The sequence below is a fragment of the Pan paniscus genome, chromosome X (assembly GCF_029289425.2).
Source record: "Pan paniscus chromosome X, NHGRI_mPanPan1-v2.0_pri, whole genome shotgun sequence".
Taxonomy (NCBI): Eukaryota; Metazoa; Chordata; class Mammalia; order Primates; family Hominidae; genus Pan; species Pan paniscus.
Genome location: NC_073272.2, coordinates 114,841,329 through 114,985,507, shown reverse-complemented (window position 1 = coordinate 114,985,507; position 144,179 = coordinate 114,841,329). Strand labels below are relative to the sequence as shown.

The window sequence follows — 144,179 nt, the reverse complement described above, 5'->3', positions numbered from 1 at the left end:
GCAAATAAATGTTTGATGAAAGATGAAGAGACTGAGTTGTCTGCCAGAGTTTTTACCAGTATGTAGGACTTGACTATACTTTGTAATTCACATATCTATCTTCCCCACTAGACCATGAAGTCTTTATCCATTTTTCTTTTGTTTTTAGGCAAGGTATCGCTCTGTCACCCAGGCTGGAGTGCACTGGCTCAATCACAGCTCACTGCAGCCTTGACCTCCTGGGCTCAAGCGATCCTCCCACCTTAGCCTCCTGAGTAACTGGGACTACAGGCGTGCACCACACACTGACTAATTTTTTTTTTTTTTTTGGTAGAGACAAGATCTCACCATATTGACCAGGCTGGTCTCCAGCTCCTGGGCTCAAGTGATCCTTACACCACTGCCTCCCAAAGTGCTGGGATTATGGGTATGAGCCACTGTGCCCTGTTAGACCATGAAATCTTTAAGGAAAGGCCCTCTTTCTATGTATCTCCAGGACCGACACAATGCCTGGCTCAAAAAATGTCTACAGAATTGATAATAGACAAAAATCTGTCTTTCCGGCTCTTTCACCCATTCTCTTCTGTTATTTGAGTAACCCTCCTCCCCACACTTCACAAGATCCTTACAATACCTGCCTTTCCATGTGTGCTGTTAGTCTCTCCTTTCTTTTGCTAACTTCCAAAGGATAGGTTTAAATAAAATAGACTCATCTTTGCTAAAGTGTTCTTAGCTAACTCCTTGCTAGTTCTTTCATTCATTGCCTTAATCCAGCTACAATGTACATTGTATATAGTGGCTACCCAGTTGTCAGCTGGCATATCTAGTCCTGGGCAGAGATTTGATCAGTTAGATATAGTGCATCAACCTATGAAATCTCTCAATTTTGAACCTATCCTTTTAATATGGAGAATGAAATTCACCAAATCTAATTTCCCCCTTTCAGTTTGGGAATGCTCAAGTCATGACCTCCCATGGACCTGGGAGAAAACCTTGGCTCTGCCTTCCTCCCAGATTCCCTGAAGCGACCCCCAGTTTGTTTTTGTTTGCCTAGCAACCAAGAAGGGGCCATTTGCCATACTGATTTTAATATGAAGACATTTGGGTTCTAGTTGGGTATTCAGCTGGAACATAGTGTACTAGAATTATCTATGTCCCGTGATCTCTCTATCAAGCATTACCAATACAAAATTAATATGGAGGCCTGACTAAGATTCTTTAGTATTTTCTCATACAAAGTTGGTCTCTGGTAGGGTGGATGAAGTAATCCAGCATGTGTCATATTCCTTTTCAGTCTTTTCATTATCAAAATTAACCCCTATCCAATCATCTAACCTTTAAGGAAGAAATTATATTACTCATAAGATTGCAATTTTAAATTCATGCAGGAAAGCCTTTCCTATATATTTTTTAAAAACACTCAAATATTAATGGTGTTAGTTGTGTTGATCAGTTGGTATACCAGTTTGTACAAGGAGAAATGTTTTGGGCTAAGAGTTCTAAATTAGAATATAGTTAGACTAAGGATTGTTAGTAAAATTTTCCTTTTACTTTACCCTGATACTTGGTTTAACTCCCTTCAGACATCTGTTCCTAGAGACTGTTGTCTTTTCTCCATATCCCCCTCTTCCAATTAGAGAGACAGATAAGCAGTTGTCTTGAGAATATAAGGTCACTGGCATTCCATAAATGGATTCCAGTGCCTGCTACAGAAATAAGTGGTGAGTGTTCTCTGTCACTTGCAAACTATAAATTAATTAAGTTGACAACTTTTCCTTCTTTATGTTATGTTTTCAGAGGGACTTTTGAAGTACCTTTTATTGCATTTTCTGATTATTAGAGTAACATATGGTCATTGTAGAGAATTGATAGCACAGATAATCACTAAAAGAAGAATAAAAACCTAACACCCATAGATAACAGCTGTTAGCATTTTGATTTATTTATTTACAGCTTTTTTATATGCATGTAAAAATGTTTTAAAAGAAAATTGGGATCATATTATATATAAATGCCATATCTTTCTTTTCAAAGCATCCTTGTATCTGAAACATTTTAAGCACCATTAAGTGCTTGAAAAAACCATTTTAAATTGCTATATAACATTGTCATGTGGATATACCATGGATTGTTTCTTTAATCATTCTTTTATCATCTTTAGATTGATTCCTATTTTTCCATCTTAAAAATAATTATGGGCCGGGCACGGTGGCTCATGCCTGTAATCCCAGCAGTTTGGGAGGCTGAAGTGGGTGGATCACCTGAGGTCAGGAGTTCAAGACCAGCCTGGCCAACATGATGGAACATGGTGAAACCCTGTCTCTACTAAAAATACAAAAAACTAGTTGGGCATGATGGTAGGCGCCTGTAATCCCAGCTACTCGGGAGGCTGAGGCAGCAGAATTGCTAGAACCTGGGAGGCAGAGGTTGCAGTGAGCCAAGATCGTGCCATTGCACTCCAGCCTGGGCGACAGAGTGAGACTCAAGTCTCAAATAATAATAATAATAATAATAATAATAATAATTCTGTTCTTAGTCCTTTTTCTAAATTTCCGATTAGACTAGAGTCTTAGGAATTTACTGAGACTAAGTGTGTGATTTTTTTTTTTTCAAAAAACATTCATAGTAAGAATTTTTAAATTGTTTTAAAGAAAGTTTGAGGCTTGGCTTACTGGCTCATACCTGTTATCTTAGCACTAGGGGGCTGAGGCAGGGAGGATCCACTTGAGCCCAGGAGTTTGAGACCAGGCTGGGCAAAAAAGTGAGTCCTCCAACTCTACAAAAAAATAAAAAATAAAAATAAATAAATAAAAAATAAATTAGCTGGACATGGTGGCCTGTTGTAGTCCCAGCCACTCAGGAGGCTGAGATGGGAGAATCCCTTGAGCCTCGGAGGTTGAGGCTGCAGTGAGCTGTGATTGTGCCACTGCACTCCAGCCTGGGCGACAGAGTGAGACCCTGTTTCAAAACAAAACAAAACAAAACAAAACAAAAAAAAACTTTACACCAATTTGTCCATCTATTATACTAGCAGTGTTTGTGAGTACCTATCCATTTCACTGAAATTTCTCTCAATCCCTTAAACGTTCTTAATTTGACTGACAAAAATGGTATATATCACTGGTGTTTTAAAACGCTGAATGTTAAAAAATATGTATACCATAAAGTTCTTAAACTTTCCCATATGTATTTATCTCTGTTCTTGTTCTTTATCCATGTTCCCTTTTGACTTTTGTGAGCCTTTTTATATTTCAAATCTATCAACACTTCTTAATGTTTGTTGCAAATATTTTCCCAGTTTGTGGCTTGTGTTTTAGGTTTTCTTGTTTAGTAATGGTTTTTGAGCTTCAACTTTTTCCATTTTTGTGTAGTCTAAATCTATTGATTTTCCACATGTGATTTGTTCCATTGCTTATGTGCTTAAAAATTCCATTGTTTTTCAGTAGAGTTTTTGGTTGGTTTTACTTAGCCAGACTTATAATTTTGAAGGCAATGGATTTGTTCCACACAACTGTAAATATAGCTGTAATTGTACTTTGTTCATTTTAAATATTTTATAGGCAGATTTGGATGTGCTAGTTATAAAAGTAGGAGCAGCTGTAATTCCTTTTAAACAGGGCCGTGTGTGGAAAGAGCAACTCTTAAGAAGTCTTTTGAAAAAATACTTGAAATGTTGACATTTTATTGCAGTGAACAGCATTCCACATTATTCATTTCACATTGTGTAAGAGCCCTATAACTCAAGGCAACACAACACTCAAATTGAATAATACCCCAGCATTTTCACTTTCAGAATTATTTGACTGGAGCTTTGTTTCAAACTAGCTAAAATAGCATTTCTCAAAGGGTGGTCTTTGGACTCCCTGCATCAGAATCACATGGATACTTGTTAAAATGGAGATTCTTGAGTCCCTCCTCCAGACATACTAAATCAGATCCCTCAGGGTTGAGGTCCCTGAATCCACATTTTAACAAGTATCCCAGGTGATTTGGGTGCCCTCTAAAATTTGAGAATTTCTAGGTGAAAGAGAAACACCCATGGAGGCAAAGGACAAAACACAAACATGTGAGGACTTGAGTTCAAAGATAGATCTGGGCAAGGTGCGTTGGCTCACACCTGTAATCCCAGCACTTTGGGAGGCCAAGGCAGGAAGATTGCTTGAGCCTGGGAAGTCGAGGCTTTGAGCTCTGATCTCACCACTGCACTCCAGCCTGGGCGACAGAGTGAGACCCTGTCTCAGAAAAGAAACAACAAAAAACAAAACAAAACAAAAAACAGTGTATCAGTTAATAGGAAAAGGAATAGTCAGAATACAACAGGGCTTAAGTCTAAGAGTACTGGTCTATTAATCGGAAAAAGGAGCTCTGCTAACCTCGTGTCTGAGAACGACTCACAATCCTTCAAGTTCCTTATCCTTCAAACGAGGATAAGGAACTCATTTGTAATTGTGGTGGCTTTCACCTGTAATTGTGATGTCTCTTACCGGTAATGGCAGCACTTTGGGAGGCCGAGGTGGGTGGATCACTTGAGCCTGGGAGTTGGAGACCAGTCTGGGCAACATAGGGAGAACCCATCTCTACCAGAAATTTTAAAAATTAGCCAGGCATGGTGGTGTGCCTGGGACCTGTGGTCCCAGCTACTCAGGAGGCTGAGGTGGGAGGATCACTTGAGCTCTGGAGGTGGAGTGATGGCCACTGCACTCCAACCTGGGCAAGAGAATGAGACCCTGTTTCGAAAAAAGAAAAGAAAAAAGAAAATACATGTACCAGAAGTTTCTTTTTGTAAGGTCTAATTCTGTGCCAAGGAATCATATAGTGTTTTTCTTAATTTGGGAAAAGAATCCTCTGTAATAAGCCATTTCTGTGGACCTCAATGCTCTGTATTGCAAATTAAGACTTTCTAGAGTTCAGATTTTATTTTTAGACTGTGATCATTAACTTTTTCTTTCACATATCTGATTAGGCTTAATGAGTTAGCTACGTTCATGACGTGTAAGGTCCCAACAACAATTTAAAAAAAGATATACAGGCACCCAAGTATACATGATTGTAAGGTCCAGGTAAAAGAACAAATTTAACAGTGCTTCATCAGTTTTATTATTGTTAATAATAGAATTGGAGGAAGTGCTAGTAGTGGTCAGCATCTGGAAGGAGTGGCACCAGGAACCAGTGAGTCAGTGTTGACAAGTGTAGAGCTTAAGGTCAAGTAATACAGCCCCTGAAATGAGTTGAAGTAGCGGGATGGAGAAGGGAGGGAGAAAGCAGGAAATCAGTTGAAGAGCTGTTAAAGTCAGAAGGAGCACAAGTTATTGACAGGATCTACATCAAAAGTGGAACAAAATGTCTCAGTCTGAGTGATGTGATGTGATGTGATGTGATGTGATGTGAACTGAGTGATATGAATAGCCACCAAGTTGCTTTGCCTTTCCCCTCCCCCATTTAGAGTCTGGATTGGGTTGGTGCATGAAGTGAGGGCACACCTGTAAGAGGTGACTACATAAAACTAGTTCCTAGAATTAGGGAATTGAGGGATATGGGGGTTGAGAGGTGGTGGAGGGAGTCAAGGCATGTATTTTTCTGTTGTCACACCTTCAGGAAAGGGGAAATATGCTTTCTGAGCAATGTAATTTCCCTTCTGACCTCCATTCTCTTTAGGATTTCAGTTGCCTTTATTTATTACAAAATTACTATATTCCAGTGTCATCAAATCTCAGAGAGTAACAAAGAAACTATATAGCAGTAAATATAGAGATGCATAGTTATTTGAACCCTTCTGAGGCAAGCTCCATTCATTAAGTGGAATAGATGTGGGATTCAAGTCTGTCAGGAACCCCTTAAATTATTTCTGAGTTGGAATTCTTTCTCAATTTCCCACTATGTGTGTGATCTTGAATATGATGTATATGAGCCACATTTTTGAAATCTGGAAAATAGAGATAAACATTTTTATTTAAATAGTTATTTGAAGATTAAATAAGATTAAATAAGATATAATAAATAAGTTATTATTTATTATTAACTTCAAATAAATAGTTATTTGAAGATTAAATAAGATATAATAGAAAAAGAACCTGGTACAATGACTGGTACATAGTAAGGACCAGTATCGTTTTTAAATTGATTGATCAAATTTCAGTAGGTCTTTTCCGATTTTCCAGTATAGTGCCTAAACTCATTACTTTAGCCTTATTCTGTGGGGTCTTCAATTCTTCCTCACTAGTTTTAGCATTTTTTGCTTGGTCTCACCATCTATCTCTTCATTCTCTTTGTCTTTCGTGTTTTCTCCTTCCCTCCCACCTGTATTTTTAAGGAAGAGCATTGCCTTTGATCTGGAATGTACTCTGGATTCAAAATTATGTCCTTAGCCTCTTGAATACTGAATATATTCTCCTGGTCTTCTACTCAGCGGAATCTCTAAACTAGCCTCCAACTTTTCTCACTTGGCCCCTTCCTCATTTTTCTTACTATGCACTGTTCTTCCCATGGTTGTATCCAAGGTTTTTTTCACATCACTTTTCCCCATTCCAGAGTAACATTTCTAGCCCTCCAGTGTTTGTCATCCTCTCTGGCCACATTCAAGTCATCCTCCAGATATGCAAAAATACACTGACCTAAAATCCAACTAATGATGGATAAAAGACCTGCTTTAAGACTCTGGAATACACTGCACTTAGAGTTAACACTCACTTCTTACCACTATTATTTAATTTTATTTAATATAATTAAACCTCTCTATCTACCCATAGGGGACCAAGAAGTTTAGATTTTGTCTATGGGGAAAATGCTAAAACCTTTCTCCTCCTTCTCTCTGAGTCCAAGTAGTCCTGGATAACAGAAATCTAAAGTCTTTTATTTCAAGTTAATAAAAGGAAAGAAGTTCTTTTTGGAGACATTTGCTTGGAAGCCCCACACATCTGGGTATGCCTCTGATCATTGTACACACACACACACACACACACACACACAAATATATATATATAAACAGTTCACACATTCATTCATTCAACAAATCTATCTATCTATATATATATCTACCTATCTATCTATCTATCCATTTTTGAGACACGGTCATGCTCTGTCGTTCAGGCTGGAGTGCAGTGGCATCAATCATGGCTCACTGCAGCCTCGAACTCCTGAGCTTAAACCATCCTCTCACCTCAGCCACCCAAGTAGCTGGGACTACAGGTGCAGGCTACCACGCCCAGCTACTTTTTATTTATTTATTTATTTATTTATTTATTTTGGAGACAGAGTCTCACTGTGTTGCCCAGGCTGGTCTCAAATTCCCGACTTGGCCTCCCCAAATGCTGGTATTACAGGCATCAGCCACTGCGCCTGGCCAAATTCAACAAATATTTATCGAAAACCTATGACACTTCCCCTACAAAAAAAGACAAAACAAAACAAAAAACAAAACAAAAACAAAAGCTATGATGTGATGTGACTGGGCATGGTGTCTCACCCCTGTAATCCTAGCACTTTGGAAGGTCGAAGCGGCAGGATGGCTTCAACCCAGGAGTTCGAGACCAGACTGAGCAAGAGAGGGAGACTGTCTGTATTAACAACAAACAAACAAACAAAAAACTAAACTAAAAGAAACTGTGGTGTATAATATAAAATTCTGGATGAGCAGATTAAGATGAGCAAACTACATGGTTGAATAGGGGAGATGAACCATGCACACAACTATAATACACAGCAAGAAGGAATAAATGACACGTGGTGGTACAAATGAAATAGAATATATCTTTACAGAAGAGAGAGATTTCTCCAGGCTGAAACCTTATGTAATTTATTTCCTTCAGTGACTGACCAAATAATATGTCGGTTTCATGAAGCAAGCCTCAGCTACCAGATGTTAAAATATTTCAACTCTACAGCAGCAGCTAGACAACATCCAAAAAAAATTTAAACTCAATATAAGGAAGAAATGAAATTCAATTGTTTCAAAAATGAGCATAGTGTAATTGGATGAGGGCCGCCTGTTGGCATCAAAAGGTCCTGACAATTGCAGTGATCCATTTGTAAAGCCTTCTTTCTTTTCCTCAGGTTGTGGAAATAAAACAGTCCTCAAGAGTAAAGTGGAGAATTTCCAATTTTGTCCTTTAATAAATGGGTTGTTGGCATTGAATAGAATGAAAATAATGATACGTCTTTTTCCACCAAAGCATAATGACCCTTGTGGCCTTTCTCTCCACTCTGTACCCTGTACTTTAGATGGTAAGCAGCAATTTGAGTGGCAACATTGAAAAAGATGTTAACCCTCTGTTGCTCAGCAAGTACTAAGCAGATACAGAGCCTACATTGTGCTCACTGCGCCAGGACTAATAGCAAAGTGGTGTTCCTGAATTTTTCCCCTTCCTCCAAGCTCACTGAAACATAAAGTCTGGCATTAATAAATAAATACAACATTCTGATTGAGAAGGTAGTGCATCCACGGATAACTGGAAAACTTACAATCCTAGAACTTTGTCTTACATTGATGTTGACATCGTATAGGAACTTAGAATCTAATTTCTGTAAATAAATTTTGCAAAACGTTTACGAAAATCATGGAACAGTTAGGTTTCAAAAATTTTTTTTACAGTCAGGGAAGAAAGAGTTTCCCCCGCCCCCACCCCTACACACAGCAGTGTAAAAACGCTTTGTTTTTTAAAGGATGTTAAATTATAAAACCCAGCTCTGAATTTTAAATGCCACAGATGTGAGGGTATAACACCTTATTAGGTTGCCAGATTTAGCAAATAAAATTACAGTATGCCCAGTTAAATCTGAATTTGAGATAAACAACAAATAATTTTTTTTTAGTATAAGTATGCCTCTTGCCATATCTAGCAACCTTAACCTTAGAAAACAATGCTTGATTATGTAATATTCCAGCTGACTGGTTAATTTTTAGGAGGCAGGTTTGCTTTTTATTCCCTGGGTTTTCATCTTTTCCCATTCCTGCATGTCTCCTCAGCATATGAGATTTTTTTGAATGAATGGAAAGATCTTCTGTGAAGAAGACCATTCAGTTCATAAATGAATTATTTTAAAGCTCTGAACCCCTCTGCAAAAAAAAAAAAAGTGAACAAAAAGCCCCTTTTTGGTCCTCTTTTTGTGCTGTTACAATTGCTCTTCACTTGTTGATCTGGGTTTAATCATTCAGATAAGTGCTTCAACTTTAAGTGCCTCAGTTTTCTGCTGTTCTGAATATGAAGGCTCAGTATAAATGGGTGGGGGAGGGAGGGAGTCTATGGCACTGAGTCACATCAATTTGAAAAATAAGTATGTAGACCTCATGTGGACTTTTCCTATAATTAAAGACTCTCACTTCCCAAAATATATAAATCAGATGCTTTACCTGTTCTGATCATTTCAATGAACATTCAATTCATGCGTCCATCAGAGGGTTCACAAATGCACGAAAAGTTCATAATTCAGGCTGGGCATCATGGCTCATGCCTGTAATCCCAGCACTTTGGGAGACTGAGGTGGGAGGATCGCTTGAGACCAGGAATTCAAGACTGGCCTGGGCAACAGAGTGAGACCTCGTTTCAACAACAAAAAAAAATACATCTTCTTCACACTTTTTTTTTCCAGACATGGTCTTGCTCTGTTGCCCAGGCTGGAGTGCAGTGGCATGATCATAGCTTACTGCAGCCTCAAATTCCTGGGCTCAAGTGATCCTCCCACCTCAGCCTCCAGCATAGCTGAGACCACAGACACATGCCACCACACCCAGGTATGCAACCAAAACTTGTAGGAAATATTACTGATTTTTAGTATTTGCTTTATTGTGTCATAAGAAAACCTTTTTACAAAACTTGAGACATCTTCCTATTAAGGTTATAATTCCATTATGGCAGACATATGTGATGTTGAAATCACTTTTAAAATCATTATATTTTAAAAATTATTGCTTTTGAAACATTTCTTGTACTTTCTTCAACTTTTTTATTAAAAATATGATTTTTACACCCTCTTCTTTTGAAGTCATTTGCAGAAGGACATGCAACAATAAGTCCCTGAACTGTCTCTAGAAATGCATAAGAACTCTATTTAGGCCGGGTGCGGTGGCTCACACCTATAATCCCAGGACTTTGTGAGGCTAAAGCAGGAGGATTGCTTGAGGCCAGGAGTTCAAGACCAGCCTAGGCAATATATTAAGACTTTGTTTCTACAAAAATGAAATAAAATAAAAGGCATGATGATGCATGCCTGTGGTGTCAGCTACTTGGGAGGCAAGGTGGGAGGCTAAGGTGGGAGGATCACTTGAGCCCAGGAGGTCAAGGTTGTGGTGAGCAGTGATTGCACCATTGCCCTTCACCTTGGGCAACAGAGGAAGACCCTGTCTCATAAAAAGAACTCTATTTAGGCACTTTCATATATAACATCTGCCCTCTCAGGAATCTTTTTAATGGAAAAACATTGATGTCCTTCTGTTTATGATGATTATTTCATCTTTTGTTTAACCTTCAAAAACCTACAAAAGTTTTAAAAGATGTCATGTCTAGTATCTCAGGATACTAGAAATTGAAAGAAACTTTCTCAATTTGGCCAAAGTTGTCCATGAAATCTTTGTAGCCTATATCACATTAATGGTTTAAAAAAGTGAATGCTTTTCGATAGAAAAGAGGACATGAAATGTTACCAACTCATAGAAATGATAAATACTCAAGGTGATGGATACCTCACATACCCTGACTTGATCATTACACATTTTATGCATGTAAGAAGCACTCACAATTTCCCCATAAATATGTCAAATATTATGTATCAATAAAGGGGAAAAAAGTGAAAGGGTTGCTCTTAAGATCAGGAACAGGATGAGGTTTGCTCTCACCAATTCTATTCGACATCATACTAGAAGTTCTACTCAGTGTAATAAGGCAAGAAATAAAAGGCATCCAGACTGGAAGGAAAGCAGTTAAGGCTCTCCTTATTCACACATAACATGATCTTCTACAGAGAAGAATCTACAAAAAAATCTACCAGATATAATAAGTCTGTCGTCCAGTCTGGAGTGCAGTGGTGCTATCTTGGCTTACTGCAACCTCTGCCTCCTGGGTTCAAGCGATTCTCTTGTCTCAGCCTCCTGAGTAACTGGGACTACAGGCGTACCCCACCACACCCAGCTAATTTTTGTATTTTTAGTAGAGACGGAGTTTCACCATGTTGTCCAGGCTGGTCTTGAACTCCTGGCTTCAAGTGATCCACCCACCTCGGTCTCTGAAAGTGCTGGGATTCCAGGCATGAGCCACCACGCCCAGCCACTTCTGTTATCATTTTAAAAGCAAGAAAGTTCCATTAAACAGAAATCTTTATATACTTTTTTTTTTCAGCCTTGCTGAGAATGAACTCCCGTATGGTTGGTATGCATGGAGATGTACTGCCTGATTAATTTATCTTATACTTTTGGGCGCAACCAATTAAAACTTGTGGCAGTCTCTTATTTTTTCTTTCTTTCTTTTTCTTTTTCTTTTTTTTTTTTTTTTTGATAAAGACAGGGTGTTGCCATGTTGCCCAGGCTGAACTCGAACTCCTGGGCTCAAGTGATTCTCCTACATCAGCCTCCCAAAGTGCTGGGATTACAGGCATGAACCATCACGCCCGGCCTGAGTCAGTCTCTTGAAGTCAGAAGTACACTAGACCATAAAACTGGAGACCTAGTTGTGCTCCAGCTATGCCAACATTTAGTTTCACGATATGCAGCGAGCCACTTCACCTCTCTCGGCTTGAGTTTCCTCATTTAGTAAAGTAGGTGGTTAACAGAGGATCACTCCTGTTCTGCTTCTAAGACTTATTATTTAAGATATATAGAGAGTTTAACATCAATTTTATTATCACTTGAGACACCACTTCAGTGCTGCAACTTGAGCATTGAAGAACAGAGCAAAACACTTCATAAATGCAGGTAAGAGTGGATATTTTGGTCTGACTCAGATAATTGCCTTAGTTACAAATTGGCATTGTAGATCTATCTACAATGTATGTTAATAATATCAAAAAATAATAAAATAAAATCCCCAGAATTTTCTGCTTTCCCAAATAAACTCATTAAGTGTAAAGAAAGAACTAGTTTTTAAGATCTTCTGATTTAGACATTCAAAGTATTGAAAGGGTAGATTCCAGATTGATAACCATAAGGGTCTTTAAAGTGGCATTTTTAGGTAGGGCGTGGTGGCTCATGCCTGTAATCCCAGCATGTTGGGAGGCCAAGGCGGGTGGATCTCCTAAACTCGGGAGTTTGAGACCAGCCTGGGCAGCATGGAGAAACCCCGTTTCTGCCAAAAATACAAAAACAACAACAGCAACAACAAAAAAAAGCCAGGCATGGTTGCATGCCTGTGGTCCCAGCTACTCAAGAGGCTGAGGTGGAAGGATCGCTTGAGCTGGGGAGGCAGAGGTTACAGTGAGTTGAGATTGCACCACTGCACTCCAGCCTGGGTGACAGAGTGAGATTCCATCTCAATAAATAAATAAATAAAGTAGCATTTTAAAAAAGTATCTGCAGTTTTATTCTTATGCTAAACATCTAGGCCCTGCTTTGAAGGCACATACACCACACATTTATACTCAATCAAGCAGATAGCCAAGTTGTCAGTGTGCATGTCTTACCAATAATGTTATATTTATTTCTCTGTAATTGTTTCTTTAGTGCATTGAGGTGTTATAGTATAAAATCATTAATCTTGAACTTTGAGTACCTTTATATTTTTTGAAAATAACAAAAAGTGATGTAGTATGCCCTGTTCCATATAGAATATGAACCTTAGAATAGGTGCTGTGCTACACAATTATCATTCCCTTTTCCCCATTCTCTCTATCAGTGTGATCTATTCACCTACTCATATCCAGAAATAAAATTTGTTTTGTTTTCTTTTCTTTTCTTTTCTTTTTTCTGAGACAGAGTCTCCCTCTCTCACCCAGACTGGGGTGCAGTGGCATGATCTCGGCTCACTACAACCTCCACCTCCCGGGTTCAAGTGATTCTTGTACCTCAGCCTCCTGAGTAGCTGAGACCACAGGCACCCACCACCACGCCTGGATAATTTTTGTATTTTCAGTAGAGATGGGGTTTTACCGTGTTGGCCAGGCTGGTCTTGAACTCCTGACCTCAGGTGATCCGCCTGCCTCAGCCTCCCAAAGTGCTGGGATTACAGATGTGAGCCACCATGCCCAGCCTAAAATTTGTTGATATTTAGTTTGTTACAGAAGAAGGAGGATTGAAATAAAAATAAAATATATTTATTATGTAATGACTGGTAACTGATTTTGTATTCATGTACAGATAGAATAACTCTACATTCTGAGAATTCAAAACCTTTTGGACAATTAAAATATTAAGAAACATGAACTATCTTGCTTCAATTGCTTGTTTTTAGCGAGTTTAAATATTTCACTAAACTTCATAGCTTTGAATGCATCAAGGTCTCTTCAGAGTTTTTCAGTGGGTAACAAACTTATGTGTGTTTGTGTGTGTGTGTGTGTGTGTTTCAAATTTGCCACTGCGGAAACTGTAAAAAAGAATATATATATATATTCCCTGTTGCTCAAGCGATCGTCCCACCTCAGCCTCTTGAGTAGCTGGGACCACAGGCACGCGACCATGGCAGGCTATTTTTTTTTTTTTTTTGTATTTTTGGTAGAAATGGGGCTTCTCCATGTTGCTCATTTTGTATTTTTGGTAGAAACGGGGTTTCTCCATGTTGCCCAGGTTGGTCTCAAACTCCTGAGCTTAGGAGATCCACCCGCCTTGTCCTCCCAACATGCTGGGATTACAGGCATGAGCCACCACGCCCTGCCTAAAAATGCCACTTTAAAGACCCTTATGGTTATCAATCTGGAATCTACCCTGTCAACACTTTGAATGTCTAAATCAGAAGATCTTAAAAACCAGTTCTTTACACTTAATGAATTTATTTGAGAAAGCAGAAAATTCTGGGGATTTTATTTTATTATTTTTTGATATTATTAACATACATAATGTTATACAAAGAATATACATATATTTTTTACAGTTTCTACAGTGGCAAATTTGAAGTATGGTAAATGTTGCTTCTGCATTCCAATTTGATAATGAGTCTTAACCTTGTCCATTTCATTCCATTAAAAGAGGAAAAAAAGTAGTTACTGGCAAAGCAAATGGCTCATAAAGTAATCTGAGTGATGGAAAAAGAACAGTTCTCAGCATGGAATGAAAATATCTTTCACCAAGGATGAAGCAGAATTATAGAAGTACTCCATCTGTAGCTACTTTTTACATTTAATAGTCTTAAATAAAATTCCCCTTGAGTATCTCTGACCACTGAGGTCTGAGAGCCTGAAACATGATGAAATTTACAATCTGGGCAGTGATAAAGAAAGTCCTACATTTTCTTCAGGCTTTGAGGGGAATGGGCATTCTATTATGCCTATTCCATTGGTCACCTTGGGTCTTATAAATTTCTTTATAAATTTGCCATACAAACTTTTATTTATTTTTATTTTATTTAATTAAAATGTTTTTCTTTTTTCATAGTGATGGGGTTGCCACCGTGTTGCCTAGGCTGGTCTTGAACTCCTAGGCTCAATGAATCCTCCCATCTCAACGTCCCAAAGTGCTGGGATTATAGACGTGAGTCACTGTGTCTGGCTGCAAACTTTTGGATATTTTTCTTAAAATAAAAACTTTTCTAACATATACTTGTTTTGTGATGTCAAGATGGTCCAGGGGATCTTAACAAATAATAAAGAAGCCTTTCATGATACAAGGATCAAGACTTAGGTTCTAATATCAGTTTTATTGCACAATTATTGTGTAGTATTGGAAAAGTCCAGTCATCTTTCTAATAATTTATTATAAGGCTTAAGTGCAAATATGCTTAAAAGGTTCTTTTTAATCATAAAGCATTATGCAAATGTGACGTATTTTCTCCAAACAGCCACCTAAATGAAAGTGGTGGGTTTTCAATTATCTGAGGCATAAACCATGAATCTATGTACTTTGACTACACATAAGTAATGAAGATTAGCCTTGTGGTTGCTTATTAGATTGAAATGCTTTTGCATACATATTCATATAGAATACTTACAAATCAAATGTCAACTTTGTTATTTATATAGTGTTGACAATGATGATAATAGGTAACACTAATTAAGCACTCCGTATACATCATGCCTGGTGCTAAGCAGTTTCCATATGTTACCTAACTCAACAGTTGAAACGACCCTGTATTATAGAGAGGAAACAGATAAAGCCAAGATTATAGATTGAAGCAATCCAACTCCTCTCTTAGCCATTATATTTTTATGCCTTCCAATACTCTTAAAAATCTGCTGTCTGTCAACTTTTTATTTCTGGCAGAGCATTCTTCAGAATAAATGCAAGACAAATACTCCAGAGAGGCTTCTGGAAGCTACAGACTCCAGATAGTCTCATGATACATTGAGTAATCTGGTTAAATGGAGAGTAAACATTAGGATTATGAAAACACAGAAGCACAGAACTTAATGGAGAGAACCTGCTTGATTTCCATAACAGAAAATCATGCTATACTAGAGTTTGGGATAAATAGAAAGTAGATACAAAAGTGGGAGCCTCAGACAAAAGAACTTTAAATTTAAAAAAAAAAACCACCTTTGAAAGTTTTTAAACCAAGAAGTTTTGATTACAGTCCACATAGCATTGCAGGACATGTAATGTAAGAGCTTAGAGATGAGTGGGAGGAGCTGATGGGGAATTTTGCAGGCAATATGACCACTCTGTAATTGTAATTGACAACTTGTCAATTACCCAAGGTCTTCCATACCCCTTGTGCCATCTGGTAATCACAGTATTCTGGTGAGGAAAATAGAACAGATTCTATTATGCCATTTTAGAGATATTTTAACTGTTAATGGCAGAATCTTCTTAAAATTAGCCTTGAGATTGGTCTAAATTATCATTTTCACAAATTATCTTTGAAGAGAAAGTACATGAGTACATTGGTCCCAACCCACATTTATAACCCCAGCATCCATCATGACTTTATTCACATTACATTCTAGCTAGACAGAATTACTCCCCAGGCAGTTATACATCTTTACCCATTGCTTTTTTTTTTTTTTTTTGAGACAGGGTCTCTTTCTGTTGCCCAGGCTGGAGTGCAATGGCACGACCATAGCTCACCGTAACATCAAATTTCTTTGTCTCAAGCGATCCTCCTGCCTCAGCCTACTAAATATGTCGGACTACAGGCAAGTGCCACCATGCCCAGCTAGTTTTAGAGGGGGTTTTATTATGTTGTCCAGGCTTGTCTTGAACTCCTGGGCTCAAGAAATCCCCCTATATCAGCCTCCCAAAGTGCTGGGATTACAGGTGTGAGCCATTGTGCCTGGCCTCTACTCTTTTTTTTTCCTACCATACAAGCCCATCCCAACAACTTATCTCTATTCATATTGGCTTTTCACATCACATCTATATTTCCACCTCTAAAATCTCCTTACTTCTTGATTTCTTCAAGCATATGTTAAAATGACAAGTTCTGAGTTGTCATCCCTGGAAAGGGTGCCAAGATAATCAGGAAAATGTTGAACATCATTAAGAAAAATTGGAGGAAAAACCAGTAAGCAGTCATTCTATTTTTTTTTTTTTTTGTAAATCCTTGAGGTGTCTGCATCCAGGCTCTTTTTTGTAGTTCTGGTCTATGTACAAGACAGGAATAATAGAGTTGGAGAAGACCCTGAGACAAGCAACTGAAACGGTGAAGGGGACGGAAAGCAAGGCGGGATATAAGCTATATATAAAATGACAACTCTTCATATTAAAACTGGCTAAAGGTAAGCGTCATCAGAGAGCTGTGTGGCTGCCAGATTTTGTTACTGGTATCTTGCCAGAGCATATGTCCTAAACAGTTTTATCTCCAGTGGCCTCAGCCTTGGGCTGTAGTTTGGCTATTCTATTTTCTCTAACTCAATTTCTTGAATTTCTGACAATTTCTTCAGTCCCACACATCCCCATTTACCAGGAGCTTCTCATTACAGAATGGTGAATGTCAGGATGCCCTTACCTACAGGTAAGGGGCAGGTGAACAGTCTTATTTATGTTCATACGGGTTCTAGTTTGGTTCTCCCCCCAGGCCAATTGTCATACTCTTTAGGCTACCTGGGCCTCAACTAAATTGTGTACATCAGAATCACCTGGGGAACTATAGATCTATGAATCATTTATCACTTAATTTCTCTATTGTGGAAAATCAGGATGTCATGTATGTATTTCTTTAATACAGAACATAACTAAACAAACAACAAAAATGAATTATTAAATAGAAAACTGCTTTTGGTCTAATGTTTTATACACACACACACGCACACACACATATGTGTGTGTGCGTGTGTGTGTGTATATGTATGTATATGTGTATATATATATATATATATATATATATATATATATATATTTGGAGATTAGGTCTCACTCTGTCGCCCAGGCTGCAGTGCAGTGGCACAATCATGACTCATTGCAGCTTCAACTTCCCGGGTTCAGGTGATTTTCCCACCACAGCCTCCGGGGTAGCTGGGATGACAGGCATGCACCACCATGACCGAGTAATTTTTTATATTCTTTTGTAGACATGGGGTTTCGTCATGTTGCCCAGGCTGATGGAGAACTCCTGGCCTCAAGCAATCCACCTGCTTTGGCCTCCCAAAGTGCTGGGATTACAGACGTGAGCCACCATGCCCTGCTGGTTTAACATTATATTCAAGTTTCTCCAACTGAAGGGCATGTACTGTTGAGCATGCTCAGAAGCCAAGGTTCAAGCCATTCTTCAACTATAGATGCTTCAACTCATCTCTCTTTCTTCGGAATATTCTCTCCCTTATCAATTTCACCAATTATACCAAGTAACCCCCTGCTTATTCCCCTAGAACAGACAGAGCTGAAACTAGTCTGTGCCTTATGTGATTTAGAAAAAGACTCTTGGAATGCAGCCCCAGACCATGATGTACAGAGCATGAGTTGGGTATTGCCCCATTTTTTTCTCTAATTCAGGTGCCCTTGTGCAGTGAATAACATGGCAGCTGTGAGACTAGTGATGCTAAACAGGTTTAATTTTTGGTGCAAATTCTAATGAATTAATAATAGCTGTTTTAAAAAAACACACAGTGCTAAGAAAGACTCTGAGGCTGTTTTCAGGCTCAGTAGATAAATTGTACTGTAAGCTGGGATGATTTGCCTTGGTTGGGAGAATGGCACTAGGTGTGACAAGAATTTGCTATCTAAGGACTAGAGGCATCTCACCCGTCCTGAAGAGGTAGGAAGCCTGGGGTAGGCAGATGTTGAGGTAGAATGTGGGCCCAGACAAGTTTTATAATTTATAGAACACAACTTTCAAATGCCCTTGTAATACAAGGCAACAATCCTACTTTTCCAGGTCTCTAACAAAAAGCATCTAGCTGAGCTAGAGTGTTTTCATGAGGCATCTGCTACACAAAACAATGTCTTGCTTAATAAATAACACCCGTTTCTACTTGGTGTCATTTTACTGTTTAATCAAAACTTATTTTCACCACTCTTAACCACAATCTAAAGAAGGATGCTTCAATCTCTTCCTGATTTAGCCTTAAACTTGGTCATGTGTACCATTCGACTAGGATTGCCAGAGTCAGCCACCCTCCCAACAAAGGATGCTCAGTTAAATATTGCACAGAACACACTTATACTAAAAATTGTTTGTTGTTTATCTGAAATTCAAATTTAATGGGGCATAATGTATTTTACTTGGCAATCCTACCTATGATGGACATATATATTTCCCCCCAGCTTTATTAAGGTATAATTGACAAATAAAAGTGTAAATATTTATGATATAAATGGAAATATAAACAGATGCTCCTCGACTTTTGATGGGGTTACATCCTGATAAACCTGTCATAAGTTAAAAATATTGTGAGTTGAAAATTCATGTAATACACCTAACTTACTGAATATCCTAGCTTGGCCTAGCCAACCTTAAATGTGCCCAGAACACTTACATCAGCATATTTGGGCTGATGTAACACAAACCCTATTTTATCATAAACTGTTTAATATCTCATGTAATTTATTGAATACTGTATTGAAAATGAAAGATAAAATGGTTGTATGGGTACTCAAAGTACAGTTTCTATTGTCTGTGTATCTCTTTTGCACCATTGTACAGTTGAAAAATCCTGTGTCAAACAATCATAAGTCAGGGACCATCTGTATTGTTGAAATAGCATTTCAAGCTGGATTCCTTTTTAGAAAAAAATGATCTAAAAGGGATATGCTATAAAAATCTACAAATGAAGTGTAAGAGGTGATGTACACATGAGCAATTTCACTATATTCAAGAATACTAAAAATTGGTTGTGATTCCCTTGACGTTTAAGGAAGTGGTTTTGAATTTTAAAATAGCAATGCTTTATGCAGTAATAAATATATACAATTTATTACCACTAGGAAGAGATCCAGCCAGAAAAATTTTGAAAGACACATTTAGAAAGTTTTAGATATATTCATGTACAATCATGCAAATCAAATAAAAATGATATAGCACCTACTGTATTTTAGGCACTTATGATCCAGAGATGAAGACATGGTCCCGCTGCTCAGGGAGTCTACTAGCAACACACATATAATTCAAAATAACAATATAGTCTTGGGAGAAAAATAGAAGTAAATAATAAAGTACAGTCATAGTAGGAAAAAATGCATGGTTGATTATCTCTACTGGGGGAAAACGGGAGCAACGGAAAACTAATAGATCACTCTTGAACTAGAATTTTGTTGTTTCTTTTAATTCGTATGTATGTATGTATGTATGTACAGGGTCTCACTCTGTTGCCTAGGCTGGAGTTCAGTGACACAATCATGGCTCACTGCAGACTCAAACTCCTGGGCTTAAGTGATCCTCCTGCCTCAGCCTCCTAAGTAACTGGGATGACAGGCACCACTATGCCCAGCTAATTTTTTATATATTTTTAGTAGATATGGGGGTCTCACTTTGTTGCTCATTCTTGTCAACTCCTGGCTTTAAGTAATCCTCCAACAGGCCAGGCATGGTGGCTCACACCTGTAATCCCAGCACTTTGGGAAGCCTTGGCGGTTGAGTCACCTGAGGTCAGGAGTTCGAGACTAGCCTGGCCACCATGGTGAAATCCGTCTCTACTAAAAATACAAAAATTAGCCGGTGTGGTGGTGCACGCCTGTAATCCCAGCTACTCGGGAGGCTGAGGCTCAAGAATTGCTTGAACCCAGGAGGCAGAGGTTGCAGTGAGCCAAGATTCCATCACTGGACTCCAGCCTGGGTGATAGAGTGAGACTCAGTCTCAAAAAAAAAAAAAAAAAAAAAGTTATTCTCCCACCTAGGCCTCCTAAATTGCTGAGGTTACAAGCATGAGCCACTGTACTGGCCTGTTGTTTCTTTTTAAATCCATTTTATTTGTAGTATAGTTTACAAACAATAAGATTTACCCATTTACCCATTTAAAGTGCAATTTGATGAGTTTTACCTTTTTTAGGGTTATTGAGGTATGATTTGCATAAAGTAAACTTTAGTCTTTTAAAATGTACGGGTCAAAGAATTTTAACAAACTTATTCAGTCGTATAACCATCATCATAATAAAGATACAGAGTATTTCTACTATCAAAAAAATTCCTTCATGCCCTTTTGTGTTAGTTTTCTGTTACTGGAATAATAAGTTACCACAAACTTAGTGGTTGAAAGCAGCACCCATTTTACTGTAGCACACTCCCGTATGTCAGAATTTAGGACAGTATGGTGGGGCTCTCTGCTAAGGATCTCACAAAACTGAAATCAAAGTGTTGCATAGGCTGAGTTCCTTTCTGGAGGCTCTGAGTAAAATCTGCTTAGAAGCTCATTCAGGCTGTTGGCCAGATTCTGTTCCCTGCAGCTCTAGGACTGAGGTCCCCATTTTCTGGACACTTGGCCTTCTCCACCTTCAAGTCAGCAGTGAGTTGAATCATTCTTGTACTTCAGACCTCTCTGACTTCTGCTTTTAAAAGGTCATGTGATTCCACTGGGCCCACCTGGATAATCCAGGATGATATTGCTATTTTAAGGTCAACTGATTAGTAACTTTAATTACATGTCCAAAGTCTATTTTGCCATGTAACATAATGTATTCGTGGGCATAACAACAGTAGTAAAGGTCATAGGGTCAAAAATTCTGCATTTCACACATTTTGTATCAATGCCTCTATTCCAGCCTTTGGTAACATCCGATCTGATTTCTGTCCCTGTAGTTTCGTTTTTTCCGGAATGTCATATAAATAGAATCATATAGTCTTTAGCTTTTTTTTTTTTTTTTTTTTTGAGATAAGGTCTCACTCTGTCACCCAGGCTGGAGTGCAGTGCATGATCACAGCTTGGCTCACCAGTCTCGACCTCCTCGGCTTCGGTGATCCTCCCACCTCTGCCTCCTGAGTAGCTGGAACTATAGGCATGCACCACCACACCCAGCTAATTTTTATATTTTTTGTAGAAATGGGGTTTTGCTATGCTGTCCAGGCTGGCCTTGAACTCCTGGGCTCAAGCGATGGGCCTACCTCTGCCTCCCAAAGTGCTGGGATTACAGGCGTGAGCCACTGTGCCTGGCCATTATGTAGCTTTTTGAGTCTGACTTTTTTTTTTTTTTCACTCAGCCTAAGGCTCTTGAGATCTATGTACAAAGTCACATGGATAAATAGTTCCTTTTTGTCACTAGGTAGTATTTCCTTGTATGAATGTACCACAGTTTCTGCAACCATCCACCTGCTGGTGAGAAGGTCCGGGCACAAATGCAGTCTGAGAATATAAGCAGTAGTCACAAATGCCTGATAAACTGATTTAAGGGGCTAGAGAGAGAACAGAAGCTAGGAAAAACCTCTGAGAGATCTAAAATAACAAGTAGGTTCACACAATTAGGGAATGACATTCTAGGAGATGGTCTCATGTACACCATTTTACTAATGAGAAAAATGAGGTTCCAAGAGCTTAACTAACTGGCCAAAATCACACAGGTGATCAATGTCTGAGGTGGAATGTAAATCTAAGTCCATCTGACAGTAAATATATCAGTGATTCCTAATTTTTTTTTTTTTTTTTGAGACGGAGTCTTGTTCTGTTGCCCAGGCTGGAGTGCAGGGGCACCATCTCGGCTCACTGCAAACTCCACCTCCCAGGTTCAAGCGATTCTCCTGCCTCAGCCTCCCAAGTAGCTGGGATTACAGGCGCCCACCACCATGCCAGGCTAGTTTTTGTATTTTTTTTTTTTTTAGTAGAGATGGGGTTTCGCCATTTTGGCCAGGTTGGTCTCAAACTCCTGACCTCAGGTCATCCGCTCACCTTGGCCTCCCAAAGTGCTGGGATTACAAGTGTGAGCCATCGCGCCCGGCCCTAATTATATTTGATATGATAAAAGCTATGGGTCTTCTCCCCAGAAAAATAAACACGCAAATGCATACCAATCCTAGCTGAAGAATCATTTACATTTACATTTAACCCTAATCATTTACCTTTAACCCTAATCCCCTAGCGCCAAATATAACTATTCCTTGTGATAAAAGCACAGAATATTACCCCAGGTAGAGACAATTGAAGTGGGAAAACCTGGTTTCAAATTTTAACTGTGTCATTTACTGTCTGTATGATGTTGATCTCATTACTTTAACCAACTGAGCACCAGTTTCTTTACCAGCAAAACAAGTATAATAATGGCAGCTTTGCAAGATTGTTGTGAAGCACACAGTGGGTGCTCAGCAAATGCCTGACAAACTGAACTGTCCAGTGAACTTCAATTTCTTGTCCCTTTTCCTGTCTTCTGACCATCCTAGCAAAACAGAGAACCCCATCATGAAATTAAGTCATTTTTACTCTAAAAATCATTCACAACTGTCTGGGCCAATCAGGATGTTTGATAAGGCATAAACACCAAGAAGCCTCCTGGGAAATAAATTGTTTAAACTTAAGAGTGTCGTATAACTTGACTCAAAGGCAGCTGAGCCTGTGTAAGGAGCTTGGCTACATTATTAACCCACGAGAGTGCATGCCACAGGTATCATCTGGCCCAGCCCCCCTTGAACCCAAGCCTGAATCTTACAGCAAAGAATCACTAATAAAACAAGTGAAGATGAAAAGAACTTCATTCTAGCTGGGCGCGATGGCTCACGCCTGTAATCCCAGCACTTTGGGGGGCTGAGGTGAGCTGATCACGAGGTCAGGAGTTCAAGACCAGCCTGGCCAACATGGTGAAACCCCCGTCTCTACTAAAAATACAAAAATTAGCTGGGAGTGGTGGCACGCACCCGTAATCCTAGCTACTTAGGAGGCTGAGGCAGGAGAATGGCTTGAACCTGGGAGGCGGAGGTTGCCGTGAGCGAAGATCACCCCACTGCACTCCAGCCTGGGCAACAGAGTGAGAGTGAGGCTCCGTCTTAAAAAAAAAAAAAAAGAACTTCATTCTAACATTTCAGCAACGTCAGTGCCAACACCTTTGGCAGCACCTTAGGAGATTGATTGTACCACTGCTATTGTCACTGGTGGAGGGTGTCCAGGTTCTTGGGATCTTGAACAAAGAATTGGACAAAATGCACAAAGCAAGTAAGGAAGGAATCATGGGATTTATTGAAAATGAAAGTACACTCCACAGTGTGGGAGTGGACCCCAGCATAGGGGCTCAAGGGCACTGTTACAGAGTTTTTTTGAGTTTAAATACCCTCTACTTGTTGTACACCCTATGTAAATGAAGAGGATGAAGTAAAGTTATCACTTACTATGGAGAGGACATTTTCTGTCATAGCTGAAGTGTGAATCAACCTTATGTTCCCTGCCTCCAGATCCTGCTTTCCTTCCTCACTATCTCCAGTATTGAAAGATAACACCAACAGAAAACCAAATACCACATGTTCTCACTTATAAGTGGGAGCTAAATGATGAGAACACATGAACACACAGAGGGGAACAACACACGCTGCAGACTTTTGAAGGGTAGAGGGTGAGAGGAGGGAGAGGATCAGGAAAAATAACTAATGGGTACTAGGCTTAATACCTAGGTGATGAAATAATCTGTACAACAAACCCCCATGACACAAGTTTACCTATGTAACAAACCTGCACATGTACCCCTGAACTTAAAAGTTAAAAAGAAAGAAAGAAAAACAGCACCTTCCTTATTGGGCACTGACAACCTATGCGTGGACACTACAGGCCACCAGTTGTACCTCTGGCAGGCACCTGTAGAGGTCTTGGTTTTGATGGCTGTTGACCATGACAATATGCACCCCTAGGGAAGTTCTAGAATAAAAAGAAGAGAAATGGGAGACATGAGTGCCAGATCCCAGAGAACTTGTGAAACACCTTTTTGATTTTCCAGAAGTTTTTTTTTTTTTTTCCTGGGAGAGGGGGAACCTAGGAGATTAGGGGAATGTGTGGGTAGGGAATGGAGAGTGAAACTCCTAGAGAGTGCAAGGGGATGGACCCAGAAAAACACTGACTTGTGATTTTCTCTTTTCTGCAAGGTTAGCATGGTCATGGAATCCCAGGTGTAAGGCAGTGATATTTACTCTCCCTGAAGATCCTGTACTTTGTAGCCCTCTGACATTTGGATGTGGATTTTTCCTTCAGCAGTATCTTTCCTTGCATGGTCTTCCTCCCCAGAGGCTCTTCTTCATGTTTTTTGCTTATGCAAAGGTCCATTTTTTGTCCAATTTTCTTTTAAGTTGTAATGTCTTGGACTTAGGCACAGACTGGTCTATATTTGGGAAGTCATTCTCAAACTTGCTCAAGTGTCAGAGTACTTGGACATCATGGTGCTCTTTGGGGGACTTTAAGAAATGGTATTTTAAAATTTGATTCAATCACTTAATTATGAGAAGAATGAAATAAGCAGCATCATAGCACCTGTTATGTAGGGGCACTTATGAACCAAGCACTCTGTTAATCGGTTTACATTGGTTACCTTATTCAGCTCTCATGATAACCCTGTGAAATATGTACTATATGGAGATAGAGGCTCGGAGAAATTCAGAAACCCCTAAGGGGGTCACACAACCAGGAAGTAGCAGATACTGTATTTGCTCCCTGGACTTTAAAGTTTAAGATTTTGCTGGGTTTGGTAATCCCAGCTGTAATCCCAGCATTTTGGGGTGCTGAGGCAGGAGGAGCGCTTAAGCTCAGGAGTTTGAGGCTGCAGTGAACTATGATTGATGATTGCATCACTGCACTCAGTCTTGGTGACAAAGCGAGACCCTGTTTTTTTTTTTTTTAAGCTCATGATTTTAACTACTACATCTGCTGCTTACCCTTATGAACAATTTTAATAATATAAATAAGACTATATTACAAGTTGGCAGTATTAAGTAAAACCTCTAGAATATGAATTTGAGCACACACAAAATAAGCTGATACATGCGTACGTTCAGCTGAGTATTCTATTAATATTTCTTTGCCACCATAACAACACAGACTCTGTGTCCCCTCAGGCTTGTTTACAATAATTAGCTGTACTTCCTTCTCTCCCTGAGGTTCATTAAAAGCATCAGTTGATACCAAATGGTGTACTGTTTGCAAATAGCAGCTAATACAAGCAGGGAAAGAGAATTATTTTCTTAAGGGTGCACTTTTGATTACTTCAAGAAACTGTTCTTTGAAGTGTAAATTTATTTCAATCATTCGTTTTTCATTCCCTTCACAAAACTTAAGATATTCACAGTTTTAAAGAGCAGAGTGTTGGAGATGTTAACTATAAGAATGTCTGAGACTTGTTTTTTTAAAACACTTTCTTGGGCAAAAATGCCAGGAATAATCAAGGAACAAAATATTCCTCATTTTTATCATTTTCTCATCACCGTTCCTCAAAGGATCAAGACTGTCTCCTTTTAGATGTCAGTACTCCTTTTCAGAATTGACCTTTACTCCCCACCATGGAGGATGCATGGACAGCCACACTGTGAAAAATCTCAGGTTCCAAGCCATACCCAGGATAACAAATGATATTGCCTAGATAAGTCCAGAGCCAAGTCTTACAGGGCTATTCACAAGCTGATCTTCTAAGTTTCAACTCCTTCACCCTCAAGCCAGCCAGGACAACAGTTAGGCCCCTGGTAACTATGAAAAAATACTGGGATCCAGGCATAAGCCTAGGATTTCAGATCACTAGTCATAGAAATTGCCCTGGCTACAAGTTGGAGTGCTCTTCTCCAAATCCCCTGAATAAAATTTTAGCCTGGGTATTGACCTAGCTCAGGTTCCATGAGGTGCTCTTGAGTCCAGTTTCTCCATCCTACTTTTTCTCCAGTCTGTTCTTGTCACTTTGTTACAGGTTAGGCATGAGTGGGGCAGGAGACAGCTCTCCCTGACCCACTAGAAAGTTCAGGTGATGATTTGGCAATTGTTGCATTGCCTCTCTAAAGGTGATAAATTGGCAGCCAGTGCCAGGGAGAGGCCATTTTCTGATGGTCCACACCTGTCAACATTAAAGTGTTAATTAAAGGCAGGCCCCAGGGAGAAGCAACTTCCTGGGCATGCACATTAAGAAACAAAATTGGCAAAGTACTGTGTCCGGAGTTGGTTCCTTTTGGTGGGTTCTTGGTCTTCCTGACTTCAAGAATGAAGCCACGGACCTTTGTGTTGAGTGTTACAGCTCTTAAAGGTGGTGTGGACCCAAAGAGTGAGCAGCAGCAAGATTTATGGTGAAGAGCGAAAGAACAAAGCTTCCACAGCGTGGAAGGGGACCCAAGTGGATTGCCACTGCTGGCTGGAGTGGCCAGCTTTTATTCCTTTATTTGTCCCCACCCATGTCCTGCTGATTGGTCCATTTTACAGAGTGCTCATTGGTCCATTTTACAGAGTGCTGATTGGTGTGTTTACAATCCTTGAGCTAGACACAGAGTGCTGATTGGTGTGTTTTTACAGAGTGCTGATTGGTGCATTTACAATCCTTTAGCTAGACACAGAGCGCTGACTGCTGCCTTTTTACAGAGTGCTGATTGGTGCATTTACAATCCTTGAGCTAGACACAGAGTGCTGATTGGTGCATTTTTGCAGTGCTGATTGGTGCATTTACAATCCTTTAGCTAGACACAGAGCACTGATTGGTGTGTTTACAATCCTCTAGCTAGACAGAAAAGTTCTCCAAGTCCCCACCCGACCCAGGAAGTCCAGCTGGCTTCACCTCTCAGTACGATCTTCCAGGTACCTACCACCAGAAAAAGGGAAGAAAGCCTCAGATGGGTATGTGTACAACTTCCTAAACACACTGCACTTGCTCAGTTCCCAAGGGTAAGGAGGGCACTGCACATGTGCAAAGCCCACAATAAGGGAAGAATCATGGAAAACAGGTGAGCCTATAAAGTCCCAGGATCAAGGTTACAGATGCTTTTTTCTCTCTTTGACCTTCAGGTGCCCACTTGGATCTCACCCAAGGGTTCTTTCCTTTCTTTCCTGTTCTAAGTGAGAGGTGAAGCCAGCTGGACTTCCTGGGTCAGGTGGGGACTTGGAGAACTTTTCTATCTAGCTAGAGGATTGTAAACACACCAATCAGTTCTCTGTGTCTAGCTCAAGGATTGTAAATGCACCAATCAGCACTCTGTAAAAATGCACCAATCAGCGCTCTGTGTCTAGCTCAAGGATTGTAAATGCACCAATCAGCACTCTGTAAAAAGGCACCAATCAGGGCTCTGTGTCTAGTTCAAGGACTGTAAATGCACCAATCAGCACTCTGTAAATACACACCAATCAGCGTTCTGTGTCTAGCTAAAGGATTGTAAATGCACCAATCAGCACTCTGTAAAATGGACCAATCAGCACTCTGTAAAAGGACCAATCAGCAGGACATGGGCGGGGACAAATAAAGGAATAAAAGCTGGCCACTCCAGCCAGCAGTGGCAATCCGCTTGGGTCTCCTTCCACACTGTTGAAGCTTTGTTCTTTTGCTCTTCACAATAAATCTTGCTGCTGCTCACTCTTTGGGTCCACATCACCTTTAAGAGCTGTAACACTCACCACGAAGGTCCGTGGCTTCATTCTTGAAGTCAGGAAGACCAAGAACCCACCAAAAGGAACCAACTCCGGACATCTTGGTGACCACAAAGGGACTATCGCCAAGCGGTGAGTCACTTTTGCTTGCTATTCTGTCCTTGCTATTTGGACCCCTTTTGCTTGCTATTCTGTCCTATTTTTCCTTAGAATTCAAGGGCTAAATACCGGGCACCTGTCGGCCAGTTAAAAGTGACTAGCGTGGCTGCTGGACTAAAGACACGGGTGTCAGGCTTTCTGGGAAAGGGCTCTCTAACAACCCCCAACTCTTCAGAGTTAGGAGCATTGGTTTGCCTGGAACCAGCTTCCAGTTTTCCTGTACTTCTGGGCTGAGCCAAGGGTCGACAGAGAGGAAAGCCATTCAGCTCTAGGGTCCCAACAAAAAGTTGGTTGACCCTGTAGTCATGAGCGGAACTCTCAAAGTCATGTTGCCCAAGCGAGACTCACCCATCTATCCTGACCCTTGCCTCCTGGGTCCTAATGCCTGTCAGACAAACTTCCTCTTGCCTCTCTTCTCCAAGGCTAGTCCCACTTCTAAAAACCACTGCCTGTCTCTGGTGATTTTCTAGTTTCTCCTATAAGAATGATTTCTAATATAAACTTCAGGACTCTGTTCCCTTTTTTAGGCACTAAAGCTCACTAATCAGAAAGACATAATTTTTGCCCAAGGCCCCATCGGCAGGGGTGGGGGGGACTATGTGGAATTTTAGAATCCCCTCTCAGACTAGCAGGCCTAACAAAAGCTATTCCTGAAGCTAGGATATGGGGAGCCTCAGAAATGATATCCTTCCTATTCATATGATGAGAGGTGAGGACAAAAGGCGTCACTTTCCAACCCTGAAGATCCCTTCCCTCCCTCAGGGTGTGGCCCTCCTCTTCAGTTTTGGGGCCTAACTTCTTTATAGGACAAGGGTAAGGTCCCAATACTAACAGGAAAAAATGCTTAGGACTCTAACAGGTTTTTGAGAATGCATTGGTAAGGGCCACTAAATCCGATTTTTCTCGGTCCTCTTTGTGGTCTAAGAGGAAAGGCAAGGGTGCAGGTTTTCAAGAATGCATCATTAAGGGCCACTAAATCTGACCTTCCTCGGTTCTGTTTGTGGTCTAAGAGGAAAACTAGGGTTTCTGCTGCTGCATCAGTGAGCGCAACCATTCCAATCAGCAGGGCCCAGGGACGATTGATTGTGGGTTCTTGGGCAAGAGGGGTTTCTGCTGCTGTGTCGGTGAGTGCAACTATTCTGATCAGCAGGGTCCAGGGACCATTGTGGGTCCTTGGGCAGTGGGTGGCAGGGAGGGGGTGGGGAACAAAGAAACCAAAACCATGGGTGGTTTTTTCTTTCAGATGGGAAACACTCAGGTATCAACAGGCTCACCCTTGAAATGCATCCTAAGCCATTGGAACCAATTTGACCCACAAACCATGAAAAAGAAGCAGCTCATTTTTATCTGCACTACGGCCTGGCCCCAATATTCTCTCTCTGATGGGGAAACATGGCCACCTGAGGGAAGTATAAATTACAATACTATCCTGCAGCTTGACCTTTTCTGTAAGAGGGAAGGCAAATGGAGTGAAATACCTTATGTCCAAGCTTTCTTTTCATTGAAGGAGAATCCACAACTATGCAAAGCTTGCAATTTACATCCCACAAGAGGACCTCTCTGCTTACCCCCATATCTTAGCCTCCCTATAGCTCCCCTTCCTATTAATGATAAGTCTCCTCTAATCTCCCCTGCCCAGAGGGAAACAAGCAAAAAAAATCTCCAAGGGACCACAAAAACCCCCGGGCTATTGGCTAAGTCCCCTTCAAGCTGTAGGGGGAGGGGAATTTGGCCCAACCCACGTACATGACCCCTTCTCCCTCTCTGATTTAAAGCAGATAAAGGTAGACCTGGGGAAGTTTTCAGATGATCCTGATAGGTATATAGATATCCTACAGGGTGTAGGGCAAACCTTCAATCTCTCTTGGAGAGATGTCATGCTATTGTTAGATCAAACCCTGGCTTTTAATGAAAAGAATGTGGCTTTAGCTGCAGCCCAAGAGTTTGGAGATACCTGGCATCTTAGTCAAGTAAATGATAGAATGACAGCTGAAGAAAGGGACAAATTCCTTACCAGTCAGCAAGCCATCCCCAGTATGGAGCCCCACTGGGACCTCGACTCAGATCATGGGGACTGGAGTCGCAAACATCTGTTGACCTGTGTTCTACAAGGACTAAGGAGAACTAAGAAAAAGCCCATGAATTATTCAGTGATGCCCACCATAACTCAGGGAAAGGAAGAAAATCCTTCCACCTTCCTTGAGCGGCCATGGGAGGCCTTAAGAAAATATACTCCCCAAATCACTTGAGGGTCAATTGATCCTAAAGATAAGTTTATTACCCAATCAGCCACAGATATCAGGAGAAAGCTCCAAAAGCAAACCCTGGGCTCTGAACAAAATCTGGAGGCATTATTAAACCTGGCAACCTCGGTGTTCTATAATAGGGACCAAGAGGAACAGGCCCAGAAGGAAAAGCAAGATCAGAGAAAGGCTGCAGCCTTAGTCATGGCCCTCGGACAAACAAACCTTGGTGGTTCAGAGAGGACAGAAAATGGAGCAGGCCAATCACCCGGTAGGGCTTGTTATCAGTGTGGTTTGCAAGGACACTTTAAAAAAAGACTGTCCAATGAGAAACAAGCTGCCCCCTCGCCCATGTCCACTATGCCAAGGCAATCACTGGAAGGCACACTGCCCCAGAGAACAAAGGTTCTCTGGGCCAGGAGCCCCCAACCAGATGATCCTACAACAGGACTGAGGGTGCCCGGGGCATGTGCCAGCTCATGTCATCACCCTTACTGAGCCCCAGGTACATTTAACCATTGAGGGCCAGGAAATTGACTTCCTCCTGGACACTGGCATGGCCTTCTCAGTGTGAATCTCCTGCCCCAGACAGCTGTCCTCAAGGTCCATTACCATCCGAGGAGTCCTGGGACAGCCTGTAACCAGGTATTTCTCCCACCTCCTTAGTTGTAATTGGGAGACTTTTGGGAGACTTTGCTCTTTTCACATGCCTTTCTTGTTATGCCTGAAAGTCCCACACCCTTATTAGGGAGGCACATATTAGCCAAAGCTGGAACCATTATCTACATGAGTATGGGGAACAAGTTACCCATTTGTTGTCCCCTGCTTGAGGAGGGAATCAACCCTGAAGTCTAGGCATTGGAAAGACAATTCAGACGGGCAAAAAATGCCTGCTCAGTCCAAATCAGGCTAAAAGACCCCACCACTTTTCCTTATCAAAGGCAATATCCCTTAAGGCCTGAAGCTCATAAAGGATTACAGGATATTGTTAGACATTTAAAATCTCAAGGCTTAGTAAGGAAATGCAGCAGTCCTTCCAACACCCCAATTCTAGGAGTCTCCCTAAGTCCCAACATTAACATTGCCCCAGGAAATCAGACCCTATCAGTTGTCCTCAAAGCTCAAGTCCGTAAGCACAGAGCCATACAGCTAATACCCCTACTTGTAGGGTTAGGAATGGCTACAGCTACAGGAACCGGAATAGACAGTTTATCTACTTCATTATCTTATTACTACACACTCTCAAAGGATTTCTCAGACAGTTTGCAAGAAATAACGAAATCTATCCTTACTCTACAATCCCAAACAGACTTTCTTTTCCAGAAATTTCCTTTAAATAAAAATTACAAAAAGATCATTCAGAAGAAAGAGTAGCTAGACATTTTTGTTTAGTAATTTTCTTTTTTTAAAAAACAAGTTTTTGTTAAAAAAAAATAGAAACAAAGTCTTCCTGTGCTGCCCAGGCTGGTCTCAAACTCCTGGACTCAAGTGATCCTTTAGTGTTGGCCTCCCAAAGTGCTAGGATTATAGGCATGAGCCACCACACCCAGCCCTACTTTTATTTTTTTTAGGTTTTTAACACTGTAATCAGATGCCCAGACTTCGTGCCAAATATAAAGACTGAGCTTATATGAATGGCATCGTAATAAGAGAAAACCGCTCTTCAATATACATTTTTGGCCCTGACCTTTCACCTCTTTTGCAACACCTATGTTTTTAACTATCTATAGACATCTTCATTTGAGTTTCTGAAATATTAGTTACCTCAAACCCTTTAAAAATAAACTCAGCCAGGCATGGTGGCTCAAGTCTGTAAACTCAGCACTTTGAGAGGCTGAGGCAGGAGGATAGTTTGAGGCCAGGAGTTCGAGATCAGTCTAGGCAACATAGGGAAATCCTGTCTCTACAAAACATGCAAAAATTAGCCGGGCATGATGGCATGCACCTGTAGTTCCACTACTCGGGAGGCAAAAGTGGGAGGATCCTTTGAGCCCAGGAGTTTGAGGTTGCAGTGGGCTATGATCACACCACTGTACTCCAGCCTGGGCAACAGAGTGAGATCCTGTATCAAAAAAAGAATAATAAAGAGAATTAAAACATTGAAATTGGTGAGAAATAATCAGTATTTTATAGAATGTTGACTCCTGTGGTAGAAACAATGGTGAATAATAAAGAGCAAATTATGGCAGAGGTAAAAAGTTGTGTGTATTTACAATCCTCAATAATCAGGGAAAGGAGATGCAAATCTGTTGAGGAAATGGAAAACTTTCCATTGTGGGACTGGGGGCTCAGCATGAGTGTTATATGCCTATTAGTGTAATATTAATTTAGGAAGCTAGTTTAGAAGTTTGCAAAAAAACTAAAAAACTAAGCCTGATGAAAATGCTTTGAATGAGACTTCTGGTTTCCAGTTCAGCATGTAAGAAGCATGGAAGTTGCCATTCCATTCTAGTAACAAGCAAAAATCAGAAAAAACTGAAACTGAAAAACCAACAACTATTCTTTGATACAAAAGAGAAGTGAGGTCACAGGGGAAACCACTGCCCCTGAACTTGGAGAGACAGGCAAATACAGAGAATCACAATTTATCAGAACAAAAACCTCTGTAGGAACCAGTGCAGTGGTAGGAAAACCTGAAGTATAGTTGAGGAACTGCTGAAAGCTCAGTGGGTACACCTCCGAGAGTTACAAACTCCAGGGAGCCCCGGTCATGGGGATAGGAGCTTGATCTGTTTTTCACAGTGAATATCAGAAAGAAATCTTGAAATTCCAGCAAGGGGAGGGGAAAGGAAATCATTTTGAAATAAGCCAGAGCATCCTGTTCTTTCTTTCTTTCTCATTTTTTTTGAGACAAGGTCTCACTCTGTTGCCCAGGCTGAGGTGCTGTGTCACTATCCTGGCTCACTGCAACCTGCACCTCCTGGATTCAAGCGATTCTCATGCCTCAGCCTCCAGAGTAGCTGGGATTACATGTATGTGCCACCACACCTGGCTAACTTTTGTATTTTTAGTAGAGATGAGGTTTCACCATGTTGGCCAGGCTGGTCTCAAATTCCTGGACTCCAGTGATCCTCCCACTTTGGTCTCCCAAAGTACTGGAATTACAGGCACGAGCCACCACACCCGGCCATGTTCTTTATTTTTATTTTAAAAATTTTTATTACATTTTTTTTTTTTTTTTTGAGAGGGGGCCTTGCTCTGTCACCTAGGCTGGAGTACACTGGCATGATCATGGCTCACTGCAGCCTCCACCTCCCGGGCTCAAGCAATCCTCCCACCTCATCCTCTTAAGCAGCTGGGATTACAGACAAACACCACCATGCCCAGCTAATTTATTTTATTTTATTTTTTGTAAATAAAGGGTCTCACTATGTGGCTTAGGCTGGTTTCAAACTCCTGAGCTCAAGTAATCCTCCTGTGTTAGCCCCCCAAAGTGCTGGGATTATAGGTCTGAAAAAGTCTGCCCCCAGGAGAAACTATTTAACCAGAGCCTAACCTACTGGAGTTTCATGAGAGCTTAAGTGACCTGGGAGAAGGGAAATACCCAATGCCAGCCCACTGTAGCCATCGTGTTTTACCATATTTGGAGGCGCGGAGGACTGAGAAGCATTTGTAAAGTACACAGTGCAGGGACACAGGCTCACTAAAAGGCTGAGATATGACTATAGGGCTATAGAATGCTTGCCCTGCCTCACACCTTACCACTACATTACTAGAGGTCTATTTACAGCAGTTCCTTTCTCTCACCGCATCATGTCCACGACCAAGAAAGAATTACAAGGCATATGAAAAACCAAAAAATACAATTTGAAAAGACAGGGCAAGCACTAGAACCAGATTCAGATATGGCAAGAATGTTGGGATTATCAGACCGAGAATTAAAAAAAAACTATGATTAATGTGCTAAAGCCTTTAATGAAAAAAGTAGACAACATCAAAGAACAGATGGATAATGTAAGTAGAGAGATGGAAATTCTAAGAAAGAATCAAAAGAAATGCAGAGAGATGGAAATTCTAAGAAAGAATAAAAAATGCTAGGAGTTAAAAACATTGGAATCGAAATGAAGAATGCCTTTCATGGGCTTATTAGTAGACTGGATGTGGCTGAGGAAAGAATCTCTGAGCTTGAGGATATGACAACAGAAACTTTTCAAACTGAAAATCAAAGGCAAAAAAAGACTCAAAGTAGTGGAACAGAATATCCACGAACTGTGAGACAAATACAAAAGATGTAATCATGGGAATACTAGAAGGAGAAGAAAGAAATGAACAGAAGAAATATTAGAAGCAATGATGACTGAAAATTTCCCCAAATTAATGTCAGACATCAGACTGTAGATCCAAGAAATTCAGAGAACAGCAAGCATAGTAAATACCAAAAAAAGACACCTGGGCATATCATAGTTCAAACTTCAAAGAATCAAAGATAAAGAAAAAATCTTGAATGAAGCCAGAGGGGAAAAACTACATTACCTATAGAAAAGCAAAAATAAGAATTACATCCAGCTTCCCCTCAGAAACCATGCAAGCAAGAAGAGAGTGGAGTGGAGTGAATTGTTTAAAGTGTTAAGAGAAAAACTCGCCAACCTAGAATTCAGTACACTGCAAAATTATCCTTCAATAACTTTCTAACAGAAGGAAAAAAATATCCTTCAAAAGTGAAGGATAACTAAAGACATTCTTCAGACAAAATGTGAGGGTCATTGTTGCCAATAGACCTGTCATGCAAGAAATATTGAAAGAAGTGTCTCAGAAAGAAGGAAAGTGATATAGGTTAGCAACTCAGATCTACAGAAAAAAGGAAGAGCACTGGAGAATGAATAAGTGAAGGTAATACAAATACTTTTATTTTTCTTATTCTTAGTTGGTCTAATAGTTCAAAATAATAATAGCAACAATATATTTGATTATGTGTGCTTATGTGTGTGTGTATATATATATGCTTACATATTCTTATATATAAGTGAAATGAATGACAGCAAAGACACAAGAGACAAGATGAAATAATTAAAATTGTTTGTTATTATAAGGCATTTGCACTACCTGTGAAGTGGTATAGTGATATTTGAAAATGGAATTAGATTAGTTGTAAATGTATATTGCAAACTCTAAGGCAACCAATACAAAAAGTTAAAAAAATAAAGAAGTATGACCGACATGCTAAAAGGAAGAGAAAAATGGAATCACATAAAATATCAATTAAAACCACAAAAGAGAAAAAGAATGAAAAGCCAAAAACAGGAACAAATAACAAGAGCAACAAATAGAGAACAGTAATGAATATGTTAGATTTTTTTTCTCATTGTTTTGTTTTGTTTTGTTCTGTTTTGTTTGTTTGGAGACAGTCTTACTTCATCACTCAGATTGGGGAGCAGTGGAGTGATCTCGGCTCACTGCAACCTCCATCTCCCGGGTTTAAGCGATTCTCCTGCCTCAGTCTCCCAAGTAGCTATGATTACAGGCATGCACCACCATGCCTGGCTAATTTTTGTAATTTTATTAAAGATGGGGTTTCACCATGTTGACCAGGCTGATCTCAAACTCCTGACTTCAAGTGATCCACCCGCCTTGGCCTCCTAAAGTGTTGGGACTGTAGGCGTGAGCCACCGCATCCCACCAAATATGGTAGATATTAACCCAATTATATCAATAATCACTTTGAATGTCAGTGGTCTAAATGTGCCAATTAAAAGACAGATTTTCAGAGTGGATCAAAAAAACAAAAGCTGGCTGGGCACGGTGGCTCATGCCTGTAATCCCAGCACTTTAGGAGGCCGAGGTGGGTGGACCACCTGAGGTGAGGAGTTTGATATAAGTGGCCAACATGATGAAACCCCATCTCTACTAAAAATATAAAAATTAATCGGGCATGGTGGTGGGCACCTGTAATCCCAGCTACTCAGGAGGCTGAGGCAGGAGAATCTCTTGAACCCGGGAAGCAGAGGTTGCAGTGAGCTGAGGTCATGCCATTGCACCCCAGCCTGGGAGACAAGAGCAAAACTCTGTCAAAAAAAAAAAAAAGCCCCCCCATAAAACCAAGACCCAGTAGCATGTTGTCTACAAGAAGCCCACTTTAAATATAAACACATAAGATTAAAAGTAAATGGATGGAGAAAGATATAATGTGCTAACACTAATAAAAAGAAAGTGGCAGTAGTTATATTAATTTCAGATGAAGCTATTTTGGAGCAGGGAAAGTTATCAGGGATACAGAGGGGCATTACATAATGATGAAGGGGTTAGGTGCAGCAGGCAGAAGATCAGTAAGGACATAGTTGAACTCAACAGCACCATCATTAAACTGGATATAATTGAAATTTCCAGATAACTTCATCCAATTGCAGAACACACATTCTTCTCAACCTCACATGCAACACTCACCAAGATAGACTGTATTCTGGACCCTAAAACACACCTTAACAAATACCAAAGAATAGAACTCATACAATGCCCGCTCCCAGACCACAATGGAATATGCTTGAAAGCAATAACCGGAAAATCCCCAAATACTTGGAGATTAAAAATATACTTCTAAATAACACATGGGTCAAAGAAAAAAATCTCAGCCAGGCGTCGTGGCACACCTCTGTAATCCCAGCACTTTGGGAGGCCAAGGGGGACAGATCATGTGAGGCCGGAGTTCGAGACCAGCCTAGCCAACATGGTGAAGCAACATCTCTACAAAACATAGGAACTCTGTTAGCTCTTCACAACCTGATCACAGCCTTGAAGCCACGGAACATAGAGAACAAGCCATTGTTGGTGATGCATTCATTCATCTATTCATTTATTCAAACACATGGAGCAAAAGCAGCGGGAAGTTCGTACTGGGCAGAAGGCAACAGAGTTGCTAGAGTTCTCTAAGACAGCAGGTACTATCAGATATCATAGGGACTGGCATTGGGAGGACGTATCTATGTCTACAGATTTTCAATGTATCCAGAACTGGTCTGTTTGGGGGAAAGATGTCTGATAGAACATATCAACAAGGAGGAGAAGGGTGTGCTTGATTTTAGAACTGGGAAGGACAGGCTCACACTGACTTGATCCATGGTAGATGGTTCTTGAGCATAAACCGCACAGCAATGTTGTTCCCTCTGGTGTCAAGAGACCAGCCTTTTAAAGCTCTTATCAGGTTTCTGGCTAGGGAGTGCTTCCAGACCGGGGTGTATCCTCCTTGATGTGCAGCTCCTATTAGACCAGGGCAATTCTCTGGGGAAGAGGGGCAGCTGTGAGCCCTTAGCTGTAAATGTTTCCAGAGACTGCAACTTGAAGCCTCCCTCTTTTGGCTTCTGAAAATTTCAATTTATAGCTGTTGTGAATTCATCATATTCAATTAAAGGCATATTTGTACTCAGGCAAAGGAAGAAGAGAAGCCCTGTCGAAAGTTTGAGTTAGGAAAGGGGAAGCAGGGAGAGCTAAAGGAAAGTGAAAGCACAAGTGGCCACAGAGTTTAAAAGTAGAGACACAAAAAGTTATTGGGAAGGAAGGTCTTGTGTCTGGCATAGGAAGAGGTCCTGTTTCTGGCCTGAAAAGGGAACAAATTAGTGACACAATAGCTACAGTTTGCTTCACCCTTGGCACTTCTTGGGAACAGGAACCCCTGAAGATGGAGGTAGGTTAAAACAGCCCTTAGTGAATTCTCTATCCTAAACAGTGGACTTCACATATTTTTACTTGCATAACCTCTAAAGGAATTTTGGAAAAACTCTATGCTCCATAGATATCTTTTTTCTTCTTTTTAAAAAATAGAGATGGGGTCTTGCTATGTTGCCCAGGCTGGTCTGGAACTCTTGGCCTCAAGCAATCCTCCCACCTTGACCCCCCAAAATTCTGGAATTACAGGAATAAGCTACCATACCATACCTGGACTCTATAACATATCTTAAAGTTGACATCTAACAACTATGGAGGGATTTATGAAAGCTTAAATATTTCAAGTGATGTAATTTCTGGCATATTGCAAATATTGATGTTTGAAAATAAAACTGTTGCATCATTTTAAAAAATATAAGTGGGACCAATTACCATAGCAGTTTGATATCCACCATTATCCATGTAAAAGATACATGAAGATACTCCTTTTCTTTTCTTTTTCTTTTTCTTTTTTTTTTTTTTTTTTTTTTTTTTGAGACAGAGTCTCACTCTGTCATCCAGGCTGGAGTGCAGTGGTGCCATCACGGCTTATGGCAGCGTCAACCTCCCAGGCTCAAGTGATCCTCTCACCTCAGTCTCCTGAGTAGCTGGGACCATAGGCACACACCACTGTGCCTGGCTAAATTTTATTTTTATTTTTTGTAGAGATGGGATCTCACTATATTGCCCAACCTGGTCTCAAACTCCTGTACTCAAACAATCCTCCTTCCTTGGCTTCCCAAAGTGGTTGAGATTATAGGCATGAGCCACTGCACCTGAGAAAGATACTCCTTTTGCACAGCCAGATTTTTTTTTTTTTTTTTTTTTTTTTGAGACAGAGTTTCACTCTGTCACCCAGGCTGGAGTGCAGTGGCATGATCTTGGCTCACTGCAACCACCGCTTTCCAGGTTCAAGCAATTCTCCTGCCTCAGCCTCCTGAGTAGCTGGGATTACAGGTGTGTACCACCCCACCCAGCTAATTTTTGCATTTTTAGTAGAGACAGGGTTTTCCATGCTGGCCAGGCTGGTTTTGAACTCCTGACCTCAGATGATCTGCCCGCCTTGGCCTCCCAAAGTGCTGGGATTACAGGCGTGAGCCACTGCGCCCAGCACAGCCAGAAATTTTATATCATACTTTTATCTCTTGAACTTATATTTTGATTCTATTCACACCACAGAATTGTATCCTAATGTAATATATTTTTGTTTAGAATATCTTTTGTTATCACATCCCAATTCCTACCATAAAACATGTAAATTTACATTGTAAAAAAATTTTATTCCTGTGACTGTAAGGCTTAGAGTCTTTGGGACTTTTTTGTTTTTTATAATCATTAGCACATGACTGGTTAGAGTAACATAAATATATTATAAAACCTTATAGTTAATAAACATAAAATAGAATATTATTGGGAATGTATCTCTTAATGTGATGGAAGGGGATTTTTTAAAGTAGTTCATATATCTGTGGATCAATGTTACTTATTGTTAGAATGAGAACAAGTTCAATATTTTTAGTATACTTAAGATGTTGAGAAATCTTGTTCTTGTAAATGAGATAAGAATGAAAGTTTAGTTAAAATAATATCATTCAATTAAGCACTTTCCTAAATATATGCCAAAGATTACATTATATCTATCATAATTTTTATGATAGATCATAATATAATCTATCTGTGTAATGATCTAGCAAATGACAACTTGGTTAGATTCTCCTCTGATTTTGTTGAAAGCAAGGCATTGGAAACGACTTGCCTTTATAAAAGTATTTGTTATCCCATCATTAAAGTGATGCACTCAGTACTTGTGCTTACACATTTCTCAATATCAGCATCAATATTTCCAATGATCCCTTTCGGTGCTCAAGAAGTTTTCGTTTTGGGGCCAGGCACCAAGGTAAGCCTTGAGATGAGTTAGAGATGTGCCTTTATTTTGTAAAGTGGGAGAAAGGAAGTGGGAAAGTAGAACCATCAGGTATGTTCTCACACAAAGCAAATTTAGGAAAGAGTACACATGGAAGTTAAAAATCTGGAAAATTGTTAAAAACAAAAAGACACTGAAACAATACCTACCTATGTAACTCTTTAAGTCTGAGAGTGCCTTGGGAGTATGTGCACCCAGGTTGAAGAACATGAACCCAAAGAACAGAATAATGTAAAAAGCAGGAAACTGGAGTATGGAGGAAGGCATTATCCCTCCTGACCCCCACCAAGATACATTAACGTGGTTTTAAGAGTCATTGTTGAGACAGCGTGACATGGGGACCTCGGAACTCATGTATTCAACCTAGAACTCAATATGCATACATTGCATATGTCCTTGGGATAAGATACTCATTTACTTATGTTAATACTAAAGTGTAAAAGACTGATGAAGGGGTATGGGGGATTGCTAAAATGCAATTGGCCCTATGGACAAAGGAATTGGTTTCTCAGTTTCCCCTTAATTGCAGAGGTTGAATAAAGCTCTTTGCAGTGCTTTAGCTAGTACATGGCACACAGCTTAGATTGAGGGAGCAATGGATCAAGAAAACTTGTAAGAGGCAGCTAATTTAATTTCTCCTTAAGTAGTCTAATAATCCACTTTTAGCCTAGCTTAGTGATTTGGGCTTAAGCAAATAAGGTTCTACCCCAGCAGGTTATCAACTAAGCTCCACAGAAACTCACAGGGCAGGATGCTCCAGAGTTCTGCCAGTGAAACATTTTGCCAAAAGTGGTCCACCACTTCTGTCTATTTTAAATATCGAGGTTTGGAGAAAGATTTAGTTGGGAAAAGTGCTCTGTTGCTAAACATACACACACATACATACACTCACAACACACACCACTCGTGCCATTCACTGGACACACAATTACTTTCACTCATCTGTGCTCTCACATATGTTGTTTCTTCTGCCTAGGATAACCAAAACTCATCTCCCCAACTCTTTCAGACAAAAAAAAAGTTTGCTTTCTCTTCTAGACAGTATTTTGTATTTACCATTATTATAGCACTTCCCACGTTGTATCATAACTGTATTATTACATGTACTGGCAATTCAACCTTCTAATTGTCTCTAATATGCCAGCCCCTCTCCAGTCCCTCTACCAATGCCTTAGTTTACCCTTATCTTGCATCTGGATCATTTTGACGGAAGTCTTGACCCTTTCCTATCTATTTTCCATACTGCCACCAAGGTAAGCCATCTAAGGCTGTATTCTGATTGTATCATGCCCCTACTTAAAACTTTTTTGTGGATCCCCATTGCCCTAAATGATAAAGTGCGTGCTTCTTAGCCTAGTTGACTTGCCCTTGCACTCCTCCACAGGCTTCTTTTACTGTGCCCCTCACTCTATCCTTGAATCATACATTCTAGCCATGAGGGAGTACTGATCGTTTACTCAGTAAGCCATGTTACTTCAAGGTTTTGTGCCTTTGTAAACACTGCACTTCTTAATTGAGATATCTATTTTCTAGTGTTCAGTGAAGTTAATTCCTGCATATCTTTTAGATTTCCACTTAGATATCTCTTCCTCTGGGAAGGTTTCTGACCCTAAAGTGCCTTTTTTTGATCCACAGTTCTCTTTCATGCTTTTTTTTTTTTTTTTTTTTTGAGACGTAGTCTTGCTCTGTCACCCAGGCTGGGGTACAGTGGCACGATCTCGGCTCACTGCAATCCCTGCCTCCCGGGTTCAAGCAATTTTTATGCCTCAGCCTCTGGAGTAGGAGGGACTACAGGCGTGCGCAACCATACCGGGCTAATTTTTGTATTTTTAGTGGAGACAGGTTTTCGCCATGTTTGCCAGGTTGGTCTCAAATTCCTGGCCTCAAGTGATCTGCCAGCCTCGGCTTCCCAAAGTGCTGGGATGACAGGCCTGAGCCACTGTGGCTGGCCTCTGTCAGCCTTATTTACCATATTTTATGGTAATTGCTTTTGAGTCTGTCTCTATTTTAAGACTCTTAAGTTTTTTTTTGTTTTTTTTTGTTTTTTTTTTGAGACAAGGTCTCACTCTGTCACCCAGCTGGAGTTCCGTGGCATGATCATGGCTCTCACTGCAACCTCCACCTCCCAGGCTCAAGTGATCCTCACACCTCAACCTCCCAAGTAGCTGGGACCACAGGTATGTGCCACCATGCCAGGCTAATTTTTTAACTTTTTGTAGAGATGGAATCCCAGTATATTGCTCATGCTGGTCTTGAACTCCTGGGCTCAAGCAATCCTCCTGCCTTGGCCTCCCAAAGTGCTAGCATCACAGGCATGAGCCACTGTGCTCAGCAGATTTCTAAGTCTTAAGGACAAGGACTGTATCTTAATAATCTTGGTATCTCTATTTCCATGTATAAAGCCTTGCACGAAGTAATTGTTCAATAAATAGTTTTTTTTTTTTTTAAATAGCGAGGGATGAATCTTTGGGTGGAGAATGTATGTTTGGCCTAGGGTAGGCTTAAGACATCTGCTTTACTTTGGTGTCCTGGTTCATTCCCAACTAAAGCTTCAGAGTTTTACAGAATGACATGGAGAGCCAGGTTGTTTTGGCCATGCCCAGAAAGTGTTGGCTTCAGTATAATCTACCAAATTTAGGAGTTATTTGTAACAAAACTAGATTAAATAGAATTTCAGAGTCTAACAGCTACTGCAACATATACTGTAGCACAGTCAATAGCAGTAACACGAATATATTAGGAAAATGAGATTGCTGAAAGACTAAAGGAAAAAGGAATCTGAGTGCTATAGAGACCAAACAGTAGTCACAGCTGTTGACTCTAGGGGACAACAGAACAAGAGGAGGATAAGAAGAGCAATAAAGGGCCATTGAAAGCACACCTGTTATAGTAGGAGACAGGCCTTGGACAGTATCCGGTTACATGCCTAGGACAATTTGCCTCTTATTTATTTTAAACTCTGAGTAATCTAGGGATAAAATCGGTCTGAGATGGGGCATTGTTTTAACATTTCCCATTGGCAATATCCTTTTTGTGTTACTGGGAAAAGACATATAGTCAAACATAAAGCAAAGGCAATTTATCTTTTTAAATACATGTATAAAATGTAAATAATATAGGAAAAAGAAAATTACTGAGCAATAACCATCCAATTCAAATGTAATCTTACTGTTAACCTTTTCTGATGCCCTGTCTTGCCAATAAATATAATTTTGTTTGAGAAATCTTATCCAGATGTTATTATTAAAATAATTATTTCATCTTTAACCTCAACAGATGGCTTAGATACACAGGAATCTAGTTCTATTTATAAGTATCATATTTTAACGATTCCTGAAACTAAGTGAGTAGCTTAATAAAACAGATAATGTGTGCAGATAGCTAAAAATATTTGGATAAAAATGGAAACATAAAGTCAAAAATCTGGATTTACGTCTACATGATGACAGAATAAAATTTTCATTTTTAGCATAATATGCAGACACTGCAAAACATCTCTTTTAAGTTATACATTTCCCCATATAGAAGAGAGTACTGCTGCATGAACAAGAACAACAGACAAACTTTGATTATATTAATTGATTCTAAGGTAGGCATGCCGAACAGGAAGAAGAACCTCCTATAGGACATGTATGTGTTTTCTGTTTGATGAACCAAAGAATTTCCTAAATGCTACCATCCATAGTTCATGTAGTATCAGTTCTAGAGATATTTATTTATTTATTTGAATGTTAAGCCTTTGGTGGAGGAACAGGGTCTTGAAGGCTATTCCAAGTAGAGCAGCATGTGCAGAGGAACCAAGATGGTAAGGAACTGGGCATGTTGGAGGATGTAAAGGACGGCCAGAATAGTACAAGAAGAGTGAGTAAGGGCAGGAGTTTGGGCTTTACACTAGGAGCAACAGGAAATCACTGAATGGTTTTCATGTTCAGGAGTGACACAATCTGGTTTACGTGGCTAAATGGTCCTGATGTTTACAGTGTGCAAATTGGAATGGAAGGCTGGGCAAGGTGCAAGCTAGAGGCAGAGGTGATATCTGTTGGCTTGCCCTAGAATCCTGGCAACAGAGAAGGAGAGAGGTGGACAGATATGTCAGTGGTAGAATCAATAGGGCTTAGTGAGTAATTAATCAGAAGAGAGAGTGTAATGTTGGAGATGACTCTTGATTTTCTGACTTGATTAACTGGGTGTATAGCAGTGCTTTTCACTGAAATGCAAAGCACTAAAGGGGAAACAGGAATTTGGGGGAAGTAATGTAAATCTTGGATACACTGTTTGCCCTGTTGAATTTTTGGTGCCTATGAAATACCTATGGTAGGCAGGTTTTGGGCTCAGTATAAAAATCTAGGATGGTTTCACTGGCGCATAGCTGAAACCTTGGAAATGAATGAAATCATCTAGGGAGAAAAAAACCATATCCTGAGGAACTCCAGCATTTAAAGTTTGATCAATGATGGAGGAAGCAACAACGGAGCCAGAAAACTGCAAATGGTTATATCAAAGAAATCAAGGGAGCATTGTTTCAAGGAGGTGGATGTAATCTTGTAAGGTGAAGACTGAAAGACAGTCACATACATAAGATTCTCTTCAGTCATGTTCCTGTCATGGCATCTCCTTCTACCTGAATTAAATGGTATAATTCACTGGCAAGGTGACTCTTCTACATAGGCAAGATTGGAGTATATGGAGAAAAATGATTCTCCTCTTGAATCTAATAAAGTTTATGGAATAATGCCCTGGGTATTTTTCCACAGTCATTTGACAAACTATTTTCTTTTCTTAGGAGAACCAGGCTTCCTATTTATGATTTATTAGCACCAACAATTGCCAAACTCACTGGAACTCAACAAAAAGAATTCGATTTTTTCTAAGAGAGAAAGAAATACAATTTCAGGGGAAAATGTCCACAGGGACTTAAGATATTATGTCTATGTTTGTCGAGCAGGCATAGAAGAAAGATCAAAGGGTAAAACACACTGAAAAATGGTTCTTGAGCTAAAACTCCCAAAAGTTTGTGGATTTCTGGGAATCTGAAGCCTTTTGAATGAAGAGTATAATCTGTACACAAAGTTTGAGTTCAATTAGGATCAGATATCAAAGATGATCTTGCTTACTTCAAATGATTTAACTGGATACTGGCTGAAAAGAGCTTAAGCTAGAAAGGAACTAGAAATGTTGTGACTAATATTCAGACAGATGAAAATAACAGGAAGAAGAACTCTGTGGCAATCCAGATGGAAAAAAAATGAAAAAGAGGTCAAATGGATGCAAATGGCTGATTTCTTTCACTGAGTTTCATCCTAGTGATGAGTTCAAATAGTAAAGATCTCATTTCAGACAAACAAATATTCATTAATGAAGAAATATTACACACTGTGGAATTTCTAAGCCCATGCTATTAATAAGACCTTTTTAAGAGAGGGAGGGAAAGGAGAGAGGGAGAGACGGGGGAAGGGAGGGAAAGGAGAGAGAGAGAGAGAGAGAGAGAGAGATAGATAGCTATAGAGCAAGAGATTGTGATAGAGAAAAATCGATTCTGAGAAATTGACTTTGTGTCTGCCTGATAGTCATTGGACGAAATCACAAAGAAAGCACTGGCAAGAGATCAGACCTCCCGGAATCCATTAAATACAAAAAAAGGAGAAAAATAACTAAATGTTGGTTGCAGACCAGCATGCTATATCCAAAGATTTGAGTAGAACTGTTTAAGGGTGAGCAGATCCAATAATAAAATTTCATAATCGGCCCTCATAAAAATAACATGAACAGAAGTTTGCTGGGTTAGAGAGCAACTGCTGCTACTACATATATTGCATTCCATAAGTCAGTCTTAACCAGAAACAAAGATGTTGGGCATTTAGCTCTCATCTTTGTTCTTGCCTCTTGGCATATGCAAGTTTCCACAATGCCTCCATTAGTTACTAGTCACAATTACACAGTTTTTTGAAAGTGTGCTTACAAAAAAAGACTAATCTTCTGATCAACTTAACTGCAGAGTTAGAATAGAAATTAGGGCTCGTCTAGGCTTGGGAGTTGTCACTGCATCAGTCATGTCCCTGCTCCTATACCTCCTTTGGTGGATCAATTCAATGAACAAGAGCTATGTGGTAGAATGACTTGACATAAAAGTGTAGCCTGCTATACTGAGAAGTATTAAGGAGAAATTAGAGAGTAGATAGGCAAGATGCCAAGCACAGGGCAGTCAGCTAACACAGGATAGAACAGGTTGGAATGAGGCTTAAACAGACTAGAACAATGGTTTCTGATCCCTAAAAAAATGAAGATCACACATTACTAGTAAGACAGTAACTTTTTGAAAAATTACAAAAACAGTGTTCATTTTATAAAATTTTTTTAAAACACATATAAACAAAAAGAAGACAATAAAAAGCACACACACCACCACCACCATATATAGCCAAAATTAATAACTCCTTGCTGTACATCCCACAAGATTTTCTCTATGCCTATACAGTTATATATATGCACATACTATATTTTAATCAATTTAAGCTTATATCTTTTCATGTACTTGTTGGCCATTTGTATATTTTATTTGGAGAAATGTCCATTCGGGGACTCTGGGGACTCAGGGGGAAGGGTTGGAGTGGGGAGAAGGGATACAAGACTACACATTGGATGCAGTGTACACTGCTCAGGTGATGGGTGCACCAAAATCTCAGAAACCACCACTAAAGAACTAATCCATGTAACCAAACATACCTGTTCTCCAAAAACTATTGAAATAATTTTTTTAAAAAGGAATTACACTGAAAAAAAAAAAAGAAGAAAAAAGTCCATTCAAGTTTTTTGCCTATTTTTAATTGGGTTGTTTTTCTTTTTGTTGTTGAATTGTAGGAGGTCTTTATGTATTCTAGATACAAGATCTTAATCAGATATACGATTTCCAAATATTTCCCCCCATTCTATGGATTGTCTTTTTACTCTCTTGATAGTGTCCTTTGATGTATAAAAGTTTTTAATTTTATGAAATCAAGTTTGTTTATTTTTTTTTTTTGCTTGAACTCCTAGTGTCATATCTAAGAAACCATTGCCAAATCCAAAGTTATCTAGTTTTACCTTTGTTTTCTTTTAAAAGCTATATGTTCTAGTTCTTTTTTTAAAATCCACTTAGAGCTAATTATTGTATCTGGTGTGAGTTGAAGATCCAACATCAGTCTTTTGTGTGTGTATTCCCAGTCGTCTCATTTTTTACATATTTGATATTATAAAGAGATCCTTTAAAAATAATGTGTTCAGTTATATTCACTACAGTATTTTTCATAGTAGCAAAAAAACCGGAAACACCATACATGTTCAACAATAGAAGATTCGTAAAATAAATTGTGATATACCTTTATAATGTAATATTATATAGAAATAAAACTAGTATTATTCATAAAAATATCATTAAGCAAACATTTACAAAACCATCAAATCTCATGAGAACTCATTCACTATCCTGAGAACAGCAAGAGGGAAATCTGCCTTCATTATCCAATCACCTCCCACCATGCCCCTCCCCTGACATATGAGGATTACAATTCAACATGAGATTTGGATGGGGACACAGAGCTAAACCATATCGATGGATAAACAAAATGTGATATATTTATAAAATGAAATTTTATTCAGCCATGAAAAGGAATGAAGTACTGATACATGCTGTAGCATGGATGAACCCTGAAAACATTATGCTAAATGAAAGAAGCCAGATACCAAGAACACATGTTGAATAATCAAATTTATATGAAATTTCCAGAATAGGCAAATCCAGAGAGAGAAAAAGCAGATGTGTAATTACTAGTGACTGGAGGAGGGGTTATTGGGGAGTGACTGATTAATAGGTATGGAGTTTCCTTTGGGAGTGATGAAAACATTCTGGACCTACATAGTATTGATGGTTGCACTACACTGTGAATTTACTTGATGCCATTGAATTGTACTTTAAAAATAGTTTAAATAGTAAATGTTATGTTTATCACAATAAAAATTATAAAAATATAAAATTGTGCTTATAAGCTTACATAATAATACTACTCTCAATATCTATTATTGGAGAAGTTGGTTAATGACAAAAAGCTAGTATGAGTTTACTAATACTTTATGAATTAATATCCTATTAAACATAATATATAGACATGCTTGAAAAAATACAATAGTAGATCTATATGCAAGATAAATGTATATGATCTAACATCAGGCTTGTTTCATATAAGGATCCAAAGACTCTTTGCAATAATTCTACTAGTTATTGGAGATTTAGGATCCATAGGCTATGACTCATTGAGCAAGAGAATTAGTTCACAGAAATCAGAAAGGCAGTTCCCTCTGGCTGCTATAACAAATTGTAACAAACTTGATGGTTTAAAACAACAGGAACTTGTTTTCTTACAGTTCCAGATGCCAGAGGTCCAAAATCAAGGTGTTGACAGGGGTTCTCTCTCCAAAGGTACTAGGGGAAGATCCTTTCTCTGTCTCTTCCAGCTTATGGTGGCTCCAGAAGTTCTTTGGCTTGTGACCACATCACTCCAATCTGTTTCCTCCTTTTCTGTCTCAAAATTCTTTTCACTTCTATATTATAAATGTACGTGTGATTGCATTTAGGGTCCACCAGATAATTCAGGATAAGATCTTCCTCTTAAGACATTTAATTTAGTTACTTTTTTTGATCATATAATTTTCACTTTTTTGCCATATGAGGTAATATTCACAAGTTCTGAGGATTAGGACGAGGACATGTTTTTTGGGGGGACCATCATTCAGCCCAGTACAGTCTTCCCTCTGGCCTTCCCAAATCCACGTTCATCCCAGAGTGTAACGACAGAACTCTGGGGGGAGTATCTACAGTCAGGAGTGAGAGGAGAAAGAAAGAGCCATAGAAGAGGGGAGAAGAGGAGCAGTCAGAGAGTGAGAAGGTGTTTCAAGGCAGAATGGTGCTATTTAACTGTCTGTCAAAATGATCAAACTTTGGATGACTTATTGTTGCTTTATGTGAACACAGCTAAAGTCAGACAGTTTGAGAGTGCTTTCAGCTTTCGATCAAGTAAAATGCCATTTAGTGCATTGTTATTATATCAGTCATTTAATAAATAATCCTGTGATCACTTAAAATTGCTACCATATGTCCCAAAGTTTCCAATTAAGATTTAGGATATATATAACTTATCAAAATTACATACTGTTTGATATTTAGTTATTAATATATGCTTTTTACTTATTTTTCATAAAAATATATATATACAGGACCTCAAGAAGGGGAAACTTGAGGAAATGGAATAATCACATTGCAGATTTCAACAGAGCATGAAGCTATACAGACCTTTCATATGGTTTCATTGTTAAAATTGCAAGACAGAGTGATTATCACCAGCATATTATCTAATTATTGCATAATGAAGTACTGAGAAACAGCTTGAACTTATAACAAAGGCAGCTAGCACTGCATATTTTATATAATCTTTGAAATATAATTTACATACAATAAAATTTACCCTTTTGAAGTGTATAAATCAATGGTTTTTACTATATTTATAGAGTTGTGCAACCATCTCCATTATCTAATTGATACAGTTTTGCTGTGCCCCCACCCAAAAATCTCATATGGAATTTTAATCCCCATAATCCTCATAATCCTCACGTGTCAAGGGAGAGACCAGGTGGAGGTAACTGAATCATGGGGGCAGTTTCTCCCATGCTGTTCTCATGATAGTGAGTTCTCATGAGATCTGATGGTTTTATGTGTTTGGTAGTTCCTCCTGCGTTCATTCTCCTTCCGGCTGTCTTGTGAAGGTGTCTTGCTTCCTCTTTACCTTCCGCCATGATTGCAAGGTTCCTGAGGCCTCTCCAGCCATGTTGAACTGTGAGTAAATTAAAACTGTTTCCTTTATAAATTACCCAGTCTTGGGTGTTTCCTTTAGCAATGTGAGAACAGACTCATGCACTAATTTTAGAACATTTTCAACACCCTGAAAACAAACCCATTTTCTATCTATTAGCAGTCACTCCTCATTCTCCCCATTCCCTCAGCCCTTTGCAACCGCTAACATACAATATGTGTTTTTTCTTTTTCTTTTCTTTTCTTTTTTGGCAGGGGGCGCGGTCGGGGGGTGATGGAGTCTCGCTCTGTTGCCCAGGCTGGAGTGCAATGGTGTGATCTTGGCTCACTGCAACCTTTGCCTCCCAGGTTCAAGCCATTCTCCTGCCTCAGCCTCCCAAGTAGCTGGGACTACAGGCATGCACCACCATGCCTGGCTAATTTTTGTATTTTTAGTAGAGACGGGGTTTCACCATGTTGGCCAGGCTGGACTTGAACTCCTGACCTCAAGTGATCCACCTGCCTCGGCCTCCCAAAGTGTTGGGATTATAGGCATAAGCCACCACGCCCAGCCAATATGTGGTTTTTTTTTTTTCTGACTGGCTTCTTTCACTTAGCATATTTTCATGGTCAATCCATGTTGAGGCATGGATCAGCACATTCCTCTTCATGGCTGAATAATATTCCATTGCATGGCCATACCACATTTTGTTTATCCACTCCTCAGTAATTAATGGACATTTGCATTGTCTTCGTCTTTTGGCTATTATGAAAAATGCTGCTTTGAGCATTTATGTACCAGTTTTTGAGGGGTTATACTTTCAGTTCTCCTGTATACATCCATAAGAGTTGAATTGCTGGGTCATATTGTATCTATGTATAACATTATGAGGAACTGTAAAACTATTTTTCAAAGCTGTGGCAACATTTTACATTTCTACCAGCAATATTTGAATGATCCAGTTTCTTCACATCCTCACCAACACCTGTTATTATCCTGTCTTTTTCATTACAGCCATCCTAGTAGGTGTTGAAACAGAAACATTGAACATAGTACAGAGTTCCCATATACATCCTCAAATACACAATACCCCATTATTAAAACTTGCATTAATGTGGTGTATTTGTTATAATTAATGAGCTAATATTAATACATTATTATTAATTCAAGTCCATAGTTTACATGAGGGTTCACTCTTGGTGGTGTACATTTTATAGGTTTGAACAAATGTATAATAACATGTATCCACCATAACAATAGTTTCACTGCCCTAAAAATCCTCTAATGATTCAACTCTTCATCTTTCACTTCCCCATAACCCCTAAAAAGCACTATCTTCATAGTTTTCCTTTTCCAGAATGTCAAATAATTGTAATCATAAAATATGCAGCCTTTTCAGACTGGTTTATTTCACTTAGTATTATTCATTTAATGTTTCTTTATTTTTTTTTAAATAAACTTTTATTTTAGGTTCAGAGGTTCATGTGAAGGTTTGTCACATAGGTAAACTCGTGTCACTGGGGTTTGTTGTACAGGTTATTTCATCACCCAGTTAATAAGCTCAGTAACCAATAGTTATCTTTTCTGCTCCTCTCCCTCCTCCCACCCTCCTCTCTCAAGTAGACCCCAGTGTCTGTTGTTTCCTTCTTTGTGTTTATGAGTTCTCATCATTTAGCTGCCACTTGTAAGTGAGAACATGCGGGATTCAGTTTTTTGTACTTATGTTAATTTGCTAATGATAATGGCCTCCAGCACCATCCATGTTCCCGCAAAAGACATGACCTCATTCTTTTATATGGCTGCATAGTATTCCATGGTGTATATGTATCACATTTTCTTTATCTAATCTGTCATTGATGGGCCTTCATGTCTTTTCATGGCTTGATAACTCATTTCTTTCCACAAATTCGTTTTTATATTTCCCTTCAACAAATATTTACTGAGCTATATTAGTGTCACTGTGGTTTTGATTTGTATTTCACTAATGATGTTGAGCATCTTGTAACATGCTTATTGGCCATTTACATATCTTCTTTAAAGAAACTTCAATCAGATTCTTTGTTCCTTTTTTATTGGGCCACTAATCTTTTTAACTGTTGAGTTGTAAGAGTCCTTTATATATGCAAATACACATTTCTTATCAGATATATGGTTTGCAAGTATTTTCTCCCACTCTATGGGTTGTCTTTGCACTTCCTTGATGGTGTTAACATTGCATTTTTGTGGTGCCTTTCCCTGGAGCACTGAACTACTTTGATATATAAGATTCAAGAATAAGGTTGAGATTGCTCTTCTTTTAAAATAAACATACCAGCATTTATAGATCTAAAATATGTTTTCTACACTCAATTCATTATCTTAGTAGGCTACATATTTATTCCAAATATAGCTAAGCATGGTGGCTCGTGCCTGTAATCTCAGCACTTTGAGAGGCTAAGGTGGGAGGATCACTTGAGCCCAATACTTAGAGACTAGCCTGGGCAACATAGTGAGACCCCCTATCTCTACGAAAAAATAAAATAAAATAATTAGCCAGGTGTGGTGCCATGCACCTGTGGTCCCAGCTACTCAGGAGGCTTAGGTGAGAGGATCACTTGAGCCCGGGAGGTTATGGCTGTAGTGAGCTGTGATTGGGCCACTGCCCTCCAGCCCGGGTGACAGAGTGAGACTCTGTCTCAAAAAACAAAGAAGGAGGAGGAGAAGGAGGAGGAGGAGGTTGAGGAGGAGGAGGAGGTTGAGACTGCTTTTCTTTTAAAATAAATATGCCAGTCTTTACATTTCTAAAAAAGATGTTTTCCACACCCAATTTATTGTGTTGTTAGGCTACATATTTGTTCTAAATATATTACCATTGTTATATAGTCAGTTTACTAGAAACACAAGAGGTCAGACATATTGTTCTAAAATCGTGTTTCTCAAACTTTAGGGTGCTTCAGAATCACGTGGAGCACTTGTTGATATATAGACTTGTGGGTCCCACCCTGAATTTCTGATTTAGTAGGTTAAAAATGGAGCCTGATAATTTGCATTTCTAACACATCTCCAGGTAAGGACAATGCTGGTGGTGCTGGGTCATGTTTTGAGAATCACTGTCATAGAGCAGCATTTCCCAAAGTGTCTATTGGGTATATACTTTTAATTTTAATTAGTTTTCTTTCTCTAATCCCATGACAGATTTGTCTATGGGATGTTAATAGCTATTACATGGTGGAAGTATTTTATTGTCATATAACTGTGAAAATTTGGGTCAAGCAGATAGCAGATTTCTTTATTTCCCTTCCCCCTCTCCTTTTTCTTTAAAGATGAGGTCTCACTCTGTCACCTAGGCTAGAGTGCTGTGGCTGGAGTGATCACAGCTTATCGAAGCCTCAAACTCTTGGGGCTCAAGAGATTCTCCCACCTCAGCCTCCTTCATAGCTCAGACTACAGGCACGTGTCACCACGTCCAACTAATAGATTTCTTTACTGTAAGTTTTCTCTGAGATTTTAATCTGTGCATGAGCATTTACAAGCTCCAAAGTTGAACACGGTATGTTTTTTCCACATTTTTTGACCACGGGCTGCTTTTTCAAAACCATTTTATTGAAATATAATTGGTATATGTATATATGTATTTTTTAACTTCAGATGTTTAAAGTGTGCTGTTTCATACATTTTGATATATATAGATATCCATGAGACCATGTCCACAACCAAGGTAATTATCGTATCCATAATCCCCCCAAATTTACTCCTATCCCTTCTTAATCCTGCCCTCTGGTCATCACCATCTCCTGCTTTCATTACCAGGCAACCACCCATCTGATTTCTGCCACTAGTTTATAATTTCTAGTGTTTTACATAAATAAAATTATACAGTATGTCATCTTTTTTGGCCTGGCTTCTTTCACTTAGCATACTTATTTTTAGACTTTTTTCTATGTTGTTACATTTATCAGTAGTTCATCCCTTTTTATGGCTGAATATATAGAAGTCCATTGTATGAATATACCACAGTATGTTTATCCATTCTTTCATTGATGGACATTTCCATGTTTTGGCTATTGTAAATAAAACTGCTTTGTGCATTAATGTACAAGTCTTTACAGAGACATAGGCTTTCAGTTCTCTTGGATAAATAACTATTACTAGAATGGCTGAATCATATGGGAAGTGTATGTTTAGCCTTTTAGTGTGTTTAACTTTTTAGAAAACCGCCAAAGTGTTGTGCAAATCAGTTGTTCCATTTTCCATTCTCACCAGCAGTATAAGACAGTTCCAGTCCTTCAGATTCTCACCACACCGAGTATGGTCATTGTTTTCATTTTAGCCATTCTAATAGATGTGTATTGTCATGTGCTTCTGTAATGATTCTAATAGATTATATTGTCATGCGCTTCTGTAATGATTAATGATGTTGAATTTATTTTCATGGGCTTATTTGCCATCTGTATATCTTCTCTGGTGTAATGACTGTTCAAATATTTTGCCCACATTTTATTGGGCTTTTCTTGTTTTATTGTTGCATTTTGAGAGATTTTTAAAAAATACATTTTAAAGTCCTCTATTAAATGTATGACACTTTTTCAAAGGGACATCTAATAGGACTAGTGTTGCTTAGTGTAACTTTAAATGCACACAATCATCTCTTTAAACTGTATTACTTTAAAAAGGTGGCTTCTAATTCAGTAGTTGTCTTAATCTGTTTGTGCTGTTATAACAAAATATCTGAGATTAGGTCATTTATAATAATAGATATTTGTTTCTCACAATTCTGGAAAGGCCAAGATCAAGTTGCCGGCAGGTTCAGTGTCTGGTGAAGCCTGTCTCTACTTACAAGATAGCATCTTGAGGCTGGGCTCAGTGGTTCATGCCTGTAATCACAGCACTGTGGGAGGCCAAGGCGGGAGGATCACTTGAGCTCAGGAGTTTTGAGACAAGCCTGGGCAACAAAGTAAGGCCTTATCTCTACAAAATAAAAAATAAAAAAATAGCTGGGTGTGGTGGTGTGTTCCTGTAGTCCCAGCTACTCAGAAGGCTGAGGCAGAAAGATTGCTTGAACCCGGGAGGTCGATCCTGCAATGAGCCTTGATTGCACCACTGCACTCCATCCTGGGTCAGAGAGAGAGACTCTGTCTTAAAAAAAAAAAAAAAAAGAAAAAAAAAAAGAAAAGAAAAAAATAAGGAAGAAAAGAAAAGATGGCACCTTGAACACTGTATGCTCCAGAGGAGACAAATGCTGTGTCTTCACATGGCGGGAAGGACAGAAGGGCAAAAGGATCTAGTTAGTTCCCTCCAGCCCTTTTGTAAAGCATGAATCCCATTCATAGGGGTAGAGCTCTCATGGCCTAATCACCTCCTAAAGGCCCCATCCTTTTTTTTTTTTCTGAAACAGGGTCTTGCTCTGTGGCACAGGCTGGAGTGTAGTGTAGTGGTGCAATCACAGCTCATTGCAGCCTCAAACTCCTGGACTCAAGCGATCCTCCTACCTCAACCTCCCAAGTAGCTGGGACTACAGACGCACACCACTATGCCCAGCTAATTTATTTTATTTTATTTTTTGTAGAGACGGGGTCTCACCATATTGCCCAGGTTGGTCTCAGACCCTGGGCTTAAGATATCCTCCCACCTTGGCCTCCCAAATTGCTGGGATGACGGGCATGAGCCGCTGTGCCTGGCAAGCCCAAGCTCTTAATAATTTTGCATTGGAGATTAAATTTCAACATAAATTTTGGAAGGGACACAAACATTTAAGCCACAGTGGTAGTTTTGTGGTTGAGTCTCATAGTCTTCTTTCCTAGTAAGCCCTCCTAGTAGCCCAGGTTATGCTAATCCATGGACCACACTTTAAGTAGCAAGCCTTTAGCATACAGTGAAACTGATCTAGGAGAGAAAGGTTGTGCTTAGATTGATCATCCATCTTCCTTATTCATGAGTGTTGGCTTCAGAATTACTTGCCCATTAAAAAAATGAAATCTGCTGTCAAATAACAGTTTTTTTTTCTTTTTTCTGCTGAAGAGTGTGGTGGACACTATTGGATACCTATTCAGTACCTACCACCCCTTCTTCCTTGTCAACAGAACCCCAATTTTTCTCCATTATTTGTCCTTTAGTGAGAATGACCACATCACCTGCTGAGGTAGTAAATACTGATTAGTCTAAGCCAATGATACAAATCTCTTTCCCCTTGTTAGTGTTTGCACTATGGACATGTAACTCAATTTTCATTAATTATATGAGAGAGGATGTTTTGGTGGGGAGCTTTTTGAATCTTTAATAGATATTCACAGGATAATATGGTCTCTTCTTCCACTGGTGGTAGTTATGTTAGATGTTGTGGCTGGAACTGCAGCAATCATCTTCTGAACATAAGAAAGAAGAATAAGGCAGAGGACAAAATTGCCACTTTACGCAGAGGACAAAATTGCCACCATACGCATGGCAGAACAGAAAGATGGAATGAACCTTGTCCTATAATTCTTTGAGGCACAGAAAAAATGAAACAAAAGAAAACAAACAGTAAAGCCACCTAAACTTGAGTCTTCTTCTTATATGTGTTAAACATTTTCTTTTTTTTTTTTTCTTTTTTTTTTTTATTATACTTTAAGTTTTAGGGTACATGTGCACATTGTGCAGGTTAGTTACATATGTATACATGTGCCATGCTGGTGCGCTGCACCCACTAACTCGTCATCTAGCATTAGGTATATCTCCCAATGCTATCCCTCCCCCCTCCCCCCTCCCCACCACAGTCCCCAGAGTATGATATTCCCCTTCCTGTGTCCATGTGATCTCATTGTTCAATTCCCACCTATGAGTGAGAATATGCGGTGTTTGGTTTTTTGTTCTTGCGATAGTTTACTGAGAATGATGTTTTCCAATTTCATCCATGTCCCTACAAAGGATATGAACTCATCATTTTTTATGGCTGCATAGTATTCCATGGTGTATATGTGCCACATTTTCTTAATCCAGTCTATCATTGTTGGACATTTGGGTTGGTTCCAAGTCTTTGCTATTGTGAATAATGCCGCAATAAACATACGTGTGCATGTGTCTTTATAGCAGCATGATTTATAGTCATTTGGGTATATACCCAGTAATGGGATGGCTGGGTCAAATGGTATTTCTAGTTCTAGATCCCTGAGGAATCGCCACACTGACTTCCACAATGGTTGAACTAGTTTACAGTCCCACCAACAGTGTAAAAGTGTTCCTATTTCTCCACATCTCTCCAGCACCTGTTGTTTCCTGACTTTTTAATGATTGCCATTCTAACTGGTGTGAGATGATATCTCATAGTGGTTTTGATTTGCATTTCTCTGATGGCCAGTGATGATGAGCATTTTTTCATGTGTTTTTTGGCTGCATAAATGTCTTCTTTTGAGAAGTGCCTGTTCATGTCCTTCGCCCACTTTTTGATGGGGTTGTTTGTTTTTTTCTTGTAAATTTGTTTGAGTTCACTGTAGATTCTGGATATTAGCCCTTTGTCAGATGAGTAGGTTGCGAAAATTTTCTCCCATGTTGTAGGTTGCCTATTCACTCTGATGGTAGTTTCTTTTGCTGTGCAGAAGCTCTTTAGTTTAATTAGATCCCATTTGTCAATTTTGGCTTTTGTTGCCATTGCTTTTGGTGTTTTGGACATGAAGTCCTTGCCCACGCCTATGTCCTGAATGGTAATGCCTAGGTTTTCTTCTAGGGTTTTTATGGTTTTAGGTCTAATGTTTAAATCTTTAATCCATCTTGAATTGATTTTTGTATAAGGTGTAAGGAAGGGATCCAGTTTCAGCTTTCTACATATGGCTAGCCAGTTTTCCCAGCACCATTTATTAAATAGGGAATCCTTTCCCCATTGCTTGTTTTTCTCAGGTTTGTCAAAGATCAGATAGTTGTAGGTAAGCGGCGTTATTTCTGAGGGCTCTGTTCTGTTCCATTGATCTATATTTCTGTTTTGGTACCAGTACCATGCTGTTTTGGTTACTGTAGCCTTGTAGTATAGTTTGAAGTCAGGTAGTGTGATGCCTCCAGCTTTGTTCTTTTGGCTTAGGATTGACTTGGCGATGCGGGCTCTCTTTTGGTTCCATATGAACTTTAAAGTAGTTTTTTCCAATTCTGTGAAGAAAGTCATTGGTAGCTTGATGGGGATGGCATTGAATCTGTAAATTACCTTGGGCAGTATGGCCATTTTCACGATATTGATTCTTCCTACCCATGAGCAAGGAATATCCTTCCATTTGTTTGTATCCTCTTTTATTTCCTTGAGCAGTGGTTTGTAGTTCTCCTTGAAGAGGTGCTTCACATCCCTTGTAAGTTGGATTCCTAGGTATTTTATTCTCTTTGAAGCAATTGTGAATGGGATTTCACTCATGATTTGGCTCTCTGTTTGTCTGTTGTTGGTGTATAGGAATGCTTGTGATTTTTGTACATTGATTTTGTATCCTGAGACTTTGCTGAAGTTGCTTATCAGCTTAAGGAGATTTTGGGCTGAGACGATGGGGTTTTCTAGATAAACAATCATGTCGTCTGCAAACAGGGACAATTTGACTTCCTCTTTTCCTAATTGAATACCCTTTATTTCCTTCTCCTGCCTGATTGCCCTGGCCAGAACTTCCAACACTATGTTGAATAGGAGCGGTGAGAGAGGGCATCCCTGTCTTGTGCCAGTTTTCAAAGGGAATGCTTCCAGTTTTTGCCCATTCAGTATGATATTGGCTGTGGGTTTGTCATAGATAGCTCTAATTATTTTGAGATATGTCCCATCAATACCTAATTTATTGAGAGTTTTTAGCATGAAGGGTTGGTGAATTTTGTCAAAGGCTTTTTCTGCATCTATTGAGATAATCATGTGGTTTTTGTCTTTGGCTCTGTTTATATGCTGGATTACATTTATTGATTTGCGTATGTTGAACCAGCCTTGCATCCCAGGGATGAAGCCCACTTGATCATGGTGGATAAGCTTTTTGATGTGCTGCTGGATTCGGTTTGCCAGTATTTTATTGAGGATTTTTGCATCAATGTTCATCAAGGATATTGGTCTAAAATTCTCTTTTTTGGTTGTGTCTCTGCCAGGCTTTGCTATCAGAATGATGCTGGCCTCATAAAATGAGTTAGGGAGGATTCCCTCTTTTTCTATTGATTGGAATAGTTTCAGAAGGAATGGTACCAGTTCCTCCTTGTACCTCTGGTAGAATTCAGCTGTGAATCCATCTGGTCCTGGACTCTTTTTGGTTGGTAAACTATTGATTATTGCCACAATTTCAGCTCCTGTTATTGGTCTATTCAGAGATTCAACTTCTTCCTGGTTTAGTCTTGGGAGAGTGTATGTGTCGAGGAATGTATCCATTTCTTCTAGATTTTCTAGTTTATTTGCGTAGAGGTGTTTGTAGTATTCTCTGATGGTAGTTTGTATTTCTGTGGGATCGGTGGTGATATCCCCTTTATCATTTTTTATTGCGTCTATTTGATTCTTCTCTCTTTTTTTCTTTATTAGTCTTGCTAGCGGTCTATCAATTTTGTTGATCCTTTCAAAAAACCAGCTCCTGGATTCATTAATTTTTTGAAGGGTTTTTTGTGTCTCTATTTCCTTCAGTTCTGCTCTGATTTTAGTTATTTCTTGCCTTCTGCTAGCTTTTGAATGTGTTTGCTCTTGCTTTTCTAGTTCTTTTAATTGTGATGTTAGGGTGTCAATTTTGGATCTTTCCTGCTTTCTCTTGTGGGCATTTAGTGCTATAAATTTCCCTCTGCACACTGCTTTGAATGCGTCCCAGAGATTCTGGTATGTTGTGTCTTTGTTCTCGTTGGTTTCAAAGAACATCTTTATTTCTGCCTTCATTTTGTTATGTACCCAGCAGTCATTCAGGAGCAGGTTGTTCAGTTTCCATGTAGTTGAGCGGCTTTGAGTGAGATTCTTAATCCTGAGTTCTAGTTTGATTGCACTGTGGTCTGAGAGATAGTTTGTTATAATTTCTGTTCTTTTACATTTGCTGAGGAGAGCTTTACTTCCAAGTATGTGGTCAATTTTGGAATAGGTGTGGTGTGGTGCTGAAAAAAATGTATATTCTGTTGATTTGGGGTGGAGAGTTCTGTAGATGTCTATTAGGTCCGCTTGGTGCAGAGCTGAGTTCAATTCCTGGGTATCCCTGTTGACTTTCTGTCTCGTTGATCTGTCTAATGTTGACAGTGGGGTGTTAAAGTCTCCCATTATTAATGTGTGGGAGTCTAAGTCTCTTTGTAGGTCACTCAGGACTTGCTTTATGAATCTGGGTGCTCCTGTATTGGGTGCATAAATATTTAGGATAGTTAGCTCCTCTTGTTGAATTGATCCCTTTACCATTATGTAATGGCCTTCTTTGTCTCTTTTGATCTTTGTTGGTTTAAAGTCTGTTTTATCAGAGACTAGGATTGCAACCCCTGCCTTTTTTTGTTTTCCATTTGCTTGGTAGATCTTCCTCCATCCTTTTATTTTGAGCCTATGTGTGTCTCTGCACGTGAGATGGGTTTCCTGAATACAGCACACTGATGGGTCTTGACTCTTTATCCAACTTGCCAGTCTGTGTCTTTTAATTGGAGCATTTAGTCCATTTACATTTAAAGTTAATATTGTTATGTGTGAATTTGATCCTGTCATTATGATGTTAGCTGGTGATTTTGCTCGTTAGTTGATGCAGTTTCTTCCTAGTCTTGATGGTCTTTACATTTTGGCATGATTTTGCAGCGGCTGGTACCGGTTGTTCCTTTCCATGTTTAGCGCTTCCTTCAGGAGCTCTTTTAGGGCAGGCCTGGTGGTGACAAAATCGGTCAGCATTTGCTTGTCTGTAAAGTATTTTATTTCTCCTTCACTTATGAAGCTTAGTTTGGCTGGATATGAAATTCTGGGTTGAAAATTCTTTTCTTTAAGAATGTTGAATATTGGCCCCCACTCTCTTCTGGCTTGTAGGGTTTCTGCCGAGAGATCCGCTGTTAGTCTGATGGGCTTCCCTTTGAGGGTAACCCGACCTTTCTGTCTGGCTGCCCTTAACATTTTTTCCTTCATTTCAACTTTGGTGAATCTGACAATTATGTGTCTTGGAGTTGCTCTTCTCGAGGAGTATCTTTGTGGCGTTCTCTGTATTTCCTGAATCTGAACGTTGGCCTGCCTTGCTAGATTGGGGAAGTTCTCCTGGATAATATCCTGCAGAGTGTTTTCCAACTTGGTTTCATTCTCCGCATCACTTTCAGGTACACCAATCAGACGTAGATTTGGTCTTTTCACATAGTCCCATATTTCTTGGAGGCTTTGCTCATTTCTTTTTATTCTTTTTTCTCTAGACTTCCCTTCTCGCTTAGTTTCATTCATTTCATCTTCCATTGCTGATACCCTTTCTTCCAGTTGATCGCATCGGCTCCTGAGGCTTCTGCATTCTTCACATAGTTCTCGAGCCTTGGTTTTCAGCTCCATCAGCTCCTTTAAGCACTTCTCTGTATTGGTTATTCTAGTTATACATTCTTCTAAATTTTTTTCAAAGTTTTCAACTTCTTTGCCTTTGGTTTGAATGTCCTCCCGTAGCTCAGAGTAATTTGATCGTCTGAAGCCTTCTTCTCTCAGCTCGTCAAAATCATTCTCCATCCAGCTTTGTTCCGTTGCTGGTGAGGAACTGCGTTCCTTTGGAGGAGGAGAGGCGCTCTGCATTTTAGAGTTTCCTGTTTTTCTGTTCTGTTTTTTCCCCATCTTTGTGGTTTTATCTACTTTTGGTCTTTGATGATGGTGATGTACAGATGGGTTTTCGGTGTGGATGTCCTTTCTGTTTGTTAGTTTTCCTTCTAACAGACAGGACCCTCAGCTGCAGGTCTGTTGGAATACCCTGCCGTGTGAGGTGTCAGTGTGCCCCTGCTGGGGGGTGCCTCCCAGTTAGGCTGCTCGGGGGTCAGGGGTCAGGGACCCACTTGAGGAGGCAGTCTGCCCGTTCTCAGATCTCCAGCTGCGTGCTGGGAGAACCACTGCTCTCTTCAAAGCTGTCAGACAGGGACATTTAAGTCTGCAGAGGTTACTGCTGTCTTTTTGTTTGTCTGTGCCCTGCCCCCAGAGGTGGAGCCTACAGAGGCAGGCAGGCCTCCTTGAGCTGTGGTGGGCTCCACCCAGTTCGAGCTTCCCGGCTGCTTTGTTTACCTAAGCAAGCCTGGGCAATGGCGGGCGCCCCTCCCCCAGCCTCGCTGCCGCCTTGCAGTTTGATCTCAGACTGCTGTGCTAGCAATCAGCGAGATTCCGAGGGCGTAGGACCCTCCGAGCCAGGTGTGGGGTATAGTCTCGTGGTGCGCCGTTTTTTAAGCCGGTCTGAAAAGCGCAATATTCGGGTGGGAGTGACCCGAGTTTTCCAGGTGCGTCCGTCACCCCTTTCTTTGACTCGGAAAGGGAACTCCCTGACCCCTTGCGCTTCCCAGGTGAGGCAATGCCTCGCCCTGCTTCGGCTCGCGCACGGTGCGCGCACCCACTGGCCTGCGCCCACTGTCTGGCACTCCCTAGTGAGATGAACCCGGTACCTCAGATGGAAATGCAGAAATCACCGTCTTCTGCGTCGCTCACGCTGGGAGCTGTAGACCAGAGCTGTTCCTATTCGGCCATCTTGGCTCCTCAACATTTTCTTTATGGTTTATACCATGGGATTTTCTATTACATACAGCTGAAAGCATATTTATACACTATTCCAAAACACATATCTCTGCTCATTCAGTTACTGGTTCTTTAAGGTCAGCCAGCTTAGCTTGGTGCTATATGAGTTGCAGAGTATAATTTTATGTACCTCTCTTCATTTATGTGCCATCTACTGTGTTTACATCTCTGGTCTCTGATTCCTAGAAATCTACTCATCTTCGAATAGTTGGTTTTGGCCATTCCTTGCCTTTTGCAATTTAGCTTCACATTCAACTTTCAGCTTCCAGTGACTTCCTGAATTCAATAGCCCCCACAATCATCTAATGGAAGTCCTTTCTGTTACTGATCTCAGTCCAGTAATACTAAGCACCTTCTCTGATAACAGGTACCTCTTTATTTTCTGTTTCAAAAAGTATGGTACCCCCTTCCACACAGATGCCCAAGCAAGAAAAATGGAAGTTATCCTAGCTTCTTCTATTCTTCTCATCCTAATATCCAGTAAGTCATTGTGTTAGTCCATTTTGTGTTGCTATAAAGAAATACCTGAGACTGGGTAATTTATAAGGAAAAGAGATTTATTTGGCTCACAGTTCTGAAGGCTGTATAGGAAGCATGGCATCAGCATCTGCTTCTGGTGAAGGCCTCGGGAAGCTTTCATTCATGGGAAAAGTGGAAGGAGAGCTGGCATGTCACATAGAAAGAGAGGGAGCAAGAGAGTGATGGGAGGTGTGTCAAGTTTTTAAACAACCAGCTTGTCCATGAACTAATAGAACAAGAACTCACTCGTTACTGCAGAAAGGGCACCAAGCCATTCATGTGGGATCTGCCCCAGTGAGCCAAACACCTCCCACTAGACCCCACCTCCAACACTGGGGGTCATATTTGGAGAATGCTAATATCAAACTATGTCAGTCATCAAAGACTTACTTATTTTAACCTTGAAATGTTTCTTAAATTCTCCTTCTCCCCTTCTTTACTGTCATTATCCTAGCTCAATCAACCATCATCTCTTCTAAGTTATAACAGTGATTTGCCCGCCTGTTTTTCCAGTCTCCAGTCTTATTATTTCAGTGGAGCCCACATTTTGCAGTGAGAGGAAATTTTCTGAAATGCTGACTCCCATGCTCAAAACCTTCCCACCACCCCCTTATCTACAGAAGAAGGTCTTTAAGTAAGAACACAGGGCCCCATAACTAGCTCCCACTTGCTTCTCCAGTGTTATGCCTGATCACCCCCCAATTCAAACTTCATTATCTAGCAATAATGAATGCGTTGTAGTTCTTTGGAACACCCATGCCATTATTTGCCTACATTCATTTGCTCATAGTCTTCTCTGCATAAAATGCCCCATCTCCTTCCATACTACTTTCCTACTTATTCTTCAGGCCTACATTTTGGCATCACTTCTTGAAAGATTTATTTGATCCCACTCGATCTAGAGTGTATTTGGTTCCCCTTCTTGACTTTTTTTTTAATGACAACCTGTATTTTATCATTGCCCTTTAAACATTATATTTTTATGATCTATTTATTGGGCCATATTTCCTCATCCCAATCCCCACCGGAGTTTGAGCTCCTTGAGTGCGGGGGTGGCATCTTATTTTTTTGCTGTATCCCCAGCACTTAGCTTAAATGAGTCTCATCAGCTGAGAACAGGGCCTTTGGCCCCAGTCTCTCTACCCTCCATTGCAATGGATACTGAATCTTTTGCCTGGAATCCAAGATTCTTGAGGATTGCTGCCACTCACTCAGAGACAATAGATAAGATGTCAGTCACCCAGGCTCTCAGTTCATAGGTAAATCCAAGATGGGGTTTTTTTTCCCCCTCTACTCACTGTGAAATGGAATCTGAAGAGAACCTCTTTATCCACTGTAATTAATTTATTTTCTTTCTTCCTTCCTTCTTTCCTTCCTTCCTTCCTTCTTTCTTTCTTTCTTTCTTTCCATCTTCTTTTTCTTTTTTTTCTCTCTCTCTTTCTCTTTTCCTTCCTTCCTTCCTTCCTCTTTCTTTCTTTCCTTCTTTCTTCCTTCCTTTGACAGTTCCTCCCTCCATCACCCAGGCTGGAGTGCAGTGGCACAATCACAATTCACTGCAGCTTCAACTTCCCAGGCTCAAGCAATCTTCCCACCTCATCTTCTCAAGTAGCTAAGACTAGAGATGCTTGCTATCACGCCTGGCTATTTTTTTTATTTTTATTTTTTTTGACCGAGTCTCACTCTGTCACCCAGGCTGGAGTGCAGTGGTGTGACCTTGGTTCACTGCAACCTCTGCCTCCCGTGTTCAAACGATTCTCCTGCCTCAGCCTCTCGAGTAGCTGGGACTACAAGTGCCCGCCTGGCTAATTTTTTTTTTTCCCGCGACGGAGTTTCGCTCTTCGCCCAGGCTGGAGTGCAGTGGCATGATCTCGGCTCACCGCAATCTCGCCTCCCAGGTTCAAGCAATTCTCCTGCTTCAGCCCACCAAGTAGCTGGGATTATAGGCATGCACCACTACACCCAGCTAATTTTGTATTTTTAGTAGAGACAGGGTTTCTCCATATTGGTCAGGCTGGTCTCGAACTCCCAACCTCAGGTGATCCACCCGCCTCGGCCCCCCAAAGTGCTGGGATTACAGGCATGAGCCACTGTGCCCAGCCTAATTTTTGTATTTTTAGTAGAGGCGGGGTTTCACCATGTTGGCCAGGCTGGTCTCAAACTCCTGGCCTCAAATGATCCGCCTGCCTTGTCCTCCCAAAGTGCTGGGATTACAGGTGTGAGCCACTGCTCCTGGCCCTGGCTGATTTTTTCTTTTTAGTAGAGAAGAGATCTCACTATGTTGCCCAAGCTGGTCTGGAACTGCTGGGCTCAAACGATCCTCCCACCTCGGGAGGTGTTGGGATTACAGGTATGAACCACCGTGCCTGGCTCACTGCAACTTTTTCAACAGCTCCACGAGCCAATAACTCATAACTGCTAAGTTGCATGGTAGGAGAATCCCCTTCTACATCCCTATGCATCTAAGTGTAGGAAATCCTTACAGCAGTGTGTGCAATGATATTATTCCAAACAGCTGCCAACTTAATCTGTGCATTCCTGGTCCCACCTATCTGTCTAACTGAACCACACTCACTTCAGTGCAGGTGGGCTACTAACAACATGTACCATGGATATAGGGGTCTGATGACTGAGAGCATCCCCATGACGGGGTTCATGCTGTTTACCTCTATGCCTATTATTTCCCTTGCTCTTTGATTTCTCATCTTTCATTCTCATTCTCCTTGGAATCTCATCCTGTGTCCTACATCTTACTTCCAAGTTTTTGGTTTGTTTGATTGTTGTTTCAAAATCAGAATTCCTGTTTCATTCTAGGATTCTACTCAAATAATTATGCCACAATTCAGAACATGAAGGTTTGTCTGCTGGAAGTTTTTAAGCTAGAAATAATTTATCCAACAAAGTGTCTTGAGCGCCTACTTTATGTTTCTGGGCTCTGTTCTATATCCTACAGATACAATAATAAACAGATCAGGCAAAATCTCTGCCTTGTGAACTTATGTTCTAGGTGGGGGCAGGGACAGATATTAAACAACATTAACAAGTAAAATGTAAATGGTGATAAAGAAAAAGCGATTCAGAAAAGGTTTGATTAAATTAGTGGTGGTTGTGTGATTGTAGCTTAACTTTAGATAGGATAGTCAGAGAAAGTCTCGATGAAGGCTTGGAAGAAGTGAGAGCTAATTATGTGGATGTCTGTGGGAAGAATGTTACAAGTAGAGAGAACAGCAAGTGGAGAGACTCAGGTAGAAAACTGACTATAGGGTGTCAGAAATAAGAGGCCAATGTGCTGGACTGAAGCAAGCAAGAGGGTGAGTAGCTGGAGATAAATTCAGAAAGGGAACAGAGAATCTGTTCTGGTAGGGTCTTATGGGTCACTGTAACAACTTTGGATTTGGAATAGGGTTTTTGAGTAAATGAGTTATGTGATTTGACTTATGTTTTAACAGGATCACTCTGGCTGCTGTGGTGAGAGCAGACTATATAGGTAGGTGAGTGTATTAGTCTGTTCTCGCACTGCTATAAATAAGTACTTGAGACTCGGTAATTTATAAAGAAAAGAGGTTTAATTGGCTCACAGTTCCACATGGCTGTAAGGGAAGCATAGCAGCTTCTGCTTCTGAGGATGTCTCAGGAAACTTACAATCATGGCGAGAGGCAAAGGGGAAGCAGGCACTTTTTATGTGGCTGGAGCAGGAGGAAGAGAGAAAGGTTGGGAGTGCTACACACTTTGAACAACCAGATCTCATTGAGAATTCACTCACTATACAGTACCAAGGGGGGTGGTGCTAAAACATTCATAACAAACTCCACCCCATGATCCAATTACCTCCCACCAGGCCCCACCTCCAGCATTGAAGATTACAATTCAGCATTTAATTTGGATAGGGACACACATCCAAACTATATTGGTGAGCAAAAATGGAAGCAGGGAGACCATCTAGGGGAGTATTGAAGTAATCCAGGCAAAAAGTGCTAGTAATTTCAATCATTAACTTGGCAGAGGAGGTGGTGAGAAGTGGTTGCATTCTGAATATGTTTTGAAAGTATTATTGACAGGACTTTTAGATGTGGCTAATGAGGAATAGAGAATAATAAGGACAACTCTCTGATTTTTAGGTTGGACAACTTGAAGGATGGAGTTGCTCTTTAGTGAGATAAAAAATGTGAGAAGAATAGGCTTGAGAGTTATCAGGAAATTGATTTTGGGTCTGTGAAGCCTATTAGACATCCAAATAGAGGTGTTGGATATATGATCCTGGAGTTCATGGGAGAAGGCTGATCATATATGTTTGGAAGTCATCAGCATACAGACAACATTTAAAGAATGGACGAGATTACCAAAGAGTACTGCAAGGTTCAATAGATAAAGAAGAGAAAAAGACCAAGGATTGAGCCCTGGGACACTCCAGAAATTGGGCTAAAAAGAGGATTCAGCCAAGGAGACTGATAATGAGAGGCCAGTGAGACAGAAGAAGGTGGGGCCCTGGAAGCCAAGCAGGAGTGAGTGGTAAATGATAATTCCTGCTAATAAGACAAATAAGGTTTGAACTGAGAATTGAACATTGGGTTTAGCAATGTGGAGGCCGCTGATGAGCTTGAAAAGAGTAGTTTGATTGGAATGATGGTGGTGAAAGCCTGATTGCAGTGGGCTCAACAGAAAATGGGTGTATGGGCAGGTTTTTCTGAGTTTTGCTATAAAGTAGAGACTAAAAATGTGTGTGTTGGGGGAGAAGTGGGATAAAGTACTTTTTCAGATGAGAGAAACAATAGTATTTTTTAAAATGCTGATGGCAATGATTTAGTAGAAAGCGGGAAATGGATGATGCAGGAGATTGAGGGATGAATTGCTGGGATGATGTTCTTGAGTAGGTGAGTAGGGATAGAATCTAGTGGATAAAGGGAAGGGTTGGCATAAGATAGGAGCATGGGCATATAGGCACAATTCCACACACAGGCACAGAAGCTGGTTGTTTGGTAGATGTGGTGGTGAAACGTTGTGAGAGTTCTTTTCCAGTTTCTGTTTGCTCTTAGGTGAGTGTGATAATGGGAGGAGAAGATGTTGGAAGTTTGAGGACAGGAGAAGTGTGAAATAGTAATTTATGAGATTGGGAGAGTGAATAGACTAGGAAAATGTAATATGATTCTTGAGCTGCATTAAGAATCTATTTGAAGTTGGTGGTTGTGTGGGATTTTTTTCTCCATCTATGTTCAGCAGCAAGAGTACAGGTATGGAATAGGCAGAAAGTTAGATATAACTACTGTTGGAGCTTTTTCAAGTGAGTAAGATTAAGCAAGGGGTAAGCTAGTTGAGGGGGTGATTACACTGTCTGACCACTGTAATGAATAATTTGGAAATCATGAAGTGGTTGAGGGAGAGTGAAGGTTGAAAGCTATGCTTGAATTGGGATACACACAAACTTCCTCAAGCATAATACACTTGCGTCCTGAGACCCATGTTAGTATCAATAATCACATAATTACAGACAAATGGATGAACTCCCACAGTGACTGCTTTGACTGTGACAACACTGATGTGAAAATATAAATTCTGCCATGTGTGTTAAAAAGAAATCCAGTCACATCACTAATGTGCGAGCCTCACTTCATTTGTAAATTACCTTTCCTATGAAAGGTAAAGCCGTGAAACAATCTATCAAATGCTACACATGCTTCAGAGGCTATAACTCAGAAAAATCAAGGTTTGAGTAAAAGCAGATGAAAGACTAGAGATACTAGAAAGGGGATGAAGTAGAAAGGAAGCAGCAGCCCTTGAGAATAAAAATAACATTGGTAAATCAAACTAGTAAATAAATAATATCTTAAAAAGAACTGATAGGATAAACAAGAGTAATAAAAGGGTTGTACAAACAGAAGCATAAAAATGTATGGTAAAATAATACAATAATATTACTTATATAATAATTTATATAATAATATCTTTAGTGATGTTTCTGAAATAATAAAGTTGAATTTACTTATTATTGAGGCATTTGAAAAGAAATTTATATTTTTTCAGTGCTTAGTATGCACAGAGCATTTTCATTTGTGTATTTATATTGCACTCTCAACAGCTCTAAAAAGTAGATGCCATTATATGAATGGAGAAATGGAGGTTTAGAGAAGTTAAATCACTTATCTATGCCCTACAACTTTTCTCCCCGAGTCCAAAGCCAGTGCCCCTTCCATTACTCAAACCTTCTCACAGTTTAATGAGATACTGTATGTAAAAGTATCTTTTTTTTTTTTTTTGAGACAGGGTCTCACTCTGTTGCCTAGGCTGAAGTGCAGTTGTGCGATCACAGCTCACTGCAGCTTCAACCTCCCAGGTTCAAGTGATCTTCCCACTTCAGCTTCTCAAGTAGCTGGGACTCTGGGTGTGTGCCACCATGCCTGACTAATTTTTGTATATTTTGTAGAGATGGGATCTCACTATGTTGCCCAGGCTGGTCTCTAACTCCTGGGCCCAAGCGATCCTCCTGCCTTGGCCTCCCAAAATGTTGGGATTACAGGCATGAAGCACACCCCTGGCCTAAAAGTATCATTTTAAAATGTTAGTTATTAAAATCCATGCTTAATTTATTATTTTTATAATAATTTATACTTAGAAAATGGAAAAGAATGTTCGCAATTGTCTATGAAGATAAGAATGCTAACTTAAAAGCCACACAACAATTTGACAGGTTGAAGGGTAATGCAAATGAAAGTTAAAATGTTCCTCTGAATTAATGCATTTAACGGAGGCTCATAACCCACATATTTTTTGGTTCTATTTTTGTACAATATACTGTATTCACATTCATTTCATTTGATTGGATCCTTCAATTTTATTTCGTTTTTCTATGTGGCCTCCTCCACAGATAATAACGTATCATCGGCTGCTGCTTTGAGCTGGATTTCTACTTCGCAGCATGGAGAACCCCACTCTATTTTCCTAAATCCACACCCTGCTTGTTGCTGAGTTATTCCAACTTGATTTTTCCAGATTGTAAAAGTTTATAGAAATTGCCAAAAAACATACTAGCCAGGCATTTGACTGTATTTGTTACTACATTGTGCCATGTGAATAATATTTTAAAATGCAGAATGAATGACATCTAAAACATTACTAGAAAAGTAGTCATGTTAAGGCACGTTAGAAATCAGTCCATTTCACAGATTTTCAAAAACCTATACAAAAACAACATTGTTTTAAATATAGCAAGTCTACCTTCCATAGATTTTGGCTAAAATACTGCTTTCTTTCTTATATAAGGAGAATTGGATTTTAAAGATGTAAGAGACAAAACAAGTACAAAGTCTTTCATTCTTTTCTTTTTCATGGTAACTTATTTCGAGCTATGCAGATTAAGTGGAATTAGTATCTCCCTGGTCAGACTGCTACAAATCAGTTTATCTTGATACAAGTCTTAACCATAGGAGTCATATCATAAATGTGTTTCTCTGAGACAAACAAGGATGGAAGAAAAGATGAAGAGAAGGAATCCAGATATATCACTTCAGCCCTATGTGGTAGGTTCTTCTGTTCCAATCCCAGACAAAGGTCTGTGGACATCTCTGGTATTTGTTGACTGAATTTCACAACAGAATGTGGGGCATGACATACAGCCTAATGATTTTCCCTATCACAAACTACGCAGGAAAAATACTAGGCCATGTACACATTCAAGCAGAGCAGTGAACTATTCACTAATAAGTTAGAAAAGTTCAAACAAGCTTCTTCACATCAATTTACTGAATAAATTGAAACCTCAATGTTCCTAAACAACTTTACTAATAAAAAAACCCAACCCTTATATTATTTACAACTTTTCAGTAACAAATATGTACATATTCACTTAGAATTGCAAAAACATGGAACGAGATCACTTTATTTTATTCATCATTCTTTGGATGAATGGTAAACTATCTGTTGTCCTTTTACCGCATTAAGGTACTTTGTGTTCAAAATAACCAAGAAAGTAATGTAGAAAAAGGGGCCATACAGAGAATGCCTTCAGGATGGGGGTAGGATTCCTTCTTTGACCACTTCAAAGACGAGGAATATAAAGACCCATATAGGGGAGAAAAATTTTTAAATTGAAGTCTTTATGTCTTAATCTGCTCAGGCTGCCATAACAAAATACCACAGACTGGGTGGCTTAAACAACAGAAATTTATTTTTCACAGTTCTGGAGACTGGAAGTCTAGGATCAAGGTGCAGGGCAAGGTAGGTTTCATTCTGAGGCCTCTTTTCTTGGCTTGTAGGTGGCCCACCATATTGCTGTGTGCTCATGACCTCTTCTCTGTGTTCACATAGGGAGAATAAGTGAGCTCTCTGGTAAGAGCTTATAAGGGCACTAATCTCATCATGAGGACACCCTCCCCCGGACCCTATCTAACCCTAATTATTTCCTAAAGGCTCCATTTCCAAATACCATCACATTGGGAAAACTTCAACATAGAAACTTTTTGGGGATATAAATATTGAATCCAGATATATCACTTCAGCTGTATGTGGCATGTCCTTACGTTCCGATTCCAGACAAAGTTCTGCAGATGTCATTCCCTGGCATTAGTTGACTGCCTTTCACAACAGAATGTAGAGCATGACATACAGCCTAATGATTTTCCCTGTTACAGACTATGCAGGGAAAAATACTAGGCCATGTAAACATTCAAGCCAAACAATGAACTATTCACTAATAACACATCACAAACATATGTGACATAGCTTTTAATACCAGTGTCTGTGTACCTATTTATTTCCTCCTGGATGCTAGGTTTATAGATCAGACTCATTGTCATAGGGAAGACTGTGGTGCCTTGGTTATGGCTTCATTGTTTGCTCAGCTAAACTTCCTATTAAATTGATTATCAGAGATAATGTAAGTAGAACATTTGCCCATCAGTTGTTGACATCTGGTAATGTATCTGATTTGTCAGTGTCCATGCTGCACAAGTCATTAAATATTTTGAATATCACCACTGGTTAGTTATATATATTCTCTATTATAGAAAATACATTATTCATCAAAACATATAATACATCAAGGCATATGGAAATAGAAATATCTCCATCTTGACCAACATTGTGAAACCCCGTCTCTACTAAAATACAACAAATTAGCCAGGTGTGGTGGTGCACACCTGTAATCCCAGGTACTTGGGAGGCTGAGGCAGGAGAATTGCTTGAACCTGGGAGGCAGAGGTTCCAGTGAGCCGAGATTGCACCATTGCACTCCAGCCTGGGAGACAGAGCGAGACTCCATCTAAATAAAAAAGGAAATAGAAATATTTAAAAATAATTAGCAACTATTCTCATTAATTTTTAAATATTATTTTCTGATTTTAATGTAACTCAAGCTTAAAAATAAGTGACCTTGAATATTAAAAGTTAGATTTAGAGCCTCCTGTGATTCGAGTAAGACTTTTTTCTTTCTTTTTTTTTTTTTAGATGGAGTTTTGCTCTTGTTGCACAGGCTGGAGTGCAATGGCATGATCTCGGGTCACTGAAACCTCCACCTCACGGGATCAAGTGATTCTCCTGCCTCAGCCTCCCGAGTAGCTGGGATTACAGGCATGTGCCACCATGCCTGGCTAATTTTGTATTTTTAGTAGAGATGGGATTTCTCCATGTTGGTCAGGCTGGTCTCGAACTCCCGACCTCAGGTGATCCGCCTGCCTTGGCCTCCCAAAGTGCTGGGATTTACAGGTGTGAGCCACTGTGCCTGGCCAAATTTTTTTTCATTTAGTTGAAATTCACATAAAATTAACCATTTTAAAAGGAAAAATTCAGTGGTTTGCAATATTGTATACCCACTGCCACTAACTAGTTCCAAATGGTTTTCATCACCTGGAAAGGAAACCCCATACCTATTAAGTAGTTGCTTGCCAATTCCATTGCCCCAGCTCCTGGCAACCACTGATAGAGTTTTTGTACAAATTTGCCTATTCTGGACATTTCATATAAATAGAAGCATACAATATGTGGTCTTTTGCAACTAACTTTTTTCACATAGCATAATATTTTCCAGATTCATCCATGTTGTAGCATGTAGCAGTACTTCATTCTTTTTGTACGGTTGGATCATATTCAATTGCATGTATATACAATAGTTTGTTCATTCATTTGTCTGTTGATGGGTATTTGGGCTGTTTCTATTTTTTGGCTATTGAGTTAGACTTCTAACAATCCAATCAAGGCTCAAAACTCCTGAAACTCCTCCTCTGCCCCCAGTTTACATTATGAACTTAACTGTCCTTGAAAAAGAATCTTACTGCTTCATGTATCTTGCGGCACTTGGCTGTGCTGTCCCTGAATTGCTCAGACTCTTCCTATTTGAAAGCTTATGGAAGAATCTGTCTCATGCATTCAGCTTCCACAACAGAAAAATTAATCAGGCCACACAGCTTGAACTGCTCCTTCGCTTCCTCCTCCACCCTGTTGACCAGTTCTTTCCTAAATAGAGTGCCTTTCAATCTTTGCTGCTGCTTCCCTGCTTTTATTCCACCTGGTATTTGCCAGCCATGCACCTGGTCCTCTGAGCGATTTGACACATGCAAGAGTATTTTTGTTCATTACCTAGACTATCCTCTAAAAATAGCTTGGTATTATAAAACTTTGCTACACCTAAACACAACTTTAAAAAACACATTTAAATAAAATTTGATATGAATCATATCCCAGCTTTCCCCTCCTCTCATTCCCATCCCTGCTCTAGTTGGCCATTCTTATGTCCAGCTTTTGGCTTGGTGTCAAAGGAATATCTTTTAGTTACATAAACCAATTCCTCATCCATACAGATGTTATCCCTCTGACAAAACAGAATGCCTCAACCCAGTTTAGCTCTTCATTTCTTCTGAACAAAAGCCATTAGGATTGACTACATGGTAAGAAATACAAGTCAGGAGGACCAAATTGCCCCCAGTGTGCTCCTGAAATCATACTATGCTAGCACCTGGCTTCTCTGGGTTTACAGAAGGCCTATACTGGTAGCCATTATAAGAGCTATATCCTTTGCATTTCTACTCAAGGAAACTTATTCTTGGATGTTATTCAGCTCTGAATTGCTCTAAAGATTCTAAAGCCAGCCAAGCATGGTGATGGGTCTGCAGTCCCAGCTATTCGGAGTCTGAGATGGGAGGATTGCTTGAGCCCAGAGTTTGAGGCCGCAGTGAGCTATGATCGTGCCATTGTACTCCAGCCAGGGCTGCAAGACCTCATCTCTTAAAAAAAAATTGTAAAGCTAAGAGAAGGCTGTGGGTAACTCCTCTCATACAGTGCTGGTTTTACCCAATAGACAGAGCACATGATCACAAACCTGGGGCATGAACTCTTTTGGGGGGCGGGAGAATTTGGAGTTTATTATTTTATGCAAAGCATTGAGACAGTCATTATGGGAAAAACCTAAATATAGCTTAGATTTCTATTTACTTAGTACATAGTATATCATTATTTTATTTTTAAAATTATCATACAGTAAAATGAACTTTTTCGTGCACTGTCCTATGAATTATAGCATATCTTTTAAATTCTAAATCACATATAAAGTGGAGGCACTGCAATCTTTTCATGGCTTAGTGCCTTTATAGGGCTTAATCCAGCCCTGTAACTCAGGCATTTACAGGTCAAAAATGAATATATAATTTTGAGGAGACTCATGATATAGCTCTATCATCCCTCATCTCACATTGAAAATTAAATAAAGAGTTACAAATAGAGCATTTCACTGCCAACATCCTTTTTCCTTCCTGTGTCACATGGTAACTTATGGCAATCAGCCCATTCTATGATCAACTGAAAAAGAAACAATTTCCATAATTTTCAAGGATAACTGGCTCTGAAATGTGAAATATTTCTTACTTGCCTTTAACCTTGGAAAACTTTTTAAAGGTTTTTGAAAATGTTGGAGTTAAAAAAGCATAGTTTTGGTGATATAATATCTTAACATAGGGTATATCAAAGCATAGTTTTGGTGATATAATATCTTAACATAGGGTATATCTTATTTGAAACTTTATATCTTAAGTACAAATTAATTAATTAACTGAATCAAGGTCGCACTCTGTTGCCCAGGCTGGAATGCAGTAGTACCGTCACAGCTCACTGCAGCCTCAACCTCCCAGTCTCAAGTGATCCTCCCACCTCAGCCTCCAGAGTAGCTAGGACTACAGGTGCATGCCACTGCACCCAGCTAATTTTATTTTTTGTAGAGACAAGGTCTTACTATGTTGCCCAGGCTTGTCTTGAACTCCTAGGCCCAAGTGATCTTCCCACCTCAGCCTCCCAGAGTGCTGGGATTATAGATGTGAGACACTGCACCCAGCCTACTCTATTTTTCAGTTTCTGTTTTGGTGCTGCAATTTGCATGTTGAACCATAGGGCAACTAATTTTACTTTTCAACATAATTTTAACCTGGCACTTGAAATTAATGTTTTCCACCTTCCCATGTTCCACATAGCTTATAGCAAGTCTGTATTGAACAAAGAATATACCAAGGTGGGATCTGAATCTGTGCCTTCTAGTTTGGAAAATTGAATTCCATTCAATTTTATAAATATATATTGATTACTGGCCAGGTGTTGTGGTTCATGCCTGTAATCCCAGAACTTTGGGAGGTCAAGGTGGGTGGATTGCTTAAACCCAGGAGTTCAAGACCAGCCTGGACAGTATAGGAAAACTCTGTCTCTACAAAAAAATTAAAAAATTAGCCAGGCATAGTGATGTGTACCTGTAGTCTCAGGTACTTGAGAGGCTGAGGTGGGAAGATCACTTGAGCTTGGGAGGTTGAGGCTGCAAGAACTGTGATCGTGCCACTGCACTCCAGTCTGGGTGACAGAGTGAAACACTGTCTCATTTTTTAAAAATGCAAAATGGAAAAACTAGAAAAAATAAATTATTGTGTATAAGAAATTGTTAGGCAGTCAGGGGGAGGTAAAGAGGAATAAGATGATATGTTCCTAACCATGTGCATATTTTATCATGTATTCCAATTATTATATTTGTTGGTCCATGTTTTTTCACCCCTTCAGGCAGGGAACATGCCTTATTTGACTTTGTGTATAAGTTTTAAAACTATTAAAAAAAAACCTGTTTTTTTGTTTTTGTTTTTGTTTTGAGACAGGGTCTCACTCTGTTGCCCAGGCTGGAGTGCAGTGGTGCATCCACGGCTCACTGCAGCCTAGATCTCCAGGGCTCAAGCCATCCTCCCACCTCAGCCTCTTGAGTCGCTGGGACTACAGGTACATGCCCCCATGTCCAGCTAATTACAAATTTTCTTTTTTTAATGACAGGGTCTTACCATCTTGCTTGGACTTGTCTCAAACTCCTGGCCTCAAGGGATCCTCCTGCCTTGGTCTCCCAAAGTTCGTTAGAGTCGTGAGCCACTGTGCCTGGCCAAAACTATTTGTTGAACTATGTTTTTGGCTAGCCCAGGTTGCAATAAAACTAAGTCACCTTGATTTCTAATACTCGAGATAGACCCTTGTGGACCATGAACATGAGTCCATGACTCTCAGCAGCTTCATCTGGCATCAAGCATCCCTAATACCATATTTCTGCTATATGTTTTAACAATGAGGTCTCCTGATTAGATATTTAGTTTAGCTTACTTATTTTTTTCTTTTCCCCTTTGTTATAAGATTATACTTAAATGAATGAATGAATAGGCTTGTAGTTAATTAAAAGAGATGTGTTAGATACACGGGAAAAAAAACTATAGCACAAATTAGGGAACAGCAGCAGCAAAAGTATTAAGGTAGAAAAATACAGGATATCATCAGTAAAAGGGCATAGCCCAGTTTGAGCAGAGTGGAATATGGGATGCCGGGGGATTAACATAACATAATGCAGGAAATATTTGTTCACTTGGGTACACAGTGGAGCTTAATAATGGTGTCACTGTCAATACTTGGCTGAGCTGTTGAGTTTCATTGGTATAGATAAAATCTTTGCTCTGTGGCCCCAGATAGCTTCCAGAACCTGCTAACTTTCTCTACAAGGTGCTCCAGAGCAAGTGCAAAAATGAGTTCCATCTGTCACACCTACTCTATAAGCAATATAAAGGTGTCTTAACTCACTGAGTGGCAAAAGCCTCTTCAGGTGCAAGGGTGTACAATTATATAGTATTATGTGAGGCTAAAATGCTGATGCTCAAGTCTGTTTAAATAAACCAACAATCTCTGTGGGTCTAATTTTCCAAAGTGGTGATTAGGGTTTTTTTGTTTGTTTTTTTTTTTGACAGGGTCTCACTCTGTCACCCAAGTTGGAATGCAGCAGCATGATCACAGCTCATTGCAGCCTTGACTTCCCAGTCTCAAGCAATCCTCCCATCTCAGCCTCTTGAGTAGCTGGGACCACAGGCACACACCACCATTTAGCCAGGCGTGGTGGTGTGTGCCTGTGGTCCCAGCTACAGTGTCTCTCTATATTGTCCAGCCTTGTCTCGAACTCCTGGGCTCAAGTAATCTTCTGTCTCAACATCCCAAAGTAATTTCCCAAAAAAGTGAGTATGTCTTTATTTCTAAGGTTGTTCTGAACAAAAGATATTTCATCTCTCTCCGGCCTTGCCAAAATAAGAGGGTTTGGATATTCTTAGACCAACAATAGGCATCATACCAACCCTATGTCTTGCTACTAAAGAGGGACCATGTTTAAATGGCATCATGTAGGATGAAGTTGAAATGTGAGTTAAAATGTGGAATGGCCAAGGTCATTCAGGCAAGTAACTTTTCCAGAAATCATTTTAAAAACTGATTTTTATATGTTTAACTGTTTGAGATATTTTATGTCTAGTACAGTCTGGGAGCGAAATTTCTGCAAAAGCTGATTTCACTCCAGCATCTATTTCAAATCATTTATTTATTCAACAATTATTGGTTGAGTACTCACTACATGTCAGACCCTATTCTAAACCTCAGGGATAAGAAGTGAACAAAACCAAGTCCCTGCCCTCATGGAGCTTGCAATCTTGTGAGGGATACATAATAAATTTTTTGTTTGTTTGTTTTTGAGACAGAGTCTCGCTCTGTCGCCCAGGCTGGAGTGCAGTGGCGCGATCTCGGTTCACTGCAAGCTCCGCCTCCCGGGTTCACGCCATTCTCCTGCCTCAGCCTCCCGAGTAGCTGGGACTACCAGCGCCCGCCACCACGCCTGGCTAATTTTTTTATATTTTTAGTAGAGACGGGGTTTCACCATGTTAGCCAGGATGGTCTCGATCTCTTGACCTCATGATCCGCCCACCTCGGCCTCCCAAAGTGCTGGGATTACAGGCGTGAGCCACCGTGCCCGGCCGGGTTACATAATAAATTAATCAATACATATATACTGTATCATCACATGCTGATCATTACTCATTGGAAAATTAAAGCAGGATAAAGAGATAGAGAGTGAATGGGAGGGGTTATTTTATACAAGGTAGTCAGGTACAGCCACTCTTAGGTGGTGATGTTTGAGTAGATACATTAATGTAGTGAAGGAATAAACCATATACAGTTTCCGGGGAAGATCTTTCCAGGACAAGGCAGCAGCGTATCTGAAGGTTCTGAGGTATGAATGAATTTACCATATTCTAGAAACGGCAAGGAGAAGAGTAAGGCTAGAACAGGGTATACAAAGCAGTGGAACATGAGGTCAGAGAGGTGGAGGTGGATTGAATAAAAAACACGTAGGGCCATACTGGCTCACGATTAGGATTTTAGACTTAATTAGAAAAGTGATTAGACAAGAGAGTAATGTGGTCTGGTTTACAATTTAAAAGTCCTCTGCTTGCCCTTGCCACTGTGTATAGGTTAAAATTGGCCAATTCCTGATGACTATTTGACAGAGCCCCCTAAAAAGACCTCTTTCTTTTTACTTTGGGCAAAAAGAAATTTACCATAATTGTAGACCCTGGGGTAGCTCAGTAGTAATCCAGTTCTCTGCCTTTAGTGTTTCAGTTTTCATTTTCCCCTTTCCGGTGGACATGGTCCAAGGCCCCTCATCAGTGTCTGGCTGAAAGTAATCTACTCAGCTTTACAGACACATGCACATTCTGTAACTATTCAGCCATTTCTCCCTGTCCCTAAGCCTGTGGGTGGAATAGATATGTCACTACATTTCTGTTAACCTGGTAGTATTTCATTACTTGGGTTCTCTGAAATAATTATTGGCCCGATAGTGGGGCTCCTGTTGTCATGAGACTTGCTTTAGTGCCTTGCTCTGGCACTCCTGTTTCAAAGCATATTTGCAAATACCTCCAGGAACTCCAGTAAAAGTCTCCTTTCCTTTTCCTCCAAAAGGATCAGTATATACCTGTAAACAACTTAGAACTTACAGTCCTCAAGTCACCACATTATTCTAGGAATAGCTTTCATTCTGTTTTTTTTTTTTTTTTTCTCTCCCAGGCAAAAACTGAGAAGTAAAGTTCTTTAGCAACCAAATGGCAGAACCAGATTTAGAATCCAGTAAAAACTATCTGTGAACTGTAGGAAACTATGTCATTATATGTTGTTTTGTTGCTAAAGATATACTAATTTGCCATTTAAAATTTCACCTTCTGCCAGGCGCGGTGGCTCACTCCTGTGATCCCAGCACTTTGGGAGGCTGAGGCAGGCGGATCATCTGAGGTCGGGAGTTCGAGACCAGCCTGACCAACATGGAGAAACCCCGTCTCTACTAAAAATACAAAAATTAGCCAGGCGTGGTGGTGCATTCCTGTAATACTAGCTACTTGGGAGGCTGAGGCAGGAGACTCACTTGAACCTGGGAGGTGGAGGTTGCAGTGAGCCGAGATTGCGCCATTGCTGGGCAACAAGAGCAAAACTCAGTCTCAAAAAAAAAAAAAAATTACCTTCCTCAGTACCCAGACTATAAACTTTACTGGCCTTTATTTAGATTCAGTTTTCAAAAAGAAGCTCCCCCCACCCCCATCAGTTTTATTTTAAAATATATTTTAAAACCTGCAACTTATTGGGAAAAATATGGAGATTGCTTTATTTTTGTTGTATGCATAATAAAATGAAATAACCAAGACTAACATTAGTTTGAACTTTACCTTGGAACATGTCCACGAAGAACAAAGGAAGGCAGACTAATCTTCTTTTTGACTTTCTCCACTCCAGCTTCTTATATCAAAGACCCTTGGACACAAGTAAGTTATAGCTTTTGAATTACTTATGGTAGCTTGGATCCATCCTGAAGGCTTTGCATACTTAGAATGGAGATTTTGCCCTGATTCCAGTCTTCTGTCTGTTTTTCAAGTTATTTCAGCCATTATTTTACTTCATTCAGACTCCTTATCTTTCAAACCACATTATTTGGGAGGATGAGTTATGGGCTGAATCAGACTGATTGTCAATTTTGATTTGGGAGGAAGATTTCTGAAACGCAACAGTGCTGTGGCTCATTGCTCAGTATTCCAAGAGATATCATTGCTATGATTCTCAAAGTTTTCAAATCTTTAGAAAGAATGTTGGACAGTTAATATGTTTCAGGCATATTACTTCAGAGCAAATCTCCTAAGAGATTGGTAGACCTCCTCCAAAGCTGACTTTGGCTATACTTGGGTTTGTTTAACTAAGATAATGAAATAAAGGCAGCTAACTGCAGATTAGCTTCCACATGCTTTTTTTTTTTTTTAATGCAAAGTTTACAGTGACTCCAAATCAAAATTTGGCAAATTTTCTAATGCAGGGTGCCACACTGCTGACTTCTATTATTCTGGAAAAGGAATAAGCATGGGCAAGGTGCACAAAGAGGACTCTCACTCTGCTGAAGGAGGCAACCTACAGATAGTGTTAACATGGTTATGTTTTAAAATGAAAATATTTCATAGATAGGTTAAATATATTGTCTTTGATTTTAGGTAGCAAGTGGATTTTTAGGGGTTAGAGCAGGCGTTGGCACATTTTTTTTTTTAAAGGTCCAAACATTAAATATTTTAGTCTTTGTGGATTACACAGTCTGTCACAGCTTCTCAACTCTGCTGTTGTGGTGCAAAAGCATGCATAACACTACATAGCTGAATGGGCATGACTGTATTCAAATAAAACTTTATTTACAAAAGCACAGCAGGCTGAGTTTGGCTCATGCACCATAGTTTACTGACTTCTTGATTATAATACTTAGAGTAGAGGTTTCTTAACTGAATAATTTCAACACAGCCAAAGGACATAATGATATTATTACTATTATTTTTGAGACAGGGTCTCACTCTGTCACCCAGGCTGGAGTGCAATGGTGCCATCTGGACTTACTGTAACCTTGAGCTCCTGGACTCAAGCTGGAACTACCAGCTACTCTGGAGGCTGAGGTGCCTCTGGAGTGTGAGGTATACCACCACACCCAGCTAATTTTTCTTTTGTAGAGATGGGGTCTCACTATGTTATCCAGGCTGGTCTGGAACTCCTGGCCTCAAGTGATCCTCCTGTCTCGGCCTCCCAAAGTGCTGGGCTTATAGGTGTGCCCAGCCCATCATGAAATTATTGGACAACTGAGAGAATGACTTGAGATGGAGTAGCTACTTTATAATCTTGCCATCAACCCTAGAGTCATCACTTTACTGAAAGTCACCTCATCTGCTGCCTTTGGACTTGAGCTATTTTACTCCGGCTAAAAGAGGAGACACTGCTGATATTCATTTTTCATTGATCTTATTCTCATAATTCCCTTAGAAATAGCAAGATCTGGCATTAGAATTCTAGAACATTAGAATTTCTAGAAGTCTTGCTTATAGCAAATTTCATAAGGCAGCTAGTGACTTTAAAAAGGATCTTTATAGGAGCCATTTGAAGTACAATAAGTAGGAGTTATTTCAATGTATCTCACTCCAGTTTCTAATTTTGCATATGGCCAAGTAACACTTTACGTCATTTTGCTGCTTAATTCCTTTTAGAACTTGTCTAAATAGTTTTGGGCATTTACTAAGACATGCACTTGTTTTTTTACCATATATCAGAATAACCATGTATAACTATTATGCTTTTCCTTAAGGCTTACAGAGAGAATATCTTTCAATAAGCACTTTCACATATGTTTTCTCATTTAATATAATTTAATTATTTTTACAGATGAATCATAGAGAAGATAAAGTTACTTGCCCAAGGTCACCCAACTAGTTGAGTGCAGTCAGGCTTCAAAAACAGGTCTGTCTGACTGCAGAGACTTTGCTTTTTCCACTACATCACAATGCCTACAGGAAGCTACTTGCAGTTCTTGGCAAGCATTGTCCTTTTTTTTTTTTTTTCTTTTTACCTTAGTTGTTTTCAAGTAAATCGTAGAAGAAACTGAATAGCATAGTATTTGATTCTTTTCCTATATTTCGGAAAGATGTGTTTTCAAAAGGGGATATGGTGAATGCTTTTGTTTAAAAAAACCATAGTTCTATAACGAGAATATTTCCAAATAAGGGTGGCTTCCAAAAATGATTTGCTTTCTTGGCAGTCTCCACACATTCTTTGTGAATGCAACTACATTTCCCATCTTCCTTGTTCAGCAAAGAGTCAGATGCTAATAAAATTTTTTGAAAGGTGTGGCTTGGTAATATTCTTTTCAAATTTGAAATAATCAGACTTCCTGGCATCATAATTTTAAACTGTGGTAGAGCTGGCTGATAAGTTAAACATCTGGAAATTGACTTTTGTTGGGGTGTAGTTCTGTGTAACCCTAAACGTGGATATGAATTAGGGTAGAAGCTAATGCCAAAATCTTAAGATAAAGCTATTCAAGTGTGTGCTTTTTATAAGTGTGAGATAAATTTCCTTTTATCAGAATGGCTTTTTTTTTCTTGGCCAGAGCAGAAAACATCATAGTGAATCATTGCATGATAAAAACTGGGGTTAGAAGAGCTCATCGAGCTCATCCTTAACATTGTTGCAGCATGTATGATTCTGAGGCTTCAATCATTGTTATGCAAAAATATAACTATTTCTCTAACATCTATATTTCAGAGTTTGAGCCCCAATGGTGGGCTCCTTAACATAGCAATGTCATGCATTTGAGTTCTTGTGTGATACCAAGGTGCTGGGGGATATGGGGTGAATCACAGTAATGAAGAGACAGGCATATAGTTGTTAATCAGAGGTGTAAATAGATAACTGCTGAGATGTCCAGTCTCCTGGTCCTTGGGTCCCTTCAAGCCAGAGGTCCTTGGCTGCTTTCCTAGTGCTCTTGGGGCTGAGGAATCTTTGCCAACTCTTCATACAGACTTGCCTGTCAAGAAGCACCTAACAGCCGTTGCTTTCTAGGATCTTGATGCTTCCCTGCTAGAACAGCCGATAAATGAAAGTTACTTGATTCTCTGCACTCCTCTCGCCCAGCTTGGAATAATCCATTTCTAGTTTGAGGAAAAGCCTTCTCCCTTTCTATATTTTAAACGTCCTCAGTGCTTGTGGAATTTCTTCCTTTGTGGGATTAGACCTCTTGAATCCCTGAACTTGCAAGACACTTACGGTTTTTGCTGTGTCACCTTTTATCTCTTTTCCCCAAGACAGTGAGAACAGAGCCAGCTACCTACTCAGATGGAAGGAAAGAAAAGGGCAGAATATATGAAGAAAAAAATAGTTAAAACCTTAAAATATTAGCTTATCACCTTATTCATCAGAACCAGCTAATTGCTCATCTGTGGAGTTTTCTCAGTGCTTGATGAACTTTGATTTAGAGTACAGAAATCATAGTGCTATGGTGACTATCACAAAAATCAGTATAAGCCTATAAAACCCAGTCCTCAAAAACTCTAGAATGAGAAGTGGGGCCACGGTGCTGAAGAAAGGGCTGCTCTTGTGAAAGTTTCGACTTTTCTATCTTTTTAAAAGAATACTAATTTTGCCAGGCATGGTGGCTCATGCCTGTAATCCCAGCAATTTAGGATGCCGAGGCAGGTGGATCACCTGAGGTCAGGAGTTCGAGACCAGCCTGGCCAACATGGCAAAACCCTGTCTCTACTAAAAATACAAAAAATTAGCCGGGTGTGGTGGCAGGTACTTGAACCCGGGAGGCGGAGGTTGCAGCAAGCCGCAATTGCGCACTCCAGCCTGGGCAACAAGAGCAAAAAAACTCCATCTAAAAAAAAAAAAAAACTAATTTTATCATTATTTTGTAGAGACAAGGTCTTGCTGTGTTGCCCAGGCTGAACTTAACCTCCTATTTCCTTCCTTCCTTCCTTTTGCTTGCTTGCTTGCTTGCTTGATGGTCTTGCTCTGTTGCCCAGGCTTGAGTGCAGTGGCGTGATCTCGGCTCACTGCAACCTCCACCTCCTGGGTTCAAGTGATTCTCCTGCCTCAGCCTCCTGAGTAGCTGGGATTTCAGGCATCCGCCACCATACTGACTAATTTTTGTATTTTTCATAGAGATGGGGTTTTGCCATGTTGGTCAGGCTAGTCTCAAACTCCTGACCTCAGGGCATCTACTAGCCTTCGCCTCCCAAAGTGCTAGGATTATAGGCGTGAGCTACCGCACCTGGCCAACCTCCTATTTTCTAATTATCATTAATACTAACTACAGAGCAGTTGTTTGGATCACAACAGAATACATATTGTGCAGCAATTAAAAGTTATCCTTTTAAGAAATATTTAATGTCACCAGGAAGTGATCACAATGTAATGTCAAACGAACAAAGTAGGATTTTAAAAGTTTGCATCTAGAGAATATCAGAGATCATGTTTATTTTCATATACTAGAACTTTGACTATAATAGGTTTTTCAAATAGGATTTTATTTTCCTCATATTACCAAAAATATGAAGGTAGAACATCCTGAGCTTCTGCAATGTTTTCCCGTCATCATCCATGTCCCAGGCTCCTTCTATCTTTCCATTCTACCACTCTTAGCCCGTGATTTTGTCCTCATGCTTGTCATCTCATGGTTACAAGGTGGCTGTTCCACATCCAGCCTCACATGCATGCTCCCAGGAAATAATAAGGAAAGCAAGATGTTGCCTGAAATCTCCAATAAACTTTCCCTTCCATCTCATTCATCCAGAATCTTTAACTAACTGGAAACATTGGTTTTTGCTGGAACTATTGCTATACTGCAGAGAATTGAATTCCTTTAGTAAAGAAGAAGGGTAAAATGCACATTAGACTGGTGTATCTCAATGTAGTAACAAAAAGAAGCATAACACAAGCAGCCATACCTCTATTCTCTTGCCCAGATAAAAGACTAAGTGACTATATGCCAAAACATTACCAGTGTTTATATTTTAGTGGTATTGTTTTTAATCTTCTTATTTATAATTGTCTGTATTCCTCGAATTTTCTAGAGTGAATATATACTGTTTTTATAATCTGAGAAACAGCAATTTTAAACAAAAATGTACACACATAAGTTTAAAAATGAAATACTTCTTTATGTACTAATGTAGTAAGCATTCTACTTATATGATGCTAAAAAAAGCAAATTTCAAAAAATTCTGATCCCATTTAGTCTCTTAAAATGTAGAGAGATTTGGACAAGGCATAGATATCCTTATAAGAATTGAAAGGAATTTGTAAGACTACGCATCAATCTGTTAAGTTTTCTTGGAGGAGCAGTGTTGAGGGAAGCATACCTGATTTTTTTTTAATGATACGTTTGTTATTATTTAAATTCTTTTTATGACAAGAATATATTGCTATTTTTGTTTTCATTTTTGTTTTTTGTTTTGTTTTGTTTTTTTGAGACAAAGTCTTACTCTGTTGCCCAGGCTGAAGTGTAGTGGCGCAATCACGGCTCACTGCAGTCACAACCTCCTGGGCTCAAGCGGTCCTCCCACCTCAGGCTCCCAAGTAGCTGAGACTATGGGTGCGCGCCACCATGTCCAGCTAATTTTTCATTTTTTTTTGTAGAGATGGGGGACTCTTTATGTTGCCCTGGCTGATCTCAAACTCCTGGGCTCAAGTGATCCTCCTGCCTCAGCCTCCCAAAGTGCTTGGATTACAGGTGTGAGCCACCGCTCTCAGCCTGTGGCTTTTAAAATTTTAAATCTAAATATACCAAAGTAAACAAAAATTCAAGTTAGTCCAATAAAGGGTCACGGTCTTTAAGGCTCCGGACTTCTGTTTTTGAGACAGTGATTTTTTGCTCATTTTGGGTAGAGTGGAACCTTTGCAAGATATAGTGAAGTATGAGATGTTGCCTTCCTCAACTTCAGAAATGTGCTGTTGAATAATTGCTTTCATATGGGACATAAATATCAGTGAGAAAAGGGATCACAGACCCTAGCAGAGTAGGAAAGGTCGGTAGCAGATCAAAAGATGGATTGCATTGAAAAAGACAACTCCAGCTTGAACACCAAAGACAAGATTGTAGGAAGCAATAATCAGGTCCTTTTACTTGGTGGTCTTGGAGGTCACATGAGTATTTTTCTTGATTGCCAAAAAAGCTCCTATTGCAGTTCTGCAAGCTGTTTACAGCCTTTCACAGGCTTGCCTTCTTTCCTGAGAGGTATTAACAGTGATAGATGACATTTTGGAGCACAGTGCACATGTCCCTGTTCTCTTTCTGCAACCAGAAGGCCAATGATTACCCCCTTAGAAACAACAGCAGTCTGAACGTGCATGGCATGGACTAGACTTATCACCAGTGGGAACGGGACCATTGTCCCAAAATGAACGTTTTTCTACTCCTGTGATTTAAGTATGCCTGAACTGCTGAAGAATACAAGACAGCATTTTATGAATGAAAGCTACTGCTGGGATAGCTCTGGAAAAAAAACATATTTCCACTATAGACACTGAACTTTTAGAATCTCTGTTGGCTGGGCACGGTGGCTCACGCCTGTAATCCCAGCTCTTTGGGAGGCCGAGGCAGGTGGATCACGAGGTCAGGAGTTTGAGACGAGCCTGGCCAACATAGTGAAACCTTGTCTCTACTAAAAATACAAAAAATTAGCAGGGCATGGTGGTGCACGCCTGTAATCTCTGCTACTCGGGAGGCTGAGGCAGGAGAATCACTTTAACCCGGGAGGCAGAGGTTGCAGTGAGCTGAGATCACACCATTGCACTCCAGCCCAGGCGACAGTGTGAGACACCATCTCAAAACAAAACAAAATAAAACAAAAAAAGAATTTCTGTCAAATCAGCTTTTTTTTTTTTTTTTTTGCATTTTGGTAAGGCAACAACGTAAAAACGAGCAGCCTCTACTCCCAAGACTGCACATTCTCTTTTTGGCAGCTGCATTTGCTCTTCTGATTTTTATCGTTTGTTTAAAGTATGAAGATTTGTCCTTCTCAAATTCTTTCCCACATTCTACTTCCCAATGTCTATGCCTCAAGGATTTCTCCATCTGCTTCTAACCTCCCAGAGAAATCTAAAAGAGGCTCTCCACTTTCCCTCTTATGCTAGCCAACAATGTGTGAGTGGAAGTCTATTACCCATTTCAGTTTCTGTTTTCTTCTCTGGCCACCTCGGAATCAGGCATGAAAATTAAGAAATATATTTGCAAAGTGCTGGGGGAGTCATTAAAGATATGGGCAAGGAAGTACATATTACATATGTACCTATTCTCTTGGAAATCATCTGAGGGGCCTGGGGTTCTAGTTAACACTGAAATTGTTTGCCTTTAGATTCAATCACAGGAATGAAAAATGAACAACTTAGAGCAAAACCACCAGCAACGGTGGATGCTTCTCTTTCCCTCTTGCAGGGCTGCCAGAAGACCTGCTGTTTTTCTTTGACCACTTCGGAAAGGTCGGTGGGGTTGTCGACGTGGAGCAGAGCCTCCTCCTCTACTGCTACCACCAGCACACGACCACACACTCTGTCTTGGAGGCCACCATCTGGCCCTGCTGCTCCCACTTTCTCGTCCTCACGCACTGGGTGATCTTCACCATCGGGAACTGGGGGCAAGCAGGGGTGCAGCCTGGATTGCAGTGTAAGGTTGGTCTGTTCTGTGACATTGATGAGAACAAGCTCACGGGCCTCTACTGCTAGGGGACTCTCAGGAAAAGCCCAGGGTTCCAATCTACCCACTGCCCTTCATCATCTGTGTGAAGCTGGGCTTCACATATGCAGGGGGCCAGAAGGTCGACCAGAAGGGTGAGTTTGAGGATAACCCGAGGCCTCCTGAACCTGCAGGAGGACTGGGACTTCCTTCCCTTCCTCTGAGAAACCTGCAGCAGCCACTTTCAGGCAACAGTCCTGACAACTTGCAGCTGTTGTCTGCTGCTGCATCTCCGGGCTTTTGAGACCTTCCAGGCATGATTTGTCCCTTTACAACATTCACCTTTTGTGTTAAGTGCTCAGTTCAGCCCCTTGGACCTGGAGGATATGACAGTAGCTATCTTGTATGTGTAGTCCCGCAGGAGAGGAGCCTGTCCCACCAGCGTGGCAATAGCCATCAGTGTCTCACTGTGGACCAAAACTGTCCCTGGACACAGGCTGCCTGGTCCTTTTGGACCCCAGGCCTTGGCTATGGGCTCGGGACCTCCTTGTATGTGACTTTGGCCAGTCAAGGGGACTCTGTGCTAGTCTTTTTCATCTAAAATGGGAGGCAAGAAGGAGGGTTTTTGCTTGTTTGTTTGTTTTGTTGTTTTGAGATGGAATTTTGCTCTTGTTGCCCAGGCTGGAGTGCAATGGCACAATCTCGGCTCACCGCAACCTCCACCTCCTGGGTTCAAGCGATTCTCCTGCTTCAACCTCCCGAGTAGCTGAGATTACAGGCATGCGCCACCACGCCTGGCTAATTTTGTATTTTTAGTAGAGATGGGGTTTCACTATATTGGCCAGGCTGGTCTCGAACTCCTGACCTCATGATCCGCCAGCCTCGGCCTCCCAAAGTGCTGGGATTACAGGTGTGAGCCACCACACCTGGCTGAGGGAGGCATGTTTTAAGGCTTGAATGAAATAGAAGTTAATCTGCAAAGTTAAAAAACTAAAAATCCATAACGTATTTTGATAAAAATTTACTTCCTAGCTTTTTTTTTTTTTTCTTGAGACTAGGTCTCACCGTATCACCCAGGCTGGAGTGATGGGATCATGGCTCACTGCAGACCTCAAACTCCTGGGCTCAAGGAATCCTTCTACCTTAGCCTCCTGAGTAGCAGTGTCAACAGGCATGTACCACCACCTCCGGCTAAGTTGTTTTATTCTTTTTTAGATACAAACTCTCCCTTTGTTGCTCAGTCTGGTCTCGAACTCCTGGCTTCAAGCAATCCTTCTGCCTCAGTCTCCCCAATTGCTAGGATTACAGGCTTGAGCCATCTCACCGGCCCTAACCTTTTTAAAAAATGTGTTTTTGGGAAACTTTTCACCCATTGAAAATCAGCAATCTTCATTTTTTGTTTTCTGAAAGAACACCTTTATGAATATTTTTATGGGTTGTCAAACAAATATACTTAGTAGACTAATTTATGGCAGAATTCGAGAAACAGGGCGGCCCAAGCTATGAAATTGCACCCTGTGTTATTTGGGAGGCTTGTGTGCTTGAGTTGCCAAACTAAGCTGCACAACTGTTCTAAGCTCTTGACTGCATTGGCTTTTGCGTGACCATTTTGCTTCTTGCTCCACGTTGATTTTAGACATCTTTGAAAAATTATCATTTTCAGATGTTTGGACAAAGAGGAAAATTGTTGCCTTGGCTCCAATATCAATTCCTTTCATAACACTAAATATGCCATTGCTACTAGAGTTTTGGTTCTCCGTTTCTCCCTGAGGACATTGGTATTAAGAAGAGATTTGGCTCAAGCTACCTGATCATACCTATCTTGTATATAGTTGCTAATACAATATGATTAGCAAGACTTGGGTATAATGTTACAGTGGTGTGGTAACAGAATTCTGATTTATTCTACAGGCCCTTTGGCCATTTTGTTATTTTCCCCATTCACGTCTATTTTTTGTGTTTCTAAGAAAAAGAATGTTACGGTTAGGTTATAACTATGTGGCACCACCACAATTATCATTTTCTATTCAATTTAAAATTTTGACTGTCATAAAATGCAAGCTTTACTGAATTAGAATCATTCTGAATTGTCTTGTTCCTTAGGACAACGTAATAGCCAGACCTACAAGTTCTGAGTCTGGTTATTAATGTAATTCAACCAGTCAGGCAGTGATCCTGTTCATTGTTCAGCCACTGAACCCCAACAAAAAGCTAATTTCATCAGTTATATCAATCTTGTCTAAAGATTTATAACTTGAGTAGCATTATTTCAGCAGACTCATTTTCCATAGGGCATCTGGAAAATGAAGATACTATAGAAAACAAAAATAAAAGTAGGGAAAAGAAGGATGATCATTAGATGTGTTCACCATGTTTCCTTCCAGTTCTGTTTTTATCATATGACTACACAATTTGTTCAAGTCCAGATAAATTATTGCTTCCCACAGGTCATCATTCTTTCCACTCATGTCAAAACTATTCATCATCATCTCCAAAGTGTGTTTTGACTTATGCTGTGCTTTGTAAAGGATACACCCAAGGTTGGAGGTGAAATATGTGTCAGAGACTAGGAGTACAAAAATTAGATGTTTGGCTTTGTTCATGGATACTCCCCAAGTTTGATCATGTACTTTCATGCTTCTGACCATATGCAGTCTGTCTCTTTTGTATAAAACACCCAATGATTCCCTTGCACAGCTGGTTAATTTTTCAAAGTCCTTTGAGAAGCAAACCAGTGTCACTTCTTCCAGAATGTCTTTCTTGACTTTAACCCACTGGTAATAATTTATTCAATAACAACTCTCATTTTTTTAGTAATTTCCATGGGCCAGAAAATGTACTGTTTTGAAGTTATTATCCTTCCTGACTATCCCTAAATCAGTATTTAATTATCACAACTACATTAGGAAGCAGATACTACCCCAACTTCCCAAAGAGGAAACTGCTGTTTAAAGAGATTAAGTAACTTTCTTAAGGCCACACAGCCAGTACATGGTAGAGGCAAGATTTGAACCTGACTTCTGTAGTCTATGTTCTAAGCCACTAGAGCATATGGTTTGGCTCTGTATCCCCACCCAAATCTCATCTCAAATTGTAATCCCCACTTGTCAAGAAAGGGAGGTGATTGGATTGTGGGGGTGGTTTCTCGCATGTTGTTCTCATGATAGTGAGTGAATTCTCAAGAGATCTGGTTGTTTGATAAGTGTGAGGCTCTTCCTTCGTGCACTGGCTCTCTCTCTCTCTCTATCTCACCTGCCAACAAATAAAACATGCCTGCTTCCCCTTCCACCTTGATTGTAAGTTTCCTGAGGCCTCCCCAGCCATGCAGAACTGAGTCAATTAAACCTCTTTTCTTTATAAATTACCAGTCTCAGGGAAGTTCTTTATATCCGTGTGAAAACAGATTAATACAAGTATTGTTTCCCAAAGAGCAGCACGTGAACCACTGCAGCTATGAGATAATTTTCAATGGACATGTTTACATGAATAATTTTCTATTATTTCTTCTTTTTTTTGCAAAACATTCAGAAAATAAGAAAACAAATAAATTCTCAGCATTTTGCCGAATTTTCTTTGTATTTTTATTTTGAAGAAAATAAACATTACATATAGAGTTAGAGACCTCTTTGTGGCTCTCCGAGATCTCATTCCTTTCCAATCCTCCTCAGAGGTAATCATTATCCTAAATTTAGTGTTTATCATTCCACTTCAAGTTTTTAAATGACTGCTAAGTACGTATTTATCAATATACAATATGTAGTATTGTTTTACTTGTCTTCAAACTTTATGTAAATATCATACCACATGTGTTATTCTGCAGCTTGTTTCATTCACTCAACATTTAGTTATCGATATTTATTTATTTGATACACTTGGCCTCTGTTCATGCATTTCAAATGCTGAACATCATTTCATTGCATCAAAATGTCACTAGTTTATTTATACATTCTCCTTTTGACTGACATATATATTACTTCCAATGTTTGTTTGATATTATAAATAATGCTGCACTTAGCATTCTGTTGCATGTCTTCTTGTGCACATGTGCTAGATTTCTTCCAGGTACAAAGAAGCAGAATTGTAGATATAGATTATATGTATCTTCAACCTTACAAAATATTACCAAATTGCTCTCTGAATGTGTCAATTTCCATTCCCACCAGCAGTTTATCAGAATTCCCTTTTCTCAAAATCTTTAACCAACTTCTTAAGTTTTCCAGTCTTCTGAGTGGGAAATGTTATTTTGTAGTTTTAAATTTGCATTTCCTGATATTAGTGATGTTAAAGGGGTTTATTAGAATAACGCCATGAAAGGGGTTTATTGGCCATTTGGATTTCTTCTTTTGTGAATTGCTCATTATCCCTATTAAAATTATTTATTTTTAAAATTTATATAGAGTAAAATTCACTATTTTTGGTACGTGCTATGAGTATTTGACCAATGCATAGAGTTGTGTAATTATCACCACAGACAAGATATATGAAATAATATCCCTTTGTAGTCAACCCCTTTCTTTATGCACAATCCCTGGAAACTGCTGATTTCTTCTCCATCCCAATGGTTTTGTCTTATCCAAAATGTCATATAAATGGATTACACAGCATGTAGATTTTGGGTATCTGGTTTCTTTCACTTAGCATAATGTGTTTACGATTCCTCCATGTTGTTATGTATTTCAGTAGATTGTTCTTTGTTGCTGAGTGGAATTCCATTGTATGGATGTACTACCATGTATTTGTTAATTTACCAGTTGAAGGGGTATTTTAGATTATGAATAAAGTTGCTATGAAATTTTGCATATAAGTTTTTGTGAGGCATATGTTTTCATTTCTCATGGGATTGCTGGGTCTGAGACTAGGTAATTTATAAAGAAAAGAATTTTATTTAGCTTGTTGTTCTGCATGCCAGGAAATTCGAGGACACGGCCTTGGCTTCTGGCCAAGGCCACATGTTGCATCATAACATAGCAGAGAAGGTCAAGGGGAAGTGGACACATGCAAAGAGACAAAACCAACAGATATCCTGGCTTTATAACAACCCACTCTCCTTGGAATTAATCCATTCCTGGATAATTAATCTAGTCTTGTGAGAGCAATAACTCATCCATTACCTCTAGAAGGGCACCAAGCCATTCATAATGGCTCTGCCCCCACGAACCAAACGCCTCCCACTAAGCCCCATCTACCAACACTGCCACATTCGGGATAAAATTTCAGTATGAATTTTGGTGAGGACAAACAAACCATATCCGATCCATAGAAGCTTGTGTAAATAATGATACGTAGTTTTCCTTTAATCTGTTAATATCGTAATTTATATAATTAGATTTCCCAATTTTGACCCATTCTTTCATTCTTGTGGAAAATGCTACCATGTTGAATTATATCAGGTTTTTATACACTGTTCAACTTCATATTCTTGTATTCTTTTTTTTTTTTTTTTTTTTGAGACAGAAACTCACTCTGTCTCCCAGGCTGGAGTGCAGTGGCTCAAACAAGGCTCACTGCAGCCTCGACTTCCAGGGCTCAGGTGATTCTCCCACCTCAGCCTACTGAGTAGCTCGGACTACAGGTGTGTGTCACCATGCCTGGCTAATTTTCATATTTTTTTGTGGGGATAGGGTTTCACTGTGTTGCTCAGGCTTGTCTTGAACTCCTAGGCTCAAGTGATCCGCCCACCTCAGTCTCCCACATTGCTAGGATTACAGGTGTGAGCCACCACACCTGGCTGATATTCTTGTGTTCTGTTTAGGATACTTTGCACTCATGTGCATATGAGAATTTGGTCTTATACTGTATATATTTCTTATACCAAAATCATCTGGATTCGGTATCCAAGTCGTATATAGGCCTCAGGGCATGAGCTGGGTACCCCCTCTCTTTCTAGTTTCTAAATTAGGTTCTATGAATAGTAACTATCTCTGCCTGATGGTTTTAGTAAAACTTGCATGTATTTCTGCAAGGCCCTGGTATCTGTTTTGAGTATGGTAAGGGAGAAGACTTGTTCACATACTCAGTTTAATGACTACCAGTTTATTTAGGTTTTCTGTTTCTTCTTAATCAGCTTGGTTTAATAATTAATTAATTAATTAATTTTAATCTTCACAACCTACTCCCATTTTTGTCTTCAACCTATAAATAATTATTTAAATGACATTTTATTTAACATTGAATATGTGTTTGATATGTATTTTTGTTTGTGTTACTGCCAAATATGTGGAGATTTTTATACACATGGGTTTTAATTTAGGAAAATGGTATTCTGTTACACATTGTATCTCATTCTGTGCCCTACTTTTCTACTCAGCAGTATGTTTTAAAGATCTATTTAAGGTGTGGTAAGTGATTCTAATGCATTGCTTCTAACTGCTGCATTAGAACTTCATGAAACATTTGTGTGTACCATATTTTACCTGTCCACTTTTCTAATGAGGAACTTTCTGGTTACCTTCATCTTCCTGATGCCATAAACAATTCTGACGTGAATGTTTTGTCTGTGTCTTCTTATTGGCCTTTGTGAGAATCTTTGGTTTCTATCCTTAGTGAAACTGTTGGCCATATTGGTAATTTGACTGTGTACAGATCAGTTGCTGTCTGTAATGGCTGCAACAGTCTACACTCCTGCCAACAGAACAGAACCTTTGTTCTATTACCACATGCCTACATTTGTCGTTTTATAGCTTTTAGAATTTTGCCAGTCTAATAAGTGTAAAATGATATGCATGCTGTTTTAATTTTCATATATCTGATTTTCAGTGATTTTGAACACCTTATCATATTTCTGCTACCTTTTTGAGTTTATTCTCTAAATCGCTTGTTCATATTCTCTATCCATTTTTCTATTGGGTGTGCTAGTTTTATCTTTCTGATTTGCAAAATACCCTTGTATATTCCAGATATTAACTCCTTGTTTGTTTTTTGTTTTTTGAAATTTCAAAATTCTTATCAGCTTCCATAATTCTATCACGTAATAATTTTGTCAGAGATGTCCTTAGTTTAACAGAACTTTGATATTTTGAAGTTACCAACATAATCAATGTTTTCTTTTGCATTTGTGCAGTTAGTTAAGGTCCTAATTACATTTTTCTCCATACAGTGAGCTGGTTTATCAATCTTTTTCTTCCTTTGATTTGTTTTGCTATTATGTTCCATTTGTTCTATTTATTATTATTATTTAGAGACAAGGTCTCTCTATTTTGCCCAAACTGGATTTGAACTCCTGGGTCAAACAGTCCTCCCACCTCAGCCTCTCAAGTATCTGGGACTACAGACACATGCCACTATGCAGGGCTAGTCTATTATTCTTGAGGTAACTCCATCATTGCCTTTATAGGGTTAACTTAGCTATTCATAGACCTTTATTCATCGATATAAATTTTAGGCCGGCCACGGTGGCTCATACCTGTAACCCTAGCACTTTGGGAGGCTGAGACAGGTGGATCACCTGGGGTCAGGAATCCGAGACCAGCCTGACCAACATGGTGAAACCCCATCTCTGCTAAATACAAAAAGTTAGCCGGGCGTGGTGGCACATGCCTGTAATCCCAGCTACTTGGGAGGCTAAGGCAGGAGAATAGCTTGAACCTGGGAGGTGGAGGTTGCAGTGAGCCGAGGTCGTGCCACTGCACTCCAGCCTGGGCAACAAGATTGAAACTCCATCTCAAAAAATATATATATACTTATTATACATATATATAATATGTGTATATATATTTTTTTTAAATAAAATTTATCAAGTTCCTCAAACAATTCAACTGGAATTTAGATTGGTATTGCATTAAACAGGTTAAATTGGTGAGAATGTTTACAATAGGTTGTCCTATCCAAGAGTATGGACCATTTCTCCATTTATTTAAATAATATTTTATTCTTTTATTGGAATTTTTTCTCCATAAAGGCATTTGTTACTTTTGTCTTTATATTATTTGTAATTTCTTTTTGCTATTGTGACAGTTTCACATTTGCATGTCTCTTCTAGCACGTTATTACTGGTGTGAAGAAATGGAAGTTATTTTTGGAGATTGATATTTTATCTGGCAACCACTTTGAACTCTCATATTAATTATAATTCCGCAGTTTGTCTGCTGAATCTGTTGCTGATGGTTTTTAGGTAGATTATCATATTTTTATTGCAAGTAATTGCAGGGGTTTTTGTTTGTTTGTTTTTTGTTTTTGCTTGTTTTTTTTTTTTTTTTGAGATAGTTTCTCACTCTGTCGTCCAGGCTGGAGTGCAGTGGCGCAATCACAGCTCACTGTATTTTCAAACTCCTGGGCTCCAGGGATCCTTCCACCTCAGCCTTCTGAGTAGCTGGGACTATAGGCATGTGTCACCACACACAGCTAGTTAAAATTTTTTGTGTGTGTAGAGACAGGGTCTTGCTATGTTGCCCAGAGTTGCTAGTGTGGAACTCCTGGCCTCAACCAATCCTCCACCTCAGCCTCTCAAAGTGCTGGTTTTACAGGTGTAAGCCACTGCACCAGGCCCTTTCATTTTTTATTAATTATTTTTTTCTTTATATCATTGGCCATGGCTGACAGCAATAGGTTAAAAGTTAGCAGTGATAGATGGGAACTATGGTCTTGTTTCTGATCTCAAAGAGAATAAATCTAAAGTTTCTTCATTGTTATAATACTTATTATAGTTTTTTAAAAATGTAAACTTTAAGAAGTTAAAGAATTATCTTTGTTTCTCGTTTGCTAAAAAGTTTCCTCCTTCCTTCCTTCCTTTTTAGGGAATACAGAAAAATTAATATCTGTCCTTTATTGTCCACTTATGCTCCAGGAACTGTTGTACATTTTACAGCATTATTCCTTTTTATTCTCAGAGCCACCCCAAACAAGTGAATACTACTACTAATCCTATTTTACTCATGAGGGAACAGAGCCTCAAAGGGGTTAAATTTTAAACATTATCCAAAGAATGATGGGAAGCTGGTACTCAAACCTTGGTCAGGCTGACTTCAAAGGCAGAATCTTAATGAAATGCAAGCATCGAAGTGTTATTAAGTACCTTTTGTATAAAGCCTTAAATATTTGCAGTTACCTCTTTAGGTCTTCATTGGCTTCTTTCTACTGATGCTGAGTATCCTTAAATTTGCTGCAGCATCCTGTCAGGGGTCACCATGGACTTCTGGTTCATTTAACCAGCTTTGTTTCACCTGCACACTGAGCTCCCCTTTCAACCTCTGGTCTTCTCATCATTGAAAAAACTCTACCTACCTGCACATTGACTGGAGAGATGGCATTAAATCACATCCCCTTTTAAATTTTCTCACACTGGGCAGGATCAAATAATGTTTCATGGTTAAAACCAAAGGAAATTAAGAAGTCAGGATTTTTTATTTCTTTGCTTAATATCTCTTTATATTTTAATATATTTAAAACTTTTTATTTTGGAATAATTTTATATTGATAGAAAGTTGGAAAAAATGTACCGGGAGGTCCTGCATACTCTTCACCCAGTTTCCCTCATGGTAACATCCCGTATAATGATACTATCAAACTAGGAAACTGATTTTGGTGCAATCTACAGAGATTATTTTAATTTAACCAGTTTTCTGTGTTCTCATGGACACACACACATATGCATGTGTGTGTAGGCCTATGCAGTTTTATCACATGTGTAGATTCAGACTACCAGTTTAGATACAAAACTGTTTCTAGGGTCCCCCTCATGGGACTCCTTCATAGTCACATCCACTCCTCTACTCCATCTCTAAACCCTAGCAACCACTAATCTGTTCTCCATTTCTAATTTTGTTGTCTCAGTGTTATTTAAATGGAATCATACTGTATGTGATCTTCTGGATTGACTTTTTTCATTTAGAATAATTCCCTGAAGATTCATCCAGGCTGCTCTACAAGTTAATTATTCATTCCTTTTTATTGTTGAGTGTCTCCCATGGTATGGATGTACCAGATTTTAATCATTCACCTGATAAAGGCCATCTGGATTGTTTCTAGTTTTGAGCTGTTATGAACAAAACTGCTATAAAAATTAGTGCACAAGTTTTTGTGTGAAGATAAGCTTTCATTTCTTTGGGAAATTAACTGAGGTGAATTGGGTTTCTTTCTTTCTCTTTCTCTTTCTTTTCTTTTCTTTTTCTTGTATTTGGGTCTTGCACTGTCACCCAGGCTGGAGTGCAGCGGTGCGACCACAGCTCATTGCAGCCTCCAACTCCTGGGCTCAAGCAGTCCTGCTGCCTCAGCCTCTTGAGTCATTGGGATTACAGGTGTGAGCCACCATGCTTGGCACTGGGTTTCTTTTTGATTATACATAATATTGAAAATCAGCAAATTTTTTGATAGTCTTGAAAGAAACATATAATTTCCTCCTTTATTAATGTGAATAAATTATATTGATACATTTTTTGTTTTTAAACTGGACTAGAAAGGTAGGTTGCATCCATACTGAGTCATTGAATAGGGAATTCGTGCTTACTTTACAATCAATGTGGAGAGATAAAAGATTTATGAGGAAAGTAATATTTTATATAGATGGATCTGGCCATAGGTTTTAGGATGAACTGAAGTAGGAAAAGAGAGGAGATAGATGATGGGGCCAGGTGAGCAAAGACACAATCACTTTATAGTGGAAGAATGAGGGTCAGGAGGACTAGGAGATTCTTATTCTGATCTCATTTCTATCACTAAACTTGTTATATATGCCACCTTCATCAGGTCATTTAACTTCTTTTGTTTGTTTGTTTTTGAGACAGAGTCTCACTTTATTGCCCAGGCTGGAGTGCAGTGGTGCCATCTCAGGGCACAGCAACCTCCGCCTCCCAGGTTCAAGCGATTCTCCTGTCTCAGCCTCCTGAGTAGCTGGGATTGCAGGCACCCACCACCATGCCCAGCTAATTTTTGTATTTTTAGTAGAGATGGGGTTTCACCATGTTGCCCAGGCTGGTCTCGAACTCCTAACCTCAAGTGATCTGCCCGCCTCAGCCTCCCAAAGTGCAGGGATTACCGGTCTCAGCCACTGCGCCTGGCCCATTTAACTTTTCTTGACTTCGGTTACCTCATTTGTAAAATGAGTGATTTGGCCTGAGTCCGTAAAATCCATGATTGCTTTCAAATCTACAATTCTATAACTCCAAACTAAGAGGGAACAGTCAGGAGTTTTTCCACTGGGAAAGGAAAACAGAAGATGGATCTGGTAAGCATCTTGAAGGTAAGAATCTGCTTGGCTCAGTCAGTGATTGAAGGTAGAGCCCAAGATGAACTTTCAAAAAGACTTCTAAACTTCAATGCTGGGTGACAGAGAAAGGGCAACACTATCAGTTCAACAAAAATGAACTCAGCAAGATAAGGTCATTTTGGTTGAAGGACTTTTTAAAGTTTAATTTTGGATGTGTTTTGTCTGCACACAAGGTAGTTGTGTTACACAACTCCTGGAGGCAGTATTTATATGGTGTTCTATGTAAATGGCTCCCCTTCCTCTGGGAGGTATATAGTACACTGCCTGCACAGCTGTAAACAACAGTCTTCACTGTGGACATCCAGGTGGAAATGTCCAAAAGATAGTTGGATATGAGTCTGGTATTTGGAAAGGAGTATACGTGGGAAATGTTGGCTTGGAGTTAGGGAGTTAGTGGTGGACAATATATGGAGACTGTACATTGAGGAAAAGTACATGCTGTGACTAGAACCAAGCCTTTAGCTGTAATCAAATGTATGATTTAGTTGGATTATTTCAATAAACCTATAAGTGTTGATTTTATAATAGTTTATTTTGTCTCATTCTGTACATAATGTTGTATAAAAATCATGTATTGCCTAATTACAGATTCTTCATGCCTGTAAAAATGAGATGATTCTAAAATTAGCAAGAAGTTATACATCTATGGGCCAAGCATTTGGTTGAAAAGTGATAAAATAAATTTATTGCTCAACAGATGCATCCAAAAGTTTTACTTTATAAAAAGAGATTAGGTTATAAAAATGGGCAAAGATTCAGAGTTTCTTTTCTTCAGATAAGATGAAGAACTCCTCCTAAATTGTATTTATTCTTGAGTATTCAGTCTGCACATTGCTGTCATGAATCTTTCTGGTTGATGGTTAGTCTGTGTTTGCAAGTTTTATCTCTAGGGAGGATGCCAGTCTGAGGCTGAGTTATAAGATATAAAAATGAAACCTACTAAAGAGAGGACCACCTGTGTTACTTTTGAGTCAATCCAACTGATGTTCTTGCTAGGAGATACATGGTGTCACTAAATAACTAAAAAAAATTGAACAAAGCAGATATATCTGAACCTATATTTTCTAATGAGTATCAACCTTCAAAGTCAAACTGTAATCCTTTTGGGAGATTTGTTTACCATTGCTAGAGACTGAATGTTGGTGATCCCCAAAATTCATATGTTGAGATCCTAACCCCCAATGGGATGATATTAGGAAGTGTGGTCTTTGGTAGGTGATTGGGTCATGAGGGCAGAGCTTTCATGAATGGGATTAATGCCCTTATAAAAGAGACTCCAGAGAGCTCATTTGCCTCTCCCACCATGTGAAGACACAATAAGGCACCCTCTCTGAACTAGGAAGCAGGACTTCATCAGACACTGAATCTGCTGGTCCCTTGATCTTGATCTTGGACTTATCATCTAGAACTGTAAGAAATAAATTTTGGTTGTTTTAAGCCACCCTGGTATTCACCTATAAAAGCCCAAACAGAGCAAGATACCCATCTACTCATTAATTCATGAACTCTTTAGCTGCTGAGCTGATATATGAACTATGCAAGAAAATAAATGTTACGTTATAAACACAACTTATTTCTGCCCAAACTTTATTATCCAGTTTAATCACATTTAAATCAATAGAATGACTCTTTGCTGGTTTCCAAAAAGCATTCCTCCCTCAAAGAATTAAAATTTACCACCATCACACAAAGACATAAGAATAATACAATGGACTTTGGGGATTTGTGGGGAAAGGTGGGAGGGGTGTGAGGGATAAAGGACTACACATTGCATACAGTGTACACTGCTCTGGTGATGGGTGCACCACAATCTCAGAAATCACCACCAAAGAACTTATTCATGTAACCAAAACCACTTGTTCCCCAAAAACCTATTGAAATAAAAACAATCATGTTTAATGGTAATGTAGCGATCGTAGGAAAAGACCAACCCGTTTTTATCACTCTTTATCATTGGCCCATCACAGATGACAGTTTTCTATCTTATGGAATCATTTGCACAAAGTATATATAAGGATGTATATTTGCAGCATTTCTTATAACAGTAAAAAAATAAAATGATACAGTCATCTAGTTAATGCCACTGAATCGTACACCTTAATGGTTAAATGACAAATTTTGTTATACATGTTTTGCCATATTTTTAAAAAATAATAGTAAAGAAACTAGTGAATTGTATACTTTAAATGAATTCATTGTATGGTATGTGAATTATGTCTCAATAAAGATATTTTTAATCTCCCCCCAAAAATAAAATTTATCACCATTGAGAAGATTCAAAACAATTATTCTTAGACCACGAAGACATTCTTGAAGTTCTAAAAATTTTTGAAGCAATATGAGTACAATAGAGTCAGACAAGATGACTCCTTTGAAAGATTGTTATGTTTATACATAAATTTAGTCACATTATTTTGTCATAATGATTGTATGGATTGGGAGGAAGAACATGTAATTTGTATCAGGCAGACCTGACTTCAATTATTAATTTTACCTCTTAAACAAATGTATGACCATCTGTATGTATGTGTCATCACTAGGACTGTTTCATTATCTAGTAAATTAGAGACGGTAATAATACTTACATCATAGATGCTTTGTGACAATCAAATCAATGAAAAGTAATTAGCATAGTGTTAAATATGCATCATTTGGATACCAGATTATTGTGAGGCGATTCTGTCAGTGAGTCAGTCTGCTCCTGGAGACTTCTCACTGATGCCAAGGACAGCTTCTTTTATGAAAGATAGAAGTCCTGGAAAAGTGAAAATTATCATATGGTAGCTCTTGCTTCATGAATGGTTCTTGGGAATGATGAAGACTAAGGGCCATCCACACAACTAGGTAAGAATCAATCTCTACTTATTCAGCCAGTGAAGAAACTTGATCTTATTCTTTATTTAATTCCAAAATGTAATAAAGAAATATTTATATTGTTAATGAAGACAGGTGCTGTCTAAACCTTGTTAACTGAATTCTCATTTAAGGAGGCCCTTGATGAGGACTCTGGTTAACCTTCTAAGTCAGTAAGTTCCTCCTGCCTTCTTTACAATGATAAATAGCCCATTAAGTGTTCCTTCTGGTGGCAATGGCTTTCCTTATTTATAGTGTCTTACACATTCAAAGAGCTGACACCTCATCTTGTATATTAATTTGATACTAATTATGTAGTCAGTCTAAGCTTTCCTTCTTTCCATGGCTTCTTCCCCAAGCTGTCTTCTTCCTGAGGGCCAGTTAAGGACTCAATTGCTTGCTGAGCAGACCTGCTAGACCTCACTTCAAAAGGTTTGTTAATCTCCTTGGAATCACCCCTTTGAGCTCACTCCTCTCACCTTTCATATTCAGATTGGACTGCATTAGTCTTCTGCATTGCTTTGTAAGGAAAAGAGAGAAAGTTGGGAGTGGGTGGAGAAAGAAAGAAACAGGGTGGGGAGGAAAGGAAGAGGAGGTGAAAGAAGGAGATTACATAAAGATAGAAAAATAAGAGTTGTGTATAGGAAGAAACCTTCACTGCCAGAAGTTAAACTGAATGGTTTATAACCTCTTAGAGGTCAAGGACCTTCTTTAAGATTCTGTGAAAGCTATAGCTCATCTACCCAGAAATATGCTCATATGCACATACATAGGAAATTTCACATCCCATTTCAGAGAGTATACATGTCTCATAAAGTGCATCCATAAGCTCCAGGTCAGTAGTCTACAACAATGACCTCCCATCACGAAATTCAATCAAACCATTTGCAATTTATGCGACACTGATTTGAGAATCATTTTGTGAAAATACCTGACTTATCTTACAGTTGGTTGATTTCCTAGTGTTCTGCATGAGACCTTCCTCTGTCCCCACATTCTTTGGGCTTACCCATTTCCCAGGCTTCCACTGCCCTCTCTATGAGTAGTTAACCATTTTTTTTCCCTCTTTGGGAAACTCATGAAAGTTACAAAAGCTCTATCCACAAACACACACATACACATTTATAGTCTCAGTTTGGCACTCAACCTTCTAAGCACTCATGTGCCACCCAAAGTTCATCCATGGATGCAAGATTTGGAACTACTGGATTAGAGGTAACTAAATGTTTATTTATTAAGTGGATTCAAGCATGTGGCATTTTTACTTGGGTCCTAAATCTGTTCCAGTGATTAGTAGGAAAAAGGTGTTTGTTTGTTTGTTTGTTTGTTTGTTTTTAAGAACTATGTAATCCAGTCTCAGATCTTCCTGGCTTTCAACTTCACTATGGAAATCTTGATTAAATCCCCAATGTTATAAACGTTTGTGGCTCACATGGAGCTCTGAAGAGCCCAGTATAGTCCCCTAGACTCTTCAGGGCACTGTGAGTGAGCAGTTAAGTACAGGCCTTGGTCCATTGTGCTCAATTGAGAACTAAGTCAACGTGTCTTATTACTATGCTAAATCATAATGGAAAACCAGTCTCTTTCCATTAAAAAGTCTTTTCTGGGTTAACTGAGTTCCTTTGGATACTTCTCAGTGTTTTAGAATTTCAACTCGCCACACCTACCTCCTTCCTCTCTAAGACAGAGAAGAGGCAATGAGTTGACATGGACATCTTTGTGTGGGTCCTTATTGGCCTCTGCAGTAATTTCCTCAGCAATGTCCCCCTCAATCATTAGGAACTATTCGGGCATTCGATGATGAAGTCCAGGACTTGTGAAATACAAGGTCTATTCTCTCAGCTCATCTAGGCCCAGAGTTATCCACCATTCTGCTGACTTAGACTCACCTCTTCCCTTGTCTGCCTTTCAGGCCCTCTGAATCTCAACCACATCCTCCATCCAGCCCCAGAGTTAGATTGTCCACCTGCGGCCCTTGCAGTAGCGTCAACTTGCTCCTCGTGGCAGTGGCCCCATGGGAGACCTGCCGGCTGTAAATATCCAGCTATTTTCTATATCCTCCACTGGGAGCATGTGAAAATATCTGGATACATTTATGCCAGGTAAAAGCTGAGGGAGACTTGGCCCTCTCTCTGCCTAGATCTGCCTTGCATCCATTTTTCTTCTGTTATGATTATCCCTTGTTAGTGAGGGGGCACTCAGAAAGGTGCTTGTTTTAGTCTATTTTCTGTTACTCAGAGTGATTTATAAAGAAAAGACATCTATTTCTCACAATTCTGGAGGCTGAGAAGTCCAAGAGCATGGCACCAACATCTGATGAGGGTCATCCCATGGCAGAAGGACAGAAGGCTGAAGCAAACATGAGACAGAGAGAAGAAATCAGGCAAAACTCACTTTCATTACAAATTCAGTCTTGTGATAACTAACCCACTTCTGCAATAAGGGCATGAATCCATTCATGATGGTTCTGTCATCACCTAATCATCTCTTAAAGGCACCACATCAATTAAAAGTCAACATGAGTTTGGGAGCAGACAAACATTTAAACCACAACAGTGGTGTCCCAGAGTTCCAAAGACCAAATTTGGAATAATTCCACTTTGTTTTTTATTTTTCCCCTAAACCTGTTGGAAAATGTCCCCAGATTCCACACTTATGATAATGGGGTGTGTGGTGGGGCGGGGTAGAGTGGCACATTTATCTATGGGTTCTTCTGCTTCCTTTGTGACCTCTTACCCTTTCTTTTTTCTCTCTGTCTCTCACTTCTCAGAATGCTACAGTTTTGTTTCTGGATAGTGTACCCTTCACTTAAATCATCTCTTGATCTCCCGAACTAGTAAAGCTCTAGAATGCCAACTGGCCAGGCTCCAGGCTTGCCTTCAATTTCTCTCTTTCTCTTTCTCTGTCTTTCTCTCTCTCTCCTACAGCTTCACTGCAGTGAAACTTACATACCATAAAATTCATCCGTTTTAAATGTACAATTCAATGGCTTTTTAGTACATTTAGAGTTGTATAACTATCACCGTACTTTTCGGTTTTTAAACATTTTCATTATCCCAATAAGATCATTCATGCCCATGTACAGTTAATCCACTTTCCTACCTCCAGACCCAGGCAACCACTCATCTACTTTCTGTCTCTATGTATTTGCCTATTGTGGACATTTCATGCAATATATGGAGTCATACAATATATGTTGCTTTGTATCTGGCTGATTTTACTTAGCATACTGTTTTTGAGGTTCATCTACATTATAGCAGTGTATCAGTATTTCATTCCTTTTTAACACTGAATAATATTTCATCATATGACTCTACCACATTTTGTTTATCCATTCATTTGCTGATGAATGTTTCGTTGCTTCCATCTTTTGGCTATTGTGAGCAGTGTTGCTTTGAACACTCATGTAAAAGTTTTTGTTTGGATACCTGTTTTTAATCCTTTTGGGTGTATACCTAGGAATGGAATTGCAGGGTCATATGGTAATTCTATGTTTAACTTTTTGAGGAACTGCCGAACTGTTTTTCATAGTGGCTACATCATTTTACATTTCTACCAACAGAGTATGAGGATTCCAATTTCTGCTCATTCTTATTAACACTGTTTCTTTTTGATTATAGCCATCCTGGTGGGTGTGATAGGCTTGGCTCTTGCTATACAAAAGGAATTTAGAAGTCTCTGACTCCAAGACTGCTGTTTTCCTGAGAAGTCCTCAGGGAATTAAACATCTAATTTGATAATAAAATCCCAGTTAGGACTACTTGTTTTCTATATGGTGTTAACCATTCCTTGAAGCACTGAAACTCACTAATTTACTGGCAGTGGTAATGGAGGGTGTCCTAAGGCAAAATGATTTAAGAAGAATGAAAATGGTTGAATGTTCACGCCTGTAATCCCAGCACTTTGGGAGGCCGAGGCGGGCGGATCACGAGGTCAGGAGATCGAGACCATCCTGGCTAACATGGTGAAACCCCGTCTCTACTAAAAACACAAAAAATTAGCCGGGCGTGGTGGCGGGCGCCTGTAGTCCCAGCTACTCGAGAGGCTGAGGCAGGAGAATGGCGTGAACCTGGGAGGCGGAGCTTGCAGTGAGCCGAGATTGCGCCACTGCACTCCAGCCTGGGGGACAGAGCGAGACTCCGTCTCAAAAAAAAAAAAAAGAAAGAAAAAATTATTCGTGATATATTTGCTCTTGGATATGGATTGGAGAGAGGAAAGCTCAAAATTGAATATGACTCATAAAGCAATATGGGAACACGAATGGGAAAAGATATTAAAGGTTATTTGGCCAAATAGTGATTGTGGGAGTTGATGCCAACTGCATTAAGGAAAAAAGATGACCATCTGAAGGCAGCAAAAATATGCCAAATTAGAATTGGCCTAGAAGAGCACTAAAATGAAGGTCATTTAACAAAGACCTCTGGAAAAAAAAGTGACAAAAAAGTTAAGTCAGCAGGATTGCTAGGAAGTAAGCACTAGAGCAAAGGGTGCTGTGTAATCAAATGAGAAGAGACAGACTTTTCTGATCCTGGTCAGATAGTAGCTAAGATCAATTTCTCAAAAGATAGAACATTTGTCCTAGATATAGGAAGGGTAAGTAAAGTCTTATTAGAACAGAGGGAAATTTAAATTAAGACCACAGAAAAGATCAGGGAAAATGAAGCCTTGCTGCTGTCTAAGATAGTGATTGGACCTACTATGGAGGCCAAAACTCCCAAGTTTTCAAGAGACACACCTTCAAAAGATGGTCCCAAGGCTTAGGTCTAAGCCACCACATTTTTGAGGAAGCAACCTATCTAGGGAGACCAGCAGCACAGTATATACTAAGCTTCTGGCTCAGGCACAGTTTTAAATCCTGGCTCTACCATTTACTAGCTATATTACCTTAGGCATTGCATTCATTCTTCCTGAGCCTCAGCAACCTCATTTGCGAAATATATATAATAATATTTACCCCACAGGGTTGTTGAGGGATTAAGTTATGTAGCATCTATAAAGCTTGCAGCACATGGCAGGCACTCAGTATATGATACCTCTTATTATTATTACTATTATTGGGTGTAACAACAATGCTTTTAAAAGGGAGGTGAGAGATGTTAGTAACTGGATACCACTGGCATTACTGAATTTGGATTTTATATAGTTAACAGCTAATTTATACTCAATACAGACAAGACTAGCGGTGGGCCTCATCTAGAAGATAACTAGCAGGACTTGGGCTTGAGATATCACAGAAAACGTTCATGGAAGGCAGGAGAAAGAATATTCATTATGGGTGAATTTTAAAAAGCTGTTTGATCTTCAGCAAATCATGACTTTCTCTTCCAGCCATGGTTGTGTTACTGGAAAAAAGAGGCCTCAATTCAGACCCCAAGGGAGGGTTCTTGGATCTCACGCAGGAAGGAATTCAAGGCAAGTCACAGAGTACAGTGAGAAGAGATAGCTTATTGAAAGTGACTCCATTACAGAGTAGGGTGTCCTCAGAAAGCAAGCAGAATACGCCATCTTTAAGTTTTTCTTATATAGGGTCCTTGTCTATGCAAAGGCTAAATTAAGCTGTGCCTATGTGCGAGTGAGCAGACAGGATGACAAAATTTATTATTCTGTTGATTTAAAGAAAACTATCCTTGACATTTTATTGTGTATGTATATCAAAGCATCTTGAAAACATATTGTTGTGGGTATTGGGACTCCTGAACTATCTGTTGTTGTAGGAGTTTGTCCTTGCAGGCCTTGCCAAGCTTTTTTATTTAGCTGTAAACATCTTAGGACCATGGGTGGTGACTAGCAAGGAACGTGCCTTGTTAGTCTCAAGATGGAGTCTTTTGGTTATTTATTTATTTATTTATTTATTTTGAGACGGAGTCTCACTGTGTCACCCAGGCTGGAGTACAGTAGCGCAATCTTGGCTCACTGCAACTTCTGCCTCCTGGGTTCAAGCGATTCTCCTGCCTCAGCCTCCCGAGTGACTGGGATTACAGGCACCCGCCAACACGCTTGGCTAATTTTTGTATTTTTAGTAGAGATGGGGTTTTACCATGTTGGCCAGGCTGGTCTTGAACTCCTGACCTCAAGTGATCCGCCTGCCTCGGCCTCCCAAAGTGCTGGGATTTACAGGCGTGAGCCACCGTGCCCAGCCAGAGTTGGTTTTAAAATGATGTCACTCTGGCTTTCCTAGGCTCCTGTTTCCCTAACAGTGGATATATAAAAGTTATCCTGCAATTGCTTGTGGATACTGCAAAGTGCCCACAAGCAAAGGTGTGGAGCAAGGCGCCGTATAGGACACTCCTTGCTGTCTCTAACACATCCTAAGCCTGTTTCTACCTCAGGACTTGTTCACCTCTTATTCTCTCCACCTGGAACTCTCTTCCTTAAGATAACACATGAATCGCTCCCTCACTTCCTTCAGGCCTTTCCTCAAATGTCGCCATCTCAGTGATGTTTTCCCTGACCACCCTATTTAAGGGAACCCCTAGTACACCATACTTCCCTTTCTTGCTTATTTCCTCCATATCACTTTTCTTCGTCTAACATACTAATGTCAGCTCCACAAGGGCAGGATTTTTCTCTTTATGTCCACTGCTGCATCCTCACTGCTCAAAACAGTGCCTGGCACAGTGTGGTGCTCAAAAAATATTTCTTGAAAGAATAAATGATTTTATTCCATTTCAATGCTGTCACATGCCCAGGATCAATGGTTTTAAAATTAGAACAAAGGGGATGGGGAAAATAAATGAATGTGAAAAGAGGGGTGAGGCAAATCCTACCACAGAGCTCCTTCCTTGATATGTTGCCTGCAGACCCCCTGATAAGGTTTATAGATCAGCGGAAATATAAAAAAGGAACAGCTGATTTCCAGTCACAAGAAGCTGATTGAGGAAGTCTGGTCCACCTTTTGAGGTGACGTCTCCTTTGGTTTACACTCAAAGTAAAAGTAGCAGATCAGCAGCCGAAAGGGTACAAATGCACTAGAGATGCATTTGTAAAGACACTAGGGATGACTAAACCACTGATCCTGAATGAAAGCAGTGTCAAAGTTGGGAGGTAAATAATTTGTAAAGACACTAGGGATGGCCAGGTGTGGTGGCTCATGCCTGTAATCCCAGAACTTTGGGAGGCCGAGGAGGGTGGATCACCTGAGGTCAGGAGTTTGAGACCAGTCTGGCCAACATGGTGAAACCCCGTCTCTACTAAAAGCACAAAAATTAGCCGGGGTGGTGGCAGGTGCCTGTAATCCCAGCTACTCGGGAGGCTGAGGCAGGAGAGTCGCTTGAACCCAGGAGGCAGAGGTTGCAGTGAGCCGAGATCACGCCATTGCCCTCCAGCCTGGGGGACAAGAGCGAGACTTTGTCTCAAAAAAAAAAAAAAAAAAGACACTAGGGATGACTTGACTGCTGACGGCCTCCCGTGTATCTCTCAGAGTCATGCCCTAAGTTCTATAGACTTGGCATCCCACACAGAGGGAAACCGCTACCAGGTTTGAGAGTTAAGAACTTTGGGTTCCTGTATTTTACACCCACCTCCCTGGCCCCTTATTCAGCATCCAGAGACAACTCATTTTACTACAGAAGGCAATAATTTCCCTATTCAAGATGTCATGTCACCAAGGCTCATGTTCTGTGCTGGGGCCTTGAAATTCTTGCTGTGTCAGCCCAAGAGTAATCTCTGTTTTTCTGTGCCTGAACTACAGGACCTAGTTTCCATTTTGGTCCTCACTGAAGCCTATTCTGGTCAGGTCTGGCCATGGCCAACCACACCGGTCACAGGTGTTGCGTAATATCACATTGGCAGAGCATCAGAAGAAAGGCAGCATGGTCTCACAATATATGAAGAGTAGGCTTAAGAAGCAGGAGCCAAAATTGATGTAACAAAAGATAACACTATCAACATGGTGACCCAATTGAGAAGTGTCACTATGTGAGATGAAAAGGTAAAAGAAGAGCCAGCAGAGTTATTGGCTCTTGTTTGCAGGAGATGATACTAAACAAAATTGATTCGTAGAAATATAGACATCGTAAAATGAAAGGACCACCTGGATGTTTGAGGAGCGTGTCAATAAGAAATTATAGGACTGATCTCGAACTTCCTAGTGCCAGTTCCCAGTTCATTGTGTGTCTTCATTTACAGCATTAGGCCTTCTAGTGGGGACCTTTGACATGGCCCTCAGGAATTAGTCAGAATGCAGGATGCCACAAGAGAAGGGAAGGCTGGATATGACCAATACAGAATTCTTGTATACTTTTGACTTTTAGTGCTTTAAGTTTAAGAAAGTGGGATATAGTTAATGGGTTTAGCTTCCAGCCCACCCACCAGTCCCTGTAGCAACAAAAGCTCATTAAGTGTCACACAAGAGCCTTCTCAGCCAATGTTATGAAAGAGAAAAAACAAAAAACAGCAAGGCAATGCACATAAAGAGAGTTTACAAGGGTCTTATTAAAATAGAGTGAAGGTATGAGCGTAAAGAACCAAAAAAAAAAAAAAATCACAATTTAAGTGATGAAAAATGGTGGGCACCTGAATAGGTGACTCACATCTTAGAGATGTGGTAGATTAAGTAGTGAAAGGATAATGGAAGAGTACTGGAGGGTACTGCCTTAGCAAGGAATTTATACACACTGCCTATGGGCTTATTATTGAGTTTGTTTCTGGGGAATTTACAAATATAAGTCTGTATAATAAAGGAAAAGACGGCCTTTTCTATAGTCATAGTTTTAAGCAGTGAACCAGGAACCAGTGACATGGTTTTAAACCACTGATCCTGATGAAAGCAATGTCAAAATTGGGAGGTAAATCTGGTTAGGTTAAGATTATTTTTGGTTTTCTCTATATTTTCTGATGAGTTTGTGGTGCTGAAAGGGACATGGCAGGCAATGGGAGCAGGAGGGCTGGCTTTCTTAGACACCCTGGCCCTGGGATTAATTTCATATGCAAAAAAAATTTCCAAATCAAATAGTTACGTGGAATGTACTGAAAAGCAGAGAAAATTGTTAATCAGCAATAAAAAATAGTGAAAGTAATTTTTAGAAACAACACTGTTTTCAACAACAGTATGGTGTGAGGAAAGAACATTGCCTGGGAATCCAAGCCAGTTCTATTCTGAGGTCTGTCACTGCCACGCACAGCAGAGGACCGACATACAATGCTCCTCCTGAGAACAAAAGGCCATGACAAGATCAAAATAAAGGGAAACCTGTATTCCCACAGAATCCAGAGATGGGAGCCATCCAAATGACAAAGACTTTGCATGATTCCAGCACATATATCCTAATTGTTGCCTAGAGATATTATGAGTGAAGTATCCCTATTCCCACTTTATTAGGAATCTTACACTATTGATTATCCCCTCTTCCCTGAATCTTCCATTTTCCCTGGTTTTCTGACTCATTTCCATTGCCATTTAAAGAGACTCTAGTTTCTCTCATCTTAATAAATGCTGACAGGATCCCAAATGCCTCTTCCATATCACTGCAATGTCCAGCATGAAAGAAAGGTGGTGTAGATATAAGATAAATCTAAGATAAATGAGGTTAAGCAAAAACCTTGTAGTACTAAATCTGAATGTGCAAATAAAGTTCCTGTTATCCAAACTGAAGAACTGAAGAAAGGAAAGACTTCCTATTCCTTCATTATAGTTCCAAGCTCCAAGCAGTGACCAAAGAACCACTGGTATGGTTATACATATATATATAACCCTGTGTCTGCATATATATATATATATATATATATATATATATATAGTCATGCTCTGTCACCCAGGCTGGAGTCCAGTGGTGCAATTGTGGCCCACTGAAGCCTTTACTTCCTAGACTCAAGCAATCCTCCTACCTCAGCCTCCTGAGTAGCTGGGACTACAGGCATGTGCCACCATGCTTGGCTAATTTTTCTCTTTCTTTCTTTTCTTTTCTTTTCTTTTTTTTTTTTTTTTTTTTTGTAGAGATGGAGTTTCACAATGTAGCCTGGGCTAATCTTGAACTTCTGGGCTCAAGAGATCCACCTACCTCAGCCTCCAGAGCTGGGACTACAGGTATGAGCCACCGTACCTGGCCAGTATGGTTTTAAGCCAGTGAAAGTAGCATCTATGTTGGAAGGTGGAGCTGGTTAGATTTGCACTATTCTTAGTTTCCTCTGTATTTTCCTATGTTTCTTTTGTGGTTCAAGGTACATTTTCTTTGCCTGTGATTAAGGATTGTGTGGTTCATGGGAATATAAAGTAATGAGACCTATTTTCCCATAAGACAGATACATTCACTGAGGAGTTTATAGGCTTTGCTCTGAGATAATATTTGTACAACAAAAAACCTGAAGTGGTTCCCAAAGTGTCAATATTTTAGTCTGTGCCAAATAAGATAGCTGAATAAACATAACTGAAGTAACCAAATACTGCCAATTTGATAGCAGCATATAGGCATGTCCTGATTGTGGAGAATAACAGGTATATTCTGTTATTTACTGTTATTAAATGTTAATAACTGCAAACCTAGTCTTTTACTTGGAACAAAAGTATGTGTCTATGTCTAGATATTTGAGTTTAGAATTATATCCCAGTTAGGTCTTTAATAATGATCACTCTAAATCCTTATGTCATGCTATCTTCATCCTTAAGCATAACTAAATCACAGGCATATTTTTCATAACTAACCACATCTGAAAATCTTGATGCAGAGCAGATAAAATATATTCCTCTTGACAAAATATCAGGTACAATATAGATCAGAAATATACATTCCTAGATTTTATCCCAGAAAATACGTGAACTCAAGATGGGGAGCTACCACTTCAGTTTTTTTTTTCTAATTGTCTTTGCAAGATTGTATGATGTATTGATGAAAAGTTGAAATATAGTCTTATCTACATTATAGTGTATAGTTTCCTCTTTAAGAAGTAGTTTATACATTGGTAACTGGGGACAGCTACCTATTATAAGCTAGAGTTCAGTATGTATGAAAGAGAATTAGAAAAAAATACTAAACTTATGTGACTGAATCACTTCCACAAAAATTTGGAACAGCCTTGATTAGACAAGAATGAACCAAAACTATAAAAAATGAACTCAGAGGCTCAAAAGTTGAGATTTGTAAAGGTCAAAACTAAATAATTACTATTGTGTCTTGATGCAGTCGCTAAGAATTTTATTGTGTATAATTTTTACTTCAGTGTTGAACAGCCATTGCGATAGGAAGAATTTCAGTTCTGAACACTTTTGCTTCATCAAGGATGGAATAAAACAAAGAGTTTGTGCTATCTTGGTTTTTGGTTATAATAAAAGCTATTCAAACAGTTTTTATATGTTTATTATTTTCCATCTATTTTTCTGCATGCTCCTTTGTTCATATGATACTGCCTCAGTCAGACTCGGTGAAATTGGTGAGACTGGCCAGGTCAACAAGGCCTAGAACTGGACCAAACACAGGAGGATGATTCAGGAAGGTAGAGAGGAACATCAGGAAGATGAGATAGTAAATTACAGGGACTCAGCCACAGGCATTAAGGTTAACATACAACACTCCCATCTCTAGGACTCTGATTTTGGATGAGTCATGGCGAGACTCTAGTTCTGTAGAAACTGAATGTCAAGCAGAAATTCATACATAAAAGAAAGAATATCTGTGGGAACTGGAGTGCAATTCAAGTGGATTCATTAATAGCAACCAGATCAGAGAGTTATTACAGAACAAAGTGCAGAAATAGTGCAGGGCCATCAAACAGGTTGACTTTTGTAAAGAATGGATGATAGGTAGAGTTTCTTATGTTCTCACTGTCTGTGACCTGATTTTTACCAGAACTTGGAGCAAGGCTAATCCTACCAATAGGATTACGTGGCCCTGATTATAGTGTTGGAGGCCTGCTAGGCAGAATTAGGCAGATCATTGTTCACTAAATAAACTATCGTTTGTTTAAGTTTAGTACAGGAGTTGCAAACTATGACCTACTGCTTGTTTTTGTATGACCCATGAGCTAAGAATGATTTGTACACGTTTAAGTTGCTAAAAAAATAAAAATGAATACTATTTCGTGACGTGAAAATTTTATGAAATTCAAATTTCAAGGTCCGTAAATAAAGACTTATTGGAACACAGCCATGCTTATCTGTTTTCATATTGAATATGGCTACTTTCATGCTACAATGGCAGAGGTGAGTACTTGTGACCAACACCCTATGGTCTGGAGAGCCTTAAATATTTACTGTCCAGACCTGTACAGAAAAAGTTTGTCGAACTTGGTTTAGTGTATAAAGTCCGTGGATATACAGAAATTTCATAGCACAATATTTAGGGCCTGATCATGTTTAATTCTTTAAGAAGTTGCATACAACTCAGGGTAGAAATAAAAACCATAGCAATTGATGAGTATGATGTTTTGTGACTATTTAAGAATTGACAAAGAGAAGAATTAAGTGTAACAAAGTATATGAGGTAGCCTTTCCTAGCCCTGCTCTGGCAGAGGCTGGGACTATTCTGCCTCCTACATTGAGTGAACCAAATCCTGCCTACAACCAGCAGGACACTAGGCATTCCCTCCTGACGGTGGGCATGATAAAATAGACATGATCCCCCAGGCACCTTTATGTCTGTTGTGTGTTCACTGAACTGCAACCTCTTCTCTGACCACCCATCCCCCTCTAGTGTTGGATTACCCTCTGTGATTGACTTTTTGCCTTAGTTTTCTGATTAGGGTTATAATTCCCACTTTGAGGCTAGAACTAATCCTCAGTTCCAGCCTAATTGCCTAAGACTCTGATTCTCTAAGAAATCCTTCCTACTCCCATTGCCCCTGGGAGCTGGATCCTGTTTTGCATAGCTTCCTCTTTTAGCTGGCATCTTGCTGTAATCCAAATAGACCATCTGGGATCAGTTCTTGCCAGCAAATGTTTGGTTCTACTGCTTTCCCTTACCCAACTCCAGGACTTGATCATCCTTTGAATAAAACCCATTTGTCTCATCCTTTGAACTTTGATTTGACATGCCAAACACAATCATTTTTTTAAAAAAAATGTTGTGACAGCGTCTTGATCTGTCACCCAGGCTGGAGTGCAGTGGCGTCATTTCAGCTCACTGCAGCCTCAACTTCCTGGGCTCAGGCAATCCTCCCACCTCAGCCTCCCAAGTATCTGGGAGTACAGTCATGTGGCACAACGCCCTGACAATTTTTAAATTTTTTATAGAGGTCGGATCTCGCTATATTGTACTGGCTTGTCTTGAACTCCTGGCCTTAAACAATCCTCCTGCCTTAGCCTCCCAAAGTGCTAGGATTACAGGTGTAAGCCACTGCACCTGGCCCCAAACACAATCTTGAAGGTACATTCCTGCAACCAAGTTAGTCCATGAAATTTCAATCTAGCCTTTTCCAAGATTCTTTCCTACTCCTTTCCTCTTCTTCCTTCTGCTGAGGTCCCAGCATGCATCATGGTCTAGTATACATTTATTATAGTAGCCAACAGATCATAGACAATTAGAGCTGGAAGGAATCTTACAAGTTATAGATGAGAAGACCAATTTAGAGGTCCACAAAGGGGAATATACATATCAGTTCACTTTAACAAACAAGGAATAAGTAGACCCACATCCTCCAAGAAGTGCCTTGGAAATAAAAGTTAAATGTAGTTAACTGCCTTCAATGAGTCAATTTTGAATTTATTTATTTTTGACTTATCATTAAAAAGAATCAAAAGCAGGGAGAAATCAAAATGACAGTAATAAGTCTGTCCAAAAAAGGAAAAGGAGAAAGAGAAGGAGGAAACCCATAATTTGAGGCCATATGCAAATACAATTAGTTTTGCCAAGATGTCTCATTGTCTACCACTCCAATTCCCCTTTCCATTTCTGACAGTTGTCTCTTGGATTCTGTGTGACTACTTTAATGCCTAAATCTTTACAAGGAGAATCTCGAAATAAAATCTCAAATTATAACTTGCTTGGTTACATTTGATTTAGTGATCTGAACAGCACAAGTACTGGCCAACCAGAAAGCAAACCAGCTTATCATCAGTCCTGCCTCTATCTACAGAGGCAAAATGAAAGGAGCACTGAGGCACTTATGGCAATTTCACAAGGGAATCAGGTAAATATCCCTTGCTATCATGGGAAAACAGTGGTGGAGTTAGGGTGGGAGTGGGGATTTGTATAGAGTCTTCCCTGGCTAATTACTCAGAATTATTTCCCTGTAGAGGCAGTGTCCGTCTCTTGCATGTGGCTGCTGAAGCAGATCACTGCATAGCAGGTCCAATCAGTTAAGCAATCTTAATGATCAATGCATTTTCCCTCTGCGTTCATTCTGCTGTGAACTAGATCGTGAAGATCGCTATATCAATTTAATCAATCATGTCTCAAGATTCAATGTAGCTACTGCATGTAGATTTTTTAAATGTTTGTTGCAACAACTCATGCCTCTCCCTGTCACTTATTAATACATTAAGAATTTAATAGCTCTTGACTGGCTAGTGTGGAATACATTTATAGTATCCAGCACATAGTAAGCCTAATAAATATTTGTTGATAGCATTTAATGACTAACTGTACAAGTCATAATAGAATAATATAGACATTCATTTGGAAGTAGAGTATGCCTTAGATTAGGCCAGTGGTTCTTAACAGGAATGATTTTGCTACCTGCTCCCAGGGGACATTTAGCAATGTCTGGAGACATTTTTGATTCTCACAACTAAGAATGGCAGGGTTTCTGGCATTGATTGGGTAGAGGCCAGGATGCTGCTATATATCCTAGAATGTACTGGACATCTGCTTCAAAAGAATTTTCCTGTTCAAAATGTCAAGAGTCTGAGATTGAGAAATCCCAGGTTAGGCAGATAATAGATATTGAGCAGTTTGGCTTTTTTAAAAGTAGATGAGGAGGAGTGAATAGGCAGAGCTCAGAGGAATTTAGGACAGTAAAACTACTTATGACAGTACAATGGTAGGTACATGTCACTGTACATTTGCCAAAATCCATAGAATGCACAGTACCAAGAGTGAACGCAAATGTACACTACGGGATTCTGGGTGGCCATGATGCCTCGATGTAGGTTCATTGATTGTAATGAATGTACCACTCTGGTGCCAGATGTTGATAGTGGGGGAGGCTGTGCATGTTGTGGTGGGCAGGAGGTATATGGGAACTTTGTACTTTCTGCTCACTTTCCCTGTGGATCTCAAACTGCTCTACAAATAAGCCCCTGTTAAAAAAAAAAAAAGGAGATGAAGGTTCCCGTACATCAACTGTTTAAGAGTCGGTCTGTAAGAAGCAACAACCTCTCCTCTTCATCTCTGTCATCTGCTAGGTAGCTGTGAAACAGAAACCAAGCCCTTGCCCAAGCAGTGTTTGTAGACCTGGAACCCATGGTCATTGACGAAGTTTGCTCTGGCACATACCGTAAGCTCTTCCAACCTGAGCATATCATCACGGGCAAGGAAGATGCTGCCAATAATTATGCCCAAGGGCACTACACCATTGGCAAGGAGATAATTGACTTCATGTTGGGCCAAATTCATAAACTGGCCAACTTGTGCACAGGCCTTCGGGGCTTCTTGGTTTTCACAGCTTTGGCAGGGGAACTGGTTCTGGGTTCACCTCCCTGCTCATGGAATGTCTCTCTGTTGACTATGGTAAGAAATCCGAGCTGGAGTTCTCCATTTACCCAGCTCCTCAGGTTTCCATACCTGTACTAGAGCCCTACAACTCCGCTCTCACCACCCACATCACCCTGGAGCACTCCGATTGTGCTTTCATGATAGACAGTGAGGCCATTTAGGGCATCTGTTATAGAAACCTTGATATTAAGCCCCCAACCTACACTAACCTAAATAGGTTCATAGGTCAAATTGTGTCCTCTGTCACTGCTTCCCTGAGATTTGATGGAACCCTAAATATTGATCTGACAGAACTCCAGACCAACCTGGTGTCCTATCCCTGCATCCACTTCTCTCTGGGCAACTATGCCCTCTGATATGATTTGGCTCTGTGTCCCCACCCAAATCTCATTTTGTAGCTACCATAATTCCCATGTGTTGCGGGAGAGACTTGGTGGAAGATGATTAAATCATGGGGATGGGTCTTTCCGGTGCTGTTTTCATGATAGTGAATAACTCTCACAAGATCTGTTGGCTATTAGAAACTGGAGTTTCTCTGCACAAGCTCTCTCTTTGCCTGCTGCCATCCATGTAAGATGTGACTTGCTCCTCCTTGTCTTCCACCATGATTGTGAGGCCTCCCCAGCCATGTGGAGCTGTAAGTCCAATAAACCTCTTGCTTTTGTAAATTGCCCAGCCTTGGGTATGTCTTTATCAGCAGTATGAAAACAAACTAATACACCCTCATCATCTCTACTGGGAAAGCCTACCATAGACAGCTTTCTGTAGCAGAGATTACCAATGCTTTCTTTGAGCAAGCCAGCCAGGTGGTGAAACATGACCCTTACTATGGTAAATACATGGCTTGCTGCTTGTTGTACCATAAAGATGTGGTTCCCAAAGATGTCAGTGCTGCCATTGCCACCATCAAGACTGAGCGTACCATACAGTCTGTGGATTGGTGCCCCACTGGCTTCAAGATGGCATTAATTACTAGCCTCCCACTGTGGTGCCTGGCAGAGACCTGACTGAGATACAGAGAGCTGTGTGCATGTTGGGCAACAACACAGCCATTGCTGAGACCTGGGCTCACCTGGACCACAAGTTTGACCTGATGTATTCCAAGCACGTCTTTGTTCATTGGTAAGTGGGTAAGGAAATGGAGGAAGGAGAGTTTTCTGAGGTCCGTGAGGACATGGCTGCCCTTGAGAAGGATTATGAGGATGTTGGTGTGGAGTCTGTTGAAAAAGAGGGTGAAGAAGAAGAATACTAAAGTTAAAACAGCAGAGGCAGGAGAATCGCTTGAACCTGGGAGGCAGAGGTTGCAGTGATTCAAGACTGCACCCTTGTACTCCAGCCTGGGCAACAAGAGCGAAATTCCGTCTCAAAAAAAAACAAAAAACAAAAAAGAAACCAGCACAGATGCTGCTTTCACAGGGAAGCTTATTCTGTTTTAAACATTGAAAAATTGTGGTCTGATGAGTTAATTTGTATGCAGCAGTGTATGTATATGCTCTCATATACAATTACTGACTTAGGCTTTAAAACATGTATGCTGTATTACAGACTCAAGCTGTTCATTTCTGTGATGGGTTTTAAATAAAGTATTGCCTGTCTTTTAAAAAAAAAGGATATGAAGCAGTTGGAAATAGAATTTTGGTTTTCAAAAATTAGTTTGTCTTTATTCTAAAATATTTTGGAGAAAACTGAAGACATATTGAAATATTTACCTTATGCTTCAAAATGACATATGTCATGTGACACATTTTCTTTGATTAACTTTTCTTTCCATGTAGTTTTTTTTTTTTAAGTCATTTTCATTAACCACCTTAATTACAACCAATTTCAAATTGCACTTTTGGTACTCTCAACATGTATGATTGCCCCACTTCTAAGCAGGTTTAAGGAGACCCTGCTTGCAATTTTCCTCCTTTACTAGTAGCAAGGGAGAGCTGAAAAGGAGCTTTCAATAGGCTGTGTTTTACAATGTATGCAGAGCGATGACAAATTCACTTAAATCCAGTATCAGGTTCTAAAAATATCTGTGATGCAGGGAGGGAAAGAAATAGTGCTGGTAAAAGATACTTCAGTCTGCTGCCTGCTAGACATACTGGGAACGATGCTGTGTACTATCTGCCATAGCCAAAATTCCATTCACAAAGTGAAGAGTAGCATGATCTACAAAAGTCGTTTCCAATAGACCAATAATAGCCTCAAGGATATGAAAAATCTCAAACAATCCTATTTTCAGCATACACTTTTTGAATTAGTGAATGATGTTTAATAATAAACATTTTTAACATTCGCTAGTGTTTTCCCTATTTTTTCTTTTTTCAGCCTTCTGTAATTAAGCATAAGGTATTGTAACAACAAAGTGCCAAGATTATAAACCCATGAAAATGCATAAAATTTGCCAAACTCTTTAAGAGTAATAGTACATATCTCAAGCTTTATGTCTAACCTACTAAAATGATGAGGAAATCGTTTATCCAAGAATCAACATTATTTACCACATAGCATTTAGAACTGTAAGCTATTATCATAGCCCATATATCATTGTGACTTTTATGAAAAGATAAGATTTTTAGCTTTTCATTTTGCCAAGTTCAAATCCCTAACCTAATATTTCATTTCCAGGTATTTTTTTCAGTACCTAGAACTATAGTCTATTATCACAGATATACTTTATGAATAAGTAAAGCTTTACTTCCTCCGCTGAACTCCTCAAGGCCAGGAGCCACGTTTTATTCATCCAATATCACGATGTTTGCCTAGTGTACTTCCTGGCACCACAGGAGGTGACCAATAAATATTTATTGAATTTTATTGACTACATGAACATTAGCTACTTTTAATTGTTGACGTGTGAAAAATGAGATTTCAGGTAGTTACACTAAATAAACCTTATTCTTTGTTTCACTTAAATTTCATGTTTGGTTTAGATTTTCAGGAAACAAGAAAATAAGCAATTTTCTCATATATGAGTAAAAGTTACTAAACTATGCTCTGCAGATGCTTTTTTATTTGAAAAAAATTGATGAAGGGGCGAGATAACCTAAGATTTTTACCATATTAATCATTAGATAGCTAGCAGCACAGTAACTTCATCAATGTGAAGCCTACACAGGATCTGTAAACTATATTACCCAATACTTCTCTAACTTAGTACCATATTATTATCAAGATTATCCCATTCACCTATCAAATGTCAATCCACTTTCTTCAGTTATTTCTGATAGTAAGACCACCAAGGTCAGCTGGAATTACCATTCTCGTGTCTCAGCCTCCAAGTAGCTGGGATTACAGGTTCCTGCCACCACGCCTGGCCAATTTTTTGTATTTTTAGTAGAGATGGGGTTTCACCATTTTGGCCAGGCTAGTCTTGAACTTCTGGCTTCAAGTGATCCGCCCACCTCGGCCTCCCAAAGAGCTGGGATTACAGGCGTGAGCCACCACACCCAGCCAAGAGCTTTAATTTCTAAAGTGATGCAGGGAAAATACATTTTCCTTTGCTGAGCTAGAATGAGGTAGATGGTTACAATTCCATGCCTGTTAGGGAATTAATACCACAGCCTGATGTACAATTTAAAACCTCAATGACAGCTGAGCAAAAGCCACTCAGGACAAGAGAATCATAAGTTCTAACTTCACTCACATTTCCAACTTACTGTATAATACAGAATCTTATTTTTCTTTCCTTAGCTGTGGAAGGAGGAAAACCCTGAACTAGTTTTCCACAAATGCTTTCAGAAGTGAGACTGATAGCAATTTTCTAATTTTAATTCACAGTGAACAGAGTGTTAGTGGATCCTGTGTTTTCATCCTTTCTCTCAGAGGTATAAAAGAAACTTGATCTGAAAATTGAAAGTAGATACACAAAGATCAATCAACCAAAACTTAAATACCTGACCTACAACAACAACAAAGAAGTGAGTATTATTCACTTGAGAATAATTGCAACTTCTCCCTGAATGGAGACATTTGCAGTTATATCTCATGGAGACAGTGCAAGGTTTGTTTCTTTTAATTCTGTGATCCTTAAATTTTAGTTGTGCATAATAATCAGTCAAGAATTTATTATAATGCAGAGATTCCAGGTCGCTACCTCTGAAGATTCTGATGCAGAACCAGTATTTAAAATTGGGAGCTAGCTGTGTCCTCAAAAGGAGACTTTTAAGTGTTTTTTTTTTTTTTTTCAAAAGTCGAGATACAATTCACATACCATACAAATTCACCCATTTAAAATGTACAATTCAAATTTTTTAGTATATTCACAGTGTTATGCAACCATCGTCACAATCTAATTTGGAATATTTTCATCATCTCAAAAAGAATACCGATACCCATTATCTATCACTTTTCATCCCCATGCCACACCCCCCATTCAGGCCCTGGCAAACGTTAATCTGCTTTCTGTCTCTTTAGATTTGCCTATTGTGGATATTTCTTATAAATGAGATCACACAATATGTAGCCTTTTGTGTCTGGCTTCTTTCACTTACCATAGTGCTTTCAGGTATCGTCCAGGTTGTATAGATGTATCAGTACTTAATTCCTTTTCAGTAACAAATAATACTCCATTGTATGGATATGGCACATTTTATTTATCCTTTCATCCGCTGATGGGCATTTGGGTTGTTTTCACTTTTTTGACTATTATGAGAAAGCTCTTATGCACATTTGTGTTCAAGTTTCTGTGTGGACATTGTTCCTAAGTGTGTGTGTGTGTGTGTGTGTGTGTGTGTGTAACTAGAGGGCTTATTAAATTGAGGGAGCATTTCTAGTCAAATGCTCTTGTAAGTAGCTGTTGGTGAGCTGTAAGAAAATGATGACTAGAGTGACCCACTAAAGTACTGGCTAGTGACCTGTGAGGGTTAAAGGCTTTCAGGGGAGCTTTGATCATAGAATAGCTAGCATTCTGTGGCAGTTGGAAAAGACAAAACAGAGACCAAAGAGAAAGAATGCAACATTTTACCCTCATTAATATAAAAATATAGAAATGAGTGACTGTAAGAAGCAAAACAGACCTCCATCTAAGGTCTGATCTCATCTGCCTTCTGACGTGGTCAATAGCATAGCTTATTATAGTGAGTTTAAAGCAATGGTTGCAAAATCAAAATGCTGTTAACCAGTTCATTGTGTGAAAAAAAAATCAAAACACTTAAGAGGAAACTGATTCCTTAGAACAAGAAATGAACCTAAATATAAAGAAATAAGCAGAGAAATGCTGTTATGTTTTTTTTCTCCCTGCATATCCTGAAAATCCAGTGTGCATTATAAAATCTAAGCCACACTGTGCCGTTTGTTCACCGCTGCCTTTCAGCTCTTCCTTGTGTCATATGTGAAGCTTATGCACACCTCTCTGGGTCAAACCATGCTTGGTTATTCAACTTTGTAAACAACCCTTTAAGTGTTCGAATGGATTAAATCTGTGATGAAAGTCCAAATATCATCCACAAAGATTTCACTACCAAAATGATCTAATCACCAGAACATAGACCTTATTATTTTTCCTATAATTAAAAAAAGATAGTGAATTTGATTTATCAGGATCTTGTTCAACCATGTTTCACAAATAGCCACAAAATCCATCGTCTTTAACTCTTTCTCCTAACTGTCTTAACCTATTGCAAGACAACAAGCTGGATTAACTGCAAAGAAACTGATTTAATTGCAAAAAAAATTTTTTTTAATCTCTCATTTTAAATAATATTGGCTAATCCTTAGATTATCTCCCAGACCTGATATATAGTTCTTTAATAGACAAAAGTAGGCTATGGGGGATCTTTTCTCAATTTATGAGAAATTAGTAATACGGAAGAAAATAGCTCTATTGATTTATCAATCTAATGATCAGCAGCACTGATTACCAAAGGAGACTAAGACATGATCTTTGCCCCCAAAGAGTCAATTCTCTTGCTGAGAAAAGCAAGACATACGCAGGAAAGAATTTGAGAACACCATAATATATTACATTATCTCTGCCAAAGGAATTCAGACATAGGAGAGATAAACGCGGGCTCAAATAGTTAAAGATGACATCATGGATAAAGTAAGACTTAATCTGGGTCTGAAGTTTGGGGAGGATTTATCAGAATAAGGGAAGAGTATTTCTGGCATGGACAACTGCGTGAACAAAGGCTGAGTTGAAAGACTTAAAATAATGTAAAGTGGAGGACACAGGCTTAGGAACAAATAAGAAGCAAGGCTGTATACATTGGACAGGGCGGATTATGGTGAGTCTTGTAAGTTAGGCAGATACCCAGAAGCTGCTCCTGCCAAAGCTGACAATGTCTTACCAGAGTTGGGTATGCCCAGCTGAATTTTATTCAAAGAGAGCTGCCTCCTGACTCTTCACTTGGTGGAGACCAATAGTGGGGACATCAATAAATGCTTGACAATGTGGCCAAGTCGAGGACTGATTGCCAAGTGCCTACTGTGTGCATTACAGGAACTGGTTTGGATGCATCATGAATTATAAGAATGAACAAGTGAGAATTCCCGACATCATGAAATTTATCGTGTAGACATGCACATTACTATGATACTAGGAAGAAAGTAATGAATGTATTAAGTACGAAGTACAGAACAGGCACAGAATGAGCATCGACTCTACTTGAGTAACAGAAGAAGTGACATTTTAACTCAATATTAAAAACATTAGGCTTTTCATACTGATAGGGGAGTGGATTTGCTCAAGGTAGAGGAACCAACGGGGCAATGGAATGATGTAGAATGTGTTTTGGAAAAGGCAAGAAGTTCAGCAAGTCAGGAAAGTAGGATGTATGGAAGAATAGTATGGGGTTGTGATAAAGCTGAAAAGCTGGTTAGGGCCAGAAGGAAGGAAAAAGGTCGGAAAGGGGAGTTTGGACTTAGCAGATGATTTGTAGCCACTGTAAGTTCTTGAGGGGATAGTGAGTTGGTTTTCTGTCATATTTATTGAGTGTACTGTGTGAAAAGCCCTTGGCCATGAAAGGAGTGTGTATGGGTGATGAGTCTGGTGGCAGTATACAAAATAGATCTGAAAGTGGATGATACTGAGATCAGGAAAGTCAACTAGGAAGAAATCCATTACAGTAATATAAGAGTAAAAAGAAGAGGGTAGAAAAAATAAAGGGGGAAAGTAGAGAAAAAAATCAATAGATGGGATCATTTCTAGGGAAAAGGTAACACTTGCTGGGTAATTGCACCCAGAGTATAAAGTAGTTAGTGGAGCTAGAGATGCCTGATGTATGGATCCTCAGTGATTAAGAGACTCTTGGTTACAGTTTTGGCAAATACAGAAGTTGTGTTGTAGGAATAAACTGAATGGGTATGGTTGAGTGCCATGGTTTTTAATTATAGTTTATTTGAGGTATCAGGTGACTGGTACTCCATTGCATTGCTCAGACTGAAATATGAATCTGGGAGACATCTGGAGTCATGAGATTAAATGAACTTCTGGAGAATGGGAGAAGGAAGGAAACAATAATTTTTGAATATTTATTATATTCTAGACACTGAGTGTGGAGATAAAGTACAGTGAAGAACAGAGTCTTTGAGGAAAGTCCAAAGTTAAGGGACAGGAAAGGAATCAGCAAACAAGGACTAGAAATTCTCAAAAAAGTAGAAAGACAAGTTGCATACTGTGCTGTCTCTTAAAACAAAGGAGAATAATTTTAGAAGACAGGGAAGGATCAAACAATTTGAGTATCCAGAAAGATTAAAAATCAGAATAAGGCTGAGTGCAGTGGCTCACACCTGTAACTCCAGCATTTTGGGAGGCTGAGGAGGGCGGATCACTTGAGGTCAGGAGTTCAAGACTAGCCTGGCCAACATGATGAAACCCCATCTCTACTAAAAATAAAAAATTAGCCAGGCGTGGTGGCATGTGCCTGTAATCCGACCTACTCGGGAGGCTGAGGCACAAGAATGGCTTGAACCCGGCAGGTGGAGGTTGCACCACTGCACTCCAGCCTGGGCGACAGAGCAAGACCCTGTCTCAAAAAAATTTTTTTAAAAAGTAAAAATAACGAGAATAAAAGCCTTGCATTTGATGAAGAATCTTGGAGACATTTAATTCAGTTCTGTTCCACAATTATTTCTGAGCACCTACTACGTGCTTAGCACTAGAGTGCTGGAAACACTGTCATGTAGATTATAGTCTAGTAGAGAAGAAAAACAAGAAAACTGTCAACTGCAAGACAATCTGATAAGTACCAACGTGTGGGAGACACAGGGTATTAACATAGCACATGAGGAGGGCCATCTATCCCAGACTCGAGAGGTCTGGAAGGCTTTTCAGAGAAAGTGATGTTTAAATGGAGACCTACACGATGAGCTGGGATTAGCTAGATGAGAGGAAAAGGGAGTGATCCAAGCAGGAAACACCCTGTGTGGGGATCTAGAGAGAAAAGAAAACAAGAACACTAAGCAACTGAAAAAAATGGTGGCCTGAGTGATTTTGTAGAGATACCATTGAAGAGGTAAGCAGGAGTCAACTAATAAAGAAACTTACAGGGCTGTGTCAAGGACTTTGAATTCAATCCAAACTGGCATTGGGAAGCTGCTGAAAGGCTTAAGCAGGAGAGTGCTTTAATCAGGTTTGTACTTTAGAAAGATCCCTCTAACTGTGCATGGGCAGGGGGAAGGCAAGGCCAGTTATGAGTTATGAGCCTGTTATAGTAGTTATGAGCCTGTTATAGTAGTTTAGGAGAGACATGAAGGTGTCAGTAGAGAGAGAGAGAGGAGTGGGTGGACTCGATAAATATGTGGGAGGTGGAATTGACAGTTATTGCTAATTAATTGGCAGTGGGAAGTTTTGGGAGAAAGAACATCCAAGAATGACATCAAAATGTTTGGCTTGGATAAGCGAGTGTATGCTGATGTAGGAAACATCAGTTGAGGAGTCGTTTTGAGAATAGAATTGATGAATTCAGTTTAGCATATGTTGATTTTGAGGTACCTGCTGGATATCCTAGTGGAGGTATATAGTAGACATTTGGCTATGTGTATCTCAAGTTCGGAGAGATTTAATCCAGAAAATAGAGATTTGGGAGGCAACAGCAAATAGTTGGTAATTGAATCTATGAGAGAAAATGTGGATTTCTCTGGGTGGAAGTAGGGTCGTGTAGTGTTGAGTGAGAAGCAGAGCTGTCAGAGGACAGAACACTGAGCAATACCAATACTTTAAGGGCTGGGCAACAAAGAGGATCCAACAAAAGAAACTGAGAAGGAGTTGTGTGTGTGGTTCAGTAAAGAAAACTGCAATTTCAGACTTCTGTAGCAAAAAGCATTTCTAAGTAGGGGAAACTGATCTTATTTGATGATAGAGAGAAAAGGAGCTGATGGAAAGAAATATAGTGAAGACATGGATATGGAATGCATAAATGCTAGAGCAAGGTCTTTCAGGAAACAGAGCAGCATAGGAGTGAAGACTCATAGAGGAGAGACCCTTCTTTCTTTAATAAAAACAAGGATGAGAGGAGAAGGAGAGTTCAGAAAGGGGACCAGCTGTTGATAACAGAAAACTCATACTGGATTGCCATAGTAAAGTAGGAGTTGAGGTTTCCTGCAGGGCATGAATGTCAGGAGAGGGGAAATGAGTTAGATGGGAGAAAAGATTGTGCCTCAAATGCCTTAAACTTTTCTGCCTCGCATCTCCTGCACCTACTGGTAATACAAATCTAAGATCTTTTAGGTATAGTGATGTTATTCAACCATTTTAAACATTCACAAACTACTTAAAAATAGCTAAATTATATTCACTGTTCATATATTCATGTTGAAAATGGTTGAATAACATCACTATACCTAAAAGATCTTAGATTTGCAGGACTAGTAGGTGCAGGAGACGCGAGGCAGAAAAGTGATGTTTTCTGATATTGCTCTCAGCAGAATAAGACTGGCTTTCACAGCCTAAAAGAATAAGTCTGAGAGTTTATTCTTAGTTATAGTTAAAATACTTACATATGTTTAAGGTACCACATCAGGAATAAGAGCTCTAATTTTGATATAGTATTAATAATTATAATTGCTACCACTTATTGGGTACCTGCTATTTTCTAGGTATCACACTAATCACTTTATGTCCAATGGTTCTCAACCAGTGGCAATTCTCCCATGACCCCAGGGGTCTTTTGGCATTGTCTGGAGACATTTTTGGTTGTCATTTCTTGGAGAGTAGTTGCGGGTAAAGGCCAGAAATGCTGCTACATATCCTACAACTCACAGGACAGGCCCCTGAAACAAAGCATTATGTGGTCACACATGTCAGTAGTGCTGAGGTTGAGAAACTCTGCTTTATATCTATTTTTTCATATAATTCTCACAAGTCCACAAGGGAAGTATAATTATCTTTAATACACAGATGATGAAACAGAATTGGGAAGGTTAAGTAATTTTTCCAAGGTCACGTCACAAGGTTCCAAGAAGTGGAACCAGATTTTGAACCCATCTGTCTGATTCTAAAGCCATTTTTTATTTTCAGATGGAGTCTGGCTCTGTCACCTAATCTGAAGTGCAGTGGCATGATCTTGGCTCACTGCAACTACCGCCTCCTGGGTTCAAGTGATTCTTATGCCTCAGCCTTCTGAGTAGCTGGGACTGTAGGCGCGTGCCACCACGCCTGGCGAATTTTTGTATTTTTAGTAGAGGCGGGTTTTCGCCATGTTGCCCAGGCTGGTCTCAAACTCCTGGCCTCAAGTGATCCACCCACCTCAGTCTCCCAAAGTGCTAGGATTACAGATGTGAGCCACCCCGCCTGGCCCTAAAGCCAATTTTTTAACCACTATATACATTGCCAGTTTGTATTAAAGATACACAGACTACCACAAAATGTTTATATTTTTGTGACTAATTTTACATAAAATGTATGTGTTAATATACTAAAATCTGCATTCCTCCTATCTAAAGTTACCAAGGGCCCATTGCTCAACTCTAACCTTCTCCACCTGAGGATAATAAAATAGCATTGTCCTATTGAAAACAGACTTGAGGCCATGTGCAGTGGCTCAGACCTGTAATCCCAGCACTTTGGGATGCCAAGGCAGGTGGATCGCTCGAGTCCAGGAGTTTGAGGCCAGTCTGGGGAATAGGGCGAAACCCTTTCTCTGAAAAAAAAAATTAACCGGGTGTAGTGGATCCTGCCCAGCTACTCTGGAGGCTGAGAGGTGGGAGGATCGCTTGAGCCTGGGAGGTTCAGGCTGCAGTGAGCTGAGATGGTGCCACTGCACTCCAGCCTAGGCAACAGAGCAAGACCCTGTCTAAAAAAAAAAAAAAAAAAAAAAAAAACAACGCTGGGCATAGTGACTTTGAGAGGCTGAAACAGGCGGACCACTTGTGAAGCGTTTGAGACCAGCCTGCCCAAAATGGCAAAACCCCGTCTCTATTTAAAAAAAATAAATAGAAAAATTAGCCCGGTGTTGTGGTACGAGCCAGTAATCCCAGCTCCTCGGGAGGCTGAGGCAGGAGAATCACTTGAACCTGGGAGGTGGAGGTTGCAGTGAGCCGACATTGCACCACTGCGTTCCAGCCTGGGCGACTCTGTCTCAGAAATAAAGTAAGAAAGGAAAAGGAAAAGAAAACACACTTGAGTCAGGCACATCCGATGTGTACATTCCAACATGATGTGTTTTCCACTTGTGGGCATCTTCCAATTTAGAAAAAAAAAATGTTTCCATATGATGTTGAGTTGCAGATCCATTTTCAAATCCTATTCAACATACACATAATAAGATGAATACTTTTTGGGCTTTTGGTCACAATTGGACTTCTGTGCTGATACCATTCATCATGTAAACTACCCAATTGCCTCTCGATAATCACTAGGCAGGAGCTCAAACTCTAACCAAGCTACACAAGTCCAGGTCAAGAAGTGAATGTGGAACGTTGGTGGTTCTGTTTTGTTTGTTTTTGCTATTTATGAGCCATTGTAACTGCGAACTTTTCCTTTGTAGAACTGTGCCAAGTAAATCAAACTGAATGATTTCCCTTGTCCATAGAAAGTGGTAGATTTCCGCAAAAAGCATTGCCTCCATGTTGCACATTCTCCCAATTTGTAATCCTTAGAATGTGACTGCACAAATAACTGTATGGTTTATGTCCTCTTCTCATATGTATCTAGGGTAGCCTATTCATCCCGGTTTTTCTGGCACAGTCTAGTTTAAAAACCAAAATTCTACATCCTAGGAAACCCCTCAGTCCCAGGCAGCAAGGATGTTGTCTCCCAAAATATACCCAATTCTAATAATTAATTGCTAGAGAATAAAAGTGAATATTACCAATACTGCTAGTTAAGGTTCAACAAGAAGAAGGGTTAGTATCAGGATTCAGGTTGGTAAATATTGAGCACCATTTTTGGCCCTCACCTGTTTTTTCAAAGAAGATGATTGTTGACAGAGGAAAATTCAATCAAACTCTGATATTACATAGGATGCCATTTGTCAGCAAGAACTTCACACTGTAACAAAGTAGCTCTCAGGCCTGGCTATATATTATACTCACCTGGGGAGCTTCAAACAATCTGGGTGCTCAAGCTTCACGCAAGACCCATCAGTGTTTTTAAAGTATCTCCAATGGTTATAACATACAGGCAAGGTGAGAACCAGTGCTATAGCACTGCTATGATCTGACTATACATATCCCCACCACAGTCATATGTTGAAGCCCAATCACCAATGTGATGGTGTTAGGAGATGGAGCCTTTGGGAGATTATTAGGTCATGAGAAGAGAGCCCTCATGAATGGGATTAGTGCACTTATAAAAGACAACCGCAGAGAACTGCCTTTCATCCTTCAGCACGTGAGGACACAGCGAGAAGGTGCCATCTACAAACCAGAGGGCAGGCCCTCTCCAGACACCACATCTATCAATTCTTTGATCTTGGACTCCCCAGACTCCAGAAATATGAGAAATACATTTCTTTTGTGTGTAAGCCATCCAGTTTATGGCATTTTGTTATAGTACTGTGAACTAAGGCAAGCATGATGCTTTCCTTTTCTTAATTGTGGATGTGGCTGGGCTTCCGAAGAGATGGAACTATTCACTGCCTAGATAATGTCTAGGTTGCTTGACTGAAGGATTTTAAGGGAGGCTCTGCTCCCCCTCCCCATCACATATTACATTCACCAAAATACACCATTGAAGATCAACAATATTCCTGTGGAGACATAATAGAAACAGCAGGCAGGAGCAGAAAATAAACACTTACATTTTTGAAAGATTTTCTGTCTTCAAGAGGTCCTGATTAAGCTATTTGGAAAGGCCCACCTTGCCGTATATTTGTGTCTGTCCGGCAAAATGAAAAACTACCTGAGGATGAACATTATAATAACAAAGCCTTATCATGGGCAGGCCTGATACCTGAAGTAAAGGTGCTTTTATAGTAGACTGAGTGAAACCAAGGCCCTGACAGAATGAAGTAAGCAGCTGGGTTGGGAAATCCCAGAGGAAGACAACAGGGGAGCAACCAAAAGACTCACCTACCTCACAAGGGTTCCTCCAGGGGAGACTTGGAAATGAGGTCAGGCCTCATACAAGCACAATATAAAAGATCTGGCTGCTTTTCTGGAGGAGTTTGTATGGCCAATTATTCCTAGTGTAAACTAAAATTCTAAGTACCCAAACTGACTGAATTGGCCATCTCTTAGCCAATAGGATTCCAGAGTAACCTTGAAAAGTGAGTTCTAATGCTGGATAAGCACAGTGGCTCTCATCTGTAATCCTAGCACTTTGGGAGGCTGAGGGAGGAGGATTGTTTGAGCCCAGGAGGTTGAGGCTGCAGCAAGCCATTATTGCACCACTGCACTCCAGTCTGGGAGCAAGATACTGACTCAACAAAAAAGAAGAAAGGAAGAAAAAGAAAGAAAGAAAGGAAGAAAAAGAAAGAAAGAAAGAGAGAAAGAGAAAGAAAGAAGAAAAAAGAAAACAGAAAGAAGAAAGAGAGATAAAATAAAGAGAAAAGGGAGAGAGAGAGCGAGAGAGAGAAAGTGAATTCTTAGCCATGATGGAATGGGGAGTCAGATATGCCTCATTATTCTCCCTCCCTCCCTCCCTCCCTCCCTAACCACAATTAGACTTTCTTCCCTAAGGGTTTAACGGTAACCAGCCTTTTCAAAAGACTGTACCACTGATATGAACCAACCTCCTGATGCTGACCCTCCTTTTTTTGCGTAAGAGAGCACTGACCACGCAGTGGTCTGACCAGTCTATGAAGGATGTGCAGCAAGGGTTTTCATGTCTCCCACTTCACCTTTTGATGTCAGAAAGCCAAAAACTCTACCCTCAGATCATGCTAACACCACCATTTTTTTGTACACAGGACCCATGAAGGGGCATGAAGCTCAGTTATATATGTGCAGTTCTCCTTTCATAAATATTCATGACTCCTCCTATAGCTTATTGAATATGTATATTCAGCCACCCTGCTTAGCATAAATTCCTGTTCCTTTTGCTCCTCCCTTAAAGTATCTGTTTCTAGCTTCTGGCAGGAGGCTCTGCTTCCCAGCCTGTCAGAATGGCCACCCTGCAGGCTACAACCCTTTATGAGAAATAAAGCTCTCTTTTCCAAATTTGTGAACTTCATCATTCTTCAATTGACACTAGGTAGCTTACTTGTGGGTGTCAAACTAGATTTGTATGTGCCTCACCTTCTACCTCTTCAATAGCATTAGAGTTAGTGGAACTGAAATAGGAAAAGGAGGGCTCCAAAAACTTCAACCCCTGAAGCAAAATAAACTCATATTGCCTTGTCTGGGCCATAAAGTATGAAAAGAAACAGTTTCCCACTCTTCGCCTCGCAGATTCAATAAGGTCTGAGTAGTGACCGGAGTCAGGGATTCTGCTTTGCACCACACAGATTACACCACTGAGAAGATCACTCTGAATTATAAGGCCATCTCCAAACTATCTTCCCCCGGAATTGCCAAGGTGCCTAAAGTTCTGCCATGAAAACTTTCAAGTAATAAAACTGGTTGGGTGTTAAAGAAGATTTTTATTAACTCAGATTGGTAACGCCTTAGGCTAGGAATTCCTAGCCAGAAAACAATACCTTGGCTTCACTTTCTAGGTCTTCATGCTGGTTGCTTCTGTCATGCCTCACTATTTTCTACTTTCTGGGTTCTCCCTTCCTTTCTTCTGACTCTTGACTCTCCTCTCCTTATTTTCCTCTCTCTCTCTCTCACACACACACGCACACACACAGACACACACACAATGCATGCACACACAACTCTTAGAAACTCATGGCTTAAGCCTTATCAGCCAAGACCTTGTCAGTGATTAATTGATAGCTAACTGAGGGCAAGATCAATATTGAGGAAGAGAGAGCAGATACTATCAAAGAAAAACTATTTAGGAGATAGAACTGAATGACATTTACTATATATATCCTGGGCCACTGATTTTTCCAATGGAAGGGACAGGTTAGGAATCAAGAGTTACATGTACAAATAAAGATCAGCCAGGCAGCCATGTATATAATCTTTGGTTTCAAAAACAAAGCCTTTTAATTGAATTTCTTGTCAGGGAGAGTGTGGTGTGGAGGGTCACCTGGAGTATATCGTGTAATAGAGCTGTTCCATACTCTTTACCCAAGGGGAAACAATCAGATTTCAGAAATACCATTGAGTTGTGTGTGCTGTGAGGCTAAAGGAAAATTCCATTTTTATCATCTCTGAATGATAAAGCTCCACATTCCTAAAATAGTTAGCTTAAAGCAGCAAAAGTCTAAACTGTTCTCAAATTCATAAGTAAACTTGGAAACATATATAGAATCGTTTGAGCATTTTGACGGATTTGCAGCTATGCAAGATATAATTCAGGAAGAGTTAAAAAAACAAAATTTGGACTTGAAAACCTTTCACCTTTATGAGAATCTTACTGATAACATTAGAACAGGTATGTCATAAAATGTGGTGTTTTTGTTTTTCTAGAACAGAAAAAACTATGGAATCTGAGGAAGATAACTTTGGAATATTGGTAGTTTCAAGGAATGTAAAGTGTAGCATAAACAGTTGTGGTACTGGAGCAAGACATGGGGGGAAGACCAACTTCATATCTCACCCGAAATAATTCATTTGGTTTCATTGGTTTTTATCAGGAATGTTGGTTAGTAAGCATGCTGAGAGTGAGGATTTAGAGAAAAAATGTGCTGTGTCTATAGAGGGCAAAATGCTGAGTGGGTTTGATTCAAAATTCACCACAGGCCAGGAAAAAGATTTTGCAAAACTCTGGCCCCTGTTGCTCATACATGGCCTTGGCTGTGTGTAAGCCTCACATTCAGTAGCTGCATTTGATTTTCAAAGAGCAGGGTCATTTTCTCAGCCTACACTTCTCATTAAGTTCCAAACACTTCCTTAGGATATGAAACCTCCCCCTTCTCTTTCACCACTCCTAGTAAGGCCAGCTTGTTCAGACAATACTGAAAGGGGCTGCTCTTTGGTGCTCAGACAGGATGTTCCATTGATATATCTTGCAGGGACATCCCATAAGCATTCGTTTGTTGGTGTCTCATACAAACATGAACTGTTCCTACTCAGACTGAATTAAATGTTTTATATAAAAACTGTCTGATGTTTTCAGCATTTGCTCCAGAAGAATTTAGCAATTACTTAGTCTGTGCAAGGTTCTGGGCTAAGCCCTGGAAGGAGAAGAGGGGTGCAGGAAGAGATGAAGCTTGAGGAACTGCTGAAGACAGAAAGATGAACAAGCTGTAGCACTTATCTTTAATAATAATGGTGAATACGTATTGAACAGTTACTCTGTGCCAAGCACTGCGCTAAAGTCTTTACATGAATTAGGTAATTTAAACTTTACAACGCTACTATACTGCCTTTTGTAAATCAGGAAACTGAAATTCAGAGAGGTTAAGCCCAAAGTCACACAGCTAGTGATGGGATCAAGGTTTGAGCCTGATCTTTTTGATCCCAGAGCCACCATATGCAACTGCCATCCTCTCATGCCTTCAAAGATTCAGAATCTGGTAGGAAAAAGAAATATCTCAATGATCTCTAATAAAAGGAACAATATGGTACGTGCCACAAAAGATATAGGCAAACTGCTATGGGAGTGCAGATGAAGGTGTATTTAATATTTGGGAAGGCCTCATGGAGGGAGTAAAAATTGAACTGAGCCTTAAATGACAAGTGGGATTTTGGTAGATGGAGATGAGGGAAAGGGTATTTCAGGTAAAGGAGCTAAATCACAGAGTGACAAGTATAGTATAACTGGAACATTGCATGTATCACAGAATAAGGAGTCACAATGAAAAGGCTGTAAAGATCGCTACCCCATTGCTGTGTACCTTGAACACTAAGCAAAGACATCAGGATTTTATTCCTTCTTTAATAGGCAATGGAAAGTCAATCATGGTTTTTGTGCAGGCAAGTGATATGATCAGATCTGTGATTTCGAAGGAGAATTTCAGTGGCAGCTTCAATCATGAAAAGGTCAGAGGTCAACTATCAGTTGTGTGACTAGGGATATTGTCTAGATGAGGGATGGGCAAGAGCCTGAATGAAGGTGTTTCCACAGGGAATGAAAAAGAAGGGATAACCTGAGACAATTTCACAGTAGGTAATTACAGGAACTGGTAACTGAGTATGAGAGACAGAAATGATCTGAAGTGGATGTTAACATTTCTAGCCTGATTGATAAGGCAGATTATTGTGCCCCTTACTGAGAAATTAGGCATAGGACAAAGAGTAAACTTGGGACAGGGAGAGTTAGTCATGTCTGAACCTCAAGAAAAAGGCCAGAATGTAGATTTGAGAGTCATCCAGAGAGAAAATATAGTCTAAAGAGGATGAAACTAGCCAGGGAAAATAGTATTAAATAAGAGAACATTTTCGGCTTCAGGCAATAGGATAGGTGTGTAGGGAAACCCTTCCGAAAAAAGAGTGCCTGAAAAGCTGGATAGAATATTTAAAATGTTTTTAAAGTGGAGCTGAGCTGAAGATAAGTAAGGAAAACAATCAGAGGCCAGACAATAAAGCCTGGTTTTCTAAAGGTAATCCAGCCAAGGTTTGTCTTGGAAGTATCTGCTTATCCCTGGTGGCCTAGAGTCAGTATTAAAGGACTGTGTGGCAGGACCAAAACAGGCTGTAAAGCCTGGCACCCACGCAAGGCAGTCAAGCCGATTGGAGAGTCTATCATAAAGCTAAAATCCTCTAACAGTGACTACCTCAGTGAGTGGCCTAGAAAATACCCCATCTCTACATAAAAGATACTTATCTGTCCAGGGATGAGGCAGAAGAGTGTGGGGAAAAATTATTTCCTCTGAGAATTCCCAACCACATACTCACACTCAAGCAGTTTTAGGAGCAGAATTCTATTCCTGTGTCTTCGAAACCATCATTCAGAAAAGTTAGTTTATGGTGGTCCTTGGTTAATAGCACCCCTAGGCACACCGTAGTAGCAAATTAAAATTTCTGCTAGAAGAATGGTTAAGTGGCCTCAAAGAATTCCCACAGATAAAATTCCAAAGAACATGAGCTCACAATGAAACAAAATCATGAAATCTACAAAGAAACAAACCGTTTTGAATGACAGTCTGCAGAAACAGAGCCACAAAGGCTCAGAAAGATAAGAATGATCCAATATTGAATAGAAAATAAGGATGTTCAATATGCTAAAATAAATAAAAGGGAATTTAAAGATGATTACAAAATAAGAAACTGTGAAAACTGAGCAGGAAGATTTTTTTAAAAAAGAGACCAAAATGGATGTGAGAAGTGGAAAATATAATTTAAGTACAAAATAAAATCTCCTTGGATGGGTTAAACAGAGAGCTGAAGACAATTCGTGAGTTGGAAAATAGGTCAAATGGTATTTCCCAGTAAGAAGCACAAAGCTATGAAATAAAATTCTGAAAGAGGCTAAAAGACACTGAGGATTGCATTAAGAAAAGTCTCAAATACATCTAAGTGAAGTTTCAGAAGGCAAGAGTAGAAAGAATGTAAAAGGAGTAATATATTTATGGAGATAAAGTTTTAACAATTTTTTTGGTATTTAATATAAATGAAAAGAAGGGGGGGAAGAACAGTACCTTGAAGAATACCAATACTTGTAAAGGTAGTTGCGGGAAAGAAGACTTAGCAAAGAAAACTGAAAATGACTTACTAGGGAGAAGATAGAAGAGCCAAGAGAATCCAGTGTCGTGAAAGCAAAGAGTGAGCATGTTTCAAGAAGGCCATTGTCAATAATTATAAATGTTGCAGACAAGTCAAGAAGGATGACAATCAGCAATCACTTACTGAGTAGTGTCTACTATGTGTCAGGCATAGTGCTAGGTGGACACAAAGATGGATAATATGTGATTCCTGTACTCAAAGTTATGGGAGAAATGTAAATAACATATTACAATCTAATCTAATTAAGGCTATAATAGGCATGAACAGAGTGCTCTATGAGCAGAGAGAAAGAGGCTTTCTTCCTGTGTAAGGATCGTTCTTTCTAATGAGCTCTTCTCAGCTGTTTATCTCATGGGATTTTTTTTTTTTAGAATTCTGAATATGCATTTATCTTTCATCGAAACATCATCTTTAAACACACTGTCAGCTCTATCTCCCTCTTTATCTGCATCATTTTGGGGCATGTAATATTCAATAAGATTCTGGTGTCTAGTATGAGCTTGAATGGCAGATCTTTAAGTAATATTTATGTGCCTGTTCTCAGAGTCTGGGCCAAATAGTACAGACTTGCTTCCCCTTTCCATTTGCCCTGCCCTCAGCTTAGTTCAGGATCTCACCACATTCACCTAGGTCTTCGATAGCCTCCATATTTTAGCTCTGATCATAACATTCCCAGCTCAAACTTTCATTCATCTTAATATAGCCCCGTTCATAGCACTATGACTTCATAGTGGAGACATTAAATAAATATAAATATTGAAATGAAAGAATGCTCAATCTAAAAATAAGCAGAAGTAAATATCCCATTGTCATGTGAATAATTTGATTTTCCAAATCAATTAAAGAAGATGTCATTTGAAGGCATATGTTATCAATTTGTTTGCTTGCATTCTGCCCAACTTCATTCCAAAAAATACAGTAGTCAGTGGTTAAATGTGTGTGTGTGTAAAGTTATGTTCATATTGCAAGTTTATATTTAATTCAACAAAGATTTGCTGAATGTCTACTATGTGTGTCTCTGCAACTTATTGGAGAAGTACAAAGATGTATTCAATACCAATAAGAGCCATTATACATATATATGTATGTATTATATATACATATATGTATACGTATACACGTATATTTATACACGTATATGTATACACGTATACGTATACATGTATATGCATACACGTATATGTATACATATATGTATAATATATACATATATACGTATTATATATACGTATATATGTATATGTATATACGTGTATATATGTATATAAGTATATATGTATATACGTATATATGTATATGTATATATGTGTAGACATATACATATGTATGTATATTATACACACATATATACACATATGTATATATGTATATGTATACACATATATGTATACATGTATATGCATATACACACATATGTATATATGTATATGTATGTACACACATATGTATATATGTATATGTATGTACACACATATGTATATATGTATATGTATGTACACACATATGTATATAGGTATATGCGTATATATACACATATATGTATATATGTATGCGTATATATACACATATATGTATGTATGTATGTGTATATATACTCATATATGTATGTGTATATATACACATATATGTATGTATGTGTATATATACACGTATATGTATGTATATGTATATACACATCTATGTGTGTATATATGCACATGTATGTATGTGTATGTACATATGCACATATATGTATGTATATGTATATATGCTATGTATGTGTATGTATACATATATGCATGTGTATGTATACATATATGTATATGCATGTATACATATATGTATGTATATGTATACATATATGTATATGTATGTATACATATATGTATGTATATGTATGTATGCATATATGTATGTATATGTATGTATATGTATATATGCACATATATGTATGTATATGTATGTATACGCATCTATACAGACATGTATGTATACGCACCTATACAGACATGTATGTATACGCATATAGGTATGTATGTGTATGTGTATACACATATATGCATGTATGTGTATGTGTATACACATATATGCATGTATGTGTATGTGTATATACATATATGCATGTGTGTATGTATATGTATGTGTATATACATATATGTATGTGTGTATGTGCATATACATATATGTGTATGTGCATATACATATATGTGTATATGTGCATATACATATATGTGTATGTGCATATACATATATGTGTATATGCATACGTGTATATACACGTGCACATATGTGTATACGCGTGCACGTACATGTATGTATACGTGTGTACGTACATGTATGTATACGTGTGTATATACATGTATGTATACGTGTGTATGTACATGTATGTATACGTGTGTATGTACATGTATGTATACGTGTGTATATGTATATATGTGTATGTGCATATACATATATGTATATATGTGTGTGTGCATATACATATATGTATAGTTGTGTATGTGTATATACATATATGTATAGTTGTGTATGTGTATATACATATATGTATAGTTGTGTATGTGTATATACATATATGTATAGTTGTGTATGTGTATATACGTATATGTATATACATATATTCCACATAATATATGTGTATATGCATATATGTATATACATATATATTCCACATAATATATGTATGTATACACATATATGTATATACATATATATTCCACATAATATATGTGTATATACATATATGTATATACATATATATTCCACATAATATATATGTATGTATATACACACATGTATAATATATATTCCACAAATATATGTATAATATGTATTTTATATATATAAACATATATATGTGTATAATATATATATTCCACAACAGAAGTCCAGATAAAGTGCAATACGGTGAGTCATAAGAGTCAGAAGAAATAGCACATCAAGTGTGGGATGGGATAAAATAAGATCCCATTAACTGAATGTCATTTAAACTGGATCTTCCATGATGGATAGGATTTGGAGATTTAGGGGAAAGGATGGTGGGGAGGGAGGTGTTCCAGGCATGAGTATAGCTAAGGAGAAGGGAGCAGAACTTGTTAAAGTGGACCAGTTCTGAAATGCATTAATCTGTCAGCGAAAGAAATTTGATTACAGTGGCTGAAACACATGAGGGTTTATTTGTCCCGTGTAATGAGAAGTCCAAAGGTAGGCGGTTGCTGGTGTTGGTTTAGCAGCTCAAGAATGTCAGGGCTGTTTGTAATTCTCTTGACCTTTCCCTCATAGTCCCAAGATGCCTGGTGGTACTTTAAGCATCACATTCAAATACCAGGCAGTGGGTAGAAGGGAGAGTCAAAAGGCAAAAAGGGCTTCCCAGAAGCCCCACCCTATGACTTCTGCTTGTATCTCATTGTCTCTATCTGCAAGAAAGACTAAGAGGCATAGATATTTTTTAGTTGGCCACATTATTATAGTAAGGAAGCAGGGGAGAAAAGATATTGGGTAGGCAGTCTCTGCAACAAAACAAAAGTCAAGTTTGGCTTGAGCATAAAGGGTGAAGATAGTATTTCTTAAATATGAGCCAACTGATTTGGAAAGAAGGAATATAGATTTCTCATACCTGGCATGACATTTGCTTTTCTATTATTTTCCATTTACCTGCCTTTAATGAAATCTATGATCAGGGTAGAGATTGCTATGGGAGCACCTTCAGTTGCTCAAGGAAAACTTCCCAGAGAGGGGATGCCTGAATTAAGCCCGGCAGATGGATATGGTTAAGGCTAGTAGGCAAAGGGTAGCTTTGGCAACGGCTCAGAATAAGAAGGAGGGTGGAAGTTTCCGGAAATTGCAAACATTTCTGGCTAGCTTATGCGGAATGTGATAAGGATATGGCCAAAAAAAAAAAAAAGGAGATAAAAAGGTATGGGCTAGATCATGAAGACTTGTAAGATATGTAAGGGATTTGAACTATATTACTAGCTTCTAAATTTTAAAAAACTAATGGAAATATTTTCTTAATTACTTGCTTACTCTGCTGTCTTTCCTGGCAAAATCTGTAAGGGTATCTTGCTCATCTTGTTCATTACTGTATTCCTAGAGAGTGGCATTGTGGCTGGCCCCTAAGGCCTCCCCAGTGAATCTACATTCTTCATGGAATGAAATGTGAAACCGTTGCACTAAATGTCCTATGAAATCTTTGTTATTTCAACTCACTAACCTTTAAGCTGGGGTCCCTTAAACCACACCTGTAGGTGACCCTCTGTGTTAGTCCAGGCTCTCCAAGAAGCAGACAAAGTGATAGGGTTAAAAACACAAGAAATTTATTAGAGGCAATCCATATGATGGAAAATGGGGAGGGAGCTAGGAAAATCTAGGAGAGCCACCAGCATTCATTGCAATGCAATGCAAGTCTCACCCTGAGTGAAGGAGAGAGAGAGAGAAAGAAGGAAGGAAGGAAGGAGTGGGGGATGGAGAGTAATAGCCTACCATGTAGTTCTAAGGAAAGTTTAACAAGGCTGCCAGGGAGTCCTTGAGACAGTCACCAGTCAAAGGAATCCAGTGTCTCATGGACAGGCCTGTCTAGGTTCCCTGCTGTGCTCACACAATGACAGGGAGCAGCCGTAGGAAGCATGGCCTCAGTGCCAAGGCGATGATTTCAGAGCACAGCAGCAGCTTGGTCACTGTCCCTGCAGAGATCTGAGTGGCACATTCTCAGGACTGCCATGCCTGCCAACCCCAGCATTGTCAGCAGGGCTCCTGTACTGTTTAGTGTGGCCCCCGTATTCTGGTTACCGGGTTCTGTTGTTTCCAAGTCCTAATTTATACTCTCATTCTATAAAGCCAGCCGTATATTTCCTCTGGGAGTGAAGTCTGCCTTGCCCCCTAAATCCTTCTATAAATTATGGATCTGACTCTGAACTAGAGCCCCTGTGGACATCTCAGTCCCAATGAACAAACATCCCTTGTCCCAGCCGTCTACCTGCCTGTTGCCTGCCCTTGCCATAGGATATATATATATGCGCGCGCACACACACACACACACACACACACACACACACACTGAGAGAGAGAGAGAGAGAGAGAGAGAGAGAGACATGAGGTCTTGCCCTCTTGCCTAGGCTGGAGTGCAGTGACATGATCACAGCTCACTGCAGCTTCCAACTCCTTGGTTCAAGAGATCCTCCTGCCTCAGCCTCCTGAGTGGCTGGGATTACAAGTGCACGCCACCGTGCCAAAGATAAGATGTTTTTAAGGATAAAATTCTCCCATGTTAGCTCCTGGTTTTATGGATCCCCATTAGTCAGATAGAGATGTTCTGCTGCCTATCTGTGCTGCTCTAGTACCAGGTACCTCCCCACTATGGATTCACTGAGGAGGTTTCATAGCTCATCCACCACCACACAACAAATAAGTATGAAGGCTGAAGTTTAAACCAGGACTGTGTGATTTTTAAATTGTACTTTCTAAACCACTATCTGACACCGCCTCTCCTTCATAGAACTAGCCACACTGGATGGTGACCCTCTGTTTACTGGTCCATTCACCCCCTTCCTCAAGATAACAGCCTCCTGAGTTGGGCGGGGAGAGCAAGGCACAAGTAGGCAGTTAAGAAGTGTTTCTGGAATAAAAGAACGAAGGGAGGGATGAACGAACAAACAAATGAACTGTTAGCAGCCAAGTTGCAGTCATCCCAGATTGGGCCCAATTCTACAGTTTCTGAGAGCTTGGCAGCTCTAAGAGGCTCTGGTCCTGTGAATCCATATGTCTCCCAATGCAACCGCTTAATAATGAAACCAGAGCTGCTAGGACAGCACTTTCCATTTACTCCCGACCCTGAGCTGCTTGCGGATCCAATAAAGAATTTAAATAGCCAAAGTTCTAGAAATGTGAGAGATAAGATGCTTTCTGCTCAAAAAAGAAGAAAAAAGTCAAACAAAGGGAATCCTAAGATATGTTTCTTGGTGAGGTGGGGGTTGCAGAAGGGGCCAGCATGGTCATACTGCCTGAAGGCAGCTTTCAGTGTCGCCAGACAGAAAAGGAAATGACAACAACTTTAGACAAGAATAGAAGGGCAAATAAAGATCTTATTGAAAAGCAGGTAAATTGGCTGGGCTCAGGAAGTCTTTAATGGCTCAGGGCTGGCAAAGGTCCCGTCTGGTAGTCCACTTCTACCTTACAATGGAGCTCAGTGGACTCCATGTTGTTCACTTGCTCTGAACCTTTGTGTGCAGCATGGGCTTGGTATTGAACCTAAACATGAAGGGCCTCTTTGTTCTGTAATTTTCTCCCCTTCACAGACCACAGAGCCTCCACAGGCGTTGATGGCCCATGATTACATTAGCAGTGTGTGTAATTCTGGGTGAGCCACTTAATCTCTCCAAACCTCAGTCTACTCATATGTAAAATGGGTCTGGACCAGATCACTGAGATAACGTGTGAGTGTCTAGCAGACTATTGGCATGTAGTGAACATCTGGTAAATGTTTGTTAAAAGAGTTAAAGTATGACTACAGAGTTCTCCATTCCTATGTCAGGTATAAGGACTATGTAAGGAAGGGATCTGTATTCCTGCTTCAGTGGCAACCAGACTTTTCCCGCTCAGTATTCTGAGGAAATCTGAGGAGAATTAATTGGCTATTAACATTCACTATGGGGCAATGTGGGGTGGGAGGTGGTAGAGAGAGGACAAAAAACAGATACAAAAGAAATACGCTACTTTTGTTCCTAAGGATGCTTTTAAAGGCTTAGTGCTGTGAAGCAAGGCTTTTCCGTTTTTAAAATTTTAATTTAATTTAAGTTCCAGGATACATGTGCAGGACGTGCAGATTTGTTACACAGGTAAACGTGTGCCATGGTGGTTGGCTGCACCTATCAATCCATCGCCTAGGTATTAAGCTCCACGTGCATTGGCTATTTATCCGTATGGTCTCCCTTCCCCACCACCCCTGACAGGCCCCAGTGTGTGTTGCTCCCCTCCCTGTGTCCATGTGTTCTCCTTGTTCAGCTCCCAATTATAAGTGAGAACATGCTGTGTTTGGTATTCTGTTCCTGCATTACTTTGCTGAGGATAACGGCTTCCAGCTCCATCCATGTCCCTGCAAAGGACATGATCTCATTCCTTTTTATGGCTGCATAGTATTCCATGGTGTATATGTACCACATTTTCTTTACCCAGTCTATCACTGATGGGCCTTTGGGTTGGTCCCATGTCTTTGCTATTATGAATAGTGCTGCAATGAACATATGTGTGCATATATCTTTATAAAAGAATGATGTATATTCCTTTGGGTATATACCCAGTAATGGGATTGCTGGGTCAAATAGTAATTCTGGTTCTAGGTCTTTAAGGAATTGCCATACTGTCTTCCACAATGGCTGAAATAATTTACATTCCCACCAACAGTATAAAAGCATTCCTATTTCTCCACAGCTTTGCCAGCATCTGTTACTTCTTGACTTTTTAACAATTGCTATTCTGACTGGCATGGCAGGGTGTCTCACTGTGGTTTTGATTTGCATTTCTCTAATGCTCAGTGATGTTGAGCTTTTTTTCATATGTTTGCTGGCTGCATAAATGTCTTCTTTTCAGAAGTGTCTGTTCATGTCGTTTGCCCACTTTTCAATGGAATTGTTTGCTTTTTTCTTGTACGTTTGTTTAAGTTCCTTGTAGAATCTGGATATTAGCCCTTTGTCAGATGGATAGATTGCAAAATTTTTCTCTCATTCTGCAGGTTCTCTGTTTACTCTGATGGTAGTTTGTTTTGCTGTGCAGAAGCTCTTTAGTTTAATTAGATTCCATTTGTCCATTTTTGCTTTT

General features: G+C 39.6%; 1 pseudogene; it reads left to right on the top strand.

The window, feature by feature from the left end:
• The first annotated feature begins 116,566 nt into the window (after positions 1–116,566).
• On the top strand, positions 116,567–118,886 carry LOC100987699 (tubulin alpha-1A chain-like; annotated as a pseudogene).
• Positions 118,887–144,179: the final 25,293 nt, after the last annotated feature.